Source organism: Ascaphus truei, chromosome 3, assembly GCF_040206685.1.
Source record: "Ascaphus truei isolate aAscTru1 chromosome 3, aAscTru1.hap1, whole genome shotgun sequence".
NCBI classification, from domain to species: domain Eukaryota; kingdom Metazoa; phylum Chordata; class Amphibia; order Anura; family Ascaphidae; genus Ascaphus; species Ascaphus truei.
Window position 1 is genome coordinate 105,083,855 of NC_134485.1, and position 121,896 is coordinate 105,205,750.

The window sequence follows — 121,896 nt, forward strand, 5'->3', positions numbered from 1 at the left end:
ACCTGTCCTTCTAACTATCGACCTGTCTCCCTCCTGCCTTTTGCCTCCAAACTCCTTGAACGTCTTGTATTCTCTCGATTGCTACACTTTCTCAACACCTATTCTGTACTAGACCCTCTACAATCTGGCTTCCGCACTGCTCACTCTACTGAAACAGCCCTCACTAAAATAACTGACGACCTCCACGCTGCCAAAGACAGAGGTCATTACACTCTGCTCATATTACTCGACCTCTCTGCAGCATTCGACACCGTGGACCACCCTCTTCTCCTTCACATTCTCCATACTCTTGGTATTCGGAACAAAGCTTTATCCTGGATCTCCTCTTACCTCTCCCATTGTACCTTCAGTGTCTCTTTTGCTAACACCTCCTCCTCCTCTATTGATCTCTCTGTGGGGGTATCCCAGGGCTCTGTCCTGGGACCCCTTCTCTTTTCTCTCTACACACTCTCTCTAGGTGACCTAATCACATCTTTTGGGTTTAAATATCACCTCTATGCTGACGACACACAAATTTACCTTTCAACCCCTGACCTTACACCTGCTATACAGACCAAAGTTTCTGAATGCCTCTCTGGAATATCATCCTGGATGGCCATCCGCCGACTGAAACTTAACATGGCAAAAACAGAGCTCCTTATACTACCTCCCAAACCTGGCCCTACTACATCCTTCCACATTGCTATTGGAAATACGATCATTCACCTAGTAGCCCAAGCACGCTGCCTAGGGGTCACACTTGATTCCTCTCTCTCATTCTCCTCTCATATTCAAAACGTTTCTAAAACTTGTTGCTTTTTCCTCCGCAATATCACAAAGATACGCCCTTTCCTCTGTTACTCAACTGCCAAAACTCTGACTCAGGCCCTCATTCTCTCACGTCTCGATTACTGCAACCTCCTGCTGTCCGGCCTTCCTACCTCTCACCTGTCTCCCCTACAATCTATCCTAAACACTGCTGCCAGAATCACTCTACTCTTTCCTAAATCTGTCTCAGCGTCTCCCCTGCTGAAATCCCTCTCCTGGCTTCCGATTAAATCGCGTATCTCACACTCAATTCTATTGCTCACTTTTAAAGCTTTACATTCTTCTGCCCCTCATTACATCTCAGCCCTAATTTCTCGCTATGCACCATCACGACTCTTGCGTTCTTCTCAAGGATGTCTTCTTTCTACCCCCTTTGTATCTAAAGCTCTCTCCCGCCTTAAACCTTTCTCACTTTCTGCCCCACACCTCTGGAATGCCCTTCCCCTCAATACCCGACTAGCCCCCTCGCTATCCACCTTTAAGACCCACCTTAAGACACATCTGCTTAAAGAAGCATATGAGTAGCACTGGATAATCATGGACACATGACACAAAGCTTGGCCCCCTGCAGACGCACTTACTAGTATTCCCTCCTACTGTCTCTGTACGTTCTCCCTACCTACCAATTAGATTGTAAGCTCCTCGGAGCAGGGACTCCTTCCTTAATGTTACTTTTACAGTATGTCTGAAGCACTTATTCCCATGATCTGTTATTTATATTTGTTATTTATATGACATGTATTACTACTGTGAAGCGCTATGTACATTTTATGGCGCTATACAAATAAAGACATACATACATACATACATACATCATTAATTTGCTGTTGCAGGTCTGCAGTTTTCTTTTCATTCTTCCTTGATGTTTTCATAGTTAGATTCAGCTGTGTCTCTAGGTCCCCCGTCCTCTCCCCCAGATTACCAACCTCCTTTCTCAATTCTTTGATTTCGGCCTGTAAAAGTGTTTTCAGGTCTTTATAGAGGCGGTTGAAATCACACCGCCGCACCGGTAAAATCTCCTGGTTGTCGCTCTCCCCCTCCTCTCCCTCATGCTCTGTATCCGAGCCCGGGTTTGAAACCGGCACCATTACAGGATCCGCTTTGCCTCTCCTAGACCCGCCAAAGTAATCTGGTAGCCCCTTCTTCCTCTGGTACGTGAGTGAGAGGGGTGCGTGAGTGAGAGAGAGGGGTGCGTGAGTGAGAGAGAGGGGTACACGAGTGAGAGATGATTAATAAATAATTTTGCATTTCCCGGTTTGTCACTTTAAAAATATGATCACCTTAGCCATTGGGGCTAAGCAGATGTGGGCTGAAGAGATTCCGAATGAATTTGGCTGGAAAGGTGCAGACACCTGGAAGCCCCTATTATTCTAGTTATGGTAATTATGTATATAACTGTTTTTTAATCACTTTTGAAATTTTAACCTGGATATATTGGTAAACATTGTAAACTGAATTTACTGGGGGGTGTAATACACTTATCTCTTCCTTATTATTGCCCTCTTTCCTAATTGGTCTCCATAGGTGTCTATTAATACCACCTGAGTGTGAGGCATTAGAAAATTACAGTATTTTATAGCCTTTAATCACTGTTCAGCAGTGATTGAATAAAAAGTCACTTTATCTCCCTGTGCCTCAGGCACCAAAAAAAATTGATTATAAGCTCTGCGAGGCAGGGACTCGTCGTACAAAAATAAAGACAATTCTAAGTATCGCGCTGTGTACACTGTCAGCGCTATATTAACAAAAACTTATTTTTATTATTGTAATTATTATTATTGTTATTATTATTTATTATTATTATTAAGATGACAAATGTTCTTTATTTGACCATTTTTCGAAACCAGACACATTCCACAATGTGACACTAGGTGGCAGTGCACCTCATGTATAAGAGCACCGCTACATGACCAGAAGACTCATTAATTAATATTCTTCTGTATGTATGTTATTTGGCTTATTCAATGTGTCCCTGACTGCGAGTTGCAATTACTGGTTTACAAGTGGGTTTGTTGCCAGGTAAGATATTTAGACATAAAAATGTATTACTAGTTTGACCCACAGTGGACAGTCCAAGAAACATCATTATTCATATTATTATTTTATAGCACTGAATCTGTACTCAAGAGTTGCATGAAATGAAATACAACACTGTAACATAACGTAATAATGTAATATAAACAATGTATAAACAGATCTCCGCAAGCACACACACACACACACACAGACACACACACAGACGCACGCACGCAAGCACACACACACACACACAGACACACACAGACACACACAGAGACACACACACACAGACACACACACACACACAGACACACACACAGACGCACGCACGCACACACAGACGCACGCACGCACGCACACACGCTTATATACTGTTATATACTGTTATATGATGCTGGATTTGTAAGCATGGTAGTATTATTTTCTGTGTATGCAGGGTGCTGCCGCCCAGTCAATGTTGCGTCCAACAGTTTAAAGCAGCAGTCCAAGTAACATGCTTTTTTGTTTTTAATAGGTTTGAAGCCGGGGTTCTCCGGCTGTGAACTGCATTGATTTCAGCTCTGGGAACCCCCTCTTTTCCGAGATATTTATCTCAGAAACTGGTGCCGGTAACAACCCAGAAGGGGCTAGTTGGGGCTATCGAAATGGCGGCCTAAATGTCCCGCATCATACGAGCCAATAGGAAGCTGTGATGTCATCCCTTGTGTCTTCCTATTGGTTAAACATGTCGCTTGGGCTGCGTAGCTGTCAGTTCGGATCAGCGTGGTACTGGAGACAGGTGTGTGGTGGTGGGGGGGGGGGGGTGTATTATGTGTGTGTTGGGGGGGGTATTATGTGTGTGTTGGGTGGTTATTATGTGTGTGTGTTGGGGGGTTATTATGTGTATAGGGGTTATATGTGTGGCGGAGGGGATGGGGTTATGTGTATTGGGGGAGTGGGGTTATGTGTGGTAGGGAGGGGGAGAAAGAGGTGATAGAGATAGGTGTGCGGGAGAGAGAGGTGGGGGGAGGGAGAGAGAGGTGGGGGGGAGAGGGGGAGAGTTGGAGGGGAGAGGAAGAGAGGTGGGGGGAGGAGAGACAGGTAGGGGCATGATGGAGGGGAGTGAGAGGATGAGAATGAGGTGAGAGATTGGGGTGCGAGAGATAGAGGGGGTCTCGCAAGGCCGCCGACACGGGGGGGGGGGGAGAGGGGAGAGGGGGGGGGAAGAGGGAGGGGGGGGGTAGGGTTTCCAGGTGTCCAGTATTGAAATGGACTGTCCTATATTTGGACACTCTGTCCAGTAACAAATGAGAGGTAATACTGGACATGCATGTGTATACCGGTATTACCTCTCTGGACATAGTGACCTGACCGGCTTGGGGAGCCGCGGGATTTCCCAGAGCAGGGAGAGAGCAGGGCTGCTGCTGGAGAGCTGGGCAGCTTCATCCATCCTGATTGGCTGCTGCTGGATAGTGCAGCCAATCAGCAGGAGATGTCAAGACCCTGGGGGTGGTGTCAATGAGAGGAAACAGCATGGAGCTGAGAGAGGATGTGTGTGTACCTGACTGCATGCCTGTGTGTGTCTGATGCGCATCGCACCTTTCCCCATTGGGTGCAGTATTTTTGGAGAAAGCACCTGGCAACCCTAGGGGGGTGGAGGGGGGCTAGTAGAAACCATAGTCCTGAGCCCCAGGAAAGCTGTCTGCGGCCCTGCATGTGACATAATAATATAACACATAAGGAGAATAAGCGCATTGGACATACACGTGACATTAGGAAAAGGAGTCCCTGTCCCGAAGAGCTTACAATCTAAGTGGTAAGTAGGAAGAACGTACAGAGACAGTAGGAGGGTAATCTTATAAGATCTACATCTATTGTACATTGAGAGAAAGACCCTTACAGTCTAATTTACAAAGATTTAGGCAATAATTATGCTGCAAAAAAAAAAAGACATCAAAATATATATATATTTTAAATCAATCTCTTTCTTCTTTACATAGATAGAGTAATTGCAAGTTGTATATAAAAAAAAGTAGTGGTACTGTGAGTGTAATAATAAAAAAAGTAGTTGCCCTCCACACCACCAAGTACTGTCATACTTCATCCAATACTTGCTTGGTGGAGACAACATTGTCACCAGGATCAAACTCACTCTCAATACCTCGGGAACAGTGGGGTCTTTGTATATTAGGGTGCTGGGGATCTGCTCCAGTGACCTCTCTCCCACCCCCCAAATTAAGGTACAATAAAAATATGGAGATTGCGAGATAGAAGTGGACCCGTTGTCTATGATCCTAGCCAAACCAATAGAGGATCTAGAGACGCCAGAGAGTAAAATGTCCTAACAGCAGCACGATGCTCGATTGCTGAGGCATGGAAAAAGATCAATGCCCCCTCCAGACAAACAGTATTGAGAAGAATCAGAGAAATCAGGGCGATGGAACTCCTCTATGCACAACTTAGCCAAAAGGTGGATAAATTCCATAAAATCTGGGAAATTTGGCCAGATTCTTGACAAACAAGAAGCTGAGCCATAGAAGAACAGGACTGTCTACCCCCCCACACCCCCTTCCCCACCCCCTCCGCATCCCATCTTACCTTCATCCCTTTTTTCCCACTTTACCCTCCACTTTCCTTTACTCTACCACAGAGAGATACACAAGGAAGCGGCCGCTTCCTCATTAAGCTATGGAAAAGTGTATTAGAACACAATAACAGAAAGAAGATGCTGACGAAATAAATGACAACAACTCCTTGTGCATGTTTCAAAATACTGTTCAATTTAATCGATGTATAAGATTGTTACTATATACCACTTTTTTGGAAATACTAAATGTATAAGACTGTTTCTAGATTTCACTTTTCTGGAAATACTAAATGTATAATGTATATCTCTCTGAAACTCAATAAAAAAATTTGAAACAAAACAAAAAAAATATATGGAGATTGCTGCTTCAAACAATCCATGCGATGAAGCGCCCATTGTAAAACACAGCCGTGGTGACAAACTCTCGTGTTCATTATTACTGTGGGTCAGAGTGAGAAGAGATGAGCACAATTACACGCACGGGGACCGGAATGGGACGTGAAGCCGCAGCGTCCTGTCGCCGACGCCAACTCCTCGCCGGCATTTAGCTGCAGGGGTTTTAGCGGTTAGTATAGGGGGTTAATTTGAAAGGTTTTAGCGGTTAGGGTAAGGGGTTAATTTTAGGGGTTTTAGCGGTTACGGGTTAATTGTAGGGGTTTTAGCGGTTACGGGTTAATTGTAGGGGTTTTAGCGGTTAGGATAGGGGGTTAAATTTAAGGGTTTTAGCGGTTAGGGTAAGGGGTTAATTTTAGGGGTTTTAGCGGTTAGGGGGTCAACTTTAGAGGTTTTAGCGGTTGGGGGGTTAATTTTAAGGGTTTTAGCGGTTAGGGTAGGGGGTTAATTTTAAGGATTTTAGAGGTTAGGATAGGGTGTTAACTTTATGGGTTTTGGCAGTTAGGGTAGGGGGTTCATTTTAGGGGTTTTAGCGGTTAAGGTAAGGGTTAACTTTAGGGGTTTTAGCGGTTCAGGTAGGGGGTTAATTTTAGGGGTTTTAGCGGTTAGGGGAGGGGGTTAACTTTAGGGGGTTTAGCAGTTAGGGTAGGGGGTTAGGGTAAAGGGTTTTAGGGTAAGAGGTAGTGTTAGTATTAGGGGTTACCATTAGGGGATTTAGGGTAAGGGGTAAGGTTAGTGACTTACCTTAGCGGCGAAGTGGTCAGTGGCTGAGTGTCCCCAGAAACAAGCTGAGCAGTGGCTAAACGGCGGCAGTCATTTGGTCATGGCGAAACGGCCGTGACCTTATGTCCTATATCGAATGGAGACGACCTTCAGACAGAGCCTACGTTCTATTCTCTGCATGAAGCCGTTAAGGACATCAGGCAGCATACAGTAGATAAGCTCAACAACATCCCACACTGCATTGTTTGGCATTTATTTGTCCCCAAGCAATACTCTTTATACAAATGTAGCCATGCCTAGCTTGGCTACTAACCTGCCCTCCCTGACATATAAGCCTGGTAATAGGCAGGCAGTATCAGGGCCAATCCAGGGTTTTCCCCACCAGCAAGCAGCTCCCTTGAGTGACAGGGGCGGAGGCAGGCTAAGGCCTGTGTTCTGCCCAATAAGGGGCTCAGACTGTGGACCTTCGCCCTCGGTACTTAAAGGGCTGAACACCAAATTTAGTCAGTTGTCTCTCCCCTTGAGAGAGACTGGTATCACGCAGAGGTGTTCAGGGCTCTGTCACTCTGTCCCCTCCCCTTGGGGAGTGGGGGTGAGGACCATACCTCTGACTGTAATAGGGAGTCAGGGAAGAGTTTGGACTGCCCTTGGTACCCTAGGCCAGGGGTGGAAGTCCAGGGACCATCCTAAGGCTGGAGGCCGATTGAACTTCGAATGCAGATGCTGGTTGTATGCTGTATATGCAGAGGAAGAATAAAGATCCCTTCTTGTTCAAATATACTGATGGAGATGGAGGCGCTGACACCAATGAGATAAAGACCCATCATCTACCCCAGAATCCAGTCCTGATGTCCCCACTACCACCGGTGGACACCTCAGTATCCTGTAAGCCAGCAGGAACCAGCACTTCATACTGAACCTGGTAGCAGGGAAAATCTCCCAGAGGGTGGGGGAGAAAGAGGGTGGTAGCAGCGCCACTGCTACATTTGGAGACGCTGCTGAGATGCTCAACAGGACAGTCTTTCAGTGAAGCAGAACAGAAAGAAAGTAAGCTTCCAAAGTGAGTACTGAGGAAGGATGGGAGGCTATGTGTAGCTCAAGGTACTCCTGCCTACCATAACAGGGGCCCAACTTCCCGCCAGGGAGTTGCAGCCTATACTGACCTAAAGGGTAAACTGTGTGGAAGCAGATTGCAATTGCTATAGTTCTGAGTCACCCTGAGGACTGATTCGTGTAGGATGCCTGGAGGGGGTGTTTTGGTTGCCAGGGGCCCAGAAACCTCTGGAATGGGACTGGCGTTAAGGTACAGATTGGTAGTGTCTGAGGATGGGTGCCCGAGTCGTGGGTGCCAGGAACTTCTGCTTGAGGAACCATCACAGTACTGTTAGCAGCTGATGCACAGGGAGTCACTGAGTACTCAAATGTGGACTGTTATCGTGTGCAGCATACTGGAGGGGGTTTTGCCTAGCCTGGGGTATATACTCAGCTATCTATGTGTTGCAGCAGCTTAAGGAGAGCGGGTTCCCACCAATATCGTGAGGGGCGCGTGTTAATGCACTTTATTTGGCTCAAAATGGTGGTTCCAATGCAATGGGATCGACCTGATAGACTTTGCCATACAAAATGGCAGTTCCCGACGAAAACGGGGACCGCGTGTGCTATCTGCAAAAGTTGCAAGCTCTATTCTGCAAAGTTCTGCAAGGGCTCGGCGCAAAAGCTGGAGCCGCGCCCATCTGCTGTGAGTGGCTCGGCGCAAAGCCAGAGTCACACCCTACTACAGTGTGCAAAGGAAAACCAGCGCGTGGGTTAAATATGTGCCCTAATGTGCAAAAAATAAATAAGCTATGTGTTTAAACCTATTCACTGCTACAGTGTGCCCCTACTCTTGAATCCACCAGAGGGAGGGGACAATGTAACAACCAATCCACAATGACTATCAGCACTGAAGGAGAAGCCGGATGCGAGCTGCCGCACCTTCAGTTGCTCGTGGACAGCAAGGAGCACAGAGCTATACTGACTTGTGCTACTCAGCTATATTCAATCATGACCAGTAGCTACAATTTTGCCCACTACCGGGTACTAGGAGGCCTCCTGGTAGTGGAGGTAGGTGGGGAGTACTTCTTGAGGTGCATATGCCCACACTGTGACATCCCAGGCGGGGAGGTCAGCCTAACAGCAACATGCCCTCGGTGTGGGGCCATTTTCCTGAAACCGGCGCTGCTGCACCCAGCGGCCTTCAAAGACACAGATGCAGCCATTATGGAGACCAGTGCAGCCTGGGCTAAGACTACGGATGCGGATGCTCCAGGGGGCCTGAGTGCCCTGTTTCCAGAACCGGAACCTCAGCAAGAACCACCGGTTAAGGCGACTGCCCGGGGAGAGGAGGGGCTGCTATCGTTGGTGGTGCAGGAGCGGGACCGCTGCCTGCTGATAGCCGCCGACGAGTGCGAGATGCTACGGTACATCTCCCTCGCATATGTGTCTCTACCATCATTGGATGGTAGCAGCGGTCAAGTGTCTGTGGTGATGCGCCAGCTGGCTTAACTGTCTACCGATGCTGCGAACGAATCACTCACCTGCGGTGCTGATCGCCAGTGGAGTCTGACATCGATGATGATATCACGGCGAGCGCTGGTGCGGCCTGAGCTTCCGGAGGAGCGCCATGGCCGTAGCGGCTCCCAGCAAGGCGACAGACTTGCCTGCGGCTGATCCAGAGAGTTCAGCGATCCCCACGAGTCAGCAGAGCGGTGAGGAACTTCCACCTTATTCCCTTCAGGATCCAACGGAGGCTTCCGGTGAGGAGGTACCGGCCGGTACCTTCTCTGACGCGGAGGACTACGACACCCTTTGGAAGAGACAGGATGTCGACGCACTTCCGGTGCGGGACCTGGATCTATACGGAGATCCCGTGAGACCAGCCGATGATGACTTCATCATAAAGGCGACCTCCAGGGCAGACAAGGAATTGCCCACACCCGCTCCGGTGAGTACCGCCTTGTAAGAGGAGAATGTGAAACGGTACTTTAACCAAGTCAAGGGCCGGGGTCGCAGGATTCATGAGGACCCAGGCATTTCCCATGTACAGCCCTTAGCAGGCCGGAGTAGGCCGAAGATGGTGGACTCTTACATAGACATTAAGAAGCCTAAGGCCTTACACCCTGTTACCCTCGATCCCCCACAACCTATTGCTACTAAGACCCGGGGCCGGAAGAGTAATAAGACCTTCCAACCCTCTCAGGACTGGAGGGATTGGGTTGGCTCTGAGGAGGGGTCAGATGGTGTAACAATCGTGCTCGCCACAAACCGGGACCGGGCCGCAGGGCTGAGGTGGGAATATGAAAACACCGACCTTAGACCACGAAGCCGGTTCTGGATTGTGCAGACCGTAGTAAAACATAGCCGGGTCAGGGTTGGAGAATGCAGGGTAATCCATAGACAAGCCGGGGTCGGGGTAGGTGGCACAGGAGCGGAGGTCGCGGTCACGAACTGAGGTCATCAGGAAATCTTGGGTGAAGCCGCTTCAGCGTAGAAAGCAGGAAACTTGGAGCCAAGCCACTTGAGCTTCAGCATAGGAAACAGGAACTTGGAGCGGAGCCACTTGCGCATAGAAAGGGCACCTGTAAGGAGAACATGGGTGATTAGAGGATGTTATACGGGCATATATAACTTCTAAATGCCGCCATTCTATCTTCCAGTCTAAAAATCGGATTACCTATTTAATGGGGGTATAGAAAGTGGGGAGCTTTATTTACATGGACGGGGTAGAGTACCTGTCCGAGCAGAACCCCAAGCGGATGTTTTCTGTGACCATTCCTGATTACACGGGCAAGCTTGTTAGAAAGCCTGAACCGTCCCATTATTATTGAGGGGGTATGAGGATCTCCATGTTGGGAGTAACCGCACTACTTCATTACTGTATATGGTGTATGAGATTGAAATGCATTAACATGTTGTTATGTATTGTGTGCTATGTTCCAGGTTATTCATCTGAAGGATGGAACCACCAAATTCAGTTCCAAGCAGGGATGTTGGATTTTCCACCAGAGAATGTAGCCATGCCTGGCTTGGATACTAACCTGCCCTCCCTGACATGCAAGCTCTGGTTATAGGCAGGCAGTGTCAGGACCAATCCAGGGTTTTCCCCACCAGCAAGCAGCTCCCTTGAGTGACAGGGGAGGAGGCGGGCTAAGGCCTGTGTTCTGCCCAATAAGGGTCTCAGACCTTGGACCTTCCTCCTCAGTACTTAAGGGGCTGCACACCAAATTTAGTCAGTCTCACCCCTTGAGAGACTCCCGAGGAAGCCTTCATCAGTAACGGCAAAACGCGTAGAGAGCATGGCTTACAGCAGTCTTGTGAGGGACAGGACAGAGAGGTAAGTCTGGAGGTATCTATTCTGAGACGCCTGGGATCGAAGATCGCTCAACCAGAAGTGACGTGTCGGAGTCTTCAGACACGGAAGCGGTTGTCGACGTGGGTCCTGCGACGTGGAGCAGTGAGATCGCGACTTACCTGCACACCACCCTGTATACCGATTGTGCCCATTCTCTACTTCCAGAGAATAAGCCTCCATTTGTGAGCTGCTTGTTTTATAAATTATTGTGTATGACCTGCACTATGTTTGTGTCTCTTTCTGTCCGAGGCTGCTGATTCGTCATCACATAAGATCCAGGGTTATCATAGAACTGAAAAAATACAAAAAGGATATACTGCTCACTAACAAATTATTTGTGATATGTAGATTTAAATATGAGTTGCGCCCACAATTGCCTAGAGTGGCAATGGGTGCACCAGATGAGCTAGATAAAGTATTTTACCAAATTTAGAGAGGAAAGTGTATTGTCACCCTCTCTCTAACTAGAAGCTCATTTGTAGATGCACTCCGGGACTATTAAAACATAACATTTATTGAGTATAAGGCTAAAAAAGTCTACACATAAAATAAATGTTGAATATGTGTATAGTGTATTAAAATTAGGATGGGAGTGGGACAGGTGTGGTAAGGTTGAGCTCAAGGTGTATTACCAAATATTCTAAGATATAGGATGGTAAAAAATGCAATATAACCACCTATGGGGACCTAACTTTGACGTCATCTGTATTACCCATGAGGTTGTTACAAACTTGCTGTGTGCTGTTCGTCATCTTGTGCCTTCAGAGTCTCCAATCCTCCATACAGAGCACTACACCATATACTCTAATGGACACTCTAATTATAGATAGACATTTATGTATTGCACCAATTTAAGTGTATAGATGTTGTCCTGCACAGGCTCAATCCACATACCAACAACCTGCGATTGTGTTGAACTTTACCTGCATCAATTGTGATCACTATAATCTACTAGTTATGAGTTACATCTATCATTAGGTTATCATTAGCACTAGGTCTCAGATTATAACCATATTTGTTGTAGACGGCCTCATATTAGATCCAGCAGGTTGGTTCCATGCATAGCAATCATAGGTTGATTTAATAGATATGCTGTGTCAGTGATAACATCTACTACAGCATCAGCAGGCTATACACTAGTTACACCACTATAGAGACACCCATGAGGTTCAGTTACCCTACCAATAGTTAGGTCCCCATAGGTGGTTATATTGCATTTTTTACCATCCTATATCTTAGAATATTTGGTAATACACCTTGGGCTCAACCTTACCACACCTGTCCCCCTCCCATCCTAATTTTAATACACTATACACATATTCAACATTTATTTTATGTGTAGACTTTTTTAGCCTTATACTCAATAAATGTTATGTTTTAATAGTCCCGGAGTGCATCTACAAATGAGCTTCTAGTTAGAGAGAGGGCGACAATACACTTTCCTCTCTAATTTTGGTAAAATTATCATAGAACTGGTTGGATCACTGTTCCTTTTTGTCTGCTCTATTGTGGATAGGCATTTGTTGGGGTTTCTTTGCATTTGTATTCTTTATTGTGTAGCATTATTGCACTATATATATTTTTTATTATTCTATGGCTTCCCGCATCGCTCCCCTGGGATTGGAGGAAGACACCCCTTGAGAGAGACTGAAATCACGCAGAGGTGTTCAGGGCTCTGTCACTCTGTCCCCTCCCCTTGGGGAGTGGGGGTGAGTACCATACCTCTGACTGTAATAGGGAGTCAGGGAAGAGTTTGGACTGCCCTTTGTGCCCTAGGCCAGGGGTAGGAGTCCAGGGACCATCCTAAGGCTGGAGGCCGATTGAACGGTGAATGCAGATGCTGGTTGTATGCTGTATATGCAGAGGAAGAAAAGATCACTTCTTGTTAAAATATACTCCTGCCTTGTGAGTGCAATCTATCAGGGGGAGTAGTGTGAGTTCTCCTGCAGGGATTGCCTTCATATTCCTGGAGCCTGCAAGAGATGGAGGCGCTGACACCAATGAGATAAAGACCCATCATCTACCCCAGAATCCAGTCCTGATGCCCCACTACCACCGGCGGACACCTCAGTATCCTGTTAGCCAGCAGGTAGAAACACAGCTAGACAAACAACAAACTGAGAGGCGTTTAATGAATGAAATAAAACATTGGTCGCATTGTTTATTCCTGTTAGCTGGATGATGTCACAGTGATTCACTGATGCACTTCTTCACTTGCTGACATCATAATCATTCATTGGTCTTTATGATTTTGAAGCAAGGTGTCAGCTGCTGCCCATTCCCATCATGCCAGCTTGATGATCCTATTCTCTGATGTTATGATCTTTCTATTAACTTGATATCACCATTATTCCCTCGATGCTAACAATTTTAATGTTAGCTTCCTAATGTCCCAGTAATTCAATGATGTCACATAGTCCTTAAATCTCAAGCTGTATTGCTGAACTGTTAGCAAGTCACGGGGTTAACATGTGCACAAACAGACTCAAACTTTATACCCACAAATGAAAAGCAATTAAAATAAACACAGAAATCTACTATATATTTTGGAACTGTGTTTGTCTGTCTGTTCGCTATGTATTTGGACACCTCTTAAGATATCGTAACCAAATTTTGCATGAGATCAAGGAGCAGGGTTTTGTCTGTTTGAATACAATACAATATTTAAGTTGTTAGCGCCTTATATTCACTTATTCACAATATACTGTTTGTTTTTGGTGAGTGGGCAGCACACTTAAGTGATAATGGATATATCAGAACCAAGTGTCAATGTGTTTGCCAAGAGATTACAGAGAAAGATTAATTTTAATAAGGTAATAGAAGAAGAGGAAGAGACTAAAGATGGAAATATCGAAAAAACTATTTCTGATGAATTTATTAAATTGGAAAGATTAATGATAAGAGACACAAAAAAAATGGTTAGATGTGGTTTTTTTACAAAGGTATAAAGAATGTGGAATAATCCCTAGAGGCTTAAGAGTCCGCAAAAAGCCATCTTTCGATTTGGAAGATGAAGTATTTTTGCATAATTGGAATGAATTATTGGACAAATGTTCCTATGGCCTAATAGATCTCATTTTAGAACAACAGAATTTACATTTGAAACAGCTAGATGAAGAAATAAATGAGATTAAAGAGAAATTAACTCCTTTTGAAGATACAAAAGAGTTTAAAGAGAAAAATATATTATTACAAAAGAAACTCGATACGCTTGAAAAGGACACAGATAATAACAAAACCAAGAAACTACATAGGGATGAGGAAGATTACAGAAAGGGGGAACAAAGGAATTGGACTATAAATAGAACATATAGGAAACCCTATAGAAACACATATAAAGATAACAACATACACCATGAGAGACCACCATCAGGAGAAATATCTAGGAAGGATAGGCATGATAACCAACATAGAGATGGTTCAAACAGAAAGATAGAGCGATCACCGAGGCGAGATTCAGAAAGAGGAAGGGCTAACTACACACCTATAAACCAAAAGAAAAAAGAAAAAAGAGAGGAAGAAAGGCTAGCTAAGAATAGTAGAAGAACTAAATCAACAGACTCCAGAGAAAGAGAGGAGAAAACTAACAGCCGGGAAAATGGGGAAAATACAGATTCCCCCTCTTTTTTAGATGTAGGAGAGGGCCCTTCCACTTTATGGGGAGGGAAGAACAAGAGTCAGCAGAGACAAGAGAAAGGGACAAACGGCAACAACAAAAGAGGAAGACTGTCAGAGGAAAGAGAGGCAGACGAAAAAGGGGAGAGAAAAAAGAAATGCGAAATAGAAATGAATAATGTATTTAATCTGAGTGGGGTAATTCTTACTGACCCACAGAAAAGCATTCTCTCCAAGGGTCTATCTTTTGCGCCTATGAAAGGGCATAGCAATTTTGACTTATTCATAGATGCCAATCGATATCTAAGGAAGCTGACTGTAAAAAGATATTTTTTAGGTAAACATACCGAACCCATAATGAATACGACAGTGCCCCCTGTTGTTGAACAGGAGAGACAATTTATCCATACAGGGCTGAGGCCTAAATCCTCTTTTTTTCCCCACTTCGCTTCAGGTAATCATTTGGAGGTTTTCTTCCAAATGATTACTAAAGATTTTGATGATTTGATTAAAAAAGACACTACACAATCAAACAAAAGGAAAACTGAAAATCTAACTAAAACTGAGAAAGAAGGTTTAAAACAACTAATAGAAAGGGAAAACCTCATTATCAAACAGGCAGACAAAGGAGGTGGTATCGTCCTTATGGATAAACCCGACTATGAGAAGGAAGCACTAAGACTCTTGGGTGACATTAATACTTACAGTAAGCTATCTTCCAATCCGATCAAGGAGTATACAGAGGAACTCAAAAAACTGTTGGATGGGGGAAGGGAGGCGGGCATCCTGGATGAAAAAGAGTACAAATTCTTATATCAGGAAAAAGCCAGGATGCCTGTCTTCTACTTCCTCCCTAAGATACACAAGAGCGTAGTCAATCCCCCGGGCAGACCAATTGTCTCGGGGATTGACTCGCTAACTGCAAACCTCTCAATGTATATAGATACCTTTTTGCAAAAGTATGTGACCCAACAGAAATCGTATCTGCGAGATACAACAGATCTGCTAAATGTGTTAAAGGATGTGACATGGGAAGATCATTTTATCTTAGCGACATGCGATGTCGCATCCTTGTATACAGTAATACAGCATTATCAGGGATGTGCTGCCACGAAAGGGTTCCTCCAGGGAGATGACACTTTATTAGAATCACAAGTTAATTTTATTATAGATAGCATTAAGTTTATATTACACCACAATTATTTTTGGTTTGGTGACACTTTTTATTTGCAAAAATGTGGAACGGCGATGGGGACGAGATTTGCGCCCAGCTACGCAAATCTATTTGTAGCAGATTGGGAAAATGACAACATCTGGAGTGATAACGAGCTGGGCGCGGATCTTGTCACCTATCGCCGTTACATAGATGATATTTTTATTATTTGGAGTGGGGGAGAAGACAAACTCATTACATTTTTGGACAATATGAATGTAAACACATGTAATCTTTCTTTCACCAATGAGTGGAGAAACACAGCGGTGAACTATCTAGATTTAAACATCTATGTTGAAAATAAAATGTTAAAGACAAGAACACATTTCAAAGACACTGATAAAAACAACTACATCAGGAGAGATAGTTGCCATCTATCTAATTGGATGGACAACGTTCCAATCAGTCAGCTGATACGCATTAAAAGGAATTGCACCGATGTAGAAGAGTGCGAAACACAGTCAGATAGAATCCAGAGCAAATTTCTGGAGAGGAATTACAATGAGGAACTATTAAATGGTGCTAGGGAAAAAGTTAGGAACATGAATAGATCTGACCTATTGAAAGTAAAAGATAAGACAAAAAAGGAGAACAGGAACTTTGAATATGCCTTCCTTACGGGTTACAATAGGGAGGCAAATGCGATCAAAAAAATCCTATTTAAACATTGGGATATATTAAAAAATGACCCTGTCTTAGGCCCAGTCATCCCTAATAGACCTAGTATAGTATATAAAAAAGCCAAGAATCTCAAAGATCAACTTGCACCAAGTGCTCTGAGAAGTAAGAAAAACTGTATAGATAATAGTTGGCTACATACAAAGGGGTTTTATGGATGCAAGACATGCACAGCCTGTCGGTTTAAATCACCTAACCAAAACCAATTTGTATCAAACGTTACAGGCGAAAGCTTCCAAATATCAAGCTTCATAACCTGCAGGACAGACCATGTGGTTTATCTCTTGGAATGTTCCTGCAGGTTACAATATGTTGGAAAGACCATAAGGCCTGTACGAACAAGAATATTGGAACATATTAGTGGGATTCACAGGAAGCTGCAGAATCATAGTATTCCAAAACATTTTTCTGACTTCCATGCTGGTGAACCGACAGGCCTGCATTATCAAGCTATAGAGCATGTTCTGCCACATTGGAGGGGTGGCGATAGAGGTTTAGAACTATTGAGAAGGGAAGCGTTTTGGATCCACCGCCTAAAAACTATGACACCAAGGGGCCTGAATGCAGAAATAGATCTGACACCCTTCCTAGTCTGAATATCTAACTGAATGTAATCTCCTCTCCCCTCCTTTTTTTGCCTCTCCTTTTTCCTCTCCTCTAGGCTCAATATACCCTATCTGCGTGTGTTTTCAGATAGTGACATCACACTATGTGTATTAGCACTGATAGTCAGAGATTGTATAACACCTTTTGATATCACATAATGTATAAACTTTTTGGAATGTGTATGAGTCTCTATCATTATAGATCTTTAGAGTAGATTATACATGTCCTGTTGTATGTTGCGTTTGTGTTAAAAACATGTATTGAGAACATATGTTTAAAAATGTAAAAAATGTATAAATTGCATAAATATGTATATTACTAGCTGAGAGCCCCGGCGTTGCCCGGGATGTTTGTGGTGTGGGTGTGGCATTTGGGTGGGGAGTGGTCCACGCGGCCCATGTGCGGTGGTAGTGCTGCTGTGGCTGTACTGATGGTGATTGTATTGGTGTGCTGATTTGGGAGGGTTTGGTGCTGATGTGGGGGTGCGGATGTGGGTGTGCAGATGGGGGAGGTGCAAAGGTGGCGATGTGTGGGTGCTGATGGTGTTGATGGGGGCTGGGAATGGTGGGGAGGCGAGAATGCCAGTGTGCTGGGGGGGCATACCGGTGTGCTGATGTGGTGGTGCTGGGGTGTGTGTGTGTATACATGTTTGTGTGTATACATTGTATGTGTGTGTGTGTATACATTGTATGTGTGTGTGTGTGTATACATGTGTGTGTGTATGTGTACGTGTGTGTGTGTATACACGTGTGTGTATACACGTATGTGTGTGTATACACGTGTGTGTGTGTATACACGTGTGTGTGTGTGTGTGTATACACGTGTGTGTGTGTATACACGTGTGTGTGTATACACGTGTGTGTATACACATGTGTGTGTATACATTGTGTGTATGTATATATTGTGTGTGTGTATACGTGTGTGTGTATACACATGTGTGTGTATACACGTGTATACATGTTTGTGTGTGTGTATACATGTTTGTGTGTATACATTGTATGTGTGTGTGTGTATAAGTGTGTGTGTGTGTGTGTATACATGTGTGTGTGTGTGTATACATGTGTATGTGTGTATACATGTGTGTGTGTGTATACATGTGTGTGTATATACATGTGTGTGTGTACACATGTGTGTGTGTGTGTGTGTGTACACATGTGTGTGTATACACATGTGTATGTGTATACACATGTGTGTGTGTATACACGTGTGTGTGTGTATACACGTGTGTGTGTATACACGTGTGTGTGTGTGTGTATACACATGTGTGTGTGTGTATACATGTGTGTGTGTGTATACATGTGTGTGTGTGTATACATGTGTGTGTATACATGTGTGTGTATACATGTGTGTGTATACATGTGTGTGTGTGTATACATTATGTGTATGTATACCTGTGTGTATACGTGTGTGAGTGTATACGTGTGTGTGTATGTGTACATGTGTGTGTGTGTATGTCTCCATGTGTGTGTGTGTATGTCTCCATGTGTGTGTGTACGTGTATATGTGTGTGAGTATACGTGTACATGTGTGTGTGTGTACGTGTCTACGTGTACATGTGTGTGTGTGTGTGTACGTGTACATGTGTGTGTGTGTGTGTGTGTGTGTGTGTGTGTGTACGTGTCTACGTGTACATGTGTGTGTGTCTACGTGTACATGTGTGTGTGTCTACGTGTACGTGTGTGTGTGTTTACGTGCGTGTGTGTACGTGTGTGTGTGTGTACGTGTGTGTGTGTGTGTGTGTGTACGTGTGTGTCTACGTGTGTGTCTATGTGTGTGTGTGTCTACGTGTGTGTGTTTGTGTCTACGTGTGTGTGTTTGTGTATACGTGTGTGTGTGTATACGTGTGTGTGTGTGTGTATACGTGTGTGTGTGTCTACGTCTGTGTGTCTACGTGTGTGTGTGTGTGTCTACGTGTGTGTGTGTGTGTCTACGTGTGTGTGTGTGTGTCTGTGTCCCTGTGTGTCCTTTGGCCCGTGACTCCGCCTCAGGGAAGGGGGGGGGTGGGGGGGGAGGTGGTGGGAAGGGGGGTGGTGGGGGGGAGGTGGTGGGAAGGAGGGGGGTGGGGGGGAAGGGGAGGTGGGGGGGAGGTGGTGGGAAGGGGAGGGGGTGGGGGGAGGTGGTGGGAAGGGGGGGGGGGGGTGGGGGAAGGGGGGGAGGTGGTGGAAGGGGGGGGGGTGGGGGGGGGGTGGGGGGAAGGGGGGGAGGTGGTGGGAAGGGGGGGGGGGTGGGGGGAAGGGGGGGGAGGTGGTGGGGAGTTGGGAAGGGGGGTGGGGGAGGTGGGAAGGGGGGTGGAGGTGGTGAGGAGGTGGTGGGAGGTTGTAAGGGGGGAGTGAAGGGAAGGTGAAGGGGGGGTGAAGGTGGGGGTGGAGGGGAGGTGAAGGGTGGGGGTGGAGGGGAGGTGAAGGGGGGGGGAAGGTGAAGGGGGGGGGTGGAGGGGAGGTGAAGGGGGGGGTGGAGGAGAGGTGAAGGGGGGGGTGGAGGGGAGGTGAAGGGGGGGGTGAAGGGAGGTGAAGGGGAGGTGAGGGGGGGGAGTGGAGGGGAGGTGAAGGGGGGGGGTGGAGGGGAGGTGAAGGGGGGGGGTGGAGGGGAGGTGAAGGGGGGGTGGAGGGGAGGTGAAGGGGGGGGTGGAGGGGAGGTGAAGGGGGGGTGGGGGGGTGAAGGGGAGGTGGGGGGGTGAAGGGGAGGTGGGGGGGGGGGGGTGAAGGGGAGGTGGGGGGGGTGAAGGGGAGGTGGGGGGGGGGGTGAAGGGGAGGTGAAGGGGGGTGGAGGTGAAGGGGAGGTGAAGGGGGGTGGAGGTGAAGGGGGGGTGGAGGGGAGGTGAAGGGGGGGTGGAGGGAGGTGGAAGGGAAGGGAAGTGGAGTGAGGGGAGGTGAGGGGTGGGTGAGGGGAGGTGAGGTGAAGGGGGGTGAGGGGAGGTGAAGGGGGGTGAGGGGAGGTGAAGGCCGCTCCCTCACCCGTCCGGCCGCTCACTCACCCGTCCGGCAGCTCCCTCACCCGTCCGGCCGCTCCCACGTGGATCTGAGGCGGGAGGCAGCTTGTTGTGGCCGCTCCCCCGCTGTGTCCCGGGCGCTCGCTCGCTCCGCTGACTGTAGCGGCGCCGGGGGGGTGGGGGGGTGGAGGGGAGGTGATTTGAAGGGGGGTGAGGGGTGGGTGAAGGCCGCTCACTCACCCGTCCGGCCGCTCCCACGTGGAACTGAGGCGGGAGGCAGCTTGTTGTTGCCGCTCCCCCGCTGTGTCCCGGGCACTCGCTCCTCCGCTCACTGTAGCGGCGCCGGGGGGGGGGGGGGTGTTTGAAAGCGCGGGAGACACGGGAGAGGAGGGGGTGCGCGCCGGTGTGGAGGCTGATTTCGGGGAGGAAGAGGCGGAGGCGGGTATGTGAGCCCCCCCCCGGGTTATACAATGCTGCTAATGTACACCCCCCCCCTACTGTGTGTGTGTGTGTGTGTCCCTGTGTGTGTGTGTGTGTGTGTGTGTGTGTGTGTGTGTGTGTCCCTGTGTGTGTGTTTGTGTCCCTGTGTGTGTGTTTGTGTCCCTGTGTGTGTGTTTGTGTCCCTGTGTGTCCTTTGGGCCGTCACTCCGCCTCAGGCCAATGAGAGGTGTGTGGGGGTGTCCTTTGGGCCGTCACTCCGCCTCAGGCCAATGAGAGGTGTGCGGGGGCGGCCCAAGGGACCAATGAGATTTCCCCTAGGGACACCGGACATCCAGCAGGCAGGCAGGCTGGCATGCATGCAGGCATACAGTGCTTTCACTAATATAGTATAAGATAATATAAATGAAATGTCATTCTCCACCCAAATTTGTAGTCACTTATAAACACTAAAAATTATATAATGAGTACTAAGAACCTAATTACCTTATAAGTAATATCTACTTGAAGTTTCCCCCTAATGTCAGCTAGCATTAAAACCAATTAATTATAACACCAGATACGAATTTAACTATCCCAGAAGCATCTGTATTGTTGTCTAGGATTATTCACACAGAAGCAGATTCTAAGTAATTTAGCTAGATGAAATAATAATGAAACTAATACTGACATGAATATAAATTGGGTCACAATAAATCAGGTTGCAATATAACAGCAGCAACTTGAATTATTCAATTACATCAAAATAAACTAAAATTGCCCATTGTCAACTGCTGACTTAATACATTTATTCCTGAACAAAAATGAATTCCCCCCCCCCTTTTTGTGATGCAGCCTCTATTGTATACATAGAGACTAACATAAGTCTCAATGAAAATTTTAAAAGAAATCAGCCTAACTTCATTTATAAAATGTAAATTGCTAATTATAAATCAAAATACTATTAAACTGCACTTGATACTCCATATATATATTCTAAGTGCTGAATAGATATAATTTTCCTGTAGATGGATAACATTATATAAAGATTAACACCTATGAGAATGATGTTTCATCAAGAATCAAAGTATGTAACATGTGTAATATAGAAATCCTAATTGGAACAATCATGTAAAGATTGGTCACCATAGCGCTGATGTAATTGTCTGCATTGATTGTATAATTAGACCAGAGAGGGTATATAAGGATATTCATTAACCCCACAACTCACACACTCCTGACGAAGCCATTGACAGCTTGCTGAGCTGGGCGAAACGCGTAGAGTGGTGTTTTGGTCTAGTGAGGGATCCGTAGCTGTACCTTCCACTGAGCAGTGACGTCACACGCGCCGGAGGAGAAACGGAGCTGAGCGTTCCAGGTTGCAGACGGCTGACATCCAGAGCCAGAGAGGAGGCGGTGAGATCGAAAAAAAAACCCTAGAATCACTGTGATTGTGATAAATGCATTTTTAATTCTGGCACATTGAAAGTGCACATTTTATATGCTCATATTCATTTTATAAAGTTTTTGGAAAGACAGATCGCGCTATGTAGCTTTGTTTCCTCCCATATGTACACCATGGTTACCCTGACGAGATAAGCCTGGAGGGATATCCACAATACACAGCTACTACCTGGGGTGGCAGCCCAATCTGCCAACTGCATACTTACCACTTACATCTTGTGAGTAGATAGACCAGCAGAGCCAAGATATTGTCATTACAATTTCATCATAGTCTCAACGTCTGCACTTAAATTTGCACTGTTTTCTGTTTTTATTTCCCTATATTTTGCTCCTCCTGGATTGTTTGAAATACATCTTTCTACTTGGAACCCTGGAAACAGGTTCTACCAGAGGGTTTGAGCAGGGTTTATTATTTGAGCACTAATATCAATTTTTATTGCACTTGCACGTATCACTATTGTATGTATTTAAGTTGTTAGCGCCTTATATTCACTTATTCACAATATAGCTTCCTAATGTCCCAGTAATTCAATGATGTCACATAGTCCTTAAATCTCAAGCTGTATTGCTGAACTGTTAGCAAGTCACGGGGTTAACATGTGCACAAACAGACTCAAACTTTATACCCACAAATGAAAAGCAATTAAAATAAACACAGAAATCGACTATATATTTTGGAACTGTGTTTGTCTGTCTGTTCGCTATGTATTTGGACACCTCTTAAGATATCGTAACCAAATTTTGCATGAGATCAAGGAGCAGGTTTTTGTCTGTTTGAATACAATTCACAAATGGCATCACTTATGACATCACAAATGACATTATCCCATCACACAACGCTCAAGCTACCCACTTAGCAGGGGCCTATGCAGAAAGCTCTGATAAGTCACTTATCGGCACATTATAGCCAAAAAACCTACTGCTATTCAGTAAACATCGATAAGTCGGCGATAAGTGAACTTATCAGCAAATTTTTGGGCCGAAAAAATAAATAAATTGCCAAATGCGCGGCGATAAGCCACTTATCACCACCTTTTCAAACTCGTGGTATTCTAGTAGCTCCGATTAGCTTATCGTGGCTAATCGCGGCTCTAGAATAGAGATTTCCTCTCCAAATCGTCTCGCCAGGAAAAGTTTGCAAGAAGGTCGTGAGAAGCTGCCGATAAGCGGTGAGTCGGGACTTAGAAAAAAAATGCATTTTTCCTGCATCGGATTGATGCCGGGAGACTCCGGAGCTGATATCCATTAATATCAGCACCGGAGACCCCCGGCATCAATCCGATGCAAGAAAAATGCATTTGCAGCCAACTTCATTACCTTAGCGGTGCGTGGACAGGGGTGGGAGGTAGGCACATGTGGAGGGGGGCGGGAGGTAGGCATTCGTGGGAGGGGGGTGTTTGGAGATGGGGCCGGGGGGGTGGAGCGAGTCCGGCGGTTGGCACGCGCCGGACTTTCTGCTCTCCTCATACGCTTCCCTTCTAAATCGGGGAGGTGGGTCAGCCAGGTGCGGTTATCTCCCGGCGCTCCACCGGTTACTGCTGCCGCTTCAGGTGGCTGTTGGAGTGGGGGGAGGGGGTATGGTGGGGGTGCCACTGCCCCCACCTCCGCATCCACTGCACCCCTCCGCATCCTCTGCCCCCCCCTCTGCATCCACTAGCCTCCCTCCACATCCACTGCCCCAGATTCCGCATCCACTGCCCCCCCTCCGCATCCACTGCCCCCCATCCGCATCCACTGCCCCCCTCCGCATCCACTGCCGCCCCTCCGCATCCACTGCCCCCCCTCTGCATCCACTAGCCCCCTTTGCATCCACTGCCCTCCTCCGCATCCACTGCCCCCGCCCCATCCACTGCCCCCTCTGCATCCACTAGCCCCCTCCGCATCCACTGCCCCCGCCCCATCCACTGCCCCCTCTGCATCCACTAGCCCCCTCCGCATCCACTGCCCCCTCCGCATCCACTAGCCCCCCTCTGCATCCACTAGTCCCCTCCACATCCACTAGCCCCCCTCCGCATCCACTAGCCTCCCTCCTCATCAACTAGCCCCCCTCCGCATCCACTGCCCTCCTCCTGACACCATCCCCAAGGTAAGTCTGAATTTTATATGTATTGGGGTGGTGGGTGTATTTTGAATATGTATTGGGGAGGTGGGGGTATTGTTCATATGTATTGTGGTGGTGGGGGTATTCTGTTTATGTATTGGAGTGGTGGGGGTATTTTGTATATGTATTGGGGAGGTGGGGGTATTGTTTATATATATTGGGGTGGTGGGGGTCTTTTTAAAATGTGGTGGGGGGGTCTTTTTAAAATGTATTGGGACCACCCACCCCCGCACGCAGTCACCCTCCCACCCCATGTCACCCACCCACGCACCCACCCAGGCAGTCAGTCACCCACCCAGTCACCCACCCTTCCTCCCACCCAGGCAGTCAGTCACCCACCCAGACAGTCAATTATCCAGTCCCCACCCACCCACCAGTCACCCAGGCAGGCAGTCAGCCAACCCACCCACCCAGTCAGTCAGTCAGCCACCGAGGCAGTCAAGGGGCAGTCACCACTCACCCAGGCAGTCACCCACCCAGGCAGTCAGTCAAGGGGCAGTAAGTCAGTCACCCACCTAGGCAGTCAGTCACCCACCCACCCACCCAGACAGTCAGTCACCCATAATTCAGGCAGTTACCCACCCATGCAGTCAGTCAAAACAGTCACCCACCAGGCAATCAACCACCCACCCAGGCAGTCAGTCACCCACCCAGGCAGCCAGTCAGTCACCCACCCAGACAATCAGTCAGTCACCAACTCAGGCAGTCAGTAACCCACCCTCCCAGGCAGTCAGTCACCAACCCACCCAGCCAGGCAGGCAGTCAGTCAAAGCAGTCACCCACCCAGGCAGGCAGTCAGTCAGTCAGTCAGTCACCCACCCAGGCAGTCAGTCACCCACCCAGGCAGTCAGTCAACACACCCAGTCACCCACCCAGTCACCCACCTAGTCAGTCAGTCACCCACCCAGTCAGTCACTCATTCACCCAGTCAGTCAGTCAGTCACCCAGGCAGTCACCCAGGCAGTCAGCCAGGCAGTCAGTCACCCTGTCACCCACCCAGACAGTCACCCATCCACCCATCCTGGCAGTCACCCACCCAGTCACAGTCACCTTCTTCTGTATTAACAATAACAAGAAAACAGTTAAGTAAAAGTCAAGTGTCAGTCAGCCACCCACCCAGTCAGTCAGCCACCCACCCAGTCAGTCAGTCAGTCACCCACCCAGGCAGTCAGTCACCCAGGCAGTCAGCGAGGCAGTCAGTCACCAACCCAGGCAGTCAGTTAGTCACCCACCCACCCAGGCAGGCAGGCAGTCAGTCACCCACCAGCCCAGGCAGGCAGTCACCCACCCAGAAAGGCAGGCAGTCAGTCACCCACCAGCCCAGGCAGGCAGTCACCCACCCAGAAAGGCAGGCAGTTACCCACCCAGGCAGTTAGTCACCCAAGCAGTCACCCAACCACCCAGGCAGTCACCCTGGCAGTCACCTACCCTGGCAGTCACCCACCCAGTCAGTCAGTCAGTCACCTTCTTCTGTATTAACAATAAGAAGAAAACAGTTAAGTAAAAGTTTCGCGCTAAAAATTTTTTTACGTGGTAGGTGCGCTATAGGTTGGGGGGGCCTGCTCCTTTCATTTGTCCTGGGTCCCATGATTTCTGTTGGCGGCCCTGCACAGGATTCATACCAGAGGCCTGCGGGGATCCCCGGGTGGTCCAGCGGGTGTCATGGGCCTCCAGGTGGTCTCCGCAGGTGTCCAGGGGCCCCAATGGGGTTCCCGGGTGGTCACCGCGGGTGTCTGGGGGTCATAGGGTGGTGGTCCCTGCCGGTGTCTGGGAGCCCTCAGGTGGTTCCTACATGTGTCTGGGGGCCCTCGGGTGGTTTCCACTGGTGTCTTGGGGCCCTCGGGTGGTTCCCATGGGTGTCTGGGGGCTTTTGGGTGATTCCCACGTATATCCAGGGGCCCAAACAAGGTCCCCAATGGGCCCTATGGGTGTCCGGGGGTCCTCGGATGGTTCCCGTGGGCATCTGGGGTCCTTGGGTGGTCCCCGCAGGTCCCCGCTGGCCTGCAGTGCCAATCCTGTTGTAAAATATATATATATGGCATACATTTCAATAAATACACCTCTCCCCCCACCAAACACATACGGCACAGTAATGTGCAAAATAACTATTATCCAGATATGGATAATAGCTAATTTGCCCATTATTAAATCAAACATTAGCCAGTCAGCATAAATAAAGTTAATAAAACCATTCTACTTACTCCTGCCATTATGAAGGGTGTCCTCGTCAGCATACTGCAGGGCCATGTCCTCCGATGCCAGCAAGAATACATACAAAAATACAATCTAATGGCCCCTGACCCCTTAATCATCGTAGCGGTTAATAACCGCTATAATAATTAAGGGGTTAACCCCATCCCCCGCTACCCACCCTGGAGGCCTAACCACCCACCCCGGACCCACTATACCCACCCTGTACCCATTGATTGGCATAGTGGTACATCATACCCATATAATATGGGCATGATAAGCCACTATAGCACTCAATGGTAACCATAATCAAAAGCATGAAGGCCAAAATTCAACAACACAAGCACCTAAACAACACATTTCAATAAATAAAAACACTAGCCAACCAATTAAATAAATACAAGCAGTAACCAACCAAACAATTTATTAATTTTAACTAGTAGCCAACAAATCAATTAATTGTTTAAACCACTATCCAACACATCACTTAAAAGCAGGAGCCAACACAAGAAATCATTAATTAAAAACGCTACTCAATCGAAAAAAAATAATTAAAAATAAGTCAGCAAAATTACAAACAATGACATCCACAGAATAACCAGAAATAGAAAAAATAGCACTCAATACAAAGCAAGCATTTGCCAAAAAATGCATTGGCTAATAATGTATTGATCTGTACCCATAGGGTACAAACCCTTGATCTGTACCCTTAGGGTACAGATCAATACATTATTAGCCAATGCATTTTCCAATGGGCAATGAAAAACATAAAAAAACACATATCCAATAGAAAAACCTGAAAAAAAATACATTTTACATAGGCAAATTTCCCCCGACCTCTGGCCAGGCCCTGCTGCCGGTCGCGGCCGGGCTCCGACTCTCAGCTGCCTGCAGGACCTTTCCTTTCTCTGTCCCACGCCGCCGAGCTTCCACTGCCGGCGCGCGCCGGGGCTCTGACGTCAGCGTGCGGCGTGCCGGAAGCTGGACCAAGCTCACTTCCGGTGCGCTGACTATCTCTGCAGCAGATAGAACTCGTCGGGTGAGCCCTTTTCAGAGGGGCGATCATCTCGTCGCCGGCTACTCGCTGTTTTTGCAAATGTTGCCATCACTGGTATTGGGGGCTTTCTGCATACCGTGATAGCAATCCTGTCACAAATGGCAATTTAAAAACAGTGGTGATTTTTTTCTAACGGAGTTTAGTGCATAGGCCCCTTAATCTTGGTCACTCTGAAAATCCAATTTGCAACATTAGCAAAATTCAGGAGCAGCCAAAGTTCTTCAAGAGCGTGAGATCATTGTTGGGGACGAGAGTCCAATGTCCCACAAACATGCTCTCAATCGAACACTTCAGGACCCATCGTGCACTTTAGCCCGTAAGTGATACTTGGGAGTGCTCAGCCACACATGATAGTTTAGTGGAAAAAGGACCGCTTTTGTATCAGTGAGACTCCATGGAAGTCTACTGTATAAGACTGTGAATACCAAAAATCAATGAGAATCACAGGAAAATTAACGAGGTGACATGTCTGTAAACACAAAAGGCACATCAACAGCATTTATAATCAATTCTTTATTGTGACTAGAATATCTTCCTCTCTGTGGCACAGTTGCAGTGGGCCTTTGTGTCTGTTGCAGGCTGGAGTCCTATGAGGGTAGAGTATTGCTGGGACAGCCACCTCAGCGGCTGCACTGCTCTGGCACGGTTTGCAGTGCAGTGCAGCTGTTACGTTTTGAGTCGAGGGACGGGCTTTTTTGGGGTTTCTCAGTTCGTAGACTGACACCTTGGAAGCGTCTGGGAATTTGGGGATGTCCTCGTCCTCGTCAGGATGTTCCGATATGGATTCATGTTCAGGAGTCTGAGGAAGATAAAGTATTCTTGCTCTGTAAGATATTTTCTGAGCAGTGGAGGTTTTTTTGTCATTTTTTTACCCACCATAACTTATATAATGTGTGGATGAAACCTATCCCAGCTTCGTATTGCAAAGCCAGTGTAACCAGTCTCACACTGGTGAGACCCAACGTTTATAGGGCTCCATGTTAAAATGGATCAGAATCAAAAGGTTTTTCTCTCTCACAGTCCAGGGGGAGCATATAGGGAGAAAAAAACAACAAAACGCAACAATAACAATAAAAGGGGGGGGGGGAGGTGGTTTGGAGAATGGTCACATCAATCATCAGAACAAAGTTATTTGGAACAAATACAGTATCCAGTTACAATTCACAGTGTGCATACATATTATGTGGTCCTGAAGGCCTTGAGGCACACCTAGGGGAAGAGGGGATTCTGCATTCACAAGGAGGACTTAGCAAATGAAACACACTTTTCCGGCCTTTCTTGTACTAACGGGGTTAGAGTTGGATTACAGTATATGCTGTACTAACAGGAGTATCTTGGGCTGTATGCACAGAGAAGGCAGCTGGGCAGGGAGATGAATGCAGTGGCGGATTTCCTATTAAGCCTGATAGGCACAGGCCTAAGGTGGCGACATTTTGGGGAGGCAGAATTTGGAGACGGCAAGCACTAATTGCGCATGAGCGGCCGGCAATGTGATTTCACACGGTGTCCCGTTGCCATGGCAACGGGACGGCACGACACTCGAAGAGGAAGACGGCACCAGGTAAGTGCTTTAGGGTGGATTATTTTTTAAATCCAACACTGGCTGTATGATTTGTTCATCAATACAGGATGGGTGTTCAGAAAGTAGGTGTACATGTAATGTAGCTGTACATGTAATGAGGTCTCTACATCTTTAGAGGTGGGGCACTACATAGGCATGTTGAATTTGGGATATATACGTTGGGTAACGGGGAGGATGTACATGTTGAATAAGGTGGTGTATGTTCAGAGTTTATCTTCATAGGGCTGTAAGGTTGTGGGGCTGTACATTCAGGTTGATGTACATCAGTGTGCGAATAGGACGGCACGTTCAAGGTCCTGTTTGTGAATGGTGCTACGTGCTTGTAAGGCTGCATATTCATGGGCTTACGGTTGCCACCTTCTACTGAAGGTTAACCCGGAGATAACAGTTTTACATTTAGCTCTTACCTTCAGTGGTGGCGTCTGGCAGAGTCTCCCGGCGTTCTCCCGGCATCTCCCCCCTGCAACTGCTGTCAAAGTGGCTGCACGGCGTAAAACAATGGGACACTTTGTGACGTCACGACGTCACACGGCGCCAAGTTGCCATGACAACGGGATGGCGCTGATGCGTCATGTGACATCACGTTGTCATGGCAATGCGCCGCCGCAGGACATTGTGAAATCGTGTAGCGTTGCCGTTGGCCATGGCAACGTGTCGCCGTTTGACGCCGCACGGACATATTGACAGCAGTTGCAGGGGGGAGATGCCGGGAGGGTGCCGAGAACGCCGGGAGACCGTGCTACCAAACACTGTCGCACGCCGCCACCCGGAGCTTTGCAAGGTAAACCCGTAGCCCGGAGATACGTGGCCAAAACCCATAGTCTCCGAGTCAAACCCGGAGTGGTGGCTATAACCCTGCATAGGCTGTATATGCACAGCGCAGTGTGTGAAAGAGACTGCATGTGTGTGGGACCCTGTATGAATGTAGATTTGTACTCATGGTGCGACAGGTTCCTGAGGCGCTAGGTTTGTGGGACTGTATGTTAATAGGGCTGCATGTTCTTGAGACGTTATAATCATGGGTCTGTACACTCTTGGGAAAGTACATTCCTGAAGCTGGATATTATGGGGCCGTTATCTCCTTAGGCTGTATGTACTGCATATATGGACCTGTATGTTTAAGCAACGACATACTCATTGGAGGCGGCTGTATGATAATGCAATTGTATGCTCTGTTTTCAGGTACTATGTACTCAGTGGGATGCATGTATAGAAAAGCAAAGGCTTATGGGAACATATATACAGTGAGGGGGGTTGTACTGTACGTACAGAGGCAGACCGGGTGTATGTTTGAAGGTGTTCTGTTTAGTTACTTACCAAGGAGAATTTTCTCCTGTATCTAGATGGACAGTCCCTGATCTGCCGGAGCTCGTGTTCCCGAGAGTATGGCTGAAAATTGTAGAAACAAGTCGCCCTGTGGCTTTGCATAGAGGGGGAGCAGCTCATATGGAAGAAAGACCCAGAGTTTGAAACAGTCTGCATGGCTGTTGCTGTGTACAAGCACAAGTCAAACAAGCTGCGTAACTGCGCTGACTTGGGGAATGGGGAAGTCTGGGAACAAAGCCCACTTTTGTTGCAATGCTGAATGTCTGATGAGGGCCAGCCTCTGAACTGTGACAGAATGTTGCAGGCACTCTATGTTCTAGTGTGTGACATCATAGTGTCCTGTGCTCCGGGATGACACACTGCTTACAGGTGCAGTCACAGGCCGCCCGGTCAGAAAACACCCCCTTTTGTATAGAATGTATCAGTAGAATTGGGTTTCCTAAACAAATCTAACCATGCTAATGGCAAAGATGCGGTTGCTTTTATTTTTGGAACTGAACTACAAGTTGCATTTCTGAACGAGAGAGGGTGTCAAAAACAAGTTTTCATTACCCATAGCCCACCTTGTCCAGAGAAACAATAAATAGAGCACATCTCTGGTATCCTGCACCTCTCTGATATCCTGCACCTCTCTCATATACTGCACCTCTCTGCTCTCTGATATCCTGCACCTCTCTGATATCCTGCACCTCTCTGATATCCTGCACCTCTCTGATATCCTGCACCTCTGATATCCTGCACCTCTCTCATATACTGCACCTCTCTCATATCCTGCACCTCTCTCATATCCTGCACCTCTCTCATATCCTGCACCTCTCTCATATCCTGCACCTCTCTCATATCCTGCACCTCTCTCATATCCTGCACCTCTCTCATATCCTGCACCTCTCTCATATCCTGCACCTCTCTCATATCCTGCACCTCTCTCATATCCTGCACCTCTCTCATATCCTGCACCTCTCTCATATTCTGCACCTCTCTCATATCCTGCACCTCTCTCATATTCTGCACCTCTCTGATATCCTGCACCTCTCTGATATCCTGCACCTCTCTGATATCCTGCACCTCTCTCATATTCTGCACCTCTCTCATATTCTGCACCTCTCTCATATCCTTCACCTCTCTCATATCCTGCACCTCTCTCATATCCTGCACCTCTCTCATATCCTGCACCTCTCTCATATTCTGCACCTCTCTCATATCCTGCACCTCTCTCATATTCTGCACCTCTCTCATATTCTGCATCTCTCTCATATCCTGCATCTCTCTGATATCCTGCACCTCTCTCCTATCCGGCACCTCTCTGATATCCGGCACCTCTCTGATATCCGGCACCTCTCTCCTATCCGGCACCTCTCTCCTATCCGGCACCTCTCTCCTATCCGGCACCTCTCTCCTATCCTGCACCTCTCTCCTATCCTGCACCTCTCTCCTATCCTGCACCTCTCTCATATTCTGCTCCTCTCTCATATCCTGCACCTCTCTCATATCCTGCACCTCTCTCATATCCTGCACCTCTCTCATATCCTGCACCTCTCTCATATCCTGCATCTCTCTCATATCCTGCATCTCTCTCATATCCTGCATCTCTCTCATATCCTGCACCTCTCTGATATCCTGCACCTCTCTGATATCCTGCACCTCTCTCATATTCTGCACCTCTCTGATATCCTGCACCTCTCTCATATTCTGCACCTCTCTCATATTCTGCACCTCTCTCATATCCTGCACCTCTCTCATATCCTGCACCTCTCTCATATTCTGCACCTCTCTGATATCCTGCACCTCTCTGATATCCTGCACCTCTCTGATGTCCTGCACCTCTCTGATGTCCGGCACCTCACTGATATCCTGCACCTCTCTGAAGTCCAGCACCTCTCTGAAGTCCAGCACCTCTCTGAAGTCCAGCACCTCTCTGATGTCCTTCACCTCTCTGATGTCATTCATCTCTCTGATGTCCTGCACCTCTCTGATGTCCTGATACGGGTCCAACTGATCCATAAGCTCCAGCGACTGCCGGAGACTTCCTCTGCGGACGCAGAGTGGGACTACCTGACAATACTGTCCGATCTCTTCCACTCTGGCCACGATGCTTCCCGCAATGTCTTTTGCGGGGAATACTATAACCCCCGCCCTGACTCAGGAGCGGAGTCCCTGGGCGCTCACCATTTACTAGAGAGCGGCGATGAAAGCCCAGCAGAGCCTCGAGAACCCAAGGAGGACTTACCTGTTTCCACGCCAGCCAGCGTGAGAGGTCCCAATTCCTTCTCGTTTACCCTGGAGTGGTCATTGCCCAGCTTTGTCCTGCCGAGAGAGCCCTGCTGGACGCTCTCCACCCTGCATCCCGTCACCAAGCTTCCCCACGAGGTGACACCGACGGCGATCCCAGCGTCCAGGCGAACGATCTGCGAGGGTGCGTCCATCATCGAGGTTCCGGACGGTGCCTCCAACGCTCCCGATATAACGTCCGTCTCCGCGGATCCAGCGGCCGATGTCTGCCCAGCCATGGTTGTCCAGGATGTCGATCCGGTATGGTCGGCGAGTGTAAGAAATCCGTTCCTGGGTTTGGTAGAAACCCTATTCCTTACAGAACTTTGCTGCTTCCAGACAACCTCCCCTCACATCCACCTGTGCTGGCAATTACTGCAGTCCTGCCTCGGTGCTCTCTCATTGGAGGAATGCCCTCACACTTCTCTCCTGTGATTGGCCCGCTGGCCTTCTTATACTGTTCTCTTACATTGCCTCAGTGCTGAGCATAGTCCTTTTTCATAGGATGTTACTGTGTTTGCCACAAGCTACCTGTTTGGCCATCCTGGTTTCATGTGTTCTTGTTCCTGGTTCCTAGATCTTGTTCCTGATCCCTGTTCCTGGTTCCTGTGACCTGCTGCCTTTTCCCATTGCAGAGGTCTGCCTACTGAGTCCTAGGTCTGCTGCTCTCTCGCCTCGCAGAGGCCTGTTTTGGACTCCTGTGCTGAAGCGCTGGTTTGCCAGCACTGCCCGGCGGTGTGCCTTTTCCTGTCTCCTTCTCCCTTTGCTGTAACCATTACCATGGGCTGTTCCCGCTTCTCGTGCAGAGGCCACTCCCGCTCTGCTGCTCCTACGCTAAAGCGGAGCGCACCTGATTTCCCGTTGCTGAACCCCTGCTTGGATATCGATGTTTCTACTGTCTTCAACGCAGACCCTGGCATGTCAAAGGATTACCCTGGCCTCTCCAACCCTGACATCCCCACCTCAGCCCCACGGTCCGGTCTTGGTTTGTGGCGAGCACAAGCGTGACAGCGAGCCATGAAAATGCTCACCGTTTTCTACAGCAGCACCGGGAGATGCAGCAGGCCCGAGCCCGTATGGAAGCCTACGTGGCCGCTGCTGAGGAGCGTGTGGATGAATATCTACAACGCGAGTGGGCCCGTGAGCATATTTCAACTCCGCAGACCGAGGCAGAGGCGTCCCCGATCAAAGTACCGGCTGGTACTACTTTTGTTGCTGCTCCTAGGCTCCTCCAGCGCTGCCGGTGGGGGCTATTCCCGCTGATGACCTCATTCATCGGGATCTGCTGAGTGACCCTCCTGCTTCGGTGAGTACTTCCGCAGCCCAGCCTGTGGTGTTGCAGTGCCGGGAGCAGGAGATAGACCAATCGCTGGTTAAGGCCAGCACAGGGGCCATGGTCCCCGAACCTCAGGGCCTGAAAAGCCCAGATTGGGAGTGTTCAAAGTCCAAGGCCGCATGAGGCCGTGGGCAATGGACTGCTTTAATTTGGGCCAGCTATGCTCGCCCAGAAGCGGAGTGTGAACTACCCGAAATGTCCTATTTTACTGCTGACAGGATTGGGGTTCAGGACACTGTTCCTTCTCCAAGAAGCAAGGTGGCTGATGCAAGTCATAAAGAAGGAGGAGCCGGCCCAATCCCCCTCTGTCCATTCTACTGTCCCTACCACCTGCCCAGAGATCCCTGACCTAGATAACAAGCCCCGTCCTCTGTCCCCTCGGCCATGATCCCCTACCATGACTGTAGCACCAGAACGTACTGTTCGATAGGTATATGATATGTATGTATCTGATGATGCAAATGATGTGTACAGGTGGTGGGATCCTATGTTCAGGGATTATGTACCGCTTTGTCCTGGAAAGGGGCGATCAGGCAGATCACTGGTGGGAGAATGGCAAGTTTACTCCAGAGCAGAAAGCGGAGATAATGAGGAAACGTAACCAATGTCTGGATCAGGGACTGCTTGCACAGCCAGAGAAGGGGGATGATTTCTATGCTTCCCCCTGGGATGGGCCACTAGTCTGGGTATTGCCGGGCAGGGCGTGTGGACAAAATCTTATGAACAGTAGCCATGCAGAGCGATGTGTTCCCATAGGTACGAGTACCCTTATCTCCCTGAAGAGCTTATGAGAGTCGCTGAGGCTAACAGGGATGAGTGGGTAAGGACGCAGTGATTGAATATATGGCTCCAAAATATAATACAACATCTGTATTTAGGGCAGGCCGAGCTGAATATTTGGTTAAGGTCTGGCAGGTGGGACGCAATATTCACCTAGACCGAGTAGAGTACGTTAGTGAGTGTGGCAGAAAGAAGTGCTACTCTATCACAGTGCCCGATAAGGTCCGGAAGGCAGAGACCCCTGCCCTAAGTGACAAGAATAGGCCCATATCACCACGGCCCCAGTCGGTTGTTCTTAAATCTAATAACCATGATGTATGTACCTATATGTCTGTATTATCTGCGGGGAATGTGGTGTCTAATTGGGGGATCCAATGTTCAGGGGTGGTGGAAGGAAAGGGAATATACCCTTGGGCCCATTACTATTATTAATACAGCAGGGGCGGTACTGCAAATTGTAAAGGGAGATACAGCAGGGATATACTGCATATTGAGTCGGGAGGTAATTGCAGCAGGAACTGTACTGCACCCGGGCGAAAGGTTCTCTTGGCTAAGAGGAACCAGTTATGCCACCATTTATTGTAATGTATTGTAATGCTATGTGTTTTATAATTCTGTGGGCCGCCACAATTATTGATGGTGCATAATTATGCTCCTCATGCGGGGTCGTGAGGAGGATTTTCACCAGAGGGAGGATGTAGCCAAGTGCCCCTGGCTATAGCCTTCTACTGGCCTCAACACTATAAGTCCTGATAGGAACAGGCAGTGTTGGGGTTAAACTCCTGCGCAGGGCCTAGCCTGCAGTTGCAGCCTGGAATGGGTACTATGTTGCCTTATCCTGGGGCAGGCCTAAACTGGCATTTGGAGTGTCATGCCTGGGGAGGGTACTGACTGGGTCACATGTATATGATGTGATACCTGGACCGGCCTTGTTATGCGGTGGGGCTACAAGCCCTTCCCCCCGGGTATAAAAGCTGACACCACCAAATTGAGTGTGCTCTGAGATGGATGGTTATGGTGCGGTGTAAACCCTTTTCCCTATAAGAGGGTTGAGGAGATGAGGAGGGACTCTTGGGGCCTCAAGCCCCGGGGGTTTGCTCCACGGAAGGAGATATGTTATCCTGTACATGCAATAAAGCTGCCGTCGATCCAATATGCTGTGTAGTTATTGGGAAGGAGTATGGCCTGTGGGGACCATCCTGCAATGCGCAGGATCCTCATGGGAACAAGGTGCTGCACTGGGAGAGATGAAGAAAGCTTACCCTGTTGCTGCTCCCAAAACTCTAACTGTGGAGCAACTCAGACCTCCTGAACCAGCAGGTGAGCGACAGTACCAAAGGAAAACACCCATGTAGTGGCTAGATCTTCCATGGCAGGGGCGAACAGGTGCTATATATATATATATATTATATATTAGTTAGTTAATTTGCATATCCCCACTGCGTCCAGATGTAAATTGTTTCGAAGTGCCACTGGTTCATAGTAGCTTTCTGTCGCTGGTGCCAGCCTCTCAGTCGGTCCACCCACGTCTTTCTCTTGGGGATTTAAGCAGGGACGTCAATCTGCAGCATTGTTCACAAAGGTTAGGGCCAGGTCCCCGCTGGCTACTGCAGCGTCCGCTGTGGCGGACGATGCAGGGACAAGAGCCGCCCCACAATGGGGCTGGGCCCGCTGCGAGGGGGCCGCCACGCTGCGCCGACAGAAACTCCTGCTCTCAAGAAAATTGAGTTCAGGAGTCACGACGGAGTGCTAGGCCACGCCCCCCATGGTTCAGCCAATGAGGGGGAACCTGCCGGGTGACGTCACGGCCGCGCCCCGTCACGTCACGTCCCCCCTGTCTTTCCTCTGCAGCTCTCTGCAGACCGCAGCCACAACTCACTGCAGCCACTCCTCTGCAGCCAACTCACCGCAGCCACTCCTCTGCAGCCAACTCACCGCAGCCACTCCTCTGCAGCTAACTCACCATAAACTCACCACAGCCACTCCTCTGCAGCCAATTCACCGCAGCCAATTCAGCGCAGCCACTCCTCTGCAGCCAACTCACCACAGCCACTCCTCTGCAGCTAACTCACCGCAACCACACCCCTGCAGCAACTCACTGCAGCCACACCCCTGCAGCAACTCACCGCAGCCACTCCTCTGCAGCCAATTCACCGCAGCCACTCCTCTGCAGCTAACTCACCGCAGCCACTCCTCTGCAGCTAACTCACCGCAGCCACTCCTCTGCAGCTAACTTACCGCAGCCACTCCTCTGCAGCTAACTTACCGCAGTCACTCCTCTGCAGCTAACTTACCGCAGCCACTCCTCTGCAGCTAACTCACCGCAGCCACTCCTCTGCAGCTAACTCACCGCAGCCACTCCTCTGCAGCTAACTCACCACAGCCACTCCTCTGCAGCTAACTTACTGCAGCCACTCCTCTGCAGCTAACTCACCGCAGCCACTCCTCTGCAGCTAACTCACCGCAGCCACTCCTCTGCAGCTAACTCACCGCAGCCACTCCTCTGCAGCTAACTCACCGCAGCCACTCCTCTGCAGCTAACTCACTGCAGCCACTCCTCTGCAGCTAACTCACCACAGCCACTCCTCTGCAGCTAACTCACCATAAACTCACCGCAGCCACTCCTCTGCAGTCAACTCACCGCAACCAATCCACTGCAGCTTACTCACCGCAGCCAATTCACCGCAGCTTACTCACCGCAGCCAATTCACCGCAACCACTCCTCTGCAGCCACCTGTGTTTCTTCGGCAGAGAGATATCCCTGTGTTAGAAGTATCTATGCTGCTAGATAATATAGTTACATTGTATCTTCCTGTTATCTATGAACAGTTGAACATTAAATAAAATTACATTGATCTCAAAGTGGCTGCACTACGGCTCCTTATGCATAACATCAGTATGCTTTTGGCTGCCCTTATGACATGCAGGGTAGAGCACTGGCGTAGACATGCCAGGGGGCCCTGGCACCATGCTGGTTACGCCATGCCCTACATTCTCGTTTCCTAGGGTTAGTGGAGCAGTGAATGTGATCGGAATGGAAGTGGATACCCATGAACACACCGGAAGTTGCCATGGTAACCGCTGATGCCAGGAAACCGTTAAACAAATGAAAGTTCAGCAGGATGAAAAGATTATGGGGGGGAAAAATGAAGTTAGACGTAGAACAGCAAACATGACCTATTGTCTTATGCTACTGTAGGGCTTTATTTTTGCGTTATTTTGGGGGAGAAGGGTTGTTGCTGTAGATCAGCGGTTCCCAGCCTTTTTTTTACATTGTGCACTCCCTGTGAACCCCTCAGGCAGTATAGTGTCCTAAGCTTGTGTGGGGAACACACACTTAATAAAGCTCCCAAACTGCACCTCAGTGTGTGCAGACAGCATGGGTGGTATAGCTGTCAATTACTGCAGGAGCGTCCAAAGTCACACCCCACAATGCCTTGCAGCTGTAGATGCAAAGCCTTGTGGGTAACAAATTTGGAAGCTCCTGTTGTAATTGACAGCTATACCACCCACGCTAAAGGGCAGTTTGGGGCCCTACTAAGTGCGCACTCCTCACTAGAGTACTTGGGATCCGCCATGACATATTTTTGGGAGCGACCCCTTCAAGACACCTCACAAATCCCTTAGGAGTTTGCCAACCCCCTGTTGGGAATCACTGCTGTAAATAATGGGATGTTTGTAGGAACGATCTCATACATAGAAATTTGTGCTGATGCATCAACTATAATAACATAAAATAACCCATTAACTTCTCCATCCTAGCTCTGGCGAGAGACCAGTATAGAAACAAAAGAGAGATGCACCCGCTCAACTTAGTGTGACCACTCGGATCACTGCTACAGACTGGTGCAATAGGGCAGGGAGGCTAATCAAAATACAAAGAACACTGTATGACGTAAAGGCACAATACATACAGATAAGGCCCTATAAATGCACTCAAAATCTGAAGAGGGAGATCACCCAGGTAAATAAGCAACACAACAGAAAAAATCTGGACCAAACCTGAAAATGGTATTTAAATATGCTTTATTGATATTGATTAAAATGATTGGTACCAGAAATATGGTGAATGAAGTGAACAGAATATAATAAGTGCAAATCAGCAAATTGCCAGAATATAGTCCAAAAAAGTGGAACAATGAATATAAGCACTAAAGATAACAGAAAGCACTATGCCTATGGTATAAGGCAATAGGGGCTAACCGTGGTGTATGACGTCACTGGAGCGCTATATGAATATATACACCCACAAAAGGCACTAGAATGTGTGTAAGCACAAGCTCACTGTCAACCATGCATCAATATACCATAAAGGTGAATGACAAAACAGTAGCAAGGAATGATCAATGATAACACACATAAATGAAAACGGATAATAGAGTGAAACCCCACAAGCAACTGACCCTGCTGGTAAGTAGCTACACACAGGGGCAGAAAGGTGGGAAAAGGGGATACCCTACACACCAATATATACTGGCCCTGTGGGAAGAGAGTGCAGCAGGATTGTGTAATCTGTTAGATCTCACCCTCAATAACATACCCCTACAGCACACGGGGGGAGAGGGGGGAGTAGAGGACAGAAAAGAGGGAAAGAGGACCCTAGATAACTTATCTGTGCTGGCCCTGGATACACGATCCTTTCAATCTGAGTAGGTGCCTCGTGGAGTGTGCAGCTGCAGAGAACTCAAGCCGTGACACGATGAGGTCTGCGAGGTCTGTTAGGAGCTGCAGGCGTCCATGCTGGAAAGCGTAACGTGTGACGTCATCACGCCCTCTGACGTACGTTTCGCGATAGCTTCTTCCAAGAGAGGGATAGATCTTCACTCCCCCCAGTGGCCAATATTTATAGAGCTCTGCGGGGAGGAATGAAAATGTGTTAAAGTCACAGAAGGGGAAAGGGAGTATACAAGGAATAAAAAACACATGAGATACCAATATAATAATGATTAAAATGGTGAGCAGTGCCCCCATGATAAAATTAAAAACTAAATGGTAGGCAGTGAGTGAACAAGAGGTGTATGTATGCCACTAGTCTCAGTCAAACACTTGAGTATAGTAATGTTATAAAGTGGGTAATGCAGAGAACGATGAATAGTCTCCTAAAAATGGAGTAAAGAGGAAGCCCTCATTGAGACCATTGGGGCTTAAAGTATGTAAGTCATAGATCCATCGACTCTCCTTTTGAAGTAGAATACGGTCCCAGTCTCCTTTTCTGGGCCCAATGGTAACGTGGTCAATACCACAGAAATGTAAATTCCTGGTGATGCCATTATGTGCTTCATTGATATGGCGTGCAAGTGAGGTGTCCAAGTGGTTTCTAATAGAACCAATGTGTTCGAGAACACGTCGCCTAAACTCACGTCGGGTTTTACCCACGTATTTTTTGCCACAGCCACACGTGGCCAAATACACAACTCCTGAGGTTTTGCAGTTAAAAAACTGTCTCATTGTGTACTGACGAGAGTTGTCCCAATTGGAGAATGATTTTGTGGGGATGATAAATTCACATGCTTTGCATGTACCACACTTGAAGGTGCCCATAGGGCGCTGAGGCAGCCATGTTTTTGTGGCCACATTGCCAAGATGGCTGTGTACCAGCCGATCCTTCAAGTTCTTGGCCCTGCGACAAACAAGTGTCGGATAAGATTTTAAAACCGGTTTAAGATCTGGGTCCTCCATAAGTAAATGCCAGTGACGCTTCAAGATCACATTGGCACTGTTCCACTTTTTGTTATATGTGCCCACAAATCGAACCAGTTTAGTGGCCGTAGGTATCTGGTTTGTCCCATATAGCAGAGTGGTACGTGGGGAACATTTAGCTCGTAAATAGGCTTTCCTAATACAGCCTTTGGTGTATCCCCGTTGGAGGAAACGGCTTGTGAGTATTTTGGCCTGTTCCGCAAAGTCACTTTGGGTCGAACAATTGCGCCGAATGCGCAGAAATTGTCCCACAGGGATATTCCTAACTAGATGTGTAGGATGATGTGTATTAGCCAATAAAAGGCTATTGGTAGCAGTAGCCTTGCGGTGTAACGTGGTGATAATGTTACCATTGTCACCTTTAATGATGGCAATATCCAGAAAAGTGAGACTGTCAGTCTGAATGTCAGACGTGAACCGTAAGTTCAGTCCATTGTTGTTGAGGATACTGATGAACTGGATTAGTAACTCTCTGGTGCCGCGCCACAGAATGAATATATCATCTATATAGCGGCACCAGAGGTCAATCCATTGGGTGTAGTCCTGCATACCTTCACTGAAGACGACCGTCTCTTCCCACCAGCCAAGGTACAGATTGGCGTATGAGGGAGCACACGTTGTGCCCATTGCTGTACATTGGATCTGGTGGTATTGACGGCCGTCAAACAGGAAGTAGTTGTGTGTTAGGACATAATCCAACAACTGGATCACAAAATCATTGTGAAGAAGCAGGTCAGTGCCACGGCCCCGCAGAAAATGTGCTATGGCGGAGAGCCCCCTATCGTGCGGAATACACGTATAGAGGGCCTCAACATCCAGACCCACTAGGAGTGTGTCATGATCAATAGTGATATCTTCCAACCTTCGAAGCATATCCGTGGTGTCTTTGAGATATGAAGGAAGACTTTCTACGAATGACCTCAGGATTTTGTCAATGTACTTGCTAGCATTCTCAGTCAAGTTGCCCAGGCCTGACACAATAGGTCTGCCTGGGGGGGGGGGTCTTTGTATCTTATGGACTTTGGGGAGGCTGTAGAATGTAGCTATACGCGGTGTCTTCCCCAGAATGAAATCAAATTCCCGTTTGGTTATGACTGCAGACTGTATGCCATTCTGTAGAATGGTAAGAAGTTTAGCACGGAATGTAACCATAGGGTCTGAAGGGAGAACCCTATAGCATGTGGGATCTGACAACAATCGTAAATTCTCAGTGACATAGTCGTCCCTGTTAAGGATGACGACATTGCCCCCTTTATCCGAGGGTTTGATTACAATTGTCCTGATTTCTTTGTAGGTCTGAGAGGGCAGTCAATTCATTATTAGTCAGATTGGACTGAGTTACAGTTTGAGAAAGGAGCTCAAAATCACGTGTAACCCGATTAACAAATACTTGAATATTTGGGCTAGTGGCAAAGGCAGGGGTGAAGGTGGATGGGGGTCTGAAGTCAGTGAAAGGTGCCATACCTGGATCACGCTCATTTTCCTCCAGGTCAATGGCATCTTGCAAATACATCAATTCTTCACAGTCAGTAGGTCACATGATGGTGTCTCTCATATCCGTCATGAGTCTGTTAATGAAAAATTTATGCAAGAGTAATTTGCGGGCAAAGAGATGTGTGTCCTTAACCCAATCAAATCTGTTGAAACTGGCTGTTGGAGAAAAAGACAGCCCTTTCTTAAGGACCCGTATATGATCCTCAGATAGAGTGAGTTTAGAAAGGTTGATGATCTGTAAGTCGTCCGACTCACTAGGATTGGTAATCTGTAACTCAACCTGCTCATTAGGATTGTCTAATATCTCCCCCTGTAAGGGCGCCTGCTCCTGTAGTTGGAGCCCCCTTCGTCGCTTCTCTTTTGGCCTTGTGCCCTCCCCGTCTCGTTGCTCTTTGGAGTTTGCACGGGTGTTGTACCGTGAGTTCCCTAAAAAAAGGAACCTGGGGTGCAGAGGAGGTTTGTGGTGCAGAGGAGGTTTGTGGTGCAGAGGAGGTTTGTGGTGCAGAGGAGGTTTGTGGTGCAGAGGAGGTTTGTGGTGCAGAGGAGGTTTGTGGTGCTGTCTCCTGACTCACTAACGTATGTAAGTCTCTATCGCTTTCTTGCTCACTGCCTGAGCGTTCCCATTCAGTAGATGTTTCAAGGGGATCAGTGGGTGCGGGTTTACGTTTAAGTTTAAATTTAAAAATCTTTCCCTCCTTGAAATCCGTGGAATCTCTTTGAAATTTTTTCTGTTTTCTTAATTTAAGGTCCTTTTTAAAACGTTCCGTATTCTCCTTAAGCTTTAATTCCATAGGCATAGTGCTTTCTGTTATCTTTAGTGCTTATATTCATTGTTCCACTTTTTTGGACTATATTCTGGCAATTTGCTGATTTGCACTTATTATATTCTGTTCACTTCATTCACCATATTTCTGGTACCAATCATTTTAATCAATATCAATAAAGCATATTTAAATACCATTTTCAGGTTTGGTCCAGATTTTTTCTGTTGTGTTGCTTATTTACCTGGGTGATCTCTCTCTTCAGATTTTGAGTGCATTTATAGGGCCTTATCTGTATGTTTTGTGCCTTTACGTCATACAGTGTTCTTTGTATTTTGAGAGACCAGTATAGACTGTTTAATATGAGATCGCAGTATTGGTCCACCCTTCCACAGTGAAGGTATTCGGGAACCTGTGACAATAAGGCCTTATTATTGGAATTATTGGGGTGACCATACATGTAAAGGTAGAAGAAGTAATGGAGGACTGATGGAGGATGGCGGAGAGAGAGGGAGTGGGCAACGGAGAGGATACTGAAAGGAGCTGGAGAGAAAGAAAGAAGGAAAGAAGGAAAGAAGGAAAGAAGGAAAGAAGGAAAGAAGGAAAGAAGGAAAGAAGGAAAGAAGGAAGGAAAGAAGGAAAGAAGGAAAGAAGGAAGGAAGGAAGGAAGGAAGGAAAGAAGGAAAGAAGGAAAGAAGGAAGGAAAGAAGGAAAGAAGGAAAGAAGGAAAGAAAGAAGGAAGGAAGGAAAGAAAGAAGGAAGGAAGGAAAGAAAGAAGGAAAGAAAGAAGGAAGGAAAGAAGGAAAGAAAGAAGGAAGGAAAGAAGGAAAGAAGGAAGGAAGGAAAGAAGGAAGGAAGGAAGGAAGGAAAGAAGGAAGGAAGGAAGGAAAGAAGGAAGGAAAGAAGGAAGGAAGGAAAGAAAGAAGGAAGGAAGGAAAGAAAGAAGGAAAGAAAGAAGGAAGGAAAGAAGGAAAGAAAGAAGGAAGGAAAGAAGGAAAGAAGGAAGGAAAGAAGGAAAGAAGGAAAGAAGGAAGGAAAGAAGGAAAGAAAGAAGGAAGGAAAGAAGGAAGGAAGGAAAGAAGGAAAGAGGAAAGAAGGAAAGAAAAGAAAGGAGAGATAAAAGATGGGAGCAATGGGAACTAGAAGATATAAAGAGAGTGAGTGAATGAGGGAGGAGGAGGAGGGGGGGGGGAGAGGAAGATAGAGGAAAAGATTAAGAGAAACAAATATATAACAATAGCAAAGGCTAGAGAAATAGGCAGGTGAATGTGTTAGGAACAGGGAAAACAGGATCCAGAAAAGTGTATTGTGTAATGTCCCGCCTCGGTGGGTTGTTGAGTTTTTACTTCCACCCTCTCACGCCACCTTTTCTTTCACATTACAGAACACAAAGCTTCATTCTACACTGAGCTGCCTCCCAGAATCGCAAGTACGGTGCCATGAAAGAGGATTGTGTGGGACCCGCACCGGAGGTGAATGAACTGTAGCAACCCTCTGGCAGGGGCTGGTAGACTGGAAGCAAGTGAGAATGGATGGCCATTGAGACACAGACACTTTTAACCTCTTCACCGCAATGCATTACGGGCGCTATGTACATTAATGGCGCTATATAAATAAAGACAGACATACATACATACTATGGGCATTACGGGCACCCTGGCAGTGACTGGGTTAAATTATCGATTGCTTAAAAAAGAATCCACCGTGGGAAACCTGTGAAGAAGGCAGAATTATTCACGAACCCTACCGTTCCATGTCCCTTCTTTAGAGAAAAGGACATGTACTGTTCCCTAGCAGGTTGATAACATTTTAAAATATATGTACGAAGCCCCAAACTCACACAAGGCATTGTAATGCGGTGCAATCCCCTTTGGTAGTGAGGGGGTTAAACTAATCTCAGTTACAGTAAAATGCTGTCAAATGTGAACACTATTCCGGGAGGTGTGATAAACGCAGATGACGCGCTGTCGCATGAAAAACCTCATTGACTTTAAATGGGCCCTTTCCTGCGATAGCGCGTCATCACGCTTATTACGCCTTTACAGAATAAGGGCCAGCGTGTGCATTTTTTCTCGGTGGTTACTGGGGAAAAGGGAGTGCTGGAATGTTATTTTCTTGTGCGCTAAACAACCGGGTCTCGTGCAGCTGGACCCAAAACAGCTGGTGCCAGCCCGAAAACAGAGGAGAAATAATAGTCATGGGCATACCACCCTTACAAGCAAAAAAGCACACAGACCTACAATTCCAGAGCATCCGTGCTGTGCGTGTCTGTATGTGCTACCACAGGGGCGCACAACTCCAGACCCCCCCCCCCCCAACAGGTCAGGTTCTCAGGATAACCTAGCTTCAGACTGAGCCTCTGATTGAGCCACCTGTGCAGAAGGAGGGACTGATTGAGCAACCTGTGCTGAAGCAGGGACTGATTGAGCCCTCTGTGCTGAAGCTGGGATATCCTGAAAACCTGACGGGGGGCTTGAGGACTGGAGTTGAATCACCACTGTGTTACCAGTGTATGATAGTGATTTTGTGCATCAGCCGCTGGCATTAGCAGGGTCAGCCACTATAAATGACAACTTTTTGCTTACATAATATGTTTCCTTGTGTGACTCCCCCGTGTGCCTCGAGGAGAGGGTGTAGCAATAAACAGCTCTGCCTTGCCTTTGTCTCTGGCTTTGAAGGGGTTAAGCAACTCCAAAAGTCTGTGCCACGTGGAGAGACATACACATTTTTCTTCCCAGCGTTAGCATCTGTCAAATGACCACAAGTCGACCACAGCCAGATTGGTAGCAAATAAGTCACCTTCTGCAGGATTCTGATCTGAGATGAATATTGGCATATTCTTTTTCTGCATTTCATGATTCCTGTACTTTTGGAAGGATCCATGTTACTGATGATAATCTATACTACACCCTACATTTGGAGGCCTTATGCTAACTACAGAGTTATTAATCTGGTAAATTGCATTGGTAAATTACACTGTTACAAAGGATTTCTGGCTACTAAGTGGCCAGAGTACAATATCCCCTTTAGCTTCCCCCTACCTCTCCCCAGGCTGGCGGTTTAGAAACACCAACGCCTGATTTGACACTACTTCCTGCTCCCTTTCATTTACTGCCAAGGTCAGGATTCCATTGGATTCCCATGGCTACACAATGGAGGGGGCACTGGGAGGGCTGGGATTTCTCACCAGGGCAAGGGAGACCCTCAATGGAAATGTTGTCTAAAGGCTCATAGATGCAGAGTACTACGTGACATGGTATATTCAGCTCAGTAGACTCTAGGTCTATCCAGGCTATCCCTGAAACCAGGATATTTGCCTTCCTACAAATCAACAGTATTAAACAAAAAAAGGTGGTTGAGCGCTCAGAAACTACATCCTTGGCTTAATCAGTGTTAATACATATTAGTTGAACAAAACAATGCCCAAGGTGGGGAGCAGCTAGGAGGGGTGGGTGTTAGGATCGCGGACAGGCTCCGCCCTCCTGATGCGGTAGGCGGCGGTGCCCGCGGCGCGCGCAGAACCCTGTCTGCACGTACGCGCCAGCCAACCAAAACATCCACGGAGGCGCACTCCCCGCACAGTGCCACGGCGCCTGCACTGACTGGCGATGCGTTCGCTCCAGGCCGCGATCCACCTGCACGCGCACGACAGCTGATACCAGGAAGGATATCAGCTGCCTCTCACCTGCAGCCAATCTCCTCTCCTCCTATCGGCTCACAGCCTTTGTCTGACCTCACTCTGGCTGCAGCCTCCTGATTGGTTCTTACTCCCTTCATTTACCTTTCTGATTCCTGTGCGCATTGTTGAGCATAAATTTAGGTTTATGTGCTGTGCTCGCTGCTGTGTTGTCTTGCCTTTTTCTAGTGCCTTCCTGACCTGTGTTGTGCCTTTGAGATATAGTCTAGGGAAATGACGAGACGATTTATTGAGAGAGAATATTAGCCACAGGACGGTAGAGATGCTTTCTTGTATGCAGATTCTTTAAATAGATCAGATCTTTTACAGAAAATGCAGGGACGTTCTAAATGTAAAACCAGATCACGACAATATGGGAGAGATGATGCTAATTGTCCTATGTTTATTACAACCTTTAATCGTCAGGCTCGACATATTAGAGCCATACTCCATAAACATTGGAATACTTTGTCTTTGGACAAGGATATTTCTTCCATTGTTCAACAGGGCCCTAAATTTGCTTTTAAGAAAGCTAGAACATTGGCTGGTCTAGTTTGTTTAGATCTGGTGATAATTACAAAGGTATACAAGGGATTCCCAAAGGCTTCTTTATCTGTGGTAGATGTTCCATATGCCAAAACTCTAAATCAGGGGTGGGGAACCTTTTTTCTGCCAAGGGCCATTTGGATATTTATAACATCGTTCGCGGGCCATACAGACACAGACAGGCAGGCATATAGGCACACAGAACCCCGCCCCCCTACCTCTGGTAGTTGCTGCTGCTGGGGGGATCGTGTAGGGCGGATGCTGGGGTAAGTGCGGGGGGAACTGCTGGAGAAGCATGGGGGAAGTGTGGAGAATGCTGTGGGGGGAGTGCGGGGGCTGCTTGGGGATTGCTGGGGCTAGTACGGTGGCTGCTGGGGATCGTGTAAGGGCTGCCGGCGCCTCACATCACCTCCTCCCGATCGGCGGCCATTTTTAAAAAAATTAGCGTGACCCCGGTTATAGCAGTTGCATTAGCAGGGCCAGACCAAATGATTTCGAGGGCCTTATACGGCCCTCAGGCCTGACGTTCCCCACCCCTGCTCTAAATCTACTAAGTGCATTAAATCATATAAGTCAAATATAAACTATATTAAGTTTCATTAATTGCCATACGAGCTTCGTGGTGTATCTCTTACAATGTGGCTGTCATTAGAAATATAATACCGACTCTAACCATTGGCGCAAGTTTCTATACCTGCAACTGCAACAACTGATTCACTGGAAAGTCTCATTACTAGTAGAGCCTCGCCTGTTTTTAATATTACAAATGACATTTAATAAGTGTAAGTCTATATGCATGGGATTGGGGTAGATTATCCTAAAATGTTAGCATTCTCAGGGTAGATTGAGGAATAAAAGTAAAATACAGGCCCCATGGTTGGACTGTTGGGTATTTATGCAGGCAACACAAATGGAGGGGGTTGATAAAGCCTAAAATAAGATAAGGATTCCTTTGGATTTTTCTAACCCAGCATAATATACATGGTACCGCTAAGAAAGAGGTTCCTTAAAGATAAGGCATTCCCTCTTGTCCGTTCCAAAGAAATCAGATCTGCCAGAACGCTCTAATTTTGAGACCCTATGCAAAAATGCGGAATACAAGAAAGGGTTAATAACGATGATCTACGCAGGGATCGAGTCGGCAGGGAATACCCAAGACCATAGTTACATTGCCAAATGGGCCAGAGACTTAGGGGTAGAAATTGGCACAGAAGACTGGGAGGATATTTGGGATAATGCGGCCAAAACGTCCATCTGCACAGTCACCAAGGATAATATATCCAAAATAATTTACCAATGGTATCTCACCCCAGTAAGACTAAAGCAAATCTTCCCAGACTCCTCTGACCGATGCTGGAGGGCGTGTGGACGGGCGGGCGATATAGCCCATATTTGGTGGGATTGCCCGGCAGTCCAGACATATTAGGAGATGATCCAGGGAATCGTTGAGGAGACAACCGTCTGACAATACCCCTGACCCCGTTATACCTCCTGGCCAAACCAATAGAGGAAGGAAACTACCCGACCAGGCGCCTGATCTCACACATTCTGACTGCTACCAGGTGCGCGACAGCGGCGGTCCGGAAGAACCCATTTCCTCCTTCCAGAACAGAGGAGAATAGGGGAAGTGATGCTGATGGAACGACTCTCCGCCTTCCTTAGGCAATCAGCTGAAAAATTCTATAAGATCTGGGTCCCCTGGGAAGGAACATAATTAGCCCAAAGCTGGGTGCCCCAAGAGGGGGTAAGAAGAGCTTAGACAAGACGAGGCATGGAGCTCAGACCTGGGAGAGAAATGGGAATAGAAATAGAAGTCACAAAAGAACAGGTGCGAGACTGCAGAACCTCCCAGGATCATCAAGATAACAAGCTAACAAATAAGTTAACAAGCTAACAAGATAACAAGCTAACAAATAAGTTAACAAGCTAATAAGCAAAGATGAACGGTACCATATCCCCACGCCCCCCTACCCCACTCCCCCAATATGTACAAAAGTTGCTGAATGTAAGGGGCCCCACGTTATCACTACGCAATGTCTGTATTTACAACTGTTTGAAAAATTCAATAAAAAAAACTATTTGTACAAAAAAAAAGAGGTCCCTGCTGAGGAAAGTAGAGTGTCAGAGGACGAGGCGGGGAAGATGGTGGGGATACGTATTTATTTCATTAGTAATTATTGTGACCACACCGTGCCTTCACTGTGATATTTATCTTTAAAACCCTTTTACTATTAATAGGGCATAGAGTATATTGCTTTACAAAGCAGTGCAAGCCGCTATGGTAGTGAAAGGATTAACTCAGTTACAGTCATGCTGTCCCTTGGCAGTAAAAAGGCAAATGCACATTGCTTCTGCACTTAAACCAGGGGGGGCGCAAACTTTTTTCCCTGCGCCACCCTACTGGCGGTCCCCTCACACCCGCGCCCAACCCCCACTTACCTGCGCTCCGGCGTCATGACGTCACATGACCTCACGCCACGTTGCCATGGCGACGCTGAAGGAAGCCGCCGGAGCCTAGGTAAGTTAGGTTTACAGAGGCCCTGCAGCTCCCCCGGCACTTCATTTAAGTGCCTTCGGGAAGCGCGCGGGGCCTCTGTAAACCCCGCGCCCCCCCCGCCGGCAGTCTCGCGCCCCCCAGTTTGCGCATTGCTGACAGACAATGGAGAGGGTACAAGAACAGACGCGACCCTCCACTGCAATATTATCTTCAGAATACTGGATCATGTCGCCACTAAGAGCAGAACAACACCGGCACCCAAGAACACAAGCGAGGAACTGAGTTTGCGGTTTACGTTGGTAGTGTTTTACCCGAGCAGTTGTATCCTGTAGTAGCTTCTGCAACATCAGAGTCTCATACTGACTTCTACAGAGTCATAGGCCTGTGATTTAGCCAATTGGCTTTCAGTGGAGCCTGCAACACATTGCTTTGCAGAGAAGGGATTAATCCCACACAGCACATACCAGTGAGTAATAAAGGCCCCTTGGCACTGAAGGGATTATTGCATTTTGCAGTCTCTTGATGCAGGTGTAATGTTTAGCAGGCAGGATGGTTAGAGAGAGAAAAAGAAACAGCTGATTTCGCCGGACCAATACTAGAGAAAGTCCCTGGAGGAATGTGTGCACAGGGCTGGAATGTATCTACATACTTCACAGCTTTCCCTATAATCCCCCATCAAAACTTGCTGGGCTTCTTAATACAACTTTGATTAATGTGCTATAATAAAGGAACCCTTTCTTTTAAATTCCCCGCGGATCACCGACTAGAAATAGGTCACAGGCTACAGCACACAAAAGGCCTCTCTCCCAGAGGGGGGGGGCAAACAGTAATAATAAAGGACAGCAACATGAAAGGCAGGATGACAAACAGCATGTTGGTATGGAGGGGAGATCTGAAAGAGAGCTCAATCCTATGGGCCCTTCTACATCACGCCACCACGGCTGCCACAGTAACCTTGCCAGGGCCCTCCCCTATCACACCCCCAACCCTGGGTCCTCTGCAGAGGGAGGAGAGAGGGGGCTTGTAAGGTAACTTGAGTTCAGACAGCCTTGGTAAGAAAGAGTACCAGAGAGATCATTAGCACACCCAGGAGGTAATTTGTGCATTACTGACAGATGGCAGCATACAGAGAAAAGGCAGCCAGGCTAGCTTTCACCATGTGTACCTATAGTGCTATTACTAAAGATACTTTGTCTTACCATGTACCTACCATGTACCTAGACTTTCACAGACAGACATTAGAACCAAGGAAATAAAAATGCAATACAGTAGGTAAAATACGATGAAAAGTAAGTCATCCTTGTCCCAGGTTGCAAGAGTTTACATTGGAAAGATTTTAATGAAGTAGTTGTAAAGTGGCTGGTTTAAAAGAAAGCCCCACATGTTACGTATCGTGGAAAAGTTCTTTGGACCTCATTGTAAAAATGCTTCCTTCGCTTGATGTATGGGCATAAGTTAGATGGCGCTTTTTGAAATAAAGCCCTCCTTTTTTTAAAAATGGGAGTGGGAAGTGCATAATCGAGAAAGAAAATAGTAGTAGTGATATATTTTACTCTCCAGTACCACCGTGCTAATCAGACAATGTACAGATATACCAGTATTTCAAACAAGTAATAATACTACAAGCAATACTAAGTATAGATACATGCTTTTCTAAGATAATTCTACCAATAGGATCCCCTCCCCCCCAAAAAAAAACTTATTAGGGCTGTTGCACCTAAATGCAATCCTGTCCCACTCACTCTAACCACTTACAGAAGAACCCCTATAATGGGGAAGGACTCGGCTGTTGGTCATATCTCTGGGTTTCTGGCACAGAACAACAAGTTGTGTGTTGTGTGCAAGGAAGATGCTTTGTGCTAGAAGAGGTTTCCATGGATGTCATCTGGATTCTAGAAAAGCATTTTCCTGTTTTAAAAGAATTGAGGTTTTCATATTCACTGCGGTTTTAATCGTGCATATTGTGAATATGGCACACTTCCAACTGTAAATAAAAGGCACACGAATCTTTCCAAGGTAAGATAATCAGCTGCATGAAATGAGGAGTATAAACTGTGCACCTGTTTATTAAGGGCATTGAAGATCAGGAATTCTCGTGTGGCTCTTCCTATTAACTACGTGCCATTTTATATGTTTCCAGTCTGCCAAATGTGCTTCTGCTTTCCTGCTACAAGTACCTATGTAAATATGTACACACACTGTCTGGAGCGCCTGTAGTGTAGGAGGGGAGGAGAGGGGGGTCTGTGTCTATCAGAAACTTCAGTGTCTGTCTGAAAATTCTGATTGCAAGTTCTTCTTCACTAAAGAATGTGCACCGGAGGGGGTGAGAGCATGAAAGTGCGGGTGTCACTTCAAACCCCATAATTGCAAAGTACTTCAAATGCTTTAAGTTTGAAATGTGAAATGTTAATATATTTAGAGAGAGAGATACATTTGAATGTATGAAATGTCTATCGAGTGTGTCTATTGCATGACATGAATAATACTCTGAATCTCAAACGCTGGTGTCAGTAATAACTTGATCCCTTTCACAGGACCTGGTTGGGGGGTGGGGTGTCGGGGGAGTGACACACGATTGAATGAGAGGTAAGGGTTAGTACTTCGTGGTGTTTCTGAGTCTCTCTTAATGTTAATGGCATGAAGTCCCTCCTACAAAATGTCATTTGTGGCCATATCAGACCACCTTGCAAAGCCCCTTATAAAGGCAGCTCCTTTTAGGGCTGGCCGCTGTCTCCAAGCTGTGGTGCTGAATCAGCTGAAGGCATGTGGGGGATCCCAGCGTTACTCCTCCTTAGCATCGTTATGTGGGTGCTGCTGGGTGCACAGGGGTTTCCTAGTGAGGAGGGCAGGTTGGGTGAACAAAACTGTGCCTTGCTCTCCTCCCAGGACCGCCGCACCCTGCACCAGGCGACAGATGGCAAGGAGCTGGTTATCTCCACATGGGACAGCAGGAGGCAGCTGGTGTCCTGCTATGTGGATAGAGATGAGGAGGCAGTTACCTCCTTTCTCTCTCGGTGCAGGGTAGAAAGAGAGAAGCGGGAAGCTCCAGGGGACAATTGGTTTTCTGAGGCCAGGTTGGCCTGCCAGCTCTTCCATCGTGCAGCCCCATCAGGGGCGCAGTCTCATAACAGGGATATAACAGCCTCAACAGAGCAGCAGCTTCACAGAGTCAAGAGGGGCTTCACTTACCCCGGGACACTGTGGTGCGGGGCTGGTAACAACGCGGACACCTATGAGGATCTGGGTATGAGCCCTTACTGAGAATCACACATGTGGACATTTAGTCTGTGACAGTGACATCGTGATATTATCCTGACACATTGAGAGGGTATATGCCTAACACTGTTGAAGTGGGATGCTGAGCTTATTGTGTGCACTGTGCAAAATATTGTGTGTGTGTGTGTGTGTGTGTGTGTGTGTGTGTGTGTGTGTGTTTTAATAGCTGCCGTTTCTGATTGTGTAACTGTGTTTGTGATTAGTTCTATCTATACTTAAACTGTTTCGCTGCCCATGCATTGCAGGCCTGTCTGGCAGCAGAATGGTTAACCTTGTCCTGGTGGTTCGAATTGTTGGAGATTGCAGTTGTGTATTTTGTGTATTTGTGACTTTGATTGCAATGATGTTTGTAATTATGACTGCTACATAATTTGTGTTGGGTCTTGTTGCTTGTGGTTACAGTTTTGTGATTGTGGCTGTGTGAGGTTATAATTGCTGCTAATTGTCAATGTGTGAGACGAAAGTGTTGTCATTATAATTGGATTTCTTTAACTGCAGCTGTATGTGATTGTAAATAGGTTTCTGATTACCAAATGTGTCTGTGTTTTGGGCTACTGACAAGAACACTGTTATGAGCACTCTTATATCATGATAAGCAGCATGGTCCATATTAACTAAATGGCAATCAGACAACGTTTGGCATTGCTGGCAGACACCTTGCAGTCCATTCAAGTGAATAGGCCGGACGCTGTTTTATGGAGTATCACCACTTATGACCCCCTATCTCTCTTAAAATAGATCTCCCTAGCTGTAAATCCAGTAAAAGTGACAGCACAAGAGACGCCCCCCCAATAGCGCAGACAAGCTTTAACAGGTCCATTGTAGAAGTCAATTGATTAAAAACACTTTGGGAGAAAAAAAAACTGTGTGCCCGAGCACTCGGGTGAGAAGATATCACCTCCCACTCCAGTGCCCGCGTATTGACTGCACTGCGCCCCGAATGCTGCGCCAACACACTCCTGTCCCGGCTGGGGACCTAGCGTCATTGACGCTGCTCGGGGCGTCACTCGCAGAAAGAGAGCGGGGACTCGGAACCCCTCTTGTTTAGCGCACCCCGGCCGCAGCTGAAGAACGTGCGGGGGTCTCAAGCTATTACTTTGAAAAGTTTGACCTATTACAGACCAGCTGCGCCTATGGGAGGTGTCTCCTGCGCTTTTAGATTTACCTATTGCCTTATCGGTGGAAGGACCATCACCTTAAAGCTGCACTCCCCCCTCCCCCCTCCATATTAGCATTGCACTTTCTGAGAACTGACATAACACACCCTGGATCTAATTAATACCTTTGGACATTTGTGATTGCAAACTCTGCTTCCCAATTTCTGACATAACTTTTATGTTTTCCTTCATTTAATTCAGGCTTTTTTTCTGTTTACTCTGCTCCCTTTATTCTTTTTTTTTAAACCAGTCTTATCTGTCTATCGTATTTTCTTTTCTTTTTTTTAACCTCTTGGCACCCACATTGTTTTATTCACTGAGTTTTTAGGCTTTGCACATTTTTTCCCTCCAGCAGTACAGGAGGGTGGGGGTGGGGGTGGGGTTTGCGTGTCATTCAATGTGGGAATAACTATATCGCTTAACATGTTTGGGTAGTCAACGACATCTTGATATAATAAATACATGTGGGATAGACAGTATGTGTACAGTATATAAAAGTATTGTTTACACGTATGCCTTTTAGTGTGAGCATACTATTATTGAGTGTGAGCCTGCACAGTGCCAGCTTCATATTCATTGCATGTATATTTGTATGGGAAGGTAGTATCCCATTGAATCCTATGCAGAGTGGCTATAGGTGCGGTCCGTTTTAGGACCAAGTGAACCAATAGTGACATGTTTGAGGGTTAAATCTGAGTGATTGACACCCTTTTTTCAGAAAATAAGAAGTATTTTTATCTAATGGTTTGTAAACATTGGAAGGGGGTTGCCCCTTGGCTTCTCTCTTCTGTGCGATATCACTATGTGCTGATGAGGAGTTTGCGCAAGTAAAGCCTCCTCCTTATTGGTCCAGTGACAGGGTGGGCTTGAGGTTGAGTTAAAACTTTACAAGGAAGACAATTATATTGTTGATCCGTTCTTAAAATTGCAAAAAAATCAATCTAACAGGGATGGCACCTTTATGATGCAAGGGATGTGTGTGTGTGTGTCTGATGTACTTATTGCAGGGTGTGGTGCCTTCTACTGGACCAACATAACATTACTTATACATGTTGTTTAACAGTACAGATTTCAGAACTAGTTAGCTGCTTGATTTAGACGTGTCCTTTGTGGTCCCAAATCCACATGTGCACTTACCTACCATGTGTATGTATCATTTTAAAGTTGGTCTTCTACAAGGTACAGCATCTTGCACAAAATACATTATTTTTACCAAGACCAATAGGCTTTAATGATTGGACAGTGCACAGTGAACACATGGTGGCTTCTGTAACCACAGTCAAGCATTGACACAGGTGCAGTGCTGTCAGTGGCTTTCTGACTCTCTCTGTCTCTCTGTCCTTGTAGGTGAACATAAAGAGACAGACGCCTGCTGCCGGGTACATGATCACTGTGCCCATGTCATCCATCCGTTTACCTCCAACTATGGCTACAGAAGCTTCCGCTGGCACACCATCAGCCACTGCCAATGTGACAGCCAGTAAGTCTCCTGCCAGGGCACTTCTGGGGATGAAGCCTTCCTTGCTCCTCTGACTGATTAAAACAACTTAGATCTATTTTTAAAGTCGTCTCTCCCACACATCTACTATATGATGTGAAGCATTAAAGGCAGAGTACCCGGTATTGATCGATCTCTCTCTCTTTTCCTCCTTCCCCTTTCTCCCCCCGGTCTGTTTCTGCCCCGTTGGCAGCAATTTGGGCCCGCACATGAATGCGGCCCCACGTGTTAACACCTCTGTTCCCCTTCAGAGCTCAGTGGGTGGGTTAGTGAGTGGGTGGGTTAGTGAAGTGACTGGGTGGGTGTGTTCTCCCCCCCCCCCCCCCTAAATCTCTCCCCCATACCTGAAGCGGAGGCTGCAGGTAGGAACCGGGGGACGGGAGAGGGCGGTGAGGCGGGCGGCGGCGCCCCTGGCAGGCAGCTGCATGGAGGGGGGGAGGATGGTGGCGCAGGGGCTGTGAGACGTGGTGAGGCGGGCGACGGCGGCGGCCTTGGCAGGTGCAGCTGAAGGGAGCGGGGAGGACGGTGGCGCGGTGAGGCGCGTGTGTGGTGGGGTGGTGGTGTGAGCGGGAGGATGGCGGCGCGGGGGGAAGCGGGAGACAGTGAGGGAGGCTGTGGAGTAGGAGTGAGTGTGGGGTCCTGGCAGGAGTGCGGTGTGGCAGTCACAAAATGGACAGTGAGGCCAAGAGGGGCACGCGGTGTGAGGGTATTGTGACTGTCACGCCCTGCGTAGGCGTGGCCGTGACGTCAGCACACCCCGCAGGCCAATGAGGTGAGGGTACAAACACACATACAAACATTTTTTCAGACACACACAAAAACATTTTTTCAGACACACACACACACACACACACACACACACACACACACACACACACACACACACACACACACACACACACACACACACACACACACACACACACACACACACACACACACACACACACACACACACACACACACACACACACACACACACACACACACACACACCCCTACCTTTTAATTGGACTTTTTGCCCTGGTTTTGCAGCCGGAGTCTTTGATATAAACGTTCCCCAGGATATTCTGTTTGGCAAGTCGTTATGTTAGTTGAGTTGGTAACACCCACTTCTTAAGTCAGGGGTGCGCAAACTAGGGGCGCGCAAGGTTTTTTGGGGGGGGGCGCTGCAGTTAGAGGCCCCGCGTTCTTCAGCACGAGGCTTCTGTAAACTCACTTACCAGGATTCGGTCCACGCGTCTCCATGGCGACGGGTGTCAAATGACCCAGCATGTCATTTGCCGTCCATCGCCATGACAACGCGGCGGCAAATGATGCCTCGGGGTCACGTGAAGTGACTTCACATAACCCTGCAGGGTCATTTGACGCCGCATTAAAGGCAGGGGGGGGAGCACGACCCAGGGGGAAAGCAGGCAGGGGGGGGGGGGCGCAGCGTAGGAAGTTTGCGCACCCCTCTCTTAAGTGATAAGATGGCACTTCATTTATGGCCAATGCATTCTGTCTCCCGTGAAAGCCACAAATGACACACTGTAGTGCAGGGGTGGGCAGCTCCAGTCCTAAAAGGGCTACAAACAGGTAATGTTTTCAGGATATCCGTGCTTCAGCACAGGTGGCTCAATCAGTGGGTCAGTCATAATGACTCGACCACCAGTGCTGAAGCGGGGATGTCCTTAAATCCTGACCTGTTGGTGGCCCTTGAGGACGGGAGTTGGCCACCCTTGCTCTATTGTATTAATATAATAATAATAATATAATGTTTTGCGGAATGTAGAATTCTCACTGGCTAATGACACAAAGAAAGGGCCAGTGGCTACGCAGGGTTGTCTGCAACCTCCTGTCACAGTGGCCTCTGTGCAATATGATGCCACCTTCCTCCTTGCTCAAAATCTCATTAGAACAGAGCTGAAATTTGCCAGAGTAAATGGAAGTCAGTTTCACGGTATACTGAATAGTGAGTGGCCTTTGACAGGGTCATGTCAGCATAAAGGTATTTACTGACACACCAGCAGTGCCCTCCTCACCTTGCATGTGGAATTTTATCCCCTACTCCCTAATCCCTCATACACACAGCCAAAGATATTCTGTCAAGGTTTAAATCCATTTAAAAACTAAACACATTTTTTACCCAAACAAGGGTTGACCTTGTCAGGCAGCTCAACACATTGGGACAAAAAGGAGCAACCTATTTCATTTGAAGTAATCTCACACTTAACAAGGTTAAGGCAGGGTTTATTTTAACCCCTTCAGTGCTTAAGCAGTCTCCATCGCAATTAGTTGCAGCCCTTCTCTCCCCAGCATTGAAGAGCATAAAGAGATGGTATCCTCCTGAAAAATAATATTTTATGCTGTATTATGTATGCCTGTCTCCACTGACTCATATATCCTACAGCCAATAGGAGAGTTTTCACCAAGGTTTCTAGTGTATGGGGCCCGTACGAAGGTATAAGGTATTGTTAGTGGAATCATCAGCTGTAACAGTACTGTTTTATACTGCAGCATATTCGTTAATCATGATGGGGTGAGGGAAGGCAGAGGGATGCCAAGTATGAAATGCCCTTTTAATCTGAAAGGTCTCAGGGAGTCCAGCAGCTGTCTGTAAGGCTATTGATAGTGGATAGCTACTGCTTCATATTTATCAAAATAGATCACTGCCACAAAGTGACATGTCAGCGGAGGCTGGATTATTTTTTAACCCCATAAGCATTAGAGGGAGACATGCTATGCAGATGATGATACGCTAAATGTTTAGGATTGTATTTACTAGGTGATGCTAAGCCTTAAAACACCATACAGCCCATTCAAAAGAATGGGCCATAAAGGTTATGTTTAGTAACCGCAGCCTTATGTCTCATAGCTATCTCTCTACCATGAAATTAAAACATAATGTATGGAATGGTGTTATTTAGTGATAGAAAAACTGGGACTATATAAGAGATTAGAATTAGCATCAACATCACAGATGTTTTTACAGTCACAGTGACCCTCACTACTAGCTATCAACTCTTGGAATGTTTAAATACTGGAGCAGACAAGCTGTCTGGGTGAGCAGGAAGCAGCAGGGGGTGATGTCCTGGGTCCCAGGAGGCGAAGACATTGTATATACAGAGAAAGGGAGGGAAGAAGAGAGACAGACAAGGAAATGAGAGGGATGAATAAGTTAGAAGACATGGAGGAGGCGAGAGGGAAACTGTCCCAGACAGACCGAGACAGGACTGGATGAGATCTCCAAAAGCGAGAAGAGATCAGCCAGCTGAATACACGAATGGGTGACGGTGTGAAATATGACCCTGTATAGTGCGGACAGTGTATGCAGTACTGTACATATCATTTTTTTTGCAGGCACAAGTCCCTGGCCCACAGATGCCAATCTATGTTGTTGGTGCCTGAGGCACAGGGAGATAGAGACTTGCCCAAGGTCACAGAGAGCTGACACCTGGAATTGAACCAGGCTCTCCCCTGCTTCAAATGCAATGTGTTTGTTATTCAGAATCAGTCCTTTACTTATTGAGCTGCTGCTCCTTTAGACCAGGACAAAAGTAACACACCGCTTTGCAATGTACTTATTAGGCTTTACACATTGTATACACATTGTTTATTTAGTGATGATACCAAAAAAAAATCAGATATATTACGTGTGAGGTCTGGAAAGTTTGCCGTTAAATGTACATCTGTGAAGAACTGTTAGGTGTGTCCATTAAAGCAGCAATTCATGCTGATTTTATTTTTAGCAGAATCTGTGCTGTGCTATTTTCAACTTGGAGAACGTCCAGGTTCCATGATATTTTAGAGTTTAAAGATGCAGTTCAAGCTGCCGTTAAAAAAAAAAAAAAAAAAAAAGGATATATTTTTTCCCATTCAATATGTGCATCAATACAATCTGCACACTGACAAGTGATTAGCTAAGCTGAAGACCGATCTGGTCTCCTGTAATAGATCGCTTGCTCAGGGTTATTTAATTCAGTTCTTGCACAGCATTGTGGGCGATGTAGTTCCTAGAATATGATTGACTGGGCAGTTACTAGATACAATTGGTTCACTGCTAGAGAATGGGCGGGGCTCAAGAGCCAGAGCCTATCAGATGTGGAAGGGGCTGTCACTTTGGAAATGCTTTCTACATTAGAAACATTAAAACATGTCTCTAAAACATTTTTTTTTTTTTTTTTTTTTAATGCTATAAGTATTTTCTCATAGTACAGAACTGATTTATTTAAAAACACACACATGTAGGATATTGCTTGAACTGCTGCTTTAATCACCAGGAGTGTTTATGTCTGGGTGTTAAAAGGCAAAAAAAAAAAAAAAAGTCAGCCTCACTCTGGCTGTCCAATAGAAAGCTGTGACATCATAGGAACTTGTTTTTTTTTTTTCAATCTGGGAATAAGGGTAAAAGCAAATGGACGTGAGGTTTGAAAGAACCAAAATACAAATGTAGGAGGCTTCTTTGTTCCCCCAGATACATCCACATACCCAGGAACTCCCCACAATATCATAGATTAATGCTCCTGAATTGGTGGCCCGTGAACTTTCTGGCAATTTCCCACCCGTTGCTTAGGTAGCCAAGTGCAATTTTTTTACACTGAAAATCTCTTGTAATTTAAGGTAATGTATATAGGAGAGATGTAAAGTAAATGCTTGCAGAATGTTGAAACAGAAAACTTTTAACGCATCAAAAATTAAAGGACAATAACCATGAGGATATTTCAACTCATATCTCAACTCAGAGAGAGATATCTCTCTCTCTAACAAAGAAAGCGACTGTGCTACATCTGTCGTTATAATCCTTAGGCCGTGATTATACCAAAAACCCGCGCGACAGCACCCACCTGAAAAACAAATCAATACGAGTGCACATACCAAGCGCGACGTCAGCGCAGCGATGTACTGCAAAGCGTTTGTCTTAAGTGATTTGAGATTTTATTATTCACACACGTGACTTGCACGGCCAATCACAGTGCATCATCAACCAACCAATCTGCCCATGTCTCCCTGCAGTAGCGCCACAAATCTCTTTGGCATGTTCACGTCGCTACGATAACGTCACCGGATCGCTTTGCGGCTCTGCAGTTTTTGGTATGATTAAGGCCTTACCCTTTGATTGCAGAGTTACATAATCTCCTTTGTTCTCTAGGTTTAAGCAGTGTCTCAGAGGAGTGAATGACACCACATCCCGCGCTGTGGGACAGGCTTTCTTCAATGTGATCCAGGTGCCATGCTTTGACTTCACGTATAAGGAACAGTGTGTCGAGAGGTTCTGGTACGGCTGGTGAGTAGCAGTTACCTACTAACCTTAGAGCAAGGCTCAGATTGACTAAACGGTGTTAAACCCTAGTGCACATTGCTCATGGGTAGCACTGACCAGCTAAATGTAAATAGTAATGTCTAATGTAGGCAATTGGTGCCCATAAAACCGTTTCAATAGATTTCCATGGTAGCTAGTGGACAGTATTTTTACAACCTTTATGACTATGTAATAAGACTGCTTTTGGGTCCTTTGTAATTAGACACATTGACTGTCACTTTTTCCTTAAGTATGACAGCATCAATAACCTAGTAAGGTGGAGGTCAAAGACTGAGTTTTCACAGGGAGGGGGGGGGGGGAGAGACAATAAAAAATAATAATGTTGCCGGTCCCTCCAGGGTAGAAGGTGTAGCTTGATCTTCACTTGCAGTACAGTAAATGAATTCTACTCCACATTTTGTTGAATTGCACTTTAATCATGCTTTGCATTATTACCCCATGCTATTATCGATTGGCCGAATATAGATTCATTCCAATTTAGTCCCCAACTCCTCCACACTGCAACGTTTGCAATTCCATTGATAGATTTGAAAGATCTGCACTGTTGTCGTTGTTTTTCCCACATATCGATTGGAGAATAACGCCATTGTATACCAAGATCCAAGCGCCAAGGAGGACTTTCTGCATATTCTTCCCATCAGATGTTTCATGTAGAAAAGAAATAGGAGACTCATTGCGCAACATGAATAATTTATAAAATGTGTAGAAGACCACCCCTAACCACTCCCAATCTAGCAATTCATTCAAGCTTTTTGTTAAAACATAGGCACCAACTAGCACTTCCAGTCTATCCCTGGCTTCTGTCCTCTGGTCACCCTACGCGTTTCATAGGCAGCTCCTGCTTGCTCAGAGGTTGATTAACCCTTTTAGTGCTCTAAAAATTGAGGCACTCCATGTGAATGTATCTCATACCCCCTTTCACTTTGAGTTCTATTTTTTCCTGAACATACTTCACCATTTTCCTTTCCCTGCACTGAGATTTCTCTGGTTTCTTCTTGGCTTATTATGCGAGTGTCATTTTCCATTTGACTGAAGTGCTAAATTATAGGAACTTATATGTAATAAATAATATATGTCTCAAGCATATCTTTACCGTTGCTCTGTAACTGTGCACATCTGCATTTCAACAAAACCTAGAATAGCTCTTTAGTTATGTTAATGTCCAGATCTCAAAGTAGACCCAGAACTGACTCTTACCTTTTTTCACAGGTGTAAGAAATACAACACAACAACAGTAGCTGTTCCCAGAGATTCTGGGCTTTACGATTATGGGGGAGAACTCATTGACCAGGACCCCAAAACCTCAGAGGATAGGGAACCCACCCCAATACCAGCTGTGGAGCAGTCATCAGAGCAGCCCACTCTGGGACAGGTCATGCAGGCAACGGAAGACCTGCTGAAGCTCATGTTGACCGTCAGCCCAAGAACGACCTCTGACGTCTCCAAGGTGGAGAGTGCTACCAAGAAGCAGAAAGGCAAGAAGGAAAGAAAGCACAAGAAGGGTAAAGGGCTTAAAGGAAAAAGGAAAGAGAAGTTGCAAAGCGAAGATGTTAGATCTTCTGCCAAAGACATTTGGGTTGAAAGAGGATTGCCAGACAACCAATTGATGGACACAATACTGGACCTGAGAAGAAAACAAGATGCCTTCAATGATGTGCTGAATGATGAACCCATCAGAAATGTGGTTGCCACACCAAATACCCATATAACACCAGTCACCAGCTCCCAGGAGTTCAGGAGTGTAACACAATTTCTAGGATTAGCCAAAAAGCACACGGAGAGGCCCCAGAAGAACAGGAAGGAAAGAAAGGGCAGACGACAGAGGAAGAAGAAACCAGAAACTGAATTTTCTGTCTCAGACAACTTAGGCAATAAGTCACACAGCCGCCCCTCTTAGTATTACTTCAATGTTTTAAGATTATCTGGTGCTGATGGGATTGAGGTCGCTCCAAAAGCTTGCATCACACTACATTAACCACTGTGCTGCTAAAGAGGACCGCAACATAATCAATAGCCATTCTGTTGCAGAATAGAGCCTCATTCACACATCACACCCACAAACTTTTGCTTATAAGTTCAAGAAGCTTACAATTAAATTTTGTGCCAAGGAGTTGGAGCTATGGTGTGATTCCTGTATGAATTGGCCTCACTCAGGTTGAGGGTCCTTCAAAGTCAGGGGCAGGTTTGACACTTCTGCATTCAAAACCTCCACATGGAGCAGAGTGGAGTTGCCCTGGTTCCTTAACTAACAATTCCAAATATAACCACTATAATTTTAGTTAATAAAATTTCCCACTTGAAACGCGAAGATGCTCCAGTAGTAGCAACTTGCTTTCCTTGAAAACTGTTCCCAGTTTTAACAGTGGGCAGTATTTATAAATCATTGGTATGAAGAACATGCAACATTTTTACCTAAACTAAAACATTTTTTGGTGCACTTTAAAACATCAGCGCAAAATATTTAAAAAAAAAAAAAAACAATCGGCATTTACTCAATATAATTATATTGTATCCTGTAAGAATGACAGTTTCTAAGAGACTCAAAATAAAAGGATTATGGTGTAATTTTGCAATGAGGACACTTTCTTGACTTGTGAAAACCATGGGGTCAATTTGGGCTGTCCCAATCCCAAGAGTAGAAGTGTAAATTTAGTGGCAGCACTAGGGGAGGGAGCTTGTGTGCAGAGGAGCTCGCACACATTGTATCAACTACCTGCCTTTTCCAATTGCCCTAATCCATTGTAAATACCTATAAAGTAGTTGTACTGTGAATTACATTCTAAGCCACATCAATCACTGCTTGTTCCCAAAACCTCCTTTGTTCAGCACCTTTCTACCCATCTCTCCTGCTTACTTTAATTCCTATTCTGTATCGGCATGCAGGTTCAATCCATGGAACTGCACATAATCCATGTGCTAACTGTTCCAGGACACTCGGAACATCGCATGTTGATCCGCCATCAGTCCTCCCCCATGATAAAATTCTTAGATTAGGGGGGGGGGGAATGGAGAGAGTGGGGGGGGGGGAATGGAGAGAGTGGGGGGGGGGGGGGAATGGAGAGAGTGGGGGGGGGGGGGGAGGTATGGGGACATCGGGCCACCAAAAAAAGTTAAAGTAAAAAGCGGATTGGCATGCCTGGGAAAAAATAAAAACAATGTTGTCCACCCCTGTGCCACCTGCTGGAATATCCTGCAGCAGCACATGGTTTTTAAATTGTTATTCTTTTTATAGCTCCCTCCTATTGTTATAGCAACAGATTATGGCCAACTTTCTTTTCGTAACTTCCTCTTTCACCTTGAAGGTGGGGTCTGACTTTCCAACACCAACTGCAATAGTTATGTGAAGCCACCAGCCATGAGAAACACACGCACGTAGTTTTATGCCAAACTGTGCAGCAACCAATATAGTTTATACAAATACTAAAACTGCCAGCTACAAGCTTCGCATCCATACTTGATGGCAAGAAGCCCAGGGTCTGAGTTGGAGCCATGTGATTTCTAGCATAGCAATTACATAATTACATAACCCCATAGATGAACTTCCAGCACAGAGGGTTACAAACCGCAATTCATGGAAACGGAACATATCTTAACCCATTCATCGCCGAGCAAACGTGTTGGGTTACTGACACGACTGCAGGATTTATGCAGCATGTTTGATAGAATGGAGATAAAAAATGGTTATTTATATTTCCATTGCTGGTTTATCAGCATCAAGGAAGAAAGTTGAGTCTAGAACAGAGGTTCCCAAACTCCAGTCCTCAAGGATCACTAACAGTGCAAGTGTAAGGCTACCCTCATTAGAACAGGAGGCCCAATCATTTTAACTGAACCACTGGTGCAAGCAGAAGTATCCTTAAACCCTGCACTGTTAGGGGTCCTTGAGGACTGGAGTTGGGAACCCCTTTTCTAGAGGGTTGGTATTTTTACACTTTTGCTCTTCACAGAAAACCATTCAGGGTTCCTGCATTAGATTTGGGGGTCAGTACGCCACCTGGAGGCTGCCAGCATCCCTTTCTCTCCTCTTCACCTCAGTTTCACAGCCAAGAATGGATTTTGTGATGGGACAATATTGCCCCCAGACATCATGGGGAAACCCCTCCCCATCATGGGGAAACCCCTCCCCGTCCCAACCACTATGGTCAAATGGAGCAGGGAACCAAGTGCGCCCAGCTAGAATATTTAAGACCAACTCCTTATCCACAACAGATAAATAAACTGCGGAGAGTTGCTACAATTTGACCAGCACCTAGCACAGTCTGGTATAAGCACCCGAAACAAATATTGCCATTTTCAGCCGGAAACTTGTCAAATTCCATTCATCATCATCATCATCATCATCATCATCATCATCATCATCATTTAAATTATGATATGCCAAAGATGTCAAGCACAATGTGTAAAGCTTTCAGTATCCAGACTTTATTTGTCCACTGCACTTACAAAAAAAAAAAAAAAAAGTGAATAACTAGCTAAATGCGCCAGCAGAAATGCCAGCTACCTCCACACGGCAATGGTAAGGATGAAAAATAAGATCGCTATATCTGTCACTCACGGTTGTAATGAGCCAAAACGTGCAAACACACAGCAGTAACCGCGATGCCAGCTGCACAAAATAGTTGGAAGGGGAACTCGGCACATAAAAAACAAAAAACAAAAAAAAAAAACATATATAATAAATACATTTTCCCAGACCGCTCCAAATCAGGAGATAAGCGACTGGCACAATACATGTTCACCTTAACCCTTTCTGCGACGGGGGGAAGGGGGGCAAGCAACGCACTGCTCTGCAATACGTAGCTGCCACCTCCGGCAGCGAAAAAAGGGTTTAGTAAGATCTTCCCCATCAGCCCTTATCATTTGCAAGTGTTCTCAGAAACCAGCTCCAGGTGCCGGAACATCCAGCACACGACATTCAGGAGCGGAGCGCGGACATCTTTGTGTCAGACCTTGTTTGTTTGTTTTTTGCATTCTTTGGCAGAATACGCAAAGCTTAAAAAGAAGAGTGAAAGCACGTTCTGCATTTAGAATAAAACGTAGCTCATAAAAACAGTTTAGTTACAGGTCAGTTTTCCCCCCCTCCCACAAGGCAATCTTTGCTTTTTTTATTTGCTTTTCTTCAAAGTGAAAGCATACGAATACTAATTTTATTAGTTATTGAGGCTTGGTGACAAAGCAAAGGCTCTCTGTATTCAGCAGCGGAGCCCAAGCATCTCATGTATGGCTCTGTACACATCAGCCCTTTAAGTGTAATCTGGTTCTCTTGTGAGCTGGCAAACCATTTGAAACCATTTCCAAAAATAAAATGGGGAGGGCGACAGGCTCATCTGCCCTTTCGAACGAGTTTTTATACGTGTCCATGTTTCCACTGCTTTTATCGGTCCATTTCGTCCAGTAGTGGAGTGGCGTCCCCTGCCACGGACATGGGCGTGCTCTCAATCATGGGGCTGGGAGAAGGTCGCGGGGTCAACCTCTGCTTCTGTTTTCGCCTCTCCGCCTCCTTCTCCTGCAGCCACTGCTCCGCCATTTTGCCCCAGTCGATAGCGGCATGGTTGTTTGACCTAGGCAGGGAGGTGATGAAAAACCATTAAGAATAGGAATGGGATGATTTTCCATGTTTAATGGAATGATAAACCAAGAAATAACACACTGGTATCACATGCATTCAAATAGAATAGACCCAGCAAAATAATATGTCACGGATCGCAAACGAACATGCAAACCCCAATGTTAATTATGGCAATGGGTAATCATACATATTGGGTAACTAGTTATCATTGCTAGGAGGCAGTTAGTAATTTAATGCCAGGACTCGTTTTCACATTTATGTATAGTGCACAGATAACTTTAACATATGCTTAACATGGCGCTCTTACACATAGCATCAACCTAAAGCAGGATTGTTAGTCGTGGATATCTGCTGTTATAGTACAAATTCATTTTTGGCAGCATGTGAATGAGTTTGCAGCCAATAGCCCATTTAAAGTCGTTCACATGACACAGTTCTGCATAGCACACAGATAGGCTCAAAGTTTCCAGAGCCCACATTTAGTTTACTTCCTGCAATTTAATCTGGTATAAAGCATTCCAGTGGCTAAATTGGAACGGATACAATTTAACTTAATCTAAGGTTACAGTGAGTGCATCAAGTGTTACATTTCAGATTTTTCTGATCTTTCAAATCAGCCGCTATTATTAAAAGTTAGAGACATAACATAAAACACAGACAAAGCTCAGTGCACATCCAGAAAAACTTATATACGGTACGGTGCCTAAATATACATGTATAAATAACTAATAAATAAAATTGTCTTTTAGTTTAACATTTTGGCCAAATTGTTGTAAGCCCTTGAGCCAACTGCACGTTTCAAGGGTCCCTACACTAATATAGATTCTTAATAACCTGTGCATTTATTGCATTTTATTTATTAGTTATTTATACATGTATATTTAGGCACCGTACCGTATATAAGTTTTTCTGGATGTGCACTGAGCTTTGTCTGTGTTTTATGTTATGTCTTGCCATGCTCAGTAGCACTGCTCTGTGAAACTTATATGCTTATATATATATGTTGTGGGTATTTTGGGGGTTCAATATGAGCTTGTAGGTGTTCTGTATGCTATTATTAAAAGGCCATTTTTCTGTCAGAGAAAATGAACATGGGAAAAATGACACAGCTGCAGAACAAGGACCGAGACAGAAAAATAATTATTATTTCATATTGCGCTTTTCTCCCAATGGGACTGAAAGCGCTTCACAATTACAGTGCACTGTTAGGCTACGCTTATAGTGCCGGCGACATCAGGCTGCAGTCGCTGGAAAAATCAAATTGAGAGGACTTCCAGCGATCACGACCAAGCCGTCGCGCTTACTATAAGCGCACGCGACGTCCCGTCGCTGGCACTATAAGCGCAGCCTAAGCCGCATAGTACATAGGATTTTTACAGCTAAAATAGGCTTTGTTGGAATCTTAATGTGATCTTTAAACAAATAGGGAAAAAACACTGGATGTGGACAGAAATACAAGCGCATTGTCTCCTATGGATCTGTGATACTCACTTTGACTGCTGTCTCTGCCTGGAACTGGAAGAGCTTTGTGAATGGGAGGACTGCGGAGTGGGTGCCGGGGTGGGTGTGGCACTGGGCTGAATCTGGTGGTACTGGGGGGTTGTGATTGGCTGGCTGGGAGTGGCATAGGAATAGCTGGGGGTCATCAGAGGAGTGGCCACCGGCTGTTGCGCTGGGGTTGTGAAGACCTGATAAGATGTAAAAAACAGATGCGGTGAGCGCAGTGAACAGCCATTTTAACAGAAACGATCAGACGGCGACAAACACAAAAGCTTTGTTTTCAAACGTGTGTACGCTGATCCTTTTACAATGATACTGCAAAGAACATGTCGCCATGCAAGTTCCCTCTCACTATTCTGTGCGAAGGGAAAGCACAGTGGAGACAGCACAATTAATGGAACCAAATACACCCCAAATGACTCCAATACTCGGGAGAATCGTGGGTATCCAAAAACACAGACTTCTATTCAGGGCCCTCTTTCTAATGCAGCGTACAGCAGGAAGGGGGAGAGAAAGTGGCTCCTCCTAGAGCCTCCTTTGGGGTCCAGGCAAAAACAGACTTAAATCCACACTAGTTCCAGAATTTGAAATAAGGTATCAGCGATTTACGGCAGATGAGGACAATGGCCAGGGTGGTTCTTATTTGCCATTAACGTCTACTTCTTGTTCTGCCGAACAATGTAATTATTTTTAAAATGGATGCCAAGTCTAATTTTGCACGCTTCTGTAAACGGGAATGATACCTGGAAACCAAGTGTCAAATAACCCCTCCCTCAGTGCTGGACAGGTCTGGAGTGCAATGAAACATTGGTGCTGCATTAACGCTGCGTGTTATGTTAATCAGGGAGTGATTTACCAGAGTAACAGTCCAGGGCTCTCCCTTGACCTGTATTACAGAGAATATAGATTTGACCGTTACCTTAAACAAGAGATGCATGCTGACAAACCACTGTGTATTCATTATATCTGATAGCGAGAGTGTTATTGGGAAATTCATACGCAACACAAAACCCCCTACCAAATATTTCTGAGAACAAACGTACAATTTTGTATTATACCTTCAACAAAATCAGAGCAAAATAACCACTAACTTTTTGTCTGGGGAACAAAAGTCCTCTGACGTTACTTAAAACATCTTGGCCCAAAAGGATCAATAATTCAAAAGAAGTAGGAAGCACCCCCACAAATGTAGACATAAGAGCATATTCCAAAATAGAGCCAAAAACACGTCTTCGACTTGCTGTAACTTCTCCATCTCTTGTGAATCAACAAACATTTCTATACTCACATGATATGCACTGCTGCCACCTCCGCTGCCACCTCCGCTGCCTCCACCATAACCGTACTGGCTGGATGCCCACTGGGCAGGTGTGGCATTGGGGTTGAGCGCTTGCTGTCCGGTTACTGCAGCAATGGCATTAAACATCTGTGAGGTCATGTTCTGTGGGAGGGCGTTTACAGCGCGGGTCAGGTCTGCAAACAGAGAGGGGGAAAACGGTTAGGAGGAGCCAGTGAAAACCTTCCGGTCACAGCTGCCAAACCATAAACACAGACTGTGGCACTTACCGGCAAGGTTAATGTTGGCAGGAGTGGCACTCATGGAGGCCGGAGTTCGGGTCCTGCTGCTGCTGCTTGGTGTGATACCTGCCAGAGAAGGAGGTTATTGTGACACCATGATTCAGCCCTTCCATATTAGAAGAGCTACGCTTAAATAATTACGTTCATCTTAGTTTGCATTAAACACAGATATATACGAGTGGATTTGTTCCTTAAAGCAGCAAATAAAAATACCATCATTTGAGTACATTTGCATGTCTCAGACATGTCTGCAACCCTGCTTACCCCATTCACCGCAGCCAGGGATTCTGGGTAATGACATGCAAGTTAGCACTCACAGCGATTTAAAGTAGCAATCTACACAGCCTAAACCTCACCAGGGAAACCCAAAGGACCTCAATATGTACACAGTTTGGAAGAGAAGTGAGAGGGGGAGGCTGGGGGAAGATACAGGCATACCCCGGTTTAAGGACACTCGCGAGTAAGGACATATCGCCCAATAGGCAAACGGCAGCTCGCGCATGCGCCCGTCAGCATGTCCTGAACAGCAATACCGGCTCCCTACCTGCACCAAAGCTGTGCGCAAGCGGGGAGACTATAGAGCCTGTTACAAATGCATTATTTACATCAGTTATGCACGTATATGACGATTGCAGTACAGTACATGCATCGATAAGTGGGGAAAAGGTAGTGCTTCACTTTAAGTACATTTTCGCTTCACATACATGCTCCGGACCCATTGCGTATGTTAATGTGGGGTATGCCTGTATACACATTAAAATATATCAAGAGTTTTAAACAAGGCACAGGATGGAAGAATATCACAGAAACAAGTACTAGATCCAAAAGGTCATGCTTTGAAACTGGAACGTGGGAGGTTCAGGGGGGATGTTAGGAAGTACTTTTGTTATTGAAAGGATGGCGGATTCATGGGACAGCCTCCCAACAGTGGTGGTAGAGGCTAATACAATAAGGGATTAAAAAAACATCCAGTGCATACACAAGGCTATACTAAATATTAAAGAAATCAAATCATCTAAAAGTGTCTAAAGTTGCACAACAGATCAGAAATGGTCAGACTAGGTGGGTCAAGTGGTTCTTATTTGCAAAACGATTCCCATGTTATATTCAGGGACAGTACAAGGAGCTTTCAAAAGAACTATTCATCCCAAGGGCAGTACATAGGACTCGGGGGCCATCCCTTTAGGTTGGAGGGAAGGAGATTTCACCAGCAACCAAGGAAAGGGTTCTAAGGGCAGGTAAAATGTGGGATTCATTACCCATAGAGACTGTGATGGCAGATACAATAGATTTGTACAAAAAAAAAGGTTGGACATCTTTTTAGATAGGAATGGTATACAGGGATATACCAAATAAGTAAACATGGGAAGGATGTTGATCCAGGGATTCATCCGATTGGCAATTCTCGGAGTCAGGAAGGAATTTATTTTTCCCCTTATGAGAGATCATTGGATGATATGACTGGGTTTTTTTTTGTTTGCCTTCCTCTGGATCAATAAGTATAGATATAGGATAAAGTATCTGTTGTCTAAATTTAGCATAGGTTGAACTTTATGAACGTACGTCTTTTTTCAACCTCATCATCTACTATGTAACTATGTTTGTTTGGTTATTTTCAATACATTTAGTGAACCTGGAGTTTCCAGGAGCTTAACAACCCTCTAGGAGACCCCTGGTAGACTTCAGCACTGGTGCAAGCCAATCAATGAGAATACTGTTCTGCCGTTACTGACTGGCAGGGGCCAGCTTATTCAGTGTCATACTTGCAACTCTAGATGCGAATATCTACTGAAACAAGTGTTTCTAGAAGACCAGGAGAGGGAAAGGGAAGGGCTTAGGATGTGCTTCAGGCGAACCCCAGAATACGATAAGGTTAAAACTTAATTTTTGAGGCGATTGCTGCTTTAGGCGAGGCTATCCATGCTTTAAACGTGGTTTCATCTTACCACTGCGAATCACTTTATGCCCCATTACTACAAAGTGCCTAGCTATGAGCATTATACCAAAATATTTTTCCTGAGGCCACCGTGGTCATTCTGTGCAATTTAAAATGATAAAAATGTCACAAGTCTCATTAAAGGAGCACAGTCCTAAACTAAATCACTCACCTGGTACAGGGTCCTGGTAATGGTCTTTGAACCATCTGAAAAGCCCATTCACGGAAGAAAATACTTGCCCTCTGTATCGGAACCCTTCCGGTGTCACGGTCACGTACTCGACCCTTTGTTAAAAAGCATGGTTACTAATGGTACGGTCTATACCAGGGGTGAGCAAACTTCACCAAGCCCCCCCTTTCATCCGTGATATTAGTCGGGCCCCCCTGCCTGATGTAATCCAAATCACGACTTTTTTAATTAAATTGATGTAACATTTTTACAACAGGAAAACATGACAAACGTTATAGGTTTGTTTTTAAAGTAAATCAGCATAGTCTTATAAGATCATACACACTAATTTTTTTCCTCCCGCCCCACACTCTCTCCCCCTCCTCCATGCCTACCTGTGGGACAGGACGGTGATAGAGGCAGGCGGGGAGAGATGATGGTACGTGGTGGCGAGCGTCGGAGAGTTAAGCAGAGGAGCAGCCGGCAGAGGAGTTAGGAGCAGCACGGAGGCAGAACAGGACGGGGGGAGCGCGCTGTAGCAGCATAGACACTGGGAGAAAGACTTTGGGGTCCGACCACTGGGGCGCGCTCCTCCCCGGCCGTCCTGCTCTGCCTCCGTGCAACTCCTAACTCCTCTGCTTAACGCCGGTGGCCCACCGCCACGTCCCATCACCCTCCCCCCCTATCACCCCCCTGCGCCCCCCCTCCCCTACAAAATGTATATAGCCATTCTCCTCTCCTCCTCCCCCCCCCCCCCCCCACAAAAGACACGGCTCTTAATTATACAATAGGCATAATTCACAAAGCGCTGACCAGCCACTTTGGATCTCCATGAATAAGGCAGTATTTCTCTGTGTACTTAGATTGTAAGCTCTTTGGAGCAGGGACTCCATTTCCAAATGTTACTTTTATGTCTGAAGCGCTTATTCCCATTATGTGTTGTATTATTATGTCACGTGTATTACTGCTGTAAAACGCTATGTACATAGATGGCGCTTTATAAATAAAGCTATGCATCTCAATTGTATATCAGATGCAAGCACAAGCAGAAAACAAATCTGGATGATTAAGGACTAGTGATTTAAGAACAACACTTTCTCTTGATATGCATTACTTCTGCCTCTATTCATTTCCTTTGTGTAATAAACTACATCAGTGAGATTCTGGATTAGTCAAACTAAAAAACAAATTAATAATAATTATTAAAGTCTCCTGCTTCCGGTACACTGGACCAAAAAATAAATAAATATATATAGCTCTTTTGCGACATGAAAGTCATCAGCAAAACCCAATATCCAACAGAAATAGCCTTATAGATTGTACAATACCAGGGGTGGCCAACTCCAGTCCTCAAGGGCCAACAACAGGCCAGGCATTAGGATTATCCCTGCTTCAGCACAGGTGGCTCAGTTGTTCTGACTAAGCCACCTCTGCTGAAGCAGGGATATCCTAAAAACCTGACCTGTTGGTGGCCCGTGAGGACTGGAGTTGGCCACCCCATGACTATACTTACTATTAGTGTGTTTCATAAGTGGTTTGCCAATTAGAGGTTTACCCAGTTCAGCTTCCCCTCTCCCTGTGATGCAAGGTCACACAGAACTCACCTTGGTTTAGCTCGCGGCTGATACCCCAGTAAGAATTTTCCTGGAAGTTCTTTGCTGGCACAAACGTAATATGGAATGAACGTTGGCTTTTCCTTCTTCGTTTTAATTAGAAGTTCCTCTAATTTCTGATTAAAAAAATTCAATAAAAAAAAAGGAGAGGGCGAGAAAATAAAATTGTGTGAATATTCAGGGATATGGCAGACACAAAACACTACAGCGTGTGTTAAACTGCCATAACATTAGCATTATTACAACAGATCAAACCCAGCAACAGAGAATATATTTTTGTTTTCATTTCACCTCTGCTCCTCGGCACACGCACACAGATTACAGTCTGCATAAAGAAGTGGTTCGGTATCCAAATGAGGCCTGCTATTATCCTCACCCACCTTCTTTTCTCCGCAGTTGCAGTCCTGGTAGTACTTGTGGTTTAGCAGGTCCCTTGCAAAAGACGCCATAGGCTGCACAAACCGGGCAATTATTTCATCCAGATCCTCAAACTCCTGCAGTGAGAGAAGTAAACCTTCAGTCGCATGGAACAGTGGGCAAAACCAGCTAGGACACTTTACCAATTGTGCCGAGAGATTTGTAGGAACCAAATACTGACTGTGGATCAGTGGAACTACAAAACATTTTTGGGGTTGCAGCCCTTTCATCTGGTAATTACACTGCATGCTAACCATTTTCTTCACCCACCCCCACACAAAGGACAGTATATGATCAGCTTGAGAAGACTTTTCTATGGTTGAGAGTGCCTCGGCCATCACAAGGCGATATAATGAAGAAACAAGGAATAATTTGCCACGTAGTATTCTTCCCCATCACCAATGAACAAAGAACCAGAAGAAAAAACCCATCCCCTTAGGAATGAAAGTCTATGCGTGCCCTGTGTTGGACTAACCTTGCAAAGGCTCAATGTATACAAGTGTCCTCTTCCCACCATACCTCATTATTAATCCAGAGGGTGGACCCCAGACTGAAGGCATTCTCTTTGCCCTCCTCGCGTACGTCCACGTGCTGGTAGATGCTTTCGCTGATCTTCCATGTGACAGTAAGGCGGTTCTCCCCTTTGCTGCTGGGCCGGATGACGACATCTCCCTGGTCCATGGTCTCCATCATCTTCTCCGCTTGCTTGAAGTTAATGTTGTGGAAGGAGGGGTGGGCGATGACTCGCTTAATGTAAGCTGCAGTAATAATAATAATAATAAATAGCATGTTCTTGTATAGCGCTGCTAGTTGTACGTAGCGCTTTACAGAGACATTTTGCAGGCGCAGGTCCCTGCCCCGTGGAGCTTACAATCTATGTTTTTGGTGCCTGAGGCACAGGGAGATAAAGTGACTTGCCCAAGGTCACAAGGAGCCGACACCAGGAATTGAACCAGATTCCCCTGCTTCAAACTCAGTGTCAGTGTCTTTACTCACTGAGCCTCTCCTTCTCTCCTATCGTCTATCTCCAAAAAAATAATACGAACGACAGATTAACAGATCAGCTGAATTCTCATCGGCATAAAATTATGCACGATCCGTTTTAAGTCGTTTCTAATTCCTCCAATTTTTTAAGCCAAAAGTGTAACCAGGGGATAATAAAGATATCTGGTCGGCTTCCAAAAGTGATTCACTAGGTAATGATTATGAAATTTTAATAGCAGTGTGCATCATGTACTGTATGTAGTATAGTAAGTATTTGAGATAATAACATTGCTGATACTCTGAAGCCCATCCCCTAACTGAAAGCATAGTAGATTTATGGAACAGCCTTACAGAAGAGATACGAAGAGACGAATACAGAAAACATATTTCATATCTTAAAAATAGACATATACGGGTGCCTCTTAAAAGATAAAATACCAGATGTAACGAGCCTTAAGCAGCAATACACATTTCATTCATTTTTATTACAGGATTGAAACAGGGGATCTTAGAAGCCGAACCACATTAATTTCAGCTCTGGGAGGCACTTGCTTTCAGGGATACATACTTCCGTAGGGGGTGCCGGTATCTCTGTGCAGTTTAAAGTCCCCCGTCACGCGGGCAAATGACAAGCATGACGCAAGCCATTTAAATGCTGCCACAGCAGCAACAGATTCAATCTCAACCACCCCAGTGTACGTCTGCGTTGCCCCAAAAAGGTGGACAGCCATTGGTGCAGCCAAAGGGTGTGAGCCGTTTGCCGATGTTAAAGTGATGTTAAAGCTGCTCTATTTCAAACTGAAACTCACAAGCCCTTTATCCCCTGTACCCAATTTTCCAACTCTATCTGTCCATGAAATAAATGTCTGTGAATTCACGGTATAACCCTGTTCTTTTAATGTAACCATGTATTTTTCTATAACTCTGTGCCCAGGACATACTTAAAAACGAGCGGTAACTCAATGTATTACTTCCTGGAAACACATTTTTAGAAATAAATAAAAATTATGTTAGACACACAAGTTTTCCGGCTGTAGCGATACCGGCTACAAAAGGTAAGTTTTTTTGGAAGCATGGGATTCACTGGAGCTGAAATTAACACAATTGGGCTCCGGAGACCCAGCTTCAATCCTGTAATTAAAAACAAATGTAAAAAAAATAACATAAAACCTGCATTTCTGTGTTAGGCTACGCTTATAGTGCCGGCAACGCCAGGCTACGCTTATAGTGCCGGCAACGCCAGGCTGCGCTTATAGTGCCGGCAACGCCAGGCTGCGCTTATAGTGCCGGCAACGCCAGGCTGCGCTTATAGTGCCGGCAACGCCAGGCTGCGCTTATAGTGCCGGCAACGCCAGGCTGCGGTCGCTGGAAAAAATCAAATTGAGATTACTTCCAGCGTTCGCAGCAAAGCCGTCGCTTTGCTGCGTCGCGCTTACTATAAGTGCACGTGACGGTGACAATACATTTGTTTTGACGCGACGTCGCGGTCACTGTAAGTGAAGCCTTGAGGCTTTACAGTAGGATGCAAAATGGGTAGATTTGGGAACCCAAGTGGTCCCGACCCTCCATAACACCAAACTACAGTGTTTGTAGAGTGCCAACTTCAGAAAACCTCCCGTTGGCTATTAGAATACAGGACCCTTGAGCTCCTGAAAGCTTCCACCATAGCACAATCAGATAGATGTAAAAAAATAAATAATTAAATAATAATAAACTGGCTAGTTACCAGCTTATACAAGCTATGCCACAACCATACAATAGACTAGTAATGCTTCCAGGTTCACTAGGCAGATGAGGTGAAGTTAAAACACTCACTTGTACGCTGCTGCTTCTTCTTCTGCTCCTCCTCCAGCTTCTGATCTGCAGCTTCAGTGTCAAAGTCATAGAAGGTGTCTTTGGGCAGCTTCCACTCATTGTTCTTATCCATCAAGTCTGATGTACGGCAGGTCATGTCGACACTGAACTTCTCAATGTTGATCTTCATTATTCGACAATGGACAGTCATCCCAACCTAAAGAGAGGAGGGATTAGTAGTTTATGAATAGATAGTCATACCTTTAATGTCCGCTTAGTATAGTGATTATAGTCACTAGCAACAGATTACTGAGAAATGCATTACAGGAGCCTTCACACGTAAATGGTTTCCTCTTCTATAGAAGCAAGTAAAGGAGGCCAGAAAAGGGATACCTGCCTTAAACTAATGATATGACGTGTAGCTAAACTGGCTCTTTGTGTCCATAATGGCCAAGAATATCAGAAGGATATACACACACACACACACGTAAAACATAATGCAACATATGAGCAGTTATGCCCAAGCATTGCTAAAACAGATTAGGATGAACAAATATAGCAAGAGGACCAGAAAGAACTGTACCCAGAATTGGCCGTAATTATTACAAACAGTTTGGCAATGCACCATTGGTGACACACTTTAAACTGGTCCAAAAGTTTCTGTAAAGCTGTGCGTCAGGCAGTAGCCATAAATTAAATAAACTCATTACACAAATAGATGATCGTGTTTGAGAACGTGTTGACATTACTTGTGGTGAGAACTTTCTTGTAACACTTATCTGAATCCTAAAAAGTGTACATGCCTCACAGATTAAGTGCTTGATTGCAAGAACAATGCTTAAAATCCAACACACACACACAACACACACACAACACTGCCCAGATCTCACACACCTTTACTCTCTCTTCAGGACGCTTCACCACTTTGTCACTGATGAACTTGGTGGGGATGAAGCCAGTCACGCCATTGTCCAACCTGGCTTTTACACCAATAGCTTGACCGGGGCAGGATCCACTGTCAAAGTGATTCCACACCTGCAGCAGGAGAGATGTGAGCCAATGAGCTCTGGGAACATGGGAGAACTCCGACAATTAGCTTTGCTTTCCTGGGGTTTTACCTCGCTGAGCTCTGGGAAGTTATCCTGCTGGCAGAATGGACACTGCCAAAGACCAGTCTCATCGTTTCTAATAGCCTGGTCATAGCTTTCTCCTTGGGGTCGCCTGTGTGCAATCCCAGTCACATTGCAGGTTATTAGTTTGCCTGGAATTATGGAAAAAAAAAAATATACATTTTTTATTTTAAGTGCCACAATTTGTTTACTTGGGTCACAACTAAAAAAAAATAAAAAAATGTAAATATTTTTTTTTAAACCCAGCTCAGATACCTATGTAGAATGTGTCGGGTGTTTCCCTGGTCAGCACGTTGAAGATCTCCTCAGGGTTAGGTGACCGATAAGGTGTCCTGAGGTCTTTGTATCTGCAGCTGAGCTCTGCACGAATATCATACAATGTAATGTGTTTGTCACCGTACCCCTGCAGAAAAGAAGACAATTATTAATCATGCCCTACATGTCCAAAACAGCCCATCCAAAAACACATACTACCACTCGTACTTCTTTTACCACCGGACCACCTGCCTGTCCCCTTTAATACAAGCTCCCCCAATCCTCACACACAGACCTGTCTCTCAAGCTCCTCTGCAAAAGCATCCAAATCCAGGTCTTTCAGCCGCTCCGGGTTTTCAAGGATCTCCTCAAGGGCTCCTGCTGGGTTGGCATCCTCCGCTGACTCGTCATACTCCAGGGCATCTACAGCCATTTTCCGCGCCCACTCATAAGTTTCAGGGTGCACCCTAGAGCCATCCAGCACCTCGATGTATGAGTCCGTGCTAGAAGGAGCAATATGAGCAAGTAATCAGAAGGAGGGAGTGAAAGTAGAAAGATTATGTATCTGCCAAGCTAGTGCACAGTACTCAAGGGTCTGCAAACTCCACTAGAGATCAAAAGAAGACGGTGAGGAGATGGGGAGACTGACCTATCGCCAAGAGAGTTGGTGTCTATCTTAATGAAGCCAGCACAGTTGATGAAGACTTTGGGTCCCATGTGACACATTGTGACCAGCTGGGTACGGTTTTCCAGGCGAGTGTTGTTCTGCTTCAGAATCTGTCAGGCAGGGAGACATCACATTTAGTCGTGTTTTGCTTTGAGGGCCCAAAGAAAAGGAAACCGCCACATCAAGGCTAAAAGAATGCAGTTAAGAAGCAGAAACCCACAACCACATATCAAAGTGTCTTTTATTCCCCAAACAGTAGAGGACTAATAAAACCGTTTAATTATGGAACATACTCCCGCTGCAGGATTAGCAGCGGAGCATCAGCAATAGTATTAATGAGGACCAGTGATTCACCAACGTGCATTCTTTCCTCCATGAGAAGAAGGCTTCAAAACCGGTTATTCGTAGGATGTCAGATTTACCTAATGACACTACCCAGTCCCCTCCCAGTGCTACTTACCTTCAGCAGGTGGGTGCCTTTACGTGGCCCAAGACCACAGACATACTGAACAAGGGACTGCGTGTAAGGGTGAGAGATGGACCTATTCACATCCACTCCCACCTCGTTGACGCGGTTGATAAACTCAAAATACAGCGAGTTCAACAGTTCCTCTTTCAATATGTGATCCTGGCACAGAAGAGAGGGACACGTTAGATCACAGAGAGCCTCCAATTAGTACATGGAGAGTGCATAGTGCTTGAGGTACATAAATACCTGCAGTGGGTGAAATTTCAGGCACAGGATATCGTCATCAGTGCTGCAGACCTGGGAGAATTCAACCAGGGGGTCCTGGATGCGGCGAGCAATGGAAACAGCCTGACGTAGAATTGGGGGGTAATCACGAAAATCACTCTGTGGAGAAGGGTTTAGATAAGGTTAATTCAAATGCAGAATGTGCCATGTGATGGATTATTAGAGGGCAAGAGATGGCAGAGACGGTTATATCATGGAAACAACAAGCGCTCCGGCAGTGTCTTTAAGAACCAGGCAACTAGCAAGTCCCAACAAAAAGTTAACATTTTGAACTAGTGTAGTGTATATTATTACTTCCAATACCTCAAAAGGAATTAAATCAATGCTTAAATGCAATTACAATTGTAATTACAAGTACAAAAGCAATTACAATTACAATAACTGGACAGAATTACAATAACTGGACAGAACAGAAACCCTGCTATCAAAATAAATACTTTCGGTTCATTCACATTTTAGGTTATCATATCAATTGTAAATTCTAATGCTTTAAGGAGTACATAAGGTGCCATCAAATCCTAACTAGAGAACTTCTGTGAAAGCATCAGCACCTATCCCTACAATAGCAGACACAAGATCCTTATCACATCAGCACAAGCTCACCTCAGATTTCTTGCTGTTCATGTACAGGACAGAAAGTTCATTGTCCACCATCTCCACTCCGATGGTGGACATCTGCTGCCCCTGTTCAAGCTCATGAACAATGCGCTTGACATCATCTACCATCATCTGAGCATCCCTGGGACAGAGGGTGAGAGACATCATGGAGGTCAGATAGGAGACCAAACAAGAGATTAAATTCACAAAGTCACAATCACTGATACGTCAGATCTTAAAGTGCTCTGGGAAGAGAAACATTTTCAACTAAACACTTTAGAGGGAACTACTTCTAAGACTTACTAAAAACTCCAGATGAGGGAAAAAAAATTCATCCAAGCCCCATATTACATAGTTTCACATATACATTAAGAGATGCTAAACCATAAGACACATTCCAGCACCCAAGTGAGAGGTTGTAAAAGGTCTTTGCGCCCTGGACGGTGTTTCTTATGGCAGGGGAGCGCAAACTTTCTGCGCTGCGCCCCCGTCAGCTTTCCCCCAGTGTCGCGACCCCCTTTACCTTTAATCCGGCGTCAAATACGCCGCGTTGCCCGAAGCCAGCTGAATTCAGGTGAGGTAGAGGCCACGTGCTGAAGAGCGTGGGGCCTTTGTAACTGCCACACCCCACAGTTTGTGCACACGTCTTATGGCATACAACAGACAGAAAAGTCCCACTGCTACAGCCAATATATCAAATTACTTGGTACTTTACCATCTGTAGTAACAGTAATGTAGCACGTAATCCGTTACATTGGATGTAGCAGTGGGGCTTTACTGTCTGTTGTATGCCGTAACACACACCTTCCATATATTGTTGTATTAATTAGGTACTGTCCCAGTAGCACTCCAATTGATACAAACGTCCGTCTGTCATGCAGTGAGTTTGGGTTTTGAACCTGCTAAAATGTGACCTATGGCATAGCAACGCTTAGCAAATATGGACCCGGATACTTCTACTTCAACTAAATGGAAGGCACGAAGTATGGGACACGGGTAATGAGAAGTGGGTATTTTCAGTGCATTCCAGCTGCTGCATCCTTACCGGTTTTCACTGGAAATAGCCACAACATGAGGTTTCTTGCTCACTAAAAATTTCTTCAGTGTTTCCATATCGCGAACCTGAAACATAGAAGAAAAAGATGCGTAATAGTAGTACACAATTGCTGGTCAGTACTTTACCTTGCTGAACAAATGATTTGTTTTGAAAGACAAGCTACATTTTAGTCTGATGAGGCCTCAACCAATGTGTACAACATACAGATAAGCAAAGGTGGCAGGCCACTAAACCGAGCAGCTCTCACCTTGCGCTCCCGCTCCTCTTCCCGCCAGGCGTTCTTCCTATTGGTGAAGTATGGTAGACGCAGAAAGTCTGTGACTTCACCCTCACCATTAATCAAGGCACAGAACACAGGGTGATCCCTGGAAAACAATGGTAAAACCAGCATTAGGTCTATAAAGTGCTTCTCAGGCCAATCACTTACTCCCCAATTAAAACATTTGGGGGGGGGGGGGGGGGAGGGGGAGGGTACCGACTTGGTTGCCCAGGGTTGTTAAAGATTTGTTGGGTGACCGTCTGCAGCAAAGTCAACCCCCTCCCCCCAATCAGAGTATGAAGAGAGAGTAAGGAATGGCCATAGTGTGAGGTGGAAGTCGTGTGTGTACAGGGTTACAGATACTCAACGCTCAGTGACAGAGGAAAATAGGGGGGGCTCAGGAGAAAGACGGGACGCCGGTAGATGGAGATACAGAAAGAAGAAAGACAGAAGAGGGTAAATAGAAGGTGATTGGGAAAAAGCAAGAAGGAAAATAGTAGACAGGGAAAGAGGAGCAGGAAAACTTATTTAGCAGTCTCTACATTGTACAAGACTAAAAATCATACATCTTATTAAGAGACTGAACCGGCAGCTTTGGGAAGGGACAAGGTCTTTTCACACCTCTCTGCAGGCCTACCTGGCAGAGGAGAAGGCGATGCCCAGGACACGGATCCCTTTCCCCTGGTTATCCTCCATGAAGTCATCATCTTCCTCCACCTGCTGGTCAGGGCGGTACGGGGCAACCTTCAGCCAGTTGTAGAGTTTACGACTGCAGCTCTGAAAAGAAACCAACACGATCAATGGTAAGAGTGGGAAAACTCCTCACAAGTGCATTTCAGCATGGAGTTTATGCTCACATTGAGAGGAAATTCAAATACATTTGCAAAGTAAAACAGTACCATAGGCAACACAAGCCTTAACCTGGTGAGCATTACAACATACAAGAGCCACAACACACCCGCCAATATTGCACATTTTTAGAAAGTTTTATAGACAAAAGCTCCGACACTGAAAAAGGTTACATTTGACCCAGAACTAGTCGGATGTGACTTATATTTCCGTCTTTCTAACAGTATTGGTATGCTGTGCAGACCTTAGTCTTGCGTGTTGAATTTGAATGACAAACATCTGTATGAGCCCCTCTCAATTTCACTTTCTGCGGTGCGCAATGCAGCGCTTTCCCCAGCAGTGATATTGCATGTCGGAGATAAGCAGCAACAACTCGTACCGCTGGACGTTTGCCTTGCTGGTGGGGATTCTCACCTTGGTTATAAAGTCCTTGGCCTCCATGAGGAGTTTGCTTTTAAGCTCTTTGCCCATCTGCGGGTAGAGGAACTGCTTCAGGGACCGCTCAATGGCCAGTGTGCGCTGTCTGTTCCACTCCTGTACCTGGTGACTGAACTCATCCCTGTAATAGAACTGTTTGATCTCTTCGAAATAGGTCTGGTCGGCGCCAAAACTATGAGGAAAGGAGAACAAAAAACAGTTGTCACCATGGCCAGACTATTTAATAGATGTCGACTGGAAAGAGGCTCTGAAACAGGGACTTTATCAAACCTGCGACTGCCCTTCCTCCCTTTGCCTCCCACGGCCCAAGAGTACCCGCTTCTGAATAACGGAGTTGAGTGGGCTGCTCTCTGAAAAAGCTATAAACTATTTTATTAACTTATCCTGTGAGAAATTACATGAGTGTTTCGTGTGTGTGCGTGTTACAAACTTGGCCAGATTCGATTTATTGAAGGATATTTTTGTCCTAGGCATTTACTGCTGACCAATATGACGACTGCATTAAAATGTCTGGCTGCGGAAGAGCTGCCCTACACAGAATAAGTACTCCCTGGCTCTGCATGGTAACTCACGCTGAGGTATGTTGTTGGATTAGGAGCAGCGGACAGACAGAAAACAAACCGATATGGCACCTAAGCCAATCTAGGTTACACATGTCAACTAGTGCCTACTCAAGAATACTAACAGTCTACGGCAGGGGAGCGCAATCTTTTTCCCCTGCGCCCCCCTGCCGGCTGTCCTTTTCTCCGCGCCCCCCACCCCCTTACCTTGTTTCTGGGGTTCTGGACGACATATGTTGCCATGGCGACATCTCCAGAAGCCGCCTGAGCCAATGTAAGTGAAGTTTACAGAGGCCTTCGCCGCTTCCCCGGCATTAAACGCAAGTGCCTTCGGGAAGCGCGCGGCTCCTCTGTAAACCCCCCGCCGCCCCGCAGAGAATCTCCCGCCCCTCAGTTTGCGCACTCCTGGTCTAAGGTAACCATTTTTAGTTTTGACCTTCATACAGAGAGCAAGCTCGAGTCAAGATTTCACACTGCCTTTCTGGAGGGAAGGCCTATGGATAATTTGATGAGTCCTTACCATAAATGGACAGGTTATACCCAGCCCTGACCTCTTACGTTTTGAGAGCCCTTGGATGGCGCTGTGCCGAGGTGCCCTCTCCTCTCTCCCATGCATTAAACCCTGAAGACCTCAATGTCATTTACAAGCATTGCTTTGCACTGAATGGACAAAATAATGTTCAAGCATGAAAGTCGTCTACACAAGGCAGCCATACAGGAGTGAATTGAATCTGTCATTTAACATACTCCCTCTAAGTAAAAATGGAACTTGATACTGTCCGCTATTTTAATAGCACAGAATGCACCCCCAGCTTACCCCTCCGCATCTTTCATGTCGATGCAGATGTCCATGGTGATGAGTCCTTCCTCCTCTGCATTGCACATCTTGAGGAACTGCTCATCACGCAGCTCCTTGACAAGCTTATTCTTCAGATACTTGAAGGCATATGCGTAATGTGCTTCATCAACTTCCTGCAAGTGGGCGAGTGGAAACTGCGGTCAAAGCTAGGAGCAAAATAATTGCGCATCCCTCTAACACTAAACGCAGCAGACATTTTCAGAACCAATATAAACAAGAAAAAAGTGTAAGTAGAATCCCCCCTTTGAAAGCATAACATGACTGAAATACATTTGTTGTTATGGCCACTTGGCACATGGAAAAAGTGCTTCTTGGATGCGGTTGCCCAATACAAATGTGGGCAAGTCATTGAAGATCTCCAACGCTCAACAACACAAGTGGAAAATTGGGAGTGACTGATGGTATCAAGACCACGTCTGCTGAATAACCGCTTTGGAAGTTGAGTTGTCAATCAATCACGTCTCTGGTGGCTGAAGCACTGATTGACATGTTCAAAGCTGTTCTTTCGGCAGCCATCCGTCTTTCCTGCACTGGCCCCATGCCGAGAATGAACAGGACATTCCCTTGCAAAAAAATTGATGGAAGAGGTGGGCCATGTCTGATGATTATTTGCGATAGCTCAAGTGAAATGTTACTATACAGAAACAGGGTGTTAGAGCAGGGGTGCGAAAACAGGGGGGGGGGGGGAGGAGAGGGTGGCGCGCAAGATTTTTCAGGGGGGGGGGGGGGGGGGGGGTTCGCAGTTGTTTGCAGAGGTCCTGAACTCTTCCACAAGGCATTTAAATTAAATGCCGGGGCATCGCATGAGGCCTCTGCAACGCGTCGCCATGGCAACATGGCGTCATTCGACGCCGGAGACAAGGTAAGGGAGACGAGCGCGCAGCGGGGAAAGATTGCGCACCCCTGTAGTTAGAACATGAACAGACCTTCTGAAACAGACCAGTTATGAGACCCGTACCTTTTTGCCCTTTTTGGTTGGAGCGACGTTAATCTTTCCCCTCTCCTGAAACGTCTGTCTCAGAACCTGCCTGACCAGGGGTTCCCTGGCAATCTGCAGGGCTACCATGTATCGGGCACCTTCCAGCACTGCCTCCGCGGTACCGAACTGACTGCAATTACAAATAAAGCAGGGAAAGGCGATCACTCGCACTCCTTCTGATCATTGTGCATCGGTCCATTTACCCCTCCTTTTAAATTTCACAAAACCAGAAACAACCAATTTCAAGGATAAATAACTGGGTGAATTCCCTGTAATACTTTTCTTTATTTTTTTATTGTTAATACTGAATCAGCATAGAATTGGAACAGCATGTATACAACTCCTCATACACTTTATAAAAGTTAGAGTGCCTAAACATACACTTCATTTTTTACGTACACACACACACACACACACACACACCATATTGTAGTATCCTGTATTTTAATATCTCTACTCTAATTCTGTAAATATTAGTATAAACAAATAAAACCTTTATTAGCATCGTTCTGGCCGGCATATTCTCCCTGCTTTAAAACAATGGTAGATGATGGGCAGCACTACCAGAAGAATCCAGCTCCCAGTTTGACTGGAAAAGCAGGAAAAAAGCGCACCCTCCAAAATTGCAATAAGGTCTGGTTTATTGCAGGCTAGGCAAACAGTAACAGGACTATACAAATGCACCTACGCGTTTCGTGCACAGGGCACTTTATCAAGGTGACAAGATAGTACAAATGCTGCCTATTTATACTTACCTGAATTGTCCATCGGGTGTGACGTCATCAACCAGCGTCTGCATAGAGTCGTGTATGTCAACATCTCAATGATGTTATCATTTTGGGTCATTTTTATATGTTTGAGGACATGCATTTAGCTATATGTTTGTTATATAAACTATAAGTTAATTACCATCTTTATAGTGGACATATAATTATCTATTTACCACTTTCTGCATATTCCTCTATATTAATAATGTGTTCTTCTTTGAACTACAAGGAATTTACTTTTGTCTGAGTTTATGTTGTATAAGCATTTAATGTAATAAGATTTATTAGTTATTACTAACATCTAATATGAGTAATCATAAGTATACACTAAAAATTGATTATTTAATAATGGAAGGTTATTTTTTCCTTTCTGTGTTTGCTTAACTCGGGCAAATTGCTGCATAAGCAAGATCAACTCCGTTTTAAAATCGTGTATTTACATACTATTGTGTGTGTTCATGTGTGTGTTTTAAATAAAGTTTGTTTTAGAAAAAAAAGTTAGAAATGGTATACCACCTGACTTGACCAGCCTATGGCTGTGTACGTTGCGTCACCGCGACTCTATGCAGACGCTGGTTGATGACGTCACACCCGATAGTGCGATGGACAATTCAGGTAAGTATAAATAGGCAGCATTTGTACTATCTTGTCACCTTGATAAAGTGCCCTGTGCACGAAACGCGTAGGTGCGTCCGTGTAGTCCTGTTACTGTTTGCCTAGGCTGCAATAAACCAGACCTTATTGCAATTTTGGAGGGTGCGCTTTTTTCCTGCTTTTCCGGTCAAGCTTGGAGCTGGATTCTTCTGGCAGTGCTGCCCATCATCTACCATTGTTTTACTGCACTTACCTCTGGATGCACTGCACGCCCTTGATGTCTGGAACGTCCATAGAAGCACACAGGTAAAGGGCCGCAGTGCCCTGTCATATATACATATAGACACCTGTGCTACTTTATTTCTTGATTTGCTTATTTGGTTGGGTGTTTATGATTGTGTTTAATCTGTGGTGGTCAAGTGGACTCCACTAGACACAAATCCCTACCTATTGCACATTCATTCAATCTTCGTGGACATCCCATTGTCATCTGGATAACTATTACATGCTATATATGGAATTCTTTCTGATTGTTGAAGCATCACACTTTTTTATACTTTGTTCTCCCTGCATTTCACTGCAGTTTCTTCTAGAAGAGATGGGGTGAAATCTGTGGCACTGACCTGCACACGTAATCTTTAGCCAGCTCTAGGGGCTCTGCTGGGAACTGCTCAGTCTCGTGCCGCTGGTAACTGTCTCGCAGGTTCTCACCAAACTGCTCCGGTGTCAAACCAAATTTCTTTGCCAGCCCATCTGCCAAGGGAAAGAATGAGACGGGCCTTTCATTTACACACAGAAGTGCTGCTGCCAATGCTGGATACTAAACAGGAAGAAACTCATCATTGAAACATGAACAGGATAGCTAAATAGCACTTTCATGGGGTTTAAATCTTGGATAGAACACAGTGCTGTGTTCAGAGGTTACACATTTAAAAAAGGAAGATAACCCAATTTTAAAGTGGCGTATATCCGGTTGTTTTTTGTAAGAAAAGAGGCAAACTCACCAAGGCCGGCAGACTGGCAGATTACATACATATCCCTACGCGAAGCTTGCTTCAACTCTGGCCCCTTTTGCTCTTCATCTTGTTCTGCAGCCTCTTCACCTGCAGAGTAAAATAGATCATAAGACCTAACAGAACATGCAATAGCTGGCATACAGCAACATTTCAGCCAATGATTGGCCGACACATCAGGGTCATAAGAACACACAAACATACATACACAGTGAACAACCAAAGCGGGGTAAGTTATATTTATATAAGCGTATATATATGGGGGGGGGGGGGGGGGGGTTTCTTGTGGTTGTTTTTTACCCTGGAGGCCAAACATTGGCCGGAACTCTGGCTATTCAGTAAAATGCTAACATGATACTTTGATTATTCATGTACTACATGGAGATCTTATTTTTCCCAACTGGCTGTATTGTCCTTCTCTGGAGCACCCAGGCAGCCTTATTTATTTATTGCCGTGTCACTTGGTGCGCACACCTCTTGCATTTTTCCATTGTTTGCCACAAAATGGTTTAGGTATTGGTCGCCTGACAATGTCTTAGTGACCAGTTCAGAGTACCTAACTCTAGCATTATAAGAGACCAAGCCAAACTACTGTGAAGAGTAACAGTGCATTACCCCCCCCCAGCGTTTGGAGAAAAAAACAGCACGTCTCCAACTTTTAAACCCTTACTATGATAGAATTTTGTTTCTGTGAGTAAACTGCAGTTTTATAAACTTGAACAATAGTTCTCTTCGGAGTGGAAAAGGATAAAAAGCTCTCTGCATATAGCAAACAGCAACAGCATTTTGCTTCACCAAAATGATCTTTGAAGATTACAGTCTGTGACAGGTATGCACAGGCATGTTCTAACAGTGTAATTTCTATGGGATCAGAGATATGTTCAGCGATGCAAACCTTCCTCCTCTCCCTCCTCCTGGATGCGTTTGAGCTTCTTCTGGCTGGATTTGGCTGCGTTCTGCATCTTGGGGATGTCCCGGCCGTAGTACAGCAAGAAGTGGTTGTACACATCTCTCAGCTCTTCCATCGACCTCACATCCTTCAGCCTGTCAAGTGAACAAGGACAATTTGTAACCAATGGCAGCCAGGTGACTCTATAGGCTACAAGAACAATTAATGCAATGTCATTATGCATCTATTATTGGCCATTTCTTTATGTCAAAGCCCAGAAACGAACAATGTACTGTTTAAATACTATGTAAATGTTTGTGACAGTAGAATATTCATCTAGCAGGATAAAACAAATCCTTATGAAAACTAGGTACTGTCCTCAAACCTAGATCAGTGACACCTTAACTACAGAAGCCCGTAGCTGTATAAAACAGTAAATGTATATGTTTTTTTCAGTTTTAGAGCACTGCTTGATATATTGAAAAAAGCAACAGGATTCATTATACATGTGGAGTGGCCATTCTGCATTTTCCTGACGCCTGTTAACAACAAAGAAGCCAAGTGTTACCTATCCATGTCTGTGGTATCCAAGGGTCTTATCCCATCAGCTAAGGGCTTGTCGGGATCTGCAGAGATCTGCTCATATTGATAAGCCTGCATTTTCTGGAAGAGCCGCATCAGATTCTGCTTTCGCAACTTCAGTTGGGTCCACTGAGGGAGAGAGGACAAAAGCACAACAAATTATAAATGACATTTTAATCAAGGACAGTAATCCAGAACGAGGGACAAAGTGAAGGCGAGGGTGATTACCTTCTCATCCCACTGCCAGACACGCCACAAGTCATTGATGTTTAGCTCTGGTTCCACATACTCCTTTCTGTAGAATGCAATAAAGGGGACCTTGGAAAAGAACAGAGACAAATCAACCTCATCCAGCAACAAAGCCTCCCCCTTCATTGTATTGTATTGTATGTCTTTATTTATATAGCGCCAAAAGTGTACTCAGCAATTCACAAAGAATACAGTACAGAGAATTATAATAATACAATAAGTGCAGCAAAATCAGACAACAGAAAAGGAAATCCCTGCCCCGAAGAGCTTACAATCTAAGAGGTAGGTTGGGAGACTTACAGAGACAGTAGGTGAGGGAATAAGTGCTGTAGATGGCAGTGCTTGGTCACAACGGGTGGTAGGAGTGACTGAGTGTGGGACAGTAACCATGAGTGCAGGCTGTTGGGATGCTTGATTTGTGCGGCAAGTTTTAAGGTTAGTCAAATAACTTAAGGGTTAACACACTTTACAGGGGAAGAGATGGCAGGGAGGCATGGGTGAAATCAGGTGTGTATGTCTGGCTTCAGGCTTAGGGGAGATCCCCAGCAGCAGGAAGGAGTATTAGTACCATCCCATTAGTACCTTTTTAATCATAGACAAGGTTAAGTATAGTTGGCCCTTTTGTAGACATGGTTCCATAATGCAGGAGGGGGAAGGATCCTGGGAGTTGTAGTCCCATTTCTATCTTGTCCTGCATTGCATCAGGTGGACTACAACTCCCAGAAGCCCCTGCACTGGTGGAAAGGGAACACGATTGTCAGAGAAGGTTGGCGGGACGTCTTCTGCCAGGTGCACCGAGGTGGCCTACATGAAATTAGTTAGCGGCCCACCAGTAGACTATGATGGAGCACCCCAGTATTAGACCAGGCCAAGAAGACCGTATTGAGGGACGGCATGCACGAATGTTCAAACAAAATAATACCTCAAAATGCTGATTCCTCATGAAGTTTAGAGCTTCCCTGATCTTCTGTATGGTGGTTGGTCCCTTCCTGCTGAAGCTGCTACCGACTTGCCCACGTTCCAGGTAATCACAGCTTTCCTAACAGAATGAACATGAAATACATTATATGTGGACATTCTGGAAACCTTAGCTTCACAACCATACAAATGCATGACTTGAGATGGTGTTGGCCACCTACTGGCTCATATAGGCAGCGATTAGGATGGGAACACATTCGCCAAAGAAATCTCCCTCAACCCTCCTCTTAGTGGGGCAGTACTCACGGCTATTCTTTTTCTAAAATAGGTTTGAAGTAGGGGGTCTCCACTGAAACGTGCCGATTTCATCTCCCGGCACCCGTCTCCCGAGTTACCTACCTTTGTATGGGGTGCCTGTATCTCTTCCGTTTAAATGGCCCCATCACGCGGGCCAATAGGAAGCCGCAGGGGATGACGTCACCGCTTCTTATTGGCCAGTGTGACCCAGGACTTTGAAACCGCCATATTGTAAACCCAGCCAGGGCTACGACCAACACCCCCATATGGAGGTACCTATCCCAGGAAGCAGGGGGTTCCTGGAGCTGAAATACACGATTTAGCTGCGGAGAGACCCTGCTTCAACCCTATTCAAAAAAGCAAAGCTGAGAGGGCTGCTCCATTAATGGCTACACGTGTATCCTCTCAAGCCCCTTTACTTTCTGATTGCTACCAATGTATCAGCCACATCCCAACATTAGTGCAAAGACAGCAAAGAGTTCCCAATTAAACGCCAATCACATGAAAGAAAAATGGGAGGGGTGACAGACAAGTAAATCAAGAGGACTATGGGAATAAGCTGGGTGCCAGTTGTTGTAATAACAGAAGCGGTTTACTAATAAAGTAAGAGCTCAGACAGACATCTGTGGAAACATTGAGGTGCTGTGCTGGGGTTTCAGAGATGGCAAAAGTGTTTATGCGCCCAAAAAATTTCTGTACACCTTGTTCAAAGGATTGGAATTGTTTCAATTGGAGGTAGTGGGACAGGCTTTAAAGACAGTCACTGGGGACAAGCAACTTTTACTGCTAGAAACCAGTAAAAAAAAAAAAAAAGCCTACAATCCTTTAACGCTGTAGAGATTAATTGACAAACACTTAGGGCATTGGAGAAAGTGCAGTGCAAGATAAAAAGGCAGCCGGGAGAATGTTGAACAAGACAAGCGGAGACTTAAGAAAGCCGACCGATGAGCTTGTGTCACTACCATTTAAAATCACCTGTAGAGATATAGTTAGTGTTGCAAAAACATTCCTGTAAATCCAGTCAGCTTCTTCCTCCAGCTCGTCATCTTCAGCCGCTTTGACAGGTATGGTTCGAAGCTGCGCGAAGAACAGATGTATGAACTAGGTTATACAAACACACATTGACTCATCCTTGGCTCCAACTCTAATCAAGATGGATCCAAGCCAAAAAGAAAACTAAACATATACAAAAATAATGGCCTATTGCTTCTGGGGCATCAAAACGGTTTAAAACAAAAAAGTATAAAATGTCTCTGTAAAGCACTACATAAAAACTAGCAGCACTATACAAGAACAAAACTATTATTATTATTATTATCTGATTATATAACATCCATATTTGAAGAGTCTATTAGCCTTCAATGTCTGACAAAGTGTAGACCGCAAGTTAATGGCCTGAAACACTGGTGTTATGCCAGGTGATCAGATGCATTTGAAAAGAAAACTTGTTCTGTTCACAACTACTGAGCATGATAGTCCTGGGTACTATCAGAGTTCAATAGTTTCTACTTGTCCGCCCCAAATCCTTTAATCCAGAAATGAAGGTTGAATCACACCGACTGATCCCTCAGACAATCACAGGCACCTTTCATGCATAGCCCCTGTACCTGGAACCTCTCTGGCAGATCTGTGGTCCGGATCTCATTGTCTTGGTCCGTCAAGTGGCTGCTCTCCAGTTCACTGGGCTCGTATATCTCAAAGATGCTGCGACTGCTCACGCGCTTCTTTGCCGTTTTCTTGGGTCTGACGCGCGTCTCTGTTTCGGCTTCGTCATCCTCGTATTCATACTCCTCCATCTCCTCATCGTCCTCATTGTATTTCTCAAACTCATCATAATCAAAGTCCACACCGAAGATCTCTTGAGCTTCCTGCAGTGCACTGAAAAGGGACCAACAATAGATTAGAACTCGCTGACGTGCCGGAAGAACTGCGTTCCAGGTGAGAGCGAGAGAGAGAGCGAGAGAGCGCGAGAGAGAGCGCGAGAGAGAGCGCGAGAGAGAGCGCGAGAGAGAGCGAGAGAGAGAGAGAGAGAGCGAGAGAGAGAGAGAGAGAGAGAGAGAGCGTGTGTGTCATTACGTCATCTATTAATATAGAAGCAGCCGTAGTTTAAGATTTTAAATGATGAAATCTTCCCCATCAAAAGCTGGTGCCACAGCACATGCAATTGTTAAGCTTTGAAGACCTACGTCTTATCCGATTCCCTGAAAATGCTGGTTTCATGACTTACGCATCAGTGTATCCAGGCAGCTTCTTCCTCCATTTAGGTTTCTTAAGTGGCTGCCCATCATCATCAACAATGAAATCATCAATGTCTAGGGAGTGACAAAAATAAAAAGGCAGGTGTAGCAGCCTGAAGTAGCTGGAAAAACGTCCCATCAGGAATGCTCATCTCCTCGAGTATTCTCTCTTTCCCCTCACTGTAAAGCCTTTCAACAAATCCAGAGGCACCCACCTGATTCATCGTCATCCTCTTCCTCCTCCTCAGCAGGGACCACGGTCTGCTCCACAGGCTCATGGCCCTCCTCGTCCTCTCCGTCCTGGAAGATCTCATCGGCAATGGCCTCTTTCGCGTGAGCCTCCTTCCCGAAGTCTGCTTCCTCTTCGTCTTCATCGTCTGACATCTTTCGAACTCGCTTGTACTTTTGCTGCAAGAGATGTACATCTCGTCACCTGCTCCACAGGTCGGCATTGCGGTCACCTCTTTGGGTCACGCCAAGCTGCTTTGGCACTAGGCCTTTAAGGTCTCAATCAGCAAAAACATTTACCTGTCGATATTTTATTTTCTTCAAGTCCTCTATGGCAGAGTATTTCCCTCCCATATGTCGTCTTATGATTTCATTATTGTGTTTTGTGCTTCCCTTGAAGAGGCTTTGATAAGAAGGTAACTGACCCGAGATGCCCCCTTAAATAGGGCGGTTTTAAGGCAGTGCCTGTCCTACCTCAGCTTATTGAAGGAGTAAACCCATTATTAGGGCTGCCATAGAGGACGCAAAAGAAAAGGTCAACACCCAAGTTTATATACAAGCGGTGCATTAAATAAGAAATATTCTATATGTAGGATATGTACCTGAGTAGAACATATTTGAACACAAAATTCAACATATACATTTTACTGAAAGAATAAAATAAACTAAAGTGTGTACAGGCCGCTTTATACACTTACACGTTTAACTTTAACGCCCAAGTTCTCTTCAATAAGATCAAAATCGTCATCTTCCAGGCGGTCGTCGAAAGCTGAAAAGGAGAGAAGTCGGAAATATATATGTTGGCAATCAGGGGAAACATGCTGGGCGGGCAATGCGACACCCATAGACAAAATAATATTATGCCGATTACCAAGATGGTAAAAAAGTCTGAGATCAACCAGACAACTGGGAAATAAATTATTTTAAAAAAATCAGCCGCACTCTACTAGTTGGTTTCAGGTCAAAATTACTCTTGAACTGTATTGCGCTCACCAACTCCTTCACTGACAGGGGGAATTCCCAGTGCTTAGCAATCTTTTTAAAACTACCAACATTCAGAAGTATTTGTTTTGCCTTTGGAACTCCTTCTGTATTTGGGGCAGAGAGGAAGATGCCCAAAGTTTGGCTCACCCAAAAATACCATGCCTCTGCTACAAATATATGTATACTGTGGACAATACAGAATTGATCTGCTCCACGGATCACATGGTGCGATAAGGAATAAGAGACACTGTCCGTGATCTGCCTGACAACACAACAGGAGATATGGGATTGGATAGGAAAAATGGATGGAATCTGGAGACCAATTGTCAGTCTGAGACAGAGATAGAGCGTGACAGTCGGAGAGGCACACAGACAGCCCAGGTGAAAGTGAGGGGCTGAAGCGAGACAGACAAACTCAGGAGTGAAAGAGAAGGGTTGTAGATGACTGCTAGCCAAAGAGAAAGTGAGAAACAGAAGCAGAAACACCCCTTACACAGAGAAAGAACGAGGAAAAGAGCCCACAGCAAGAGAGCTCCAGATACTTGTTGGGCTGTCAAAGCGCAAATAAAACCAGATGAGAAGCCGGTATATATTAAACGGTGCTTTATGGCCCGAACCTTTAGCCAGCGGTCCTCACCCATAGAGATTCCGTATGTATGTATGTATGTATGGTGACAGAGTCACTGACTCCGTAGGCTGGAATGGAGGATATGTGTACCTTCCAGCACTCAACCAGTTAATCTACTGCTGGAGAACTGCATGAACCTGCAGCCTAATTAAGCAGGATTCCTGAGAGACTGCAGGTTTAAAAGACTGAAAGTTGCCATGCTCAGGGAGACCGTTTTCCCTCAGAGAAGGGGGGGGGGGGGGGGAGGGAGGGGGGGGAGCCTTAAATTGCGACAAGAGACTGCAACGCGGTGTGGGCATCACAGTATGTATGTATATATACACACATATACATACATACTAAATACCACATAGTAAATGATGACGCTGAGCTATTATCCCTTACATAGTCCCAGTGTCAAATGAAATCCCAATAAGCCAATATTAATGCTGGCACAGTGCTGGAGCGCTTATTTTAAGGTGGCAGGTCTGATTTGAGTGAGATTTGTGAGATGCGTGTATACTACACAAAGGATACTCAATGCTGCGGGAACTGGTCTCCCAGGTGTCTGTTATCCAGTCGTGCCTTAACAGCCTGGCAAATATCGGGCTCTCTCTCTTAAGCCCCTCTGTCTCCTGGGCAGTCTATGTGTGCCTCTCAGACCGGCACTACATATCTGTCTCCTGGGCAGTCTGTGTGTGCCTCTCAGACCGGCACTACATATCTGTCTCCTGGGCAGTGTGTGTGTGCCTCTCAGACCGGCACTACATATCTGTCTCCTGGGCAGTCTGTGTGTGCCTCTCAGACCGGCACTACATATCTGTCTCCTGGGCAGTCTATGTGTGCCTCTCAGACCGGCACTACATATCTGTCTCCTGGGCAGTCTGTGTGTGCCTCTCAGACCGGCACTACATATCTGTCTCCTGGGCAGTCTGTGTGTGCCTCTCAGACCGGCACTACATATCTGTCTCCTGGGCAGTCTGTGTGTGCCTCTCAGACCGGCACTACATATCTGTCTCAGACTGAACGGTGGTCTCCAGATTCTATCCGTTTTTCTTCTTATCCACCATGCACCATGCAATAGGTGGAACATATTAATTCAGTATTGTCCACAGTATACATATATTTGTACAGGGGACAGATAACATGGATAGATAACACACACACGTTAAGTATAGAGTGTTTTCATTAAGAGAAAAGTGCTGCCATTCTTTTTTGAACAGGGAACAAACCACTTCGGTATCTATCACAAGCAGTGTGCACCAGACTACAGATGGTTAATACTCCTGTGGAGTATTAAGATAGCTAATCAAAATCCCAACTTACTGCGCTTTCGCCTTTTGTGGCCGACCTCATCGTCTGACCCTCCAGATCCAGATCCAGAACCACTTCCACCTCCTGCCTCCTCCTCTTCGTCGTCGTCATCATCATCGTCATTGATAAAACCTTTCAAGTTGCCCTGTTCATCCTGGTCATCCAGATTTTCCTCCTCTTCTTCATCTACAGTCATGTGAGAAAAAACACTGACTTGGAATCGAGTAACTTTGCTTTATTATCACAATCACAACCCCAATGCAGAACAAAACCAGTGACACAAAGGGGAATTGTTAACAATATATTAAGAAATTTAGAAGATAAATGAAAAATGATTAACTTCTCATCTGGCATAAATACCTCCGTTTGGGGCTTATTTAACAAGAATAAGAGACAGCTGCTAATCAATGAGAGGTGGGGGAGGTGGAAAGGCAATAATGTTAAGTATTGTGAAGAAATCTTTAATCAAAATATACATACGGGGGGGGGAACTTGGCCTTTACTCCACCTTGTCCCTTTTACAGGACCAGTAAGGGAAGGGGTGTAAGGATGGAGGGGGTGTTGCCTGTGCAATCTCCTGCTCAGCACATAGAAACATAGAATGTGATGGCAGATAAAACCCCTTGGCCTATCTACTCTGCCCATTTTCCCATCTGCTGTAAAGCCTCCACATAGTCTTATGTCTACTACTAGCATGTTGTAATTCCTTTACTATATTACCCCCTACTACATCTGTTGGGAGGCTATTCCACAAATCTACCACCATTTCCGTGAAGTACTTACTCACATTTCCCCCTAGCTTGCCACGCGGCAGTTTCAGAGAATGACTTTGTTCTAGCACTTTTCTTTAGAACATGCTTCCCCCCCCCCCCCACCCCATTGTTTAATCTCTCTATGCATTTGAAAGTTTCAAATCATACCCCCCTCCCCTCTCCAGTCTAGCCTCCAAGAGACATTAACGTCCTGTAGCTTTCCCGGATAGGTCTTATAATATAGATCATGCACCATCTCAGTACTAGTCCTTTGCACAACAATGGTCACCAGAATTGGACACGTTACTCTAGATGAGGTCTCCATAAAGTGGCATCACCACCCCTTTCTCTCTGCTGCTAACACCTATACAAAAGTGATATCAAACAAATGGTAGTAGCTAGAAGAAATCAACCGTCTCCCAGGACGTAAGATTATTTTGCTCAGATGGCCTACAGATGGTTATGTGTGGCCACACCAGAATCTCAACACTCAACTTTTTTTATAACTGTGCAAATAACATCTTAAAAAGTATCAAATATTCCCCTTTTTTTTAAAAAAAGCTTACCTGGTCCTGCACAAGACGGGTTTTTATATTTATGTCGTTTCTTTGAGGGAGGGGAAAAAAAATACAAACAGCCGCTGGGGCCACCGATAGAAAGCCGCGATGACTCCTGATGTTGCGGCTTTCTCTTGGCTGCTGAAGGCCATTTGGAATCTCATAGCTTGGGAACAGAGACATCATACACACCTATGTACTCAATATAAGCGAGCGGTCCAGGAATGATTAGAGCCGTAACAGAATTTGAAAGCCGTGTATGGACTTTTTCATACACAACGTCCACCATTTGGCATCAAACCTACCATCCTCCTCTTCCACAAACTTCTTGGTGACTCTGGGCACCACCTCTCCATCCTCATTGTATTCTTCCTCAGACTCCTCTGCTTCACTTTCCACAAATCCTGACATGGTTCTTGTTTTTTGTGCTGAACGTCACAGGGATCTAGGAATGGCAGGAAAAAGTTTGTGAGCACTGACACGAAGCAGAGTTATTTTATTACCAACAGACTAAAATGGAGTACATGTGCCTTCTTCAAAGTCCACTTTTTAGTTGATGAATTCTTCACAGGCTGTTTCGTCGTTTCATCGTACGTACAGCTCACGGATCACTTGACAATTACAACACAAAGTGAATAAAGTAAAAACGATGGGGAGAAGCATGGCGGGTAAATAACAATTTAAGGCAAAGGGTTGCCATGCCCCAAAGAGCTTACAATCTAAGTGGTTTTCGCCTTTTAAAGTCATGCTGTGACTTATGGTGAAAAAGCAGAGAACTACCAAAAGGTGAATGAAAGATCTACAGGGGGATCACATAAAAAATATAAATCTTTACTGGATCATATAAGACCCCCCAACGAGGTAAAATAACACACCAACGCGTTTTGCGCACAATGCGCTTCATCAAGGTGTTGAAGAACGTTGTGCGTGAAACGCGTTAATTTACCTCGTTGGGGGTCTTCTATGATCCAATAAAGATTTATATTTTTTTTATACGTGAGCCCCCTCTGGATCTTTCATTCACCCTTTGGTAGTGTTCCGCTTTTTCATCATACTTCACTGTTACTAACCTATCCAGCGGATACTGCACACTATAGGACCTCCAGGATGGACAAGGAATGCCAAGGATTCTAAAAGAGAGTTCTTTCCTCCTGTTACCATTCTGGATTATGACATAAACTGGACTTCTATTGTTTTTTTGGGGCAATGTTTTATTGTGCCGGTCTTGGCATCATGTGTTTATCCTTACAGGCGACACACGGCACTATTCTCCCCTATGTGCAGTGTTCGACAAACCTATACATTTGCTCGCCCCGGGCGAGTGGATTTAACCCCCGGGCGAGTAAATATTGGCCCAAGCAGCACACGTTTGGTACTAGGTGGCGAGTAGATGTTTTGATGATTTGTCAACCACTGCCTATGTGTACAGACATTATTAGTCTTTCAATTGTGAGGAGGTACCTAATACTAAAAAAATCTTATTACATTGATAGTGGACGCAGTTTAGTCTGCGCACCGGAGCCACCTTCACATTTGATGCACTCCAGTACGTTTTTAATTCAAGCAAGATGAGAAAACATTTTAAAAGGCTACATCTCTTCTCACTGCAATAAACAAAAAACACACACAAAAAAACCTGGACCTAAAAACCTGGGATTGCCTGGAGAATCAGCAACAATTAAGCAGCCCCCCTTCCATTAAAAAAAAAAAAAGTTAAATACAATTTACACCATAATAAAAAGCAAGCATTGGGTCTTTTCTCCCCCCCCCGCCCTCCCCCGCCATATCAAAGTAAAAAAAAATGTGCCCATCAACCTCAGGTGAAACCGCTAACTATATACATATTTAATATATAGTGTCGACATTTGTTCTTTCCATTATCCCTTATTTATGCATCGATACTTTCAATTGCATCGCTTATGGTCAAGTTTCCTGTTTTCATAGACTATAATAACTATAATAACTCCCCCTTCTCTATCCCTGCATATTATTACTTTCTGCAAAATATAGAGCCGTTTTCTTAAACTTGCCCCTGTAGTGGTCAAAACCCTGCAACAATAGCCAATTCCATTTCTTTGATAAAGAGCGTCCACGGCAAGAAACGCGTCACAGGACCTATTCTGTTTGGCAGCAGTAAACACTGGGGCCGGAGCATCTTAAGAGTGCTGCATCTTAAGTGACCATCTTTAAGAGAAAATATATAGTTAGACTATAGTTTCACTAGAGGTGGACTGGGGACTGCATGTTTCTGCAAACTCTTCTACACAAGGCAACAAATGGTGAGCTTATCTGACCACACTATTATCCCATGCTTATTAGCCTGCACTTTTAACCCCCCTGTACACTTTATTTACTGCGGCCTCTCCCAACACTTGACTGCACACAATTGCCTCCCCCATCTCCCCCCCCCCAAATACCACTGCAAACCCTGAACAGACCCTATCATTGCAAATGCAGCAAAACATTTTGGCAAGGAAAAGGCATCTCTCTGCTGTTTATTCTGCACACAGTCACTTGGCTCACAACGGCTTCATGCAACGTTACCAACCTCTGTGATAATGAATCTTCTAGTTATCACAACTCTGTTCTTTCTTGTGGCCTCATGGAAATATTACTCTCTCTATCCATTACAAACTCCTCTCTCCTGGCCCACACCCAATATCACCATCCACCCTGGATTACTCAAAAGCCTGGCACTATCTACTGAATGTTGGTGGAGAACTCTGAAAACCAGCACACCAACCACCGCTCACTCTAATGGCAAACATCACAAATTTACACCTTGCAAACTACTCAAATTTCTATTTACCCTTTTATTCTCTTTAGCAGGTGATATTGAACTTTACCCACGGCCTCCCTTTTCAACTCTGTCCCATACAACTGAGAATACCCCCTTCAAATTCCAAAAAAGTCCATCTGTCGCCCATATTGCCTGCTGCCCAAACTGGATGAACTAAGGGCATGTTGCCTTAGGCTTTGTCCCCGCTGGCCGCAGTAGCGACGGTGGGTGCGCCGCACACAAAGTACAGCCCTCTGTGGGGCAGGCCCCAGTCAGCGTGTGCGCATAAAGCGCACTCGCCTTTGCCAAAAGACAAGATTTTTGTCTTTTGGACGAGCTGTGGCCACGTCACGACGGCGTTTCAGCCAATGAGGGCGAGCCAGCCACATGACGTCATGGCCACGCCCCGGCCAAAAATCTCGTCTTTGCTCCCTCCTCACTTCCTGGACGAGCGTCCCATCGCTACCCTAGGACCCCAGGTGGCGGTTCCGACGCTCGCATCCATGCAGTGACTGGGGCCGTAGCCTTATGCATAAACCCAAAGCCATCATTCCTAATGTGACGGTGAGGCGGTAACCAGGCTCACTAATAAAAGGACAAGCCCACGTGGTTGCCTCTGATCCATGTTTTGGGGTCCTAGAGTGTCAGCTCTTGGGCCTGACTGTTGTATATGTACTGCCATGCATTGTATGAAAATATGCGACAAAGAATTAGTGTGTCTCTTGCCTTTCCAGGAGTGCTAACCAGCGGAGATACTCAGGCTATGAGTTTCTGAGTGGACTTTGCGGTAAAAGTGTTGTCAGATTGAGTCTCGCTAGCCGAGGTGCAGAGTTGCTGGCCACCCCAAAAATGTAGCCGGGAGCCGAGTCGGATTCCCGTGTACATGTAGGCACAGACCTCTGGGTAAAGTCCTACCTGAAAAACAGCTACGCGGCTCACGGGCAGGATGCCCTGCTTCAGCAAAGACCAGAAAGGCAAAAGGGGGCATAGACGTACGTGTATCCCGAGCATAGACTGGGGTCTCTGGTTTAGGGGGAAGTCCCCCACAGTATATGCCCAAACCCCCGGACCCGGTATAGGGGTTCGGAGTGGCTCCAGCCATCCATGAGGTTGCGAGTGTGAAATTATTTCTAAGTCCAGCTTCAGTACAATAGAAGCAACTCTGAAACTTAACCGAAGCGTTATTTGAAGCAACTTTTTAGTAAACTTCTTATAGGAAGGTCTAGGAGGTCTGAGAATGAAAGTGCGCATCTTTTCAGTAGGTCCTAGGGGACGAGGGACTTAGAAGAGTTGTGTAAGATTTTAATTAACATTGTGTATATAAAGTTATATATGTTTTATGTACTGTATATGAGCTGGGGAATTTCCAAGTCCCTGGGTCCGAGAGACCAGATGGTCACCAGGCTTGGTGCCACCGAGTCTGCTCGGGTCCGGGACTTGAAAGTCTCAGAGATGCCAATGTGTTAGGGCGGGTGGAGTACCGGAGGTATACTTGTGTACCCACGTCCTGGCATGAATAAGGGCTATCCGGCGATCATTTGCTCTGCCGCAGACTGAGGAGACTTGGCCCAGCAGGGGGTTCAATATGATAAGAGGCAGAGGTGCCAGGTTAGCGCATGCCCCTTTGCAGAATTGAAATCCATGCCCACCCAGCTTCAGGGCACCGGCAAATCACTGATGGGCTGGTGGAAATATTCCCAGGCTCTGATTGGTGGAGGTATTCGGTGAATGCGACTGAAATCCTATAAGAAACCTAGCAGCTAATCAGCTCAGGAGATTCTAACGCCAAAACAGCAGCGGTAAATTCAAAGATGCTTTGTGAGAAAGGTCAGTGAGCCGGCTTCGGAAAGTCCCACATTTCTGGGCCAAGTTCTCAGAATACCTCGTAGTGGTTGCGGCTGGAACTGCAGGCCCAAAAGAGTACCAGGACATTTGGGACTCGCTCCCGGTCAGCACCTCCAGAGTGAATGCAGCGGTGGCGTCAGGAACTGCAAACCGATTTCGGTTCCGGGACTTTTCGGGCTTAGTCCCAGTCATCTAAAGGACTTTGTAAAGACTTTGTTTTCTGTGCTATGGCAACTAGGAAAGGTTAGTTTTGTAGCCCAGACCCTCAGTAAGGGTGTTTCCTCTCGTTTATTGTAATTCACTGTGTGCACATGGCTGTTTCAATGGAATAAGTGACAATTTGTTTTACTTCTTGGTTTTGCTCAGTGATATGAACCCGGCATAAAGGTGTAAATGCCTGGTCTCCCGCGACAGCTAACCCCTACAACTCACGATGCAAATATCTCCATTCAGGGATAATTTCTAGGGAAAAAAGGGTCAAAGAGAGGAGGAGGGGTGTTATTTTATATTGCAGACACCTTACAATTTGCACTGCTAAATTTGCCCCCAAGCCCACCCTCTTTTGAAATCCTAGTTGGCAAAATCTGCCTCCCCTTTTCTAAGCCCATCCTGATTGCTGGCATATACCACCCCCTAAAGCCCACCTACAATCCCTGGCTGATATCACCCCATTTCTTGGCTCAATTTCCTCTCTGAATGAGAAGAGTGAGCTGCTAGTTCTTGGGGATTTCAACTACAATTGGCTCGACCCTAAAAACAACAAAATCCATATACAACTCGTCACAACCTAACGCAACAAATTTCCCAACCCACACGGACAAACCTGAAATCTAACATTCCTTGCTAGACTGGATTCTTTCCTCAAACCCCAGCAGAATCCAATCTTCTGGCATCCTTCCTAACATTTTCAGTGACCATGCAATAGTGTACTGTGTAAGGAAAATCAAACCACCCCAATCAAGCCCTAAAGTTCTCCTCACTAGAACATTTAGAAACTTTAACCCACAACAGTTTCTGGCTGACCTTACCAGCTACCAATGGTATAGAATCGACTTTATTCCCAACCCTGATTCTGAACTCAACTATTTCCAATCCGAGTTCTTAAAACTCTGTGATATCCATGCTCCACTACGCAGTACAGGGGCCCACCTTCTGTGAGTTACAACTGGCCCTATAGCGCTCCACCAGTTTAGGGATGCTTTGTGGAAAAGCTACAAAGTAACTAGCACTAGCAAGGATCTCAATCACTACAGATGCCTGCAGAACATGTGCACAAGGCAAACAAGGCATGCAAAAGCACAATATTACTATGACAATCTTCTCCAGAATACATCAAACCCAGCTAACTTCTGGAAAGTCAGCAACAATATATTCCAGCCTTCTAGCCATCAACAACCATGTAATATCACAAAGGAGGATATTACTCTGACAAACCCCACTGACATTGCAAATGCATTCAATGACTACTTTGTGGGGTGTGCTACTAACTTATTAGCAAAATGCAACCCAAACCACAAACATGAACCTCATTCTGGGAGTACCCACATAGCCCCACCCCCTCCCAACACTTCCCACAATTTTCAATTTGTCCCAGTATCTGAAGAGATTACACAAGCGCTCCTCAAATTAAAACTAAGCAACCAATGTGGAGCCGATATACTGCAATCCAAGTTCCCACAACATGGTTCCCCAGCCATTGCCAAACCGATTGCTTCCATAGTCAACTCTATCCTGTCTGCAGGCCATATCCCTAAAACCTGGAAAACTGCCCGAGTTGTCCCAATCTTCAAAAGTAGTGACAAAAACACTGTCAAACTACAGGCCAATCTCTCTTTTCCCAATACTATCCAAAGTCATGGAAAAATGTGTTCATTCCCAATTAAGGAATTACAATACCAAGACAAATTTCCCTAGCCAAATCCAATCTGGCTTTCGCCCCAAACACTCCACCGTACCTACCATGCTAAAAGTTTGCAATGAAACCAGTGTGGAATGGAACAACTTACTGGTACAATATTCCTAGATTTTGCAAAGGCTTTTTATATTGTTTATCATGTTATCTTGCTAAACAAACTCCAGTGCTCTGGAATAGGGAAGCATGCTTTAAACTGGTTTCATTCCTACCTAGATCCCAACATGCGTCTATCTCGGGCACTAACTCCAACCCCTTGGATATCACCTGCGGTGTCCCACAAGGCTCTGTTCTGGGGCCTCTACTCTTCTCAGTGTTCATCAATGATCTTTCTACAGCTTGTAAGGGAGCAGCAATACACATGTATGCAGATGACAATCTTCCATGCACACAACCCTAGCCTCTCCGAGCTTTAACACATACTTCAATCTGACGTTTGAGACTTGAAAATTGGATTTCTCAAAACAAACTGTTTTTAAACACCGACAAGACTAACAATGGTATTTGGGCTACATTTTTGAAGCTTCCAATGAATGAGCTCCATATCAGAACCAACACATACCATTCTAGCCCATGTTACTAGTTTTAAATACGTGGGTCTATGTTTTGACTCTCATTTAACATTCGGGATGTACATTGATACCCCGACATCCAAAACCGATGCCAAACTAGGTGTACTTTAGAGGGACAAATGCTTTTTAAGTCTGCTGGTCAGAAAGCGTATTGCACAGCAGATGCGAATGACAAGTATAGACTATGGGGACATAGTTTATGGCACTGCACCCCAAACCCACCTTAGCAAACTTGATACCCTCTACAATTCAATATGTCACTTTGTCCTCCAATGCAACTACAACACACATCACTGCGAAATGCTCAAAGAACTAGATTGGTCATCACTTGAGTAGAGGCGCAAAGTTAACCTTTCCTGTCTTGCCTTCAAATACTTTCTTGGCAAGCTACCCATCTTTCTGAACAAGCTCCTCACCCATACCACATGCAGCACTTATCTGAGATCAGACTCCAAAAGCCTGTTCATGGTCCCAAAGTTCAACAAAGTATCCGGACGCTCCTCTTACCGTGAAGCTCACAACTGGAACAATCTACCGGAGACTCTCACAGCCCCAACCAGTCTAAGTTCTTTCAAAACTAAAGCCGTCCCACATATTAATCTGGTCTGCAACTATTACATAAGCCTATAACATATTATCTCTGACTATGCATGCAATGTCTTGTATATAATGTATAACCTTGGTCACTTAATGTAACTATATATCTCACCATAACTCCGTGCCCAGGACATACTTGAAAAAGAGAGGTAACTCAATGTATTACTTCCTGGTAAAACATTTTATAAATAAATCAAAATCAGTGATACAGAAACACACACACTGGTAGACCACATCCTCCCCTGTCACAAGTTAAGCTGCAATGGGAGCGTAGGCGGGCATAGTCACGGAGAGCGCCCAATCCCCCGTCACACTGTGCCGGACGTAGCAGGGCAGCGCTTAAAGCAGGATTGGTTGCGCTGTTGCTGGACAGGGCTGTGAGTGACAGGTTCATCTGCACTGTAACTGACGCCAGCTTCGAATTTTTAGGCGCCCAGAATTTTTCCAGGAGAATGCTATTTAAAAGGGACAATCCCTCATAACATAAGAAAAATTATATGACCTTCATGTATCTGAGTCGATAGGAACCGGTGCTTCAGAGGTTAATTGTATCCTTGTAAATCGATTAAAGCATCCCATACAGCAACTTCAGTGAGTATTAAGTAATCAGCATCCCATTGCAAGGGTTAAGAAACTATTACCTTATTACCTAGTAGTCGTGTTGCCCGAAACGCGTAGGTGCATTGTGTTGCTATCTTGATACGATTATTTATTCCTCAATTTCATATTTTTCTATATTGGCTTCCTCCAATTTGTTGGCAGTGCTCTGCCCCTGTTTCTATTTGTTCATGTATCTTAGGAAAATATATTAATTAGAAGGGGGAAAGGGAAAAGATGGGACTGGGCTCTCGCTTCAGCTTAAATGTAATAAATGAAGAATTAGACACGGTGCAATAGGGAAAGGGGAAATGGTACATACAAAATGAAAATAATCCCTGTTCAATGCACTCAGGGTGTCAGTGTAAAATGAGTGAGGTCTAAAATCCTTTTAATTTGTAATAATATAACATTTAATCTAGGTACATGATTTACAATTATCAAAGGGTGGACCCAATAGGGATCAATTATTATCCGTATTCTTTGTTTTTCTACTCTCCGATTGGCCATAGAATTTGTTTAACCAATCTGGTATTTATTTTTATATTACAAATTAAAAGGATTTTAGACCTCACTCATTTTACACTATGACACCCTGAGTGCATTCAACAGGGATCTTTTTGTATTTGAGGAAGGATTAGACAGAGACCACCATACAAAATTCAGGGCACTATTAGCACGATTGATAAAGCATCAAGAGGTATCTGGATCACAATGATGGTCATTTGCTCTTTCAATCAAATCCAGTGGTTTATTTCCCAAGTACTGTAGATGCACGGAGGACGGCAACAGACTCATCTGAATAGGACAGCAGTATGCAGAAGGAAAAGGCACGAGCTCTCCCCATGGCTTGCAGTGCTACTCCACAGCCAGGAAATACTCCACCAGCATTTGGATTGGAACAAACAACTCTGCATGCAGAGCTTTGCATTGGTCAATGAGAGCTGCGCCCGTCATGCTTAAAACCAAAGTCCACGTTGCGCCCGTCATGCTTAAAACCAAAGTCCACGTGATACTAATAGGAGGCATTCTTTTTTCTGACAGTCTATGCAGAGCTGTCCCATAACATTTCATAGGCACATTGATTACTTGCTAGGGAAAACATATAATCTAACTTTTGGTGCCAGAAGAATAGGGTAGCTCAGCGGTGCGCAAACTGGGGGGCACGCCTCCTGGGGGGGGAGGAGAGATTTGTCTGGGGGGGGGGGGGGGGGGGGGGGGGCGGTTGCAGAAGTCCCGCGCTCTTCCCCCAGGCATTAAAATTAAATGCCGGCGGATCGCACGAGGCCTCTACAACTAACTTACCGGGATTCTGAAGAGCTGCAGGGGCCGGCGTCAAATGACGCCACGGCGCCATGCGGAGTGACGTCACACGTCCATCTCCTTGGCAACGGGGGTCACACGACGTCACACCGCGGCATCATTTGACGCGCCGAGCAAGGTGAGCGCGAGCAAAGGGGTGCAGCCGAAAACGTTTGCGCTTCCCTGGGGTAGCTGACACTGATGCTGTTCAACACTGTTCAAATCCCAAATGCCCAATTTTGACCATGAAATTATTTTTTTATATAGCAACTCATATTGGTTTCGGGAAAAAAAAGTAAAAGCACACAGGCATGCAATGCCATCTCTTCCATCTTAAAATCAAGTGATTCATAGTTTAAAGCTGCAGTTCAGTCTTTTTGTTTTTTTTAATTTATTTGTTTACTTCAATAGTTTCATGTGGGCAATCTCTAATTACCTAAAGAACTGCATAGCTGCCGGTCAATTCGTTCTGGATCTATTGATCGGCAAAATTTGGCAACATCTTTAAATATGGGGAATGTAAATCGTTGCTATAGGAACAAGCATGCTTGTTAAAATAGAATACAAGAAAATTGGTCTTTCAAAGTTGTTGTTTTTCTTAAACAGTAAATGCTAAAAGTATTTTTTTCTTACTACAGAACTGATTTATTAAAAAAAACACACATGCAGAATATTGCCTGAACTGCAGCTTTAACCCATTCTACGACAGAGATACCTGTAATGCATTGTAGTGATTAGGTTACAAGACCTTGCTTTTAAATGTCTGTTACCATAAATGATCCAGGGGGAGCATATAGGGAAAAGAAAACAGAAAACACACAAATAAGTGCAGATGTATGGGAAATCAATTGATAAAATATATGATGGTTTCTTGGCTCGTATGTCTTGTCTACTCACAGGATATCAGTGAATAAAAAGCAGTTTGCAATTTGGGCTGCTACCCGTATGGAATGGTGTGGTCAGGATCCCCCTCAAAGGCTGTGTCAACGATGATATGTAATATATGTAGGATGAGAGAGAGAACTACATAGTGCGATCAGACTGATATAAATGTCTTTATGTAAAAAACGGGGTATAAAAATGCGCACTTACAATGTGCCAATATAAAATAAGCATGTATCACACAAATGGTGAAATTGGAGGTTCGCCATACTGCTCACCGCCTCCCTTAGGTTCAGCTGGCTTCCACTGCTCGATATCCGGAGTCAGAGCTTCCCTCCTTGCGCCCGTCGGAGAATGTGACGTCACAGCTGCAGGGTTGGTGGGCTACGGATAGCCGATAACAGTTCCTGCTAGCTGGGCGAAACGCGTTGAGTGGACCTATTTTGATCTTGGAGGCGATCCGTAGCCCACCAGCCCTGCAGCCGTGACGTCACATTCTCCGACGGGCGCAAGGAGGGAAGCTCTGACTCCGGATATCGAGCAGTGGAAGCCAGCTGAACCTAAGGGAGGCGGTGAGCAGTATGGCGAACCTCCAATTTCACCATTTGTGTGATACATGCTTATTTTATATTGGCACATTGTAAGTGCGCATTTTTATACCCCGTTTTTTACATAAAGAAATTTATATCAGTCTGATCGCACTATGTAGTTCTCTCTCTCATCCTACATATATTATATATCATCGTTGACACAGCCTTTGAGGGGGATCCTGACCACACCATTCCATACGGGTAGCAGCCCAAATTGCAAACTGCTTTTTATTCACTGATATCCTGTGAGTAGACAAGACATACGAGCCAAGAAACCATCATATATTTTATCAATTGATTTCCCATACATCTGCACTTATTTGTGTGTTTTCTGTTTTCTTTTCCCTTACATGCTCCCCCTGGATTGTTTGAGAAATTGCCTTAACCTTGGAACCCGTGAAACAGGTCCCACCAGAGGGTTTGAGCTGGGTGTTAAGATTATTATTATCTTCACTGTATATCACTTTATTTATTATTATTTTACACTTTCTTCTAAGTTGTTCGCGCCTCTATATCACTTTTTCACAATGTTACCATAAATGACCACTGTTTTTTGCGAGGTAAGTAAAAGGTAATTAGAAGTGTTGCTTTAAAGACTGATGCATGCGTACACCCTGCTCCTAATACATGCTCCCACACCCTGGGTAAGTATCGCATCTAGAAAATAATTGCTTTGTCAAAGAAGAAGAAAAAGTAAGCAATTGTTCAAGAGCAGATACACTGTAGGTAAGAATACATTCAACTGAGTCATTATAAGAGATCTTTATAGCTGGAACGTCCATGAACCCGCAATAATGATGTATCCAAAGCTTGTATAATGTATGTCCATAAAGGAAACCACAACCAGCACCGGCAATGTTCCAATATATACAAATATAAACCACATACATATACACATATATACAGTATATTCCAACCACAATATATCCAAATATAAAATACTTAGGAGACAACATTTTCTTCAGCGTAGGGAGGCAGCTCAGTCCATCCCACTCCTTGCACGTCTCCCACTCTCTGCTCGCCCCCTGGCCCCCTCATACTCTCACTAAGCGGTGTGACAGTGACCTACTAGTCATTGATCGCTGAGAGGGCGACGGCGTTGGTGGACAGGTCAGTCATCACTGTGCACAGCACCGGCCCCAGGGGTGTGGGGGGGGGGGGGGGAAGGATTTCTCCATACATGATGTATCTCGTTACCAAAAAGGTATTCACACAGCATCGTAAAAAATGTCCTGCCCATGGTATACCCATTATCTAATTCTTGCTAAAGCCAATTTTAAATCAGCTTCCACGTACACAACTAATATTACCCTCATAACAACTAACATTGTGTTCCCTAAAAGCAGAGGTGATCAAAAGCAAATGGATCAGATTTTCCTCCAAGCATCTGTCCAATTTCAGTGCACTGAAAGAAGCATTTTGTTCTAGTTTTTCATTCTAACCATACACAATTAGTTTCTATTAAAAAAAAACTTTTAAATAAAGAAGCATTTTAAAAATAATGACTTCCAAAATCACTAACAATTGCATTCAAAATCGGCCATGATCACAACATTGGCTTCTGGAGAAACATTGTTCCTCAGTTTGGTAGGAGTCCCTGACTAGTCTCCAATAAAAAAAAAACCAAGTAGTTCATGCAGTGTGGACATCATAATGCTGTTCAGGATTCAGGGTTTGCTTCTAAACAGGAATAACTATTCCCAGACATACTGGCATCGTACTCAACTTACACTTTACAGCCATAGGGACATGGACAGACGCATTGCAAACCAATGTTTCAGGCTACATTTGTAGCAAGTATTAAAACACTAGCTACTTCAGTGATAGAACATGCTTGGAGACCCAGGGACTGATTGTTGACCAAGTTCACGTGTCCTTCAAGGTTTACCAAAGGTCGTGTCCACAAAAGCTCTGTTAAGCGACTTAACGGGAGGTTAACATCAAGTTAAGCTTTACCGCATATCTCCAAAGGCTAATAATGTAACGTTAAGTTATGTTTCCTCCCGGTAATTACAACTCCCACTATTGACAATCCCATATTCAATAAAGTCTGTTAAAGGTTAATGCAGAAACAGAACGTTACGTTAGTCAAGTCGTCCAGATCTCGAAAAAGAGCTAATGCTGTGGTGTCAGGGGAGTCTACTATATTAGTAGAGTACCAACTGGCATATATATCTTCCAAAACACTCCTCTAAATAACACATGGAGAGAAAGCAAAGCACACACCTGGGATACCTGGGAAATATGCAAAGGAGTAACACATGCTTAACGGCACACACCTCCACTATAAACAAAGCCCAACTCCAATATATACACTGCTGCACTTTTAAAGCCAGGCTAACATTCCACCAGTTAAATCCACCAGCATGGGCTATGTCCTCTCAGGACCACAGAAAGGCTGGAAGATATACAAAAACAGGCCGAGACTGAAGAAGTCACCATAAGAAAACAAGTAGCGCACACAGAAATAACCCCTTATTCACCAAAGTACTACATTGGTTTGTAACATGTACACCGATCTAGCAAAGAGGGAGGTTGAAAAGATGAGTCAAATCAAGCAAAATTGTAATATTAGCAGTATATTTTGTCATTCTCAATGAAAAAGGGCAATGAAAAAATCAGGTGTACAACTAAACGTCAGTCTAAAGCTGGTTCCACCTAGAAAACAAAGTAAAATGAAAATGACTGGAATTGTCCTATAACACTTAACCACCAAATATCCGGTTCCCCCATCCAGCCTCCAATAATACAAGAGGAGACCGGAATGTACATTTATTATTACTGGTAACCAGAGGGTAGCAGAGCTGGGATCTGACAACTAGCAAGACAATACTCGCGAGTTAGGGTTCCATTGGATTGGGTTCCATTATATCCAAGAGGAGATTGTAAAAGATTCCGCAAAGTGCCATTTGCAGATGTATCCCTTTTGAAAATAAACACCCTAAAAACATACAAATATGTTGAATACGTGTCAATATAATAAATGTATGTTATCTCTATGTTGGGCTCTGAGTGCAGACGGACGAATGGTAGTTTCATAAAGCAATAAGAGTTAGATTAACATTACATTACTGGGGGTACCAATTCTTTATGTAATCAAGCATGTTTGTTGGCGTTCTCTCGACATTCAAAAACATCTGTCAGTCCTTCGCTGGCTAATAGACGTGCATCAAATATGAAAGACCTTCAGCAACAAATCTTATGCACACACAAAGAGAATATGAAAAACATACTGTGACGAGATGCACACTAAAGGGAGCTTGCTACACATGCACTGTTAAAGTTCTGCTAGGAAAGCAACACTAATCAGGTTACTACTTGACCAGATCTGCAATATATGCACTGGTTGCGATAGCCCCCAGTCTTAGGTTGATAACCGCCAAAATAATATAGATCTACATAGTAGACGTATATATCGCTCGTCTCATAGGGGGGTAGATAAAGGAAGAATGACACATTTTGCTAGAACAACAAATGGCTGACACCAAATAGTACAACAATCTAGATACAAGAGAATGACGTTACATTCAATTTCTTTCAAGTTCCTATAATAGCAAAAGATAAAAGCATTGTTACAAGGCCGCAGCAGGTTTATCCGCAATAAGATTCCTCTCAAGTAGGAAAGGTGAATGAAACAGGAATGAGATGAATCAACCAGTCCACTCAAACTGGATCCAAATGGCTAACGTCATTTACACAAGTACAACACGAGAAGAGAATCCCATATTTCAACGGACCCTAAAAAAAGTCACCATGTAAATGTTGCACACACACCCCAACACTTCAATTGCACCCACAGCATCATCACTCATGCAAAGGTTGCCCTACAACAGACCAGTGGGTACTATCCCATCATGAACATACAAGAGGTATTTTGATGCAATACTTATTATAACATACTAGTGTAATTATTTTCTTTATTAAAAAAAATAAAATTATGGATGCAGAGGTCACCTTTGCATATCATTACTGTACACCAATCCACCAGCTTCCACCATACATGTCTTTTGTAATGGTGCAGCTACAGGCAGAGACAGTCATAATAAATCCCAAAGTTAAGACAGGATTACTCAAACTAAAGGAGAAACCGTATGTTGAGTTTATACTGCCAAGCAAAATATGTGTATACCAACAGGCCTCCCTGCTTTGCTACTTTCTCCTCTCTCACCTTAAACCTATTTTCCCTCATTGCCCCTTACCCGTCAAACTCCCTCAGTCAGATACAAACACCTTCACTCCCCACCTTTTAATCAAACCTACAAACACACCTTCTGAATAAAGCATTTCAATAGCTTGGACTCGTGGCCCCACAACTGCACTTAGCAGCCATTGAAGTAAAACTGGCATCTACTTCAGTTACTCTTTCAACTGCTGTCTCTAAGGCCTCGGTCCCGCTGCGCTCGTTGGCGCGGGCGGCAATGTAGCGAGTTCCCCACCAGCAGGGGAATCCTCGCGAGCCGGTCCCGGTCCCCACTGGCGGCACAGCTGATCACACGCTGTCGCGCGTCAGCCGCTGGAGACACCAGAGAATGGTGTTTTCTAGCTTTGACGCGTGACGTGTGTGGCTGTGAGCCAATGGGGAGGGGAGGCTTCGGGAGGAGGAGAGGCTTCGGGGAGCGGGGAGGAGTGTGGAGTGAAAGCAGGGGAGTGCCTTTCTCTGTGTGTGTGCCTGTCTGTGTGTGTATGTGTGTGCCCGAGTGCGTGAGTGCCTGCCTCTGTCTGTGTGTGTGTGTGTGTGTGTGTGTATGAGTGCGTGAGTGCCTGCCTGTGTATGAGTGCGTGAGTGCCTGCCTGTGTGTGTGCTCGTGTGTGTGTGTGTGAGTGCCTGCCTGTGTGTGTGTGCGTGTGTATGAATGAGTGCCTGTGTGTGTGTGTTTAAACTTACTTTCCAGCTCCAGCCCGAGTCCGTGGAGGGAGGGGGGGGGAGAGTAGCGGGTCCCTCCGCTCAAGCCACGCCCCCTCCCTGTCAAACCGCCCACCACCCGCCCACCTCCCGCTCCGGCTCCCTACAGACCGCATATCGCGGTCTGTGTATCTCAGCGCACCGCCTGTCTGCAGTGCGGGTGCGCTGACTCTGGGAGCGGGGCCTTAGCCTAAGTCTTCACACATACTTTACCACTTAAGATTGTAAGCTCTCCGGGGAAGAAATTTCCTGCCTTGTCTGATTTAATGTTTATTGCACTGATTGTATCGTAATTCCCTGTATTGTATCATCTTTTATCAAGTGCTGCATACATTGGTGGCGCATATATATATATATATATATATATATATATATATATATATATATATATATATATATATATATATATATATATATAAAAAATCACACACAAATAAATAGACGACCTGTATAAACAAATTAGCGAGGTTTAGGGGTGAGAGATATATAAATAATAAACTGCCTGGAAGTAAACCACAACAAACCGTAATATACAAAGGAGAAAAAAAAGCAGGCACACCAGGACTTACAATATACAATACTTAATGGGAACAAAAATGATCGTTTTGGCTCTCAACTGAGCCTTTTTCAAGACATGTCGAAAAAGGCTCCATTGAGAATGGAAACGATGATCATTTTTTTCATTAAGTATTGTATATTTTGTTCAAGTCCTGGTGTGCCTGCTTTTTTCTCCTTTATATACTACGGTTGTGGTTTACATCCAGGCAGTTTATTATTTTGTGGAGTGCTGCTATAGCTGTGTGTATATATATATACATATAAAAAGGATCCCCTGTGAGCACATTCACATGCCTTAGACAGGTCTGCAACCCTGCCTTTCACCATTATCACCTACTGGACGCACTGTATGCTAGGTCAGAGGGGCGCGAGATTTTGCTGGGGGGTGCGGGCGGTTACAGAGGCCCCACGCTCTTCAGCACGGCATTTAAATTAAATGCCGGGGGAGGCGTGAGGCCCCTAACATACCTGCTGCCAGCTGGGTCTTCGGCGACGCATCGCCATGGCAACGCGGCATCAAATGGCAGCGCGGCATCAAATGACCCTGCGGGGTCATGGTGTGACATCACATGACCCCCGCACGCCGGAAAGGAAGGTAGGGGGCGCGAGCACCGGGACTGGGAGAAGGCAGGGGGGGGGGGGGGGGGTGCAGCGCTAATAGTTTGCGCACAACTGTACAAGGTGATAATGGTGAAAGGCAGGGTTTATATGCTAACGGTGGAGGTTTCTTGACGCCTTTTTCACCAAACATAACTTAAAACGTGTACGATATATATACAAAAACATATATATATACACACACACATAGATACACACACACACACATTGAGAGCCCCCGGTCCTCCCGATGAAGAATGACCTCCCCCCGCAGCCTGCCGCTGGCAGGTCCGGGAGAGCCCGATGTCCGCAGCCAGTGCGGCTCCTCCCGGGGAAGCAGCTCCCGCCTGGGGGTGCAGCTGGGGGAGATGGGCGCCCACACAGACATATACACAAACACTACCTGACGGCCGGGTGCCTGCTCTCCGGCGGACACTCGCTGGCGGACTCCTCGCTCCGGGAACCCGACGCCTCGGATCGGTGCTAAAGATGGAGGCCGAGGAACCAGATGGGGAAACCAGAACGAACCACCTGACGTCACTTCCCTCACCTCTCCCGCAACACACTGCGCATGCGCAGTTGCTAGGGGGCACCAAGAAACCCTACCGCGCATAAAAGTTTCTACTGCGCATGCGCTGATGCATAATACGTGCCCCAGTTATTGCGCAACCGATCGTTGTGCGCATGCGCACTGGGGGTTACAAGCGGCGCTTAAGCACCTGTCGCTCTGGCAGCACTGCGGCGGTGGTACATCCCAGGCACGTGACCCACGCAGCCCCGAAAACAACAACGTAAGGTTTAAGCCACGCCCCTCTCCTTTGCCCGTTTCCAAGATGGCAGCACAGGGAATTCTGCTTCCGGTTATTATACCAGACTTGCCTGATCCCTTTCCGGTGCAGCCCTGGAGACGCTTCCGGCTCCCATGTGTCAGTTGCCCGGCCGGGAAGGGAAAATGAGGCGTCAGGACGGGGCCGGCTCTCTCCTGATGCTCTTCACCCCGCTATTGATCCCGCTGGGTTTATCCTCCGCCTCCGAGCTGCCCGTGGTAACCTGCGGGTCGGTAGTGAAGCTGCTGAACACAAGACACAACGTCCGCCTCCACTCGCATGACGTCAGATACGGCTCAGGTAATGTGACGTCACAGCCGGCCACGACGTTACTGGGGAAAAAGTGGCATGACTTCCCATTGAATCCCTTGGCTAGAGGTTCCCAGACAGGCTGCACAGCACTGAATTTCAATACTGATGTGTGACGTCACTTCCAGCTTGAGCTGGAAGTTCCAGCTCACAGTGATGACGTCATTAGATGACTAATTTCTTTCTTCTCCATTGAATCCTTTAATACCTGCTGCTGCCTCATCCTTACACACAGCATTGGGCTCAGTGGACCCTGAGGGCTGTAAAGACAGGACATGGTGTCTGCTGGTGCACTAGTGATGATCTGTCACCATGCTCAGGGTATTGCGATCATCTTTTGATAATGCTCCAATTTAGTAGGAAGCGCTGGTCAATGGGTGCAAGGTAACGTACTGTATAATATGCTATAAGTAGAGGAGGAACATACAGCCAGTGGGGAAGTCGCCATCGAAAGTAAGGATATTTTTAAAGCTCTGCATGGTACAGCTATGCCTTGAAATGTTAAAGTATTCTGTCTCTGGGCTAGTATGCAAATTAATACTGACCTACGAGAGCGATACTCTTTTGAATTGTATGACGTCTATGATGGCGTTTCCAGCAAGCTGTATAATCTCTTCAAATGAGTGACATGTAATGGGTGTATTCCTCACAATGAATTACATCACTTTTTAATAGACCTACTCCTCATGTGAGTAATAGTGTTGGTAAAAAGGGAGAAGGTGCAAAACCCAAAAGACGGAGAATTGCTGAAACTCCAAACACGGGGCACTCAAATAGGTATGACAGGTACAAAAGAATGATAATTTATTGTTCAAAAACAGATTAAAAAAAATAATGGACAAAATAAAACTAATTAAACAATACAGTACAGGCATACCCCGCTTTAACATATGCAATGGCACCGGAGCATGTATGTAAAGTGAAAATGTACTTAAAGTGAAGCACTGCCTTTTTTCCACTTTACAGTGCATGTACTGTACTGCAAACATCATATATGTGCATAACTGATGTAAATAATGCATTTGTAACCAAAATAAATACAGTAGGCTTTATTCAAATAAAATGAATGGGAGCAAGCAAGGAGGTGAGAGGCGCGCACGCGGGTCAGTACTGTATAGCAGCTCTCTCCTTCTCGCAGTCTCTCTCACTCCGTCAGTCTCTCTCACTCCGTCAGTCTCTCTCTCACTCCGTCAGTCTCTCTCTCACTCAGTCAGTCACGCACTCTCAGTCAGTCATGGACTCAGTCACACACACGCATTCAGTCTCACACACGCATTCAGTCTCACACTGTCACTCAGTCACACACTGTCACTCAGTCACACACTGTCACTCAGTCACACACTGTCACTCAGTCACACACTGTCACTCAGTCACACACTGTCACTCAGTCACACACTGTCACTCAGTCACACACTGTCACTCAGTCACACACTGTCACTCAGTCACACACTGACACTCAGTCACACTCAATCACACTCAGTCACACTCAATCACACTCAGTCACACTCAATCACACTCAGTCACACACTGTCACTCACTCAGTGTCACACAGTCACACACACACACACACAGTCACTCAGACACACACACACACAAGCAAAGATTGCAGCAGAAGATCTTCTCCTTCCACTCATTGTTGCTCCGTAGTTCACATCACATGCAAAGCTTCGCAGAGCTCTGAGGAGGGAGGAGGGAGGGAGAAGGAGGAGAGCGGAGGAAGCAGAGTCACGGGCGGAATCACTGGTTTAGCTGCTGCTTTATGGAGCGTGAGTGCAGGGGGAACGGAGACAGATGGGAGGGCAGAGGGAACAGGGAGATCGAGCGCACCATAATAAAGACAAGCATGAAGGAGGTTGCGGGAGTGTTGAGGTGCGCACGCCGCCCCCTGGTGTCCGTACTCGCGAAGCACGCGTACGTACACGGGTATGGTGCAACTAAAAATAAATGTACGTAAAGCGGGGTATGCCTGTACTCTAGATCACCAAAAAAATATACAGGCCAATTGGCTGTAGCAAGCAGCATAAAGATAAAGTAATGGAAGCAGCACATCTCAATAGGTCAAAATAATAACACAAATGTGTCACAGAGATCCCAAATAAACAGAAGGGGTTAAAATAACCCTGCCTGGATGTAGGGGATAGCTGTCCAGCTGGATAGAAAATCTATCAGGTGTAACAAACACATGCACATAATCATGAGACATGCAATGAGCATAAACCAGCGCAAAACTAGATGCAAACCCAGAAATAAGATGATAAACTCTCATGGAACACTAGTATAGTGTCATATGTTATGTCAAATATGATGTCATCTATTGATATAAACATCAAGTAAAGTGTAAATGGACAAAACAATGATGGAACATCTAAAGGTATTGACCTCGGTATATAAGAGTGTAGAATCTAGTACTAATGTCCATTAGTGACAACAGTTGTGCAGCTAGATTCTCATGCGAATTGGCTATTCAGGCACATGCAGTCACTACGGTGATTTAACCTTTGCAGTATCTGAGTTCAAGTTGTTCCTGTCCTGTTAATAGCATGTTTGCATTGGCACATGTTTGCATACTTTATTCACCATGATAATTGGGATTCTGGGATCTACGGGGATTTACCTCATGCCAGGCATCATTCCCTGCACAACTGTTGTCACGAATGGACATTAGTACTAGATTCTACACTCTTTACTGAGTGTTTGTTATGACGAATATCCAGCGTGTCTCTGGTTAAACTCCTGATTTCAATACCTTTTTAGATGTTCCATCATTGTTTTGTCTATTTACACTTTACTTGATGTTTATATCAATAGATGACATCATATTTGACATCGCATATGATACTAGTGTTCCATGAGAGTTTATCACCTTATTTCTGGGTTTGCATCTAGTTTTGCGCTGGTTTATGCTCATTGCATGTCTCATTATTATGTGCATGTGTTTGTTACACCTGATGGATGTTTTTATCCAGCTGGACAGCTATCCCCTACATCCAAGCGGAGTTATTTTAACCCCTTCTGTTTATTTGGGATCTCTGTGACACATTTTTGTTATTATTTTGACCTATTGAGATGTGCAGCTTCCTTTACTTTATCTTTATGCTGCTTGCTACAGCCAATTGGCCTATGTGTATATATATATATATATATATATATATATATATATATATATATATATATATTGTAGTAGTAGTAGTAGTTGTGTATTGTTTTTTAATTGGTTTTACTTTTTGTCCCTATTTTTTTTTTTTTTTTGTACCTGTCATACCTATTTGAGTGCCCTGTGTTTTGGAGTTTCATCAATTCTCCGTCTTTTGGGTTTTGCACCTTCTTCCTTTTTACCTACTCTGTTTTGCTCCTGGGTGCAACGCCTATTATATTTGATTTTAGGTTAATTAGGTTGTATATTTTTTTTGTATGGTTGTAGAGCTCTTCTCAGCCCCCCCCCCCCCTTATTCTCTGAGTAATAGTGTTGTAGGATATGAATTGTCGTCATTGTCCGAGTTTCTGTCTTCTACCTTGCATGGTTGTAGTACCATACATTTTTGTTTATAAAGAGTGCAAGCTTTCTGGACCACTTAGGCCACGTCTTCAGACATTGGTAACATGTCTGAAGAAAGGACATGAATGATTCTGGAAGCTTGTCCTCTTTGTAAACATCAGTTAGCCCTTCAACTCTGTGGGCTAAAACGTTTCCATCATACATTGATATTTCGCACAAGGAAAGCTGTCAACATTTTTCATTTTCTATAATGCTTTGACATGTTTTCTTGCTGTGTGTATCCCACTTTCCTCTTCCCATTAGTTTTGTGTAGGTATTAAACTGCTTTGTACCTGCAGTCTATGTGCATGTCTTGGCTAATAAGGTTGGTTATGCACTAATCTCAGGCTTTGCGTGCTGTATTTCCCTCAGGCAGTGGGCAGCAGTCAGTGACAGGAGTCACTTCAGTAGATGATGGGAACAGTTACTGGCGGATCAGAGGAAAGACCTCCACTGTGTGTGAACGGGGGACACTGGTGAAATGTGGGCAGTCTGTCCGCCTGACACATATCAGTACTGGGCGCAATCTACACAGCCACCACTTCACATCCCCTTTATCAGGAAACCAGGTGATCCAAATGAATGCCCTAAAGTTACTTTGAAAAAGACAAATCCATAGTCTGTTATGCATTTCAATTAGATTTTTATATTTACACCATATTCTGCTATGTTTTGGAAAGTTTATTTTAATCTCTGTATTTGGACACCTCCTTAAGATATCGTAACCACATTTTGCATGATGGTTCCTGAGATCAAGGAACAGGGTTTTTTTTTATTTTTGTCTGTTTGGATACAATTCACAAGTGACACAACTAATGGCATCGCAAATGACATGATCCCATCACTTAATCTTGGTGACTCTGAAAATCCAATTTGCAACATTAGCAAAATTCAGGAGCAGCCAAAGTTCTTCAAGAGCGTGAGATCATTGTTTGGGACGAGAGTACAATGTCCCACAAACACGCATTAGAGGCTCTTCATCGAACACTTCAGGACCTCAGAGGCAATGACACTATTATGCGTGGCGTTGTTGCTGTTATAGCAGGGGATTTTTCATTAAGAAACGAAATAAATGAAATTAACCATTTTATAAATCTCAGTATTTTTTTTTAAAATTGGAATTCCGGAGCAACGCCAGATACTTTCAGCTTGTATTATATTATAACACTCTATTCATCAGTGTTACAATCTTCTGGTACAACCAGGTGTCTTTTTGCAGGTGCAATTTGTGAATGTTGAAGATGTACAATGGTAACATTATGCAAAGCAGCTTCTACAATATACAGAACAACTGCTTATATTATAACTGTTATGCTCAAACTGTTTACTGAAGGGCAATCAATCTTTAAAGCTCTGTTTATGAAATCGCAACTGAAAACTAACCTTCTGCAATATAAAGCATTTCGGAGTATTGAGTTTATAATCAATTATGTACCACATCATGTAAACGCTAAGTGTTTTCAGAGTCTAAACTCTGTACAGGCATACCCCGCATTAACATACGCAATGGGACCGGAGCATGTATGTAAAGCGAAAATGTACTTAAAGTGAAGCACTACCTTTTTCCCACTTATCGATGCATGTACTGTACTGCAATCGTCATATACATGCATAACTGATGTAAATAAGGCATTTGTAACAGGCTCTATAGTCTCCCTGCTTGCGCACAGCTTTGGTACAGGTAGGGAGCTGATATTGCTGTTCAGGACGTGCTGACTGGCGCATGCGTGAGCTGCCGTTTGCCTATTGAGCGAGATGTACTTACTCGCGAGTGTACTTAAAGTGAGTGTACTTAAACCGGGGTATGCCTGTAATACGTTATTTCCTGCTATCACCTGCTGACACCCACTGCTAGTGCGCTAACCAGTCCCTAAGAGCAACAGAACACTGGTAAGAGTATCGCTGGTGATGCATAAAACCCTGCAAAGAGGTACCCACAATCCTTATGTTGTTGAGAGGAGGACAGTATCTTATTACTGTGAGGCCACTGGGTGTATACTGTAGGTACAACACAAGATCCGGCACAACTGTGCTCTGCGAAATTCTGCTGCTTGGTTTTATTCTATATTAAAAAGGGTAGTTGTTTTAGGAGGGAAGTATTTCTACATTGTGTAGTGTATATTTGCATACAGTGTTAAGGTATATCTTTACATGTATGTACATGGCAGCGCTTCTGCTGTGTACAAGACAAAAGCGCACCAAATATAATACTACACAATCTGATTGAGCAACTCCTGCACAGTAAAGCCTGTAGTCCGAGTGTCATTTGCTCTTGCTCAAGGGGGTTCAGTAATGTTTTCGTCTATTAGAAGTAGTATAACATTGCGTCCACAGTGGCGTCTGACATTTTGTACATGTTGTCGTGTGTGCAGGAAGTCAGCGCATTTGGAGATGATGGGGAAGGAGATTTTCTGGACGACTGGACAGTGCTGTGCAACGGAGAATACTGGCAGAGGGACGAAGAGGTGCGGTTCAGACACACATCCACCGATGTACTGCTGTCAATCACAGGGGAACAGTATGGGCGTCCCATCAACGGCCAGAGAGAGGTGCATGGCATGGCCTACTCCAACCAGAACAACTACTGGAAGGTGATGGAGGGCATCTTCATGAAACCGAGTGAGCCTCCGAGGACTGACACCTCTCATTCGGAATTATGACAGGCCACAGAGACTTCATCCAACTCCTCAAACTCCCCCTCCCCTGACCGCACAGTGTTTGGCTCGCTCAAGATTTCCTCTAGATCATGTGTGCTAACCTTAGAAGTTCAATGCAGAGAAGTTGGAAAGTGGATCAAGGGGCGTGATTTGTACAACTGCGCCCCCTTCTGTTGGTATTATTTCATATTTTTATGTTGAGGCCGCATGACGCAACAAGACGTTCCCCTGAGCATGTCACAGGGGTAGTGGGGTCATTCTGCGTTAATAGTTTTGGCTCTGCAGTAAATTAATTTTGAATATAAAAACATTAAAACAAAGTGTGATTCCATTTATTTTGCTGCGAGAGGTTTTTCTCTTTTATCATGGCCTCCTGTACCCTTGCATGCTTGGGAGTTATAGGGGGCAGAGTTCCTAATGTGTTGCAGGGTCGATGGCCACTGAAGAAGAGATTATTCCAAGTGTCCGTCACAATGCATAATAAGGGCATCTCGATTTAGCAAAGGAAGCAGCTGTGTCAGGTAAGTTCCTCTTACCCTTCATTTACAGCTATCTGCTCTGGAAGGAGAATGCTACGTCTTTACCACTTAGCTGCTAGAGATGCTGGTAGTGTATTGCAAAGCACAGACTTTGGCCGAGCTCATATACTCCGCTTGCTTGCGAGAGTGCGAGGTCTTGTTGCAGTAGCACACGATCTGTGCACATACAGTAGTGTAGGAGGCTATTGGGGGGGTGGGGGGCTATGGCTAAAGCGTCACGAAGCTGGTTCGCCCTCATTGGCTTGAAAATATATATATATATATTTTTGGTCTTTTCAAATCGCGTTCGGTCCATCGTGCACACGGAGTGGCTGCACAGTCATTACTCAATTTGAGGTTGGCACGCAAGTGCAATAGCAGGCTGTATAATCTCAGCCTTACAAGCCCCTATGCAGTGATGTGTGAAAAAAAATGTAATTAATGCAAACTCTCCACCCTCCCTCCCCCCATAATAACCCTCTCATTTCTTTACGCTGTTAAACATATCTGTAACATATTTGCTTTTTAGTGAACAATTTTTGTCCAGCTTTTCATTGCTGAATATTGTCAGCTGTGGATCAACTGTTGGGTTCTGTG

The 121,896-nt window shown here is 45.6% G+C and overlaps 3 protein-coding genes across 4 annotated transcripts; 2 read left to right on the forward strand and 1 right to left on the reverse strand.

Moving 5' to 3' along the window:
* Positions 1-51,847: 51,847 nt before the first annotated feature.
* PROCA1 (protein interacting with cyclin A1) lies at positions 51,848-62,955 on the forward strand. Its single transcript, XM_075589257.1, has 4 exons — positions 51,848-52,378; positions 54,915-55,047; positions 60,197-60,331; positions 61,577-62,955. Exons 1-4 carry the CDS (start codon positions 51,898-51,900, stop codon positions 62,262-62,264), a joined length of 1,437 nt encoding a protein of 478 aa, XP_075445372.1. The 5' UTR covers positions 51,848-51,897; the 3' UTR covers positions 62,265-62,955.
* Positions 62,956-64,767: 1,812 nt separating this feature from the next.
* Positions 64,768-114,651, reverse strand: SUPT6H (SPT6 homolog, histone chaperone and transcription elongation factor). Of its 2 annotated transcripts, none has more exons than XM_075589256.1 (37): positions 114,333-114,651; positions 96,625-96,764; positions 95,023-95,196; positions 92,804-92,874; positions 92,093-92,285; positions 91,868-91,952; positions 91,248-91,518; positions 90,616-90,717; positions 89,348-89,464; positions 88,405-88,494; positions 88,163-88,305; positions 87,601-87,749; positions 86,697-86,795; positions 86,316-86,445; positions 84,311-84,461; positions 83,311-83,465; positions 81,910-82,105; positions 81,284-81,423; positions 80,635-80,752; positions 80,376-80,452; positions 79,337-79,472; positions 78,695-78,832; positions 78,440-78,607; positions 77,962-78,089; positions 77,608-77,815; positions 77,313-77,460; positions 77,046-77,188; positions 76,822-76,962; positions 75,949-76,144; positions 73,669-73,907; positions 73,113-73,226; positions 72,724-72,848; positions 71,123-71,235; positions 69,003-69,080; positions 68,725-68,909; positions 67,428-67,624; positions 64,768-65,928 (listed from the first exon to the last, which is right to left on the reverse strand). In XM_075589256.1, the coding sequence occupies exons 2-37, from the start codon at positions 96,728-96,730 to the stop codon at positions 65,742-65,744; spliced, it is 5,211 nt and encodes a 1,736-aa protein (XP_075445371.1). In that variant the 5' UTR covers positions 96,731-96,764; positions 114,333-114,651; the 3' UTR covers positions 64,768-65,741. The 2 variants fall into 2 exon arrangements, with proteins under 2 accessions (XP_075445371.1, XP_075445370.1); XM_075589255.1 differs by lacking the exon at positions 114,333-114,651 and adding an exon at positions 113,857-114,023.
* Positions 114,319-121,101, forward strand: SDF2 (stromal cell derived factor 2). The gene is made up of 3 exons (XM_075589259.1): positions 114,319-114,580; positions 118,497-118,693; positions 120,497-121,101. Exons 1-3 carry the CDS (start codon positions 114,376-114,378, stop codon positions 120,782-120,784), a joined length of 690 nt encoding a protein of 229 aa, XP_075445374.1. The 5' UTR covers positions 114,319-114,375; the 3' UTR covers positions 120,785-121,101.
* The last annotated feature ends 795 nt before the right edge of the window (positions 121,102-121,896 follow it).

What these genes read in the sequence shown, in the direction of transcription:
- PROCA1 (XM_075589257.1), top strand. Translation starts at nt 51,898, where the DNA reads ATGTGGGGGATCCCAGCGTTACTCCTCCTTAGCATCGTTATGTGGGTG. An exon ending in GGACACCTATGAGGATCTGG is followed by an intron (nt 52,379 to 54,914) that starts GTATGAGCCCTT and finishes CTGTCCTTGTAG; the next exon opens with GTGAACATAAAGAGACAGAC. An exon ending in GAGAGGTTCTGGTACGGCTG is followed by an intron (nt 60,332 to 61,576) that starts GTGAGTAGCAGT and finishes CTTTTTTCACAG; the next exon opens with GTGTAAGAAATACAACACAA.
- SUPT6H (XM_075589256.1), bottom strand. Translation starts at nt 96,730, where the DNA reads ATGTCAGGATTTGTGGAAAGTGAAGCAGAGGAGTCTGAGGAAGAATAC. An exon ending in CCACAAAAGGCGAAAGCGCA is followed by an intron (nt 92,875 to 95,022) that starts GTAAGTTGGGAT and finishes TCTCCTTTTCAG; the next exon opens with CTTTCGACGACCGCCTGGAA. An exon ending in CACTAACTATATCTCTACAG is followed by an intron (nt 89,465 to 90,615) that starts GTGATTTTAAAT and finishes TCATTCTGTTAG; the next exon opens with GAAAGCTGTGATTACCTGGA.
- SDF2 (XM_075589259.1), top strand. Translation starts at nt 114,376, where the DNA reads ATGTGTCAGTTGCCCGGCCGGGAAGGGAAAATGAGGCGTCAGGACGGG. An exon ending in TGACGTCAGATACGGCTCAG is followed by an intron (nt 114,581 to 118,496) that starts GTAATGTGACGT and finishes TATTTCCCTCAG; the next exon opens with GCAGTGGGCAGCAGTCAGTG. An exon ending in CCCCTTTATCAGGAAACCAG is followed by an intron (nt 118,694 to 120,496) that starts GTGATCCAAATG and finishes TCGTGTGTGCAG; the next exon opens with GAAGTCAGCGCATTTGGAGA.